The sequence below is a fragment of the Taudactylus pleione genome, unplaced genomic scaffold (assembly GCF_031769625.1).
Source record: "Taudactylus pleione unplaced genomic scaffold, aTauple2 ptg000464l, whole genome shotgun sequence".
Classification (NCBI taxonomy): Eukaryota; Metazoa; Chordata; class Amphibia; order Anura; family Myobatrachidae; genus Taudactylus; species Taudactylus pleione.
The window spans coordinates 1,055,700-1,173,373 of NW_028284866.1; the positions used below are offsets into that span (position 1 = coordinate 1,055,700).

At 44.3% G+C, this 117,674-nt stretch overlaps 1 protein-coding gene across 2 annotated transcripts; it reads right to left on the reverse strand.

The window, feature by feature from the left end:
- Positions 1-13,406: 13,406 nt before the first annotated feature.
- Positions 13,407-89,632, reverse strand: SLF2 (SMC5/6 complex localization factor 2). 2 transcript variants are annotated; one of them, XM_088448697.1, is made up of 20 exons: positions 89,114-89,632; positions 85,163-85,206; positions 76,978-77,300; positions 76,102-76,171; positions 69,804-70,483; positions 69,591-69,682; positions 67,664-67,774; positions 65,416-65,583; positions 61,729-61,831; positions 48,315-48,390; positions 47,628-47,763; positions 45,551-45,650; positions 32,880-33,056; positions 32,695-32,792; positions 31,522-31,609; positions 31,321-31,431; positions 31,044-31,121; positions 23,870-23,956; positions 23,615-23,683; positions 13,407-14,685 (listed from the first exon to the last, which is right to left on the reverse strand). In XM_088448697.1, the coding sequence occupies exons 1-20, from the start codon at positions 89,203-89,205 to the stop codon at positions 14,566-14,568; spliced, it is 2,823 nt and encodes a 940-aa protein (XP_088304823.1). In that variant the 5' UTR covers positions 89,206-89,632; the 3' UTR covers positions 13,407-14,565. The 2 variants fall into 2 exon arrangements, with proteins under 2 accessions (XP_088304823.1, XP_088304824.1); XM_088448698.1 differs by having other exon boundaries at positions 77,104-77,300; positions 89,114-89,631.
- Positions 89,633-117,674: the final 28,042 nt, after the last annotated feature.

A 117,674-nucleotide genomic window follows, 5' to 3' on the forward strand; every position in this document is an offset into this window, starting at 1 on the left:
TTTGTGACTGTGTGTGTGTGTGTCAGTGTTTTGTATGCGTCTGTAGAGGGCTGCATCCGGCCGCCCTGACTTCGTTGATCCCAGCCTGTGCGGATGTTAATGCAGGCTGCTGCTGCCAGCAGTGTGCAGGTGTACACTCCTCTCCATCAGGAGGATCAGGTTACTGAGAGCCTCTTCCTCGTGGATGACTGCCTCCATCCGTACTGCTGCTGGCCGGGGTATCTCCAGCGCTGCCTCGGCTGCACAATGGGAACAATTAAATGAAGGGCACTTCCAATTTTTTGCAGATGCTCAGCGTGTGGTCCGGGGCTCAGTGCTGAAACCTGACTCCCAGTGAGGGACCTTTGCTCCTTATACAGCCAGGATAAGCCTTGGTGCACAGCCACTGCCTTCTATTCTCACTACCATCTCACACAGATTATTATATCAGAGGACACATGTTATAGTGTTACTCTTACAGTGCAGACACAGCTAGGAATTACAGAAGTAACGTTTACCAAGAGGCTCACATGCTCACTGCAGGGTTATTATGATGTCACAGCTCATTTCCTCATAATAAATAAATACATTCACATTTATTTATAGAAAACTGTATTACATCATTGAATATTTACTAGTGCTAAGCTGTTGATATAAAGCTTACAAGCATTCCCATTACACTTACACACCAGAAACAGCTATTTGTGACCATAGAAACACTTAAAGTACACAATAAAGTTTATGTTGCAGACTTATTCTGATTAGACGTTTTTGTAATTGTTTCTGAAACCAACTATTCGGAAACCCCCCTTTCAAAATCCTGCGTTTGCCACTGATTTCAGTGACTTTCTAAGCTACATCAGAACATTCTAACAGAAACATGTAATGTACCAAAGCAATGACATATATGGAGGTAAGGGGATAAATTCATGGACATAAAATATTATATTAATCAATAGTATGAAGAATCCTTTTTCCTATATGAGTTTCCTCTGGATTGAAGAGAGCCAGAAGTTACATTTTGGACTATATATGAGGCAAATATCCCCTGTTGAAGTCTGTGCGCCCAAGTGATCACCATGGAATGTGCCCTAAATATTTTGTCACCTCAAGTATTTTGCTCTTATGAGATAACTGCTCTGATTGATCTTGCCAGTATATTTTTTGGAAGGAGTGGATGTAAACCTTCAAGGAAGCAGAAAGAGATAATCTGTCTGTCTGACATCCTGTGTTGTAAAAAAAAAAGATATATTGAAATTGCTCTAACCAGAGCCAATGTATTCTCCCCATTATAAATGGTTCTGGACAAATAGCTGGATGTACACTTTTTTTGGTTGACATGAAAACTGGAGATTAGGAGGAGAATGCAGGGTTTGTTTGCAGCAATACCTTATCAGAGTATGCTCAGAAATGGTTATTTGTAGCATTAGCCTTGAAGTTCTTCATACCTTTGGCAGATTTTGTGCAAAAGCATATTTTTTTTGGCTGCTTAAAATTCTTTCTTAATTAGATAATATGGAATTATCCTGAACTCAATAATATACTCAATGCTGATTCTTGTTCCTTCAATGTACGAAGGGCAAGATATTTTATTTTATATAACCCTGTCTGAGAAGTTATACCAATATACAATTGTTTTCCACAATTTACAATATCATTTTGACAAACTATTCTTTCATGCTAGTACTAATTTGAATAGTCTTATTTGAGATAGCTTTATTCTTAAATAATGAATGCTCAGTCTCATACCATCAGAGAGCTTCTCGGGATATGAGTTCAAGACTGGTCTTGTGTAGGTCTGACCGAAGGGATAGAAACCATGGTTGTTTTATAACTTTTTTTTATACTGCTGCCAAAACCTGTGAATCCAAAATGGACGCTCTGCTGTCACTTCTAAAGCTTCTTTTTCAGAGTTCTTGCAACTAGATAATGGACTATCTGTGATGTACATAGAATTGTCGTAGTTTAGAATTTAAACTGGTCACCATCAGACCTGAAGCATCCCGAACTGCTGAACTATTTGTTGAAACACTCCCTTATTCAACACACTTCAAAGTATTCTAAAATAGAATACATTTAATAACAAGATTCCAGTGTAAAAACACATACAATATATAGCATAAAAGGCAGGAGCAACAGTGAGAATGCAACTGAATTCAGCACATATACAACCAAGCCATAAGTAAAGGTTGCTGCTATTTCCAAGTTGGAGAAAGGACCTCTGTGACGTAGACACCACGTGACCGCTGCAGGAGGCTGGACCGCCCCTGCGTTACCATCCACTAGGGCATAGAGGGGGAATATATATTTGTGGCGAGCGCAGCGAGCCACCGTGCCCGAAGCGTGGCGAGCGTAGCGAGCCCGTGAGGGGCCACTTTTGGTTCCCGTTACCATCCCCACCCCTCCCCTTTTCAGGCCGAGTCACGTGGGTGTGACGTCACAGGGCCATCAGCCCTGTTACAGTCTAGACCTAACCCATAAGTAAATGGTAAAAACTGTGACTTAATAATGTTACCACCAGCATGGAAGGAATTTCAAGTAACCTGAAGTCCAAAGCTATGCCCTGCGGTAACGAAAGTCTCCTATAAAGCTTATAAATGTTCCGGTATCCAAAGGCTGACAAAGCCGTGGGTGGAGCCATGGGGAAACGAGTCAGGCACTGCCGCTTGTTGTCTGACTACCACAGGAGTAAACTTTATCACTCAATCAGCTGCACGGACTTTAATTTTTAGTTGTCCCCCTGCTTCCATTCAAGCCACGCCACTGGAGCTCAGCCATTGCCTGTCTGACTGTCACACCTGCAGCGGACTGCCCTCAGCTGCTCTCATCGCTACCGGACCTCCCTCTGAGCGGTGAGCGTACAGTCCTATTTACAGCTTTCATTATACAGGCTGCCTTTGCATGGCATGGGACATCTACCTGCTTCAAGTGCTTACACCAGTTTACCAGCCTTTGGATACCTGGACATTTATAAGCTTTAGCTCTAACTAAATCCAATGCATGTAATACTTCCTCTTTGTCATCTTTTTGGCTGGGTGAAAAAGCTGGTAGTACAATATCTTGATTGAGATGGAAGGACTAGACTACCAGTCTGTCTGGCCTACAGTTATGGTTCTTCTGACCACAAGGCCTGTAGTTCACTTATTCTCCTTGCTGATGTTATTGCGATCAAGAAGACCACTTTCCAGATTAAATGCTTTAGGGAAACTTTTTCTAGAGGTTCAAATGGTGTCATCATTAAAATTTTCAATATTAAATTCATATCCCATGGGGCTATGAAAGATTTGATTTGGTGATGTATTCTCTTGATTGCTTGGCAGAATCTATTTACCAACTCATCTTCTGCCGACTTCCTATCCAGAAGTGCACTGAGGGCTGATATTTGTACTTACTTTGTTGAAACTACCAGACCTTTTATAAAACCTTCATATAGGAACTGTAATATTCGTGTTATGTCTGCTGTCATGGCCTTGACTTAACCTCCCACAAAAGAGATAAATGTTTTCCAAATCCGGTAGTAAACCTATGAGGAATTCTTGTAGTAGAACTTGAACCCACTTGTCTTGAAAGCCCTTTTTCTTTAAAATTTTCTGCTTAAACTGAAGGCCGTTAATTGAGGACTGCTGGATTCTGATGCCATAATGGACCCTGGGTTAGTATGTCTGGTCTGACTGGTAGAATCCATGGTTCCTCCACTGCCATCTCTAGCGCTGTTGAAAACCACGCCCTTCTGGGTCAATAGGGTAGAATTGCTATCGTGTCTACTTGTTCCTTTTTGATCATCTTCAATGTGCGATAGATCAATGATAGAGGCAGGAAAACATATCCAAGATGGAAAATTCCATTGCTGGGACAAAGAATCTATACTCCTTGTCCCTGGTGTCTTGAAACAAATTGAGGCAATTGTGTGTTTACCTTTGTCAACATTAAATAAATTTCCATTCTCCTGTTTCCTGCTCAGAAAGTCTGCCGCAAAGTTTTACTTGCCGGACACATGGAGTGCTGAAAGAGAAAGATGCTTCTCCGCCCAGGTCATCATTTTTTAAACTTCTTACATGAGGGCCTTGCTTCTTGTTCCTTGACGATTTATATATGTTACCACAGTCATATTTTCCGAGAATATTCTTAAATAACTTTCTCTCAGAAGATTTTGGAAGTAATATATTGCCTCCCATACCGCTCGCATCTCTCTTTTGTTTGAAGAAAATAACTTTTCTTGTGCGGTCCACCAACCTTGTTACCAGTTGTGACAAATGTGCCCCCCCTCCTGAGGAACTTGCGTCTGTTGTAAGAACTAAGTACTGCGGTTGTAACAGCGGTGTCAACTTTTTCTCCAAATGTAAACTTTTCCACCAGTACAGAGATCTTTTTAAGTCTTGTCTCAGTCGTACATGATGGAAGAGAGACACTTTCCTGTGAATTAATTTGGACCACCTTGTCCAGCACATTTCTTTCGTCCTTCCGGAGATCAATATGTCGTCTAAGTAAGGCCAAATCAATATTCCTTTAGCTCCTAAGTGAGCTATCATGGTTACTAGAACCTTGGTAAATGTTCTGGGTGAGGTTGAAAGGCCAAAGGGAAGACATGTGAACTGGAAATGTTTTCCTGCAACACAAAACCTCAGATTTTTGATCGCCTACTGTATGTTCATGGAAATGTGAACATAAACATTTCAATGAGATGAGACCTCATATAATAGATTAAGGATCATAACTGGTGCAGGATTGAAATATAAAGTAGTATTTTAATTCGATGCTAGAAAGTCCCCTTTCATTATGCCCGCTAGGATAGATTTTAGCCTCTCCATATGAAATGGTCTCGTCAGGATATACTTGTTCAGTTCCCTTAGATCCCGGATAGTCCTGAATTCTCCTGTCATTTTCTTTACCAGAAAAAGTAGTGAATAAAAACCTGTTTTCCTTTCTACAATGGGTACTGGTTTCATTGCTTGTAGCCAGATTCTTTTTTCCAAACTGTTTTCCCTAGTAATCTTTTCCAATCTCGCAACTAGCATCTGTGATTGTACAAATGTGTCCCTTTCTGGTCTTTCTTTCTTTGAACTCCATTAGTTATCCTGTGGATAAATACCCATTTGTCCTGAACACGATGAGTCCATGCGCTGGCAAACTGAGACAATCTTCCCCCGACCGCGAGTTCTATGGGGGCCGTGTAGTCATTGCTATCTGGAATTAACTCTCCTAAAATTCTGCCAAAGGATTGTCTGGTCATTTCTGAAGAATAACTTCTGTATATTGGCATCCTGGCCTGCCTGTATGGTTTTGATGAGGGAAATTGATACCCATTTCTCTTTCCTGCGACAGTTGATAAAATTTACCTCCCGTCATCTTTTGTATCAGGAAATATAATTTGCTCTCAGATAAGATCCCTCATATGGTAACGTTGCCAGTATATATATATTTTATTATTATTTTTTTAAAATTTGCATTAGCCATCCAAGATCGCAACCATAATGCTCTTCTAGATACTACCCCTGCAGCCATAGGCCTTGCCGCATAAGATACAACATCCAATGAAGCCTCACAAAGGTATTCAATAGCATTTTGCACAATCTCTAAATTTCTTAGAAGATATTGCTTCGAAATTTTATTTTCAAATATCTGTATGCAAGGATGCACTCCAGAGTCTAGAAACAGAGGCTACAACTCTACCAGACTTTAGAGCAGGGATGGGGAATCTCAGGCCCAGGTTCCATATAAGCCCCGCGGAATCATTTGGTCTGGCCCTTGGAGCTTTTTTCTGCTAGTCTCATCTGGCTAGCAGGGTGCCTAGAATGTCACACTACAGCCAGAATCTATGCAGCAGTGCCACCTGGAGCGTCCTTACGATGCTTCAGACGGTCACACCGCTGCCCTTACAGCTCCATGGAGCATCCTCAGGATACTCCGGGCATTGCTGTAATCACCAGCAATTATTACCCCACCCTTGTATGACATCACACAGAGGTGGCGTGGCCTGCCCCCAGCCCGCGAATAATGTATATATATAAAAATGGTCCTCAGCAGCAGTGGCGTAACTAGGGTATTTGGTGCCCTGGGCAAATTGGAAAATGGAGCCCCCAACCCTCTATGTGCGTGCGAGGCGAAAAATGGGCATGGTCACAAGGGGCATGGCTACTGAAAAATGGGGCGTCAACATGACGCACCCATTTCTTGTCATTGGGAACATTTCTTTCCATATACACCTTAATGCAGTGCCCCTTATACAATACCCCCAGTATGAAGTGCCCCCAGTAGTGATCCTCCATATGCAGTGCCCCCTGTAGTGGTCCCCCTTATGCAGCCCCCCATTAGTTCCCCTTATACAGTGCCCCCAGTAGTGATCCCCCATATGCAGTGCCCCCTGTAGTGGTTCTCCCTTTTCAGTGCCCTCTGTAGTGGTCCCTCCTGTGCAGTGCCCCCAGTAGTAGCCCCCCCTAGTAGTAATCTCCCACAAAGCAGTGCCCCCAGTAGTAGTCCCCTCTTTAGTAGTAGACCCCAGTAGTGGTCCCCCTCCCTGATGCAGTGCCCCCAGTAACTAGTAGTGGTTACTTACCTGAATCCCCGCTCCTGCTCCCATCGCAGCCATCAGCTCCTCTGTCCTCCCAGGCCGGCCCGCTCTGCATTATGGGAGAGACGTCATGACATCTCTCCCATAACCCACTGCAGGAGCCGGAAGATGGAGCTCATGAGTGAGCTCCAGCCCGGCTACGGCAGTGGGCGCAGCAGTCAATGAGTCTATCTGACTCTCATTGACTGTTAAACAGTGGCGGGCGCCGGCTCTAAGCACGGACTAGGAGGTTCATCGCCCAGAGCACAGCCCTGCTCCCTGCCTGAGCCCTTCCTCTACCCTCCGGCTAGCGCTATTGGGTAAGCGCTCAGGGGGAGGGAAGGGGCGCGGCCATGCAGGACTGGACAGCGCTGGGCGCATGGAAGCCTGTCACCGGTCCTGCTGCTAATTAAAACAAACACACAGCTGCCAGCCGGCGGCTGTGTGTTTGTTACTGTGTGTAGTGCTGACCGAATCCTGGACCATGGCCTGCTCGACCCCCCTTTAGTTACACCACTGCTCAGCAGAAAAAATTAATTCTCCATCCTCTTATCCATGATATCTTTAAAATCAGCGCCATTCTCTAAGACGGGTTCCCAACCACGGTCCTCAAGGCACACTAACAGTCCAGGATTTAGGGATAGCCATACTTGAGCACTAGTGACTTAATTAGTACCTCAGTTATATTGATTTAACAATCTGTGCGCAATCATGGCTATCACTAAAACCAGGATGTTAGCGTGCCTTGAGGACAGAGGTTGGAATCACTGCTCTAAGGAATGGTAGTTTATTAATTCTGCAATCTCAGCGCCCTTACCTTAGGTAGTGTAAACCATTTAATCAAAGCTTCATCTTTGTAGGATACATACTTTCAACAGGATACAGGTTACCATGTCTCTATCAAGGTTCTGCCAATCTTTAATAACAGTCTCTTTCATCACTTTGTGGAAGGGAAAACTTTTAGCACTTTTAACTCTGTCTTTAAACAGTAAATCCTTTTCATCCCTCTGTTCTGAGGCCTTTGTATAAATCAAGGTTTTATATGTTTTTCAACATCCTTTCAACCAGATCCACATTAAATGCTTTTACATCCTCACAAATCTCTCCAGATTCACTATATAAATCTTCATTCTTCAAAAATACCATATTCAGATGAGACAGAATCATGTTCATAATCAAGACTCACTTCAGATCTAGACCTTTTAGATATATGTATAGTTTGAAGCTCCTCTTTTAAAACAATTTTTTTTTTTTTTATCCATTAACCCATTATCTCTTGAAACTGGTTAGGTTGCTGATGGATTACAGGTGTGGGACTCTTCTGAACACAGTTTTCACAAAAGATAATCTCTTGCGTCCCTGAAAATGGCTCATCACACTTCTTTGCTCCCATATTAGGCAGACACACACTAAAAAGTACTAGCCTAATCCTAAAGTCCTGCATACCTGTGCACCCACTAAGAAGTGCCTCGACCTGGCACTATTCGGCTGTTGGGGCGAAGGCTCAGATTCCATACTTGTGGGTTTGCAGACCTCCGTTTAGCAGGTAAGTGGATAGGTAGGAGAGAAGCACAGCTCTCTACATCCGGTGTGCGGCGCCATATTCAAAGCTCTCTGACCATAGACCAAGTCGGGCACATGCGCAGTGACGGACATACTGCGTTCTAGTCCGCGCGTCACCAGATCTACTGATGCGTGCCTGTGCACTTTGGCCAGCTCCATGCCGCAAAGCCATCTTTGTTCATACTCAGCCGGGAGCTCCAACTGATGCTCCACCGACTCCAGGAACAGCCCCGGACCATGCAGGAGTCCAGTCAACTCCGGTATAGTACCGGTCCCAAACATCAGCCTTCATAACTACCCTGGGGTGCCACCAGGGCCAGATTAACAATGGGGCGGATGGAGCTACAGCACCAGGCCTCCACATACAAATAGGCCCATTGTCCTGACAACATGATGTTGACTGGCCATCAGCTCTCCACACAGTCAGCCATAAATCATTAGTAAAATTCTATTCTATTTACCTAACAAAATAAAGCATTTTTTTCTTTACATATTTAGTGAGACATTGGGGCTGATAGTATAGGGATGTACACACCCACATGGCACTGGTCACACCTCCTCTGATTCTCATAATAGGCCCATGTGGCCCTCAATCCGGCCCTGGGTGCCACCCAACCTCAGCCTGTGGCACAACGGGCGCACTGGGTAATAGAAGCACTACATCTATACTGTTAGGTGACCGGAAGAAAAAGGCAGGGAGGATGCGAAAGGAGCCAGAATATATACTGCAGGGGAGGGGGTGAAAAAACTTCCTGTCTATACTAGGGGAACAGGTCCTATATCCCAAGGTGAAGCTGCCATGGAGGAGCAAAGAAAAGATCTTTTGAGGTGCTTGCTAAAGTTGAGGTGCACCCTTCTATAGACACAAATTATTTCATTATCCAGTTAATGCTTTATATTGCTGTGCGGGTTTCACTTGACTAACTTTGTTTACTAAAGTGCAGATTTATAGAAGTGGAGGGCTTACCCATAGCAACCAATCAGATTCTAGCTATTATCCTCTAGAAGGTGCTAGATAAATAAGTAGAATCTGATTGGTTGCTATGGGTAACACTTCCACTTCTATAAACATGCAATTAGTAAATATACCCCTAAGATTACTAAAAATGGAGATAAAAACAAAAAATACCTCATACACTATCTACTCTAACAAGCTAGGCAGCAAGCATAATGCATTTCCAGATACCTGAGACAAGAGAACTTCCCTGATAGCCACCTCATGTTCCAGTGAGCCATGCACTATGAAAGCAACAGGACCATCTGTATCCTCATGTTATAAGGAAGTGTTTATTTATTTGTTCTGTGGGTTGCTGCGCAAACCCACATCTAGATTCTACTTCGTTTATCACCATTTATCCCATATGTCAGGACTGCCATTGAGTCTGAAAAAAAATAAAAATATTTTTTTAAATTCCCCACAAAGATTAAATACTGGCCCCTTTAATCAAGTTGAAAAATGTAAAAATTGGCATGAATGCAAATGTCTCGTTTCACTTGGTCATTTCTTGGCTGCTTCAAAGAGAAATTCAATTGGTATTTTGGGGGAGAGGGGTATGCAAACCTTTACTATTACAGGATAGTATGCTAATTGGCATTATGCAACACTGGGGTGTAACCTTCATCATTGAAGACTAGGTTTTGTATATAAACACTGCAATTATACAGGATGGGTACGGGATGCTGGCATCACGATAAGGTTAGAATACAGACACTTCTCGGTCAGTATTCTAACCCTCCCCTATCCCTCCCTCGTGCCTGACCCTAACCCCTCCCCCCTAGTGCCTAAATCTAACCTTTCCCTCCCAGCACCCTAATCGTCCCCTTAGTGCCTAACCCTCCCGCCCCGATGCTTGAACCTAACCTCCCCTCCCCATAAGCCTCCCCCTCCCCCCCTAGTGCCTAACCCTTACCCTTCCCCCAACTTACCTTCAGGATTCCGGTGGTCAGGATGACGACGCCAGTATTCGGAGCGCCGGAATCCCTGCAGTCGGGATATTGACTACATCGCCAATTCTACAAACAGCTCTTTTCTCCATGCCCTAAAGTTTTTTTTCATCTAGGTGAATTATATTATGATGGATCTGTTGGAGGAGTTTTTCCTTGTTCAACTGGTTTTCCAGCCGATCTGTGTGCTTTCCATCTTAAACATTATGATTGTACTTTCTAACACCTTTGGATGTTTTGAGGTGTTAAATGTGCAACACTTCCTAAATAAAACAATCTTTGTGGGTAGGGTGAAAAAGTTACATGAGCGCTCATATAATGTCTGCAGATATGAAACCCTGGAAAAGAATTTCAGTTTTTCAGAAGGGCTCACCATACCAGGCATAAACATTCTCAACATTGTTTGATCCACCTTAATCTTTTGAAATCTGTTTTCTGACCGATTTTAAGAAAACCGTTCCCGTTGAATGTTACATTTCCAATATGGAACAGATAACACAATGTACTTTAGAAACTCAGAAGCCTAACTTTGTAGCACAGACCATGCAACACCAAACTGTCCCTGCAAACCTCAGAGGTTCAGCATCAAACATTCCATAAGTACACACATGGGCTAGAACATTAAGAAATGACTGGAATCATGAAAGCTGTGTCTGCACGAATATTTGCTATGAATCTTTTATTCCCGAACATCTGGGTGTCCTAGTTATAAAGCAGGTACCGACAACATAACCTGTAACCAAATAGATTATCCATATGCTCATAGCAATAATGAGCATATTGATACAGCAGATGTTTGATTATGTGAGGATATGACTGCCAGTGATGGGGCCTTGTCATAAGTGTCAAAGGCTTTTATTGACAATCACATTAAGTTTATGCAAAGAGTCAATATTTGCAGTGCTGACCCTTCTTTTTCAAGACCTCTTCAATTCGCCCTGGCATGCGACTTGAAGAGGTCAATCAACTTCTGGGCCACATACTGACTTATGGCTGCCCATTCTTGCCTAATCAATGGTTGGAGTGACAGAATTTGTGGGTTTTTGTTTGTCCACCCGCCTCTTGAGGATTGACCACAAGTTCTCAATGGGATTAAGGTCTGGGGAGTTTCCTGGCCATGGACCCAAAATTTTGATGTTTTGTTCCCCGAGCCACTTAAAGCACCTTGCCATGAGGCAAAAGTGATAACTAACATGCTGGAAAAGGCATTGTTTGTCACCAAACTGTTCTTGGATGGTTGGGAGAAGTTGCTCTTGGAGGATGTTTTGGTACGATTCTTTATTCATGGCTGTGTTCTTAGGTAAAACTGTAAGTGAGCCCACTCCCTCGGCTGAGAAGCAATCCCCTACATGAATGGTCTCAGGATGTTTACTGTTGACATGACACAGGACTGATGGTAGTGCTCACCTTCCCTTCTCCAGCCAAGCGTTTTTCCAGATGCCCCAATCTGAGAGGGGATTAATCAGAGAAAACTTTACCCCAGTCCTCAGCAGTCCAATCCCTGTACCTTTTGCAAAATATCAGTCTGTCCCTGATGTTTTTCCTGAACAGAAGTGGCTTCTTTGCTGCCCTTCTTGACACCAGGCCAACCTCCAAAAGTTTTCGCCACACTGTGCGTGAAGATGCACTCACACCTGCCTGCTGCCATTTCTGAGCAAGCTCTGCACTGGTGGTGCCCTGATCCCGCAGCTGAATCAACTTTAGGAAACGGTCCTGGCGCTTGCTGAACGTTCTTGGGTGCCCTAAAGCCTTCTTCACAACTATTGTCCCTGAAGTTCTTGATGATCCGATAAATGGATGATTTAGGTGCAATCTTACTAGCAGCAATATCCTTGCCTGTAAAGCCCTTTTTGTGCAAAGCAATGACGACTGTATTTGTTTAATTGCAGGTAACCATGGTAAACAGAGGAAGAACAATGATTTCAAGCTCCAGTCTGTTATTCTAACTCAATCAGCATGACAGAGTGATCTCCAGCCTTGTCCTCGTCAACACTCTCACCTGTGTTCACGAGAGAATCACTGACATGTCGTCAGCTGGTTCTTTTGTGGCAGGGCTGAAATGCAGTGGAAATGTTTTTGGGATTAAGTTCATTGTCGTGGCAAAAAATGGACTTTACAATTAATTGCAATTCATCCGATCACTCATGACATTCTGGAGTATATGCAAATTTCCATCATAAAAAAACTGAAGCAGCAGACTTTGTGAAAACCAATACTTGTGTCATTCTCAAAACTTTTGGCCATGACTGTAGAATATGGAGGGGAAAAGGTTGGCATACACATTGTAGAATATGGGGGGAGAATGTGGTTATAGATATTGTATAACGATGGTACTCATTGTAAAACAGGAGGGGAAGGTGGACAAACACATTGTAGAATATGGGAGGGGGGAAGATGGGTACACACATTGTAGAATATTAGGTAGAAGAATGTAGGTATAAAGCACTTTAAATGGTAGGTTTGTTGGCTTGTGACTAAATTGGCCTTGTATTTGTGTACTTCTGGCAGACAAATTAGACTGTACATACACACCACAGCATGTGAAAAAGTATTGCCCGTCTATTTAAAACTTACCATCCAATTTTAAAACACGCTCTCCTGAATGATGACACTGCTTTTATTTTCAGACCTAAGGTCCCCCCTGTCTTAAGTGCCCTGGGCTCCCCAACACATTACTCTGGTCCTGGGAGGGAGTCCAGCCTTGAGAAAGAGAGTTTAGCCTAGGCAAACTGGTTCAGTAGCGGGGTCAGAGAAGCATGTACTAAGCTCTGATTAGAAGAGCACAGCACATGCTCCTATGACACCTGGGAACAATTGGGGCTAATGGGACTTCAGCTCCAGGCCTTCATATGCAAATAGGTCCAGCAATGCAGCAGTCTCCTGTGCCTGGGGGGGAGCGATCACAGTGATTGCGCCCTGCTCTGGCTGTGCGCCGGGCTGAGGGGCTCATACAACCCCTCCCCAGCTCCGCTGCAAAAGTTTTTTTATTTTTTTAAAGCTCATAGGGGTGTGGCCACACCTCCCACAATTAGGCCATGCCCCCTCTTCACCTGGGCCCGGCAGGGCTCTCTACACCCTTTCGGCATCCTAAACCAACAGCTTGTCCATGAGGACTTTATCTAGCTCTGGGCTGTCACACAGTCACTGTACAGCAGTGAGTAGTGATGTGCAGCTCACATCAGAACAATGCAGGAAGACTGTGGTATGAAATGTGCTAAGTTGGCAAACCATGGGTTCAAGTAAGCTTAGTTTAATTAAAGAAAGAAAAAAAAGCGCTCATCACTATTACCACAACCACATATTTTTCTGTCATGGTATCAAGGTTATTTTGGCAAAACAACAACAAAAAAAGTCTTTGGTTTTTTTTTTCTTTTAATATAAATTACCAACATACAAATTGAGGAATAATTAAAGTGCTAAATTCTTGTAACAAAACATTTTTAAATTTACAAAACACATGAAAAAGCAGTCCAATACAACAGAGAACACGCTGATTGCCTAAGCCTTGATATAGCTGGCCAATGGAAAAAAAACAAAAAACCTGGTAAAACATTTTAAATTACCCTGCCAACATTGTGTTTACTTTAGTTTTTATGCCAGATTATAGGGATGGTACAGCCTCACTTATCTGCTATGACAGGGATCCGATCTTTAAAAAAAAGGGAGATTTAATGCGATGAATGATTGCGACTCTTTGTCTAGAGTAGGGGTGGGCAATAGGCGCACCCCCTCCCCAGCTGTTGTAGAACTACACATCCCAGCATACCCTGCCACTGTTTTGCTATTTGACCAAGCGAATACTGTTGCAAGACATACTGGGATCTGTAGTTCAACAACAGCTGGAGGTCCACTTATTGTTCGCCCCTGGTCTATGGTGTTTGCCATTGGTGACTTTTAGCTCTTTTAAACCCAGTGTTCCATGTCCAAATAGGGATAGTAATAATAAAGCATCAGCTAATTAACCCATGATAAAAAAAAGTTACAGAAAAAATAGTTTTTGTCTCCAAAGATAAAAAAGATAAATTATACAAACAGTGCAAGCTGCAGTGTTTAAAGTGCCAGATACCATCCTGAGGAGGATAATATTAAATCACTAATGGGGAGATGTATTAAGCCTTGGAGAGAGATAAACTACCAACCAATCAGCTCCTGTCATTTTTCAAACACAGCCTGTAGAGTGACAGTTAAGAGAAGATTGGTTGGTAGTTTATCTCTCTGCACTCTCTCTCTCTCTAAGGCTCAGTACATCTCCACCAAGATATTTGTTTCTACCAGCGTGGTTCAAATGACTGTTTTGTATGCCACCGTGGTACTTTCGTACCTGCCATTTGTAAATCCAAATCAAATTAGTTGTTCTATTAAGTTCCTAATGCACAGGATACTCTGTAGTCACATACTTTTGTATCTGTCTGCAATATAAAAATTGGAATATCACTTTTAACAAAACAAAATTAAACAGAATGGTTTCCTAAATAGCAGCTTTTCCAGATTGCAAAACAATGCCGTGGTCTTGGTCCTGTAGGATTTCAGCATCACATTAAACTGTTGTTGTCATTACTAGGAACATCTTGCTGGGGGGCACTGTCGACACTTTCTTGTGAACTGTGGAGTGAACCATCACAAACTGGCTCCCAGTAATCATGCAGCTTTCCCTATATTAAAAAAAAAAGAAAACACATAGTTAGTGTTACAGGGTCTGCCCTACTTCATTTCTAATAAGGATACTCTGTACTTGCCTTTCGCTGCACAAAGGAGATTGCGCAGCGAAAGCATTACAAAAAGTTTGAGGAATTCATAAGCTCTCATCTGCTGGCTACCTACATCACATATAAAAAAATCAGCATCTCTCACAAGCCGTGAAAGAGATATTGTTATATTACTCAAGCAAGGCACAGATCCCCTAAAGGTTCCATATCATCCGATCTGTGTTACAAGATGATGTCACATGAGGACATTAACATGTGGGTGCTGCTCTCACTTGAGGTCGAGGCTTTAGACAGAACCTACACCTCTTGGCTGCTCTCATTTCTCCATTCAATAAATAAACTACTTTGCTGCTCCCCAAGGGCAAGGATATGCAATGAATCTCGGTAAAGCTGGGTACACACTAGGTCGACCGAAATGGACCGGGCTTGACAGCTCAACTGGGCGGGCATATAAAACGGCCTGCCCAGTTGAGCTGTCAATCACCACCTGGTCCCTGCAGCATGTGTACTGGCGATGGGTAGGTTGCCTGTGCACACCATCTGCTGTGCTGCATAGCAGAACGTATAGGTCTGTGAAAGACGTCGTTCACAAACATATCCGCTATACACACCCGTGGAACGTGCAAAATAGATATCAGTTTGTGCCTAGCTTAACTCTTCCATCTTGATAGAGGGTGCTCACTGTCCTCTATTACTATATGCTGTGGTGTAGTCTCTGGCAGTGTTTCTGAATTATGCTCCCTTTGCAGTAGTTTTATCCAAATGTTAATTGACAAAACTACTGGATTATATTCGGACTATATGATAAAGAGCGCAGAGCTATTAATATGTCTGCCACTACACTTCACTAAATGGCATTACCTATTTTGCCAAGTTCTGGTACCTCGAAATAGACTGGAATTAAATGTTTGTATAATAGTCATCACACAGGCACACTACGGTTTAACCTGGACCTTGGACGTTAACAATAAAGATCTCCAGATCCAAGTTAGTTCATTAGCCTCAAGACACACAATTTCAATCCATAATATCTTAAAGAAGAGCCTGTATAGAGTTACCCCTTCCAGTTATAGGGCATATCAAAATGACCCTAATGCCCAAAATTCTTCTGTGTACGTCAACTAAGGCAAATTTGGAAAGTTCCACAATTTGTTTCCATCGTTTGCAGGAAGGTCTCCTCCAGATAAACCCTTTGAGTAGGAGGATGAGTTGGGTTTTGTGAACCAATATTTTGTATACATAACAAAGCGTTTCAAACAATGCTAAAATCCCAGAAGAACTTTCCACATTTGCAGATTTCACGATCATGGTTTAATCCAGTAATTCCCAAACTGGGTGCTGTGACACCCTGGATGTAGCGGGGCACTTGCAGGAGTGCACGGCTTGGTAGTCCAGGACTAGATCAAATTATTTATGGTCAAGTACTGGTGGCTGCCAATCATAAAATAGTGTTCCAGCTGGGCTGTTTTAGCGGGGCGCCCTCAAAAGGAGAGAATGTGCCCCACTAAAACATGGCGGGTGCCGTCCTCACCAACGGAACAGCCAGCTATGCAGCGATCACCGTTGGTGAATAGATGCTGTGCGCATGCGCACGGCATCTATTCATAGAGAGAGGAGAGCTTGGGGACAGGCGCCCGGCATGTCCGTAAATTCCGGGCACACCCCCAAGAGTGATAAAAAGAGGCGCATCTTAAAGGCATGCACCCTTTTCTCATGGCCACGCCCTTTTTCATGCGTGCTGAAGTGCCCTTTCTAGGTCCGGCGCCAAACAGACGCACCACCCTGAAAACCACAACTTAAATACCCCTAAGAATGACAGGTAATTTACTTCATTTATTATTTTTTTCTGAATTTCTCAATAATAAACGTTTGACCTAGAGGTGCCTTGAAAAATATGCTGATACACTATGACGCAGTGATGCAAAAAACTTTTGGAACCACTGGTTTAATCTATTCCTTTACTACTATGGGGGTGTATTTGTTATTAAAGAAGATCTATGTTAGCAATACACAATCACAAATCACCTGTTACAATGCTACTCTGAAAGATTTACAAGCTGTACATACTACATAAAGCCTATTTTTATTTGAGGATAGCCAAGTTAATGCACTGTCCATAGTGTGGCACTACACACTTAACAGTGAACAATTTTATTGTACACACATTAAAACCCTTAGGAGGGGAATTCGATTAGCTGCAGGGTTTAATTACCATTGCCGAATAGGGAGATGCTATTCAATTAAATATGATTTTCTCTGCGCGGGAAACAACGAGTTAACGCACCATAACCCACTGATTCTCCGTAATGTGCAGAAAACGTTATTTTCAAAGTACCAATATCATCTAATGTTGACAGGTATATTTGACACCTTTTTCACCAATTCCATCTTCAAAACACATTGCATTGTTCTACCCAGGTTGTTTATTTTGAGCGGTCTGTCCAGTAAGAAACCCCCTGCCGTCCGACACTCATCAATGCATAGTGTCCCTGGTCACCTGGCACCCTCACCAACTCTTCCCTGTTGCCGGCGCACACTGTACGAACGCTGGACTAAGCCTCCGGGGGCATGGAAGATGGCACTGTGATAACGGCGCAGCTACACTTTCGGCGGCGTCATAGAGAAGGGCGTCAGGCTGGAGGGCAGAGATTCCCACCCCCTGAATAAAAGCATGGGCGCTTTGTCCGAGCAGGAACAGTCGCCTGACACATTGACAAGAGTGGTACTCCTGCGTCTACTCTCTGTATTCTGTGTATTTGGCAGCTGTAAAAAAAAAAAAAAAAAAAAATCTGTGGAGCCAGCAAATGGGGGTATTATATGGGAGCGGTTTATAAAAAAAAAAAAAGAAAAAAAAAGGAGAGTTATGGTAAAACTTACCCTTGCTAACTCTCATTATTCGAATTCCATAAGGTCCACAGGGAGACAATGGGTTGTAGGTGGTACTTAGAGGACCGGACACCAACAGAAAAGCTTTTTTCTATCCCAGGATGCTCTGGTCCTTTCCCCTATACCCCGCCCACAGACTGAAGGCAACTCAGATTTGTTAACAAGCCCAAGGCAGGAGCAGGATAGGAGAGAGGGAAGACTGGTACACTGAAGAATCACACTCTCACACAGAGAAGGAAACAAATGACCAAGAGATGAAACCCATAGAAGCCAGGCGGGTGTCCTGTGGACTTTGAAGAAAGAGTTAACAAGGGTAAGGTTTTACCATAACTCTCTTTTTCTTCTTCAAGGTCCATAGGGCTCCACAGGACGACAATGGGAATGTCCAAAAGCAGTTGTTAAAGGGCAGGGACGCTCCTGAGCTGAGGAGAACCCGATGCCCAAAGGAAGCATCCCAAGAGGCAAATGTATCAAAGACTTACAACCTAAGAAAAGTGTGGACAGAAGACCACGTGGCCGCCTTGCATAGTTGTTCGGCAGTCGTGCCATGGCAGGCTGCCCACTAGGGACCCACAGAGCGAGTAGAATGAGCGGATACTATAGCTGACACAGGATGGCTATTCTGCATGTAAGCCTGTGAGATAGTCATGCGAAGCCATCTGGCCAGAGTCTGTTTGTTAGCTGGCCATCCCTTCTTATGGAATCTATATAAGATGAAGAGGGAGTCTGATTTCCTGATGGAACTAGTGCGGTCCACGTAGATCACATCCAAAGAGGCCTGGTGATCTAAACGCCGGAACCACAATTTCCTCAATGTGGAAATGAGAAACCACTTTGGGAAGGAAGCCCGTGTGTGTTCTAAGAACAGCCCTGTCCTGAAGAAAGTTCAAAAAGAGGTGGTGACATGAAAGCATCCCTAAATCCGATACCCTACGGCAGGGGTGGGGAACCTTTATTCAGCCAAGGGCCATTTTGATATATAGAACATTATTTGCTGGCCTGGTGCAGGCCACGCCCCCTCCATGTTGTGTCACACAGAGGCGGGGCCATAATTGCCGGTGATTACAGCAATGTCGGGAGCATCCTGAGGATGCTCCGGGAGCTGTAAGGGCAGCAGTGTGACCGTCTGAAGCATCCCAAGGATGCTCCTGGTGGCACTGCTGCATAGATTTTGGCTGCTGGGTGCAATTCTAGGTACCCTGCTAGCCAAATGAGGCTAGCAGAAAAAAAGCTCAGAGGCCAGACCAAATGATTTTGAGGGCCTTAAATGGCCCCCGGGCCTGAGGTTTCCCATCCCTGCCCTAAGGGCAGATGCTATAGCCAGAAGAAACAGTGTCTTCTCAGTGAGCCACTTAACATCCACTGATTCCAAGTGTTCAAATGGAGGTTCCTGAAGAACCACAGACAAATCCCACGGACCCACAGGTGGGACTGAGGGAGGTTGTATACGTAGAACAGCCTGCAGGAAGGTGTGAACATCCAGTATAGAAGCAATTCTGCGCTGGAACCAGATGGACAGAGGAGAGACGTGCACTTTCAGGAATGCTAGACGAAGTCCGATATCCAATCCAGCCTGAAGAAAGGCAAGTATTCTAGAAACCTTAAAAACCATGAGAGAGTCATCGTTTCTAGGGGCACACCACTGGAAATATGTATGCCATACCCGGTAATAAATCCTGGCAGAGGCCGGTTTATGAGCTCTGATCATGGTCTGGATCACAGAGCTAGAAAATCCCTTAGACCTTAGGAGGGATGAGGTATGCCAAATGGAAGATCCACTTCACAGATAATGCGTCCACGAAGGCCGCGTTGGGGTCCCTTGTCCTGGCTCCATACACTAGAAGTTTGTGGTTGTGTCTCGAGGCCATGAGATCCACATCTGGTAGACCCCATTTGTCCACCAGAAGCTGAAAGACTTCTGGATGTAGAGACCACTCTCCTGCATGCACGTTGTGACGGCTTAGGAAATCTGATTCCCAATTGAGAATTCTTGAGATGAACACTGCGGAGATGGCTGGGAGATGGCGTTCGGTCCATGTGAGAATGCGGGACCACTTCTGCCATTGCTGCTCAACTTCGAGTGCCTTCCTGGTGATTGGGGTAGGCCACTGTCGTAGCGTTATCGGATTACTTGTACTGGCTTGCTTTGAAGGATATCCTGAGCCAGAGAGAGCTCTGTAGATGGCTCAGAGTTCTAGGACGTTAATTGGGAAGACCGCCTCGGCCTGAGTCCAGGGGTCCTGAAAGGAATGCTGGCCAGTCACCACGCCCCACCCACGGAGGCTTCTACTCGTGGTTAGGAGTACCTAGTCCAGGATCCAAAAGGGGCGCCCCTCATTCAAGTGGGACGTCTGTAGCCACCAAGCCAGAGATAGGCGAATCTCCTGGGGAGAGGCTTATCATTTATGATCTGAGCAGATGAGGCAGCAAGTTCCACCTGGAGAGGATAAGGTAGGGGCCTGGAGTAAAACTGAGCGAACTTCACCATGTCGAAGGTGGACACCATGGACCCCAGGGTCTGCATTGCAGAATGAATAGACATTTGGCGACTGTGTAGTAGTCTGTGTACCCGTTGCTGTAATACCAAGATTTTGTCTGCAGTTAGGAAGATTCTCTGAACCTGAGAGTCCAGGAGGGCTCCCAGATGTATCGTTCTTTGAGAAGGTGTCAAGAAAGACTTTTTCCAGTTGATCAGCCAAACGTGCATTTGTAGAAGGCAATGGTTATCTGTAGTTGTCGGAGAAGACTTTCTGAGGAGCTGGCCAACAGCAAGAGGTCGTCCAATATGGGAGCAGTGTGATCCCTTGACAACGAAGATAGGCTGCCATGATCTTGGTAAAGATGCGAGGAGACGCTGAAAGGCCAAAAGACAGGGCCTGAAATTTGTAATGTTGCTGTAGTATAGCAAACCAGAGATTTTGTTGATGAGAAGGCGCTACAGATACATGTAGGTAAGCGTCCTGAATGTCCAGAGACACCATAAAGTCCCCAGGCTCCTTGGCCAGGATAATAGAGAGGAGGGATTCCATACGAAACCTGGGCACCCTGATAAACTTGTTCAGAGACTTGGGGTTGAGAATAGGCTGATGAGACCCATTGGGTTTCTGAACTAAGAAAAGGGTAGAATAACAGCCTTTCCCTTGCTGTGCGTAGGGGACTGGAATTATTACTCCTGAGAGCAGTAAGTACTGAATGACATTTTTGGACCAGCAGGGCCTTGCTTGGGTCCAATGGAGGGCTTGTGCAAAAGAACTGCTGGGAGAGGGGTCACCTCAGGAAGGATGGGGCATATCCATGGGAGACCACTTCACTTACCCAGGCATCTGATGTGGTCTGACGCCAGAACTGGGCGAATTGAAGAAGTTGGCCTCCCACCCTGTGAGCCCCCAGGGAGAGGCCCGCCCCAGCAAACTGAAGACTTGGTTTTTAGCTTTTCCTTGAGGATGAAAGGACCAAAAGGATGACGTTCGAGGCTTCGCATTATATACAGAGGGCAGGAACGCCATCTTGGAAGCTGCTAAGGTGGTCACAATTTTGTCCAATTCTGGATCAAATAGGATATCTCCTGAATAAGGCAAAGACTCCAAAGCCTTTTTAGAGTCCGCATCTGCCTTCCATGAGCAGAGCCAAACAATACGACGGGCTACAACAGAAGTGGCAGATGCCTTGGAGGCTAGGAAAGCCGTATCCATAGCTGCTTCACCCATATAGGAGGCTGCATCACTAATGTGAGAAAAGCAGCCCTCTGTTAAAACAGTGATCCAGCTCCTGCCGGACACCAACGAAACTGAGTTGCCCTCAGGCTGAGGGTGGGGGTATAGGGGGAGGGACCGAAGCATCCTGGGATTGAAAAGCTTTGCTTCTGGTGTCCAGTCCGGTCCTCCAGGTACCACCTACACCCCATTGTCTCCCCTGTGGACCCTGAAGAAACATGGTTCTTAATGTGTTATTTTATGAGAGGCAAGCCACATTACCAGATATCAAAAAAGGAGTCACAAGGTTCCATAGAAAATGGGGTACATTTATTGACCTGTATGTAGTCAAGAAGCCGGGGGGTCGAAAAACCGACCGCCAGCTTCCCAACTATGGAATCCCAGCATGGGAGTAATGATAGGCGTCAAAATCCCGTCGCCTATCATTATCCACCCACCGAAATCTCGACGCCCAGCATACTTAACGAAGGCAAGCCGGGCATCGCCAGCGGACAGCCATGGAGAGGTGAGGTTAGGGGCTCCAAGGGGTACTTAGGGTTAGGCACACCCTTGGGAGGTTTAGGCTAGAGGAAAGGGGGGGTTAGGCACCCCCCCAGGAGGGTTAGGGGGTGGGTTAGGCACCCCTAAGGGAGGGTTGGAGGGGGGAGGGGTAGGTATAGCTTACTTACCTGCCCTGTCGGGATCTGCGCTGTTCGGGCTGCCGGCATCGGGCTTTCAGCCGCCGGGCTCACGTCCGGCGGTCATTCATACTGATCCCTATTGACTAACTAGATTACGCTACACAAACTCGTATATATGTAAACTATTTGAAACTAATTGGTATTTATTACACCGATTGTAATCAGAGGAATAGAAATTTCAAACTGATTCCGAGTCAAGTCAGAGGTGATAATGTTGTCTATCGTCTTATCCCATTCTCCCTTTCTTTCTTAAGTACCCCTGATCCCACCCTCTCCTCTCCCCTCCCCATCAGACCATATTTCATTTAATACTATTTTCATTTGAACAAATTATTTTAAACTAGAATGTTATCAATGTATATTGTATTGTACAAATATATTGCGTATGTTTTTTTCTGTATATTAAAAAGAAAATTAATTTCTTCATTGTAACGGTCTTTCTACCTTTCATTACTGTGTTGTTATTGTATAATGTTGTACATTTATGATATCACTACTGGATATTCTTTTTGTTTTTGTATAATTGTGAAAAATCGCAATAAATTGTTTGAAAAAAAAAAAATAGGCAGAATGCTGCTCAGTGTCTATTAATACAGGTTTAATAACAGGTTCAAACATGAATTTTAAAGTTTTACAAATTCATGCTTAATTGGACATAAAAATACTCTTGCTTAAACTAATACTTTTACGGACATAGACTACATAATGAATAATAAACATTTGGCTCATTGAGTAAGGGACATGTACACGTTGATTTATTAATAATGGTCTGGCTATTCACCATTTCATAATCTTATGAAGTTATAATACAATTAATCAAGGATACTACTGTCCCACATTTCCTGAATGTACTGTAAAAACCACCCTCAAACAACTTATAACGTTATCTCATTGCAGTAATAGAGTAACAGTGCCCAGAGAGACGTAAGAGAAGACATACAGGGGTATTCAATATGGGTGCGATAACATCGTTTTTGCGTTAATATCGCAATTATGACGTCATTATCGCAGGTTTTACTTTTACACCCTATTCAATTTCAAAGACTTATCGCAGTTTTGACAAGTCTTTAATAAAAAACGGTGATAAGTTTTCACCATTGAATAGGTGTTTGAAAAAAAGTGCAGAATTGGGGTTTAGGGGTGCAGACTTAAAAAAAAAAAAAAAAAAGCCTGCACCCCTGAGAATGACATTGAAAAAAGAACTGTGTCAAAAAAAGTAAAAAAAAAAAAAAATAGGGACACCCCAAAAAATGGGGTGCAAAAAAAAAAAAAAGGGGAAAAATTGTTAAATAGGGAAATAGGTTCAGGGCTATTCTGCAAGGATGCGGCGGGTGTTTTGAAGAATAGAATTATAGAACACCAGAAAAAAATAACCTAAGTGCTCTTCTGCATCACTTCTTCAATGTCGCAGAAAAAAACTCCGATATGAAACGTTAACTTCGACAGTGAAGTTAACGTTTCATATTGAATACCCCTCATAGTGAAGCATTAGTAGAATTTGTCCATGTGAATAAACCAATCTATGATGTCGGTGTCATCGTAGTAACATAGTCTGGAGGAGAAACACATACAAAGAGGAGTCATTTAATAATTTACCTGATCAGGCCGAGAATAAAGCAACAGCTCTTGCCATCTACCATGCAGTCTGGCAATTAGATCCTTCACCTAAAAGCAAAAGCAGTACATATACATAATTATTGTGTAGCAAAAAACAACAAAACAGCAACACAACGCCCACATGCCTAATATGTGACTAATTGCAATCTCCGTGTCAGATCCAATGGACTAAGGAATTAATGGTTCCCAAAAAAATTAAGTCAACAATAAATGGATTAGATGGAAATGCTTTACCTTTGTTCGGTAGAAAAACCTAGCATCCTCCCGGATACCGCTCTTCACGTGTTTCTCCAGTTCTGTACATAGCTTTTGTATGTATTTCTGTGCAGGGGGAAAAAAAAACTCCATTAAGGGTGGTGACACACAAGTGCTGTCTACTTCATGCTTTAAATCCAGTGTTTAATCACTCCAAATTGAAGTAATTAATAGATACTGTCTTACAAGTATTTTAATTGATTTAACAGCTTCTACAACAATGATGGCTAAATTTTGGATCAGTATCCGAAGAACCAAATAAAAATTCAATACAACAGAAGTAACGTTTCATTTTGTCCAAGCATAGATTATAGCACAATACCTAAAAGGCACTGTGCTTTTCCAACAGCAATGAAAACACTATAAAATATAGTATTTTCATTGCATTATATATATATATATATATATATATATATATATATATATATATATATATGGGGTGTGCACCGTCCACTTTTCGTGTTTTGGTTTTGGATCTGGATCTTTCTTCGTGTTTTGGATCTGGACTGGTTTTGCCAAAACCACCCTTCCGTGTTTTGGGTTCTGGGTTTTGTGTTTTGGATCTGTATTTTTTTGAAAAAAAGCATAAAAACAGCTAAAATCACAGAATTTGTAGGTTTTTCTGCTCCTATGCTATTATTAACCTCAATAACCTTAATTTCCACTCATTTCCAGTCTATTCTGAACACCTCACAATAGTGTTTTTATGTCCAAAAGGTTGCACCGAGGTAGCTGGATGACTATGCTAAGCGACACGAGTGGGCGGCACAAACACGTGACCCATCTAGGCGTGAAACTGCAGTGGCAGACAGGATGGCAGTTTGAAAAACTAGGCCCCAAACTGTACATAATGCAAAGAAAAAAAAGAGGTGCAAGATGGAATTGTCCTTGGGCCCTCCCACCCACACCCTTATGTTGTATAAACAGGACATGCACACTTTAACAAACCAATCATTTCAGCGCCAGGGTCTGCCACACAACTGTGGCTGAAATGATTGGTTCGTTTGGGCCCCCACAAAACAAGCTGGCAATTAATGTGTCCCTGCACAAACTGGCTCTACGGAGGCAAGATGTCATCCTCATCCTCCACCGATTCCTCACCCTCTTCAGTGTGTACATCCTCATCCTCACAAAGTATTAACTCGTCCCCACTTGAATCCACCACCACAGGTCCCTCTGTACCTTCTGGAGGCTGGTCTCCCTGGAAAGCTGATAATTCATTTTGATGAACATCATCTTCTCCACATTCTGTGGAAGCAACCTCCTACGCCTTTCGCTGACAAGGTTCCCGGCTGCACTAAACACTCTTTCGGAGTACACACTGGAGGGGGGGCAACTCAGGTAAAATAGAGCCAGTTTGTACAGGGGCCTCCAAATTGCCTCTTTTTCCTGCCAGTACAGGTATGGACTGTCTGACATGCCTACTTGGATGCTGTCACCGATGTAATCCTCCACCATTCTGTCAATGGTGACAGTATCATATGTAGTGACAGTAGACATCTCAGAAATTGTTGTCAGGTCCTTCAGTCCGGACCAGATGTCCAAACTTGGTCCTGCCTGCCCTGCATCACCGCCAGCAGGTTGCTTAGGATACCTAAGTTTTTTCCTGGCAGCCCCAGTTGCGGGAGAAAATGAAGAAGGAGCCGTTGACGTGTCACGTTCCGCTTCAGCTGACAGTGTGTTCACCAGCAGGTCTTTGCACCTCTGCAGGCTTGTGTCGGCCGGAAAGAGAGACACCACATAGGCTTTAAACCTAGGATCGAGCACGGTGGCCAAAATGTAGTGGTCTGATTTCAACAGATTGACCACCCTGGAATCCTGGCAAAGCGAATGAAGGGCTTCATCCACAAGTCCCACATGCCGAGCGGAATCGCTCCGTCTTAGCTCCTTCTTCACTTTCTCCAGCTGCTTCTGCAAAAGCCTGATGAGGGGAATGACCTGACTCAAGCTGGCAGTGTCTGAACTGACTTCACGTGTGGCAAGTTCGAAGGGCTGGAGAACCTTGCACAACACGGAAATCATTCTCCACTGCGCTTGAGTCAGGTGCATACCCCCTCCTTTGCCTATGTCATAGGTGGATGTATAGGCTTGTATGGCCTTTTGCTGCTCCTCCATCCTCTGAAGCATATAGAGGGTTGAGTTCCACCGCGTCACAACCTCTTGCTTCAGGTGATGGCGGGGCAGGATCAAGAGTGTTTGCTGGCGCTCCAGTCTTCGGCACGCAGTCGCTGAATGGCGAAAGTGGCCAGAAATTTTTCGGGCCACCCAAAGCGTCTCCTGCACGCCCCTGTCGCTTTTCAGAAAATTCTGCACCACCAAGTTTATTGTGTGAGCAAAACATGGGACGTGCTGGAATTTGCCCAGATGTAATGCCCGCACAATATTGGTGGCGTTGTCAGATATCACAAATCCCCAGGAGAGTCTAAGTGGGGTAAGCCACTGGGCGATGATTTCCCTCAGTTTCTCTAAGAGGTTGTCGGCGGTGTGCCTCTTACTGAAACCGGTGATACACAGCGTAGCCTGCCTTGGAACGAGCTGGCGTTTCTGAGATGCTGCTACTGGTGACGCTGCTGCTGTTGCTGCGTAAGGTGATACATCTACCCAGTGGGCTGTCACAGTCATATAGTCCTTAGTCTGCCCTGTTACACTTGTCCACATGTCCGTGGTTAAGTGGACATTGGGTACAACGGCATTTTTCAGGACACTGAGGACACTTTTTCTGACGTTTCTGTACAGTCTCGGTATCGCCTGCCTAGTGAAGTGGAATCTAGACGGGATTTGGAACCGGGGACACACTACCTCCATCAATTGTCTAAATCCCACTGCACTAATGGCGGATACCGGACGCACGTCTAACACCAACATAGCAGTCAAGGCCTCAGTTATACGTTTTGCTTCAGGATGACTGCTGTCGTACTTCATCCTCCTCGCTAAGGACTGTTGGAGGGTCAATTGTTTAGTAAAAGTAGTGGTGTTCCTACTTCCTCTCTGGGGTGATGAACGACTCCCAGCAGCAGCAACGGCAGCAGGAGGCGTAGCAATGCAGGATCCTCCGGAGGAATCCGGGATAGGAGAGTCAGTCATGCCAGTGACATGGCCTGCAGGACTACTTCCGATCCTGACTAAGGAGGAAATTGACGAGGAGGGAGTTGACGGTGTGGTTTGCAGGCGCTTGGATACAACAGGACAACGGGATTTAGGTGTCCCTGGACTACTTACGGTCTTAGCCAAAGTTTCTGAACTTGACAGTAACTTATTATGAACGCGCTGCAGGTGCCATATAAGGGAGGATGTTCCTAGGTGGTTAACGTCCCTACCCCTACTTATTTCACCTTTACATATGGTACATATGGCAAGACAGTTGTTGTCCGGATTTGGATAGAAATATTGCCAGACCAAAGAGGTGGAATGTTTGGTCTTCTGCCCAGGCATGACCGTGATGGGCTTTTTCATCCCACGGACAACAACTGTCTCCCCCGGAGCCTGATTTAAACAAACCACATCACCATCAGAATCCTCCTCGCCAACTTCCTCCTCAGCGCCAGCTACACCAGTATCCTCATCCTGTTGTACTTCAACAGTGACATCTTCAATTTGCATATCAGCAAGTGGACTGTGGGTGCTCCTTTCAGCACTTGCAGGGGGCGTGCAAATGGTGGAAAGAGCCACCTCTTCCCGTCCAGTGCTGGGAAGGTCAGGCATCGCAACCACCACCACACTTGGACTCTCCTTGGGGATTTGTGATATCTTCTTAGAAAGCACAGTTCTTCGCTGTGCTTTTGCCAGCTTAACTCTTGATTTTTTTAGTGGGAGGAGGGCTTCCATCGTCATGTGAAGCTGAACCACTAGTCATGAACATACTAGGGAAAGACCTTAGCCGTCCCTTGCCACTCCGTGTCGTAAATGGCATATTGGCAAGTTTACGTTTCTCTTCAGATGATTTAAATGTTTTTTTCAAGGTCATTTTCCTGAACTTTGTCATTTGGGATTGTATGTGCCCTCTACTATGACATTGGGCACCGGCCTTGGCAGACGACGTTGATGGCATGTTATCGTCTATGTCATGACTAGTGGCAGCAGCTTCAGCACTAGGAGGAAGTGGTTCTTGATCTTTCTCTATTTTATTTTTATCGGAGAAAGTTTGGTCCTCCATTTATGTTATATCGATTTGATATATACGTGTGGCTAAACACAGAAAATATTTTTTTATTTTTGCTGGAGAGTAGTGCACTTTGTGGGTTACACCAGCCTTTAAGAAATGAGCCAGCCGGCTCTTTACTTATGGGACACAGGCGCACGCTTGGCGCTGCACGTGCGGCTACTGCGCACACAATTCACAAACACAGAAAATAATTTTTTTTTTGGTTTGGACTGGAGTGTACTTTCGGGGGTTACAGCACCCTTTAACGGTCAAGCCAGCCGGCCCTTTACTTATGACACAGGCGCACGCTTGGCACTACTTTGTTGATGCACGTGCGGCTACTGCGCACACAATTCACAAACACAGAAAATAATTTTTTTTTTGGTTTGGACTGGAGTGTACTTTCGGGGGTTACAGCACCCTTTAACGGTCAAGCCAGCCGGCCCTTTACTTATGACACAGGCGCACGCTTGGCACTACTTTGTTGATGCACGTGCGGCTACTGCGCACACAATTCACAAACACAGAAAATATATTATTTTTTTTAGCACTTGGGGGGAGCACCCCTGATGGACAGAGCACCCCCTGGACAACACTACAGCACCCCTTTAGGACTGGGACACTGCACAGGACTTTGGAGTGGACACAGCCCCTATGGAGAACTGACTGCACAACACAGTCCAGCCAGCCCCTATGGACTTTGAAGTAGTGGACACAGCCCCTATTAACAGCAGCAGCACAGCACAACACAGCCAGCCCCTATGGACTTTGAAGTAGTGGACAACAGCAGCACTACACTACACTACACTACACAGCCCTAACTCCCACCCTCCCTCTTCACTGTCCACAGTCGAGTGAGAAAATGGCGCCGACGCGGGTACCTTATATAGGATCCAAAACCCGCGAGACTCGGAAGGCGGGATGATGACGTTTTGCCTCGATTTCAGATCCGAGTCCGGCGGGAAAAGTCGAGCCTGACCCGGATCGGGGGGGGGGCTCGGATTTCAGAAATCCGAACCCGCTCACCCCTAATATATATATATATATATATATATATATATATATATATATATATATATATATACATATACATATATATATACATACATATATATATATATACATACATATATATATATACATACATACATATATATACATACATACATATATATACATACATACACACACACACACACACATATATATTTATATAGTATACATTAAAAACCTCCAGCATTTAAAGCCCCTGTGTGATCCCATCCTAAAAGGGGGGAAATCCCAACATCAGAGTTATTGTCTGGGTTAAGTTATCTTTACATACAACACATCTACTAGTCAGATACTATTTTACCTAATACACAAACAAGAGCTTATAGGCCGTGACATCCCTGGACAAATAGTGTACAGTATATGTCCAAGTAAAGCAATAAAATCCTCTCTAGATGGATCTCCCCTTTATCTGGCTGTAGTCATATTCAGAGAAAACATTAACATTGAAACAAATTTGTTGGTGTACAAAATAATTGTTCACATAATATAATCTGGTTACTATGCCAGCTTTAGAAAGCAATGTAGCCTGCTCAACCTGAAACTTAAGTAGATTTGCGTGGAGTAGAATGTTATGACAGAATCATAATTCTATTTCAGGTAAAATATTTCCCCCATTGGCAGGGTACGCTAGGAGATATGCAATGGTCCCTTGGTGGGCTTCTTCCACTCACACAGTGGTGTTGCCAACAGCCATACACCACTTTATATATATATATATATATATATATATATATATATATATATATATATATATACATATATATACATATATATATATACACATATATATATAAAAAAGCACTACCACCACCTCTGAGTGTGAGTGCCGTATTTGACCTTTAGAGCACACTACGCACCCTCTAGGTTATGGGAATGATTAACTCCAATTAAACAGAACCATTCATGGAGATTTCTTTTTATTTCAATCGGTTTAGCACAAAATGCATTTAACATATTAGCTACAATCCCCACAAATATATTTCTACAACTTTGTCCCCTGCAAAGTAACCTCACCCCCTGCCCAACGGACTGGAGCTTTCAGCCTCTGGTTTTCCTCCAGTATTACCACCATAGAGGAGTCTCCACAGTCATGTTAAGCATGGGTCGCCCTCACTGTGATCGGGGGGTGACTGGGATGACCCAGTGTGTCTTGTACTGATCTCACCTTCCTTAGGTAGGAACAGCAGCACTCCTTATGTATAAATGGTGGTTACCTTTGCAACACAAGCTCACCACTTTACAGAGGGAAACGTCCACCACTCTGAGCAGATTGGTTACAAGTCCTTCCCTGTCGTGTACAAGGAACAGCAGAGAATAAACTCAGCCTCTGCCAGGGCTCCCGGAGCATGATCCGTGTACCACTACAAGCCACGGATCCCCAGTCCCAGTTCACACCGTGAACCAGGTCATCTAAGCTGCCGGGAGCCCATTGATGAGAGTTAAGAAAGGTAGAATGGCAGCTATCAGCACCAGTGCCTACACTCACAGTCCAGTCGTTCTAGGTACTTAGGATGAGATTATTTTTGTCACAAATAGAGCATGATGACGTATGCGCGGGTCAATCCCATCGGACCTGCCTTTTGCAGTCTTACACAGACTGCATACCTTTTCCTCAACTCTGCTACCTTTTTCCTTCATTGTGCTACTCTTTCAGCAATTTTGCATCTTAGTTCAATAATAGTGTACTAGACACGTCGTATTAGCGCAGCTAAGTAGCAAAGTCTGTGGTGCAATAAACTCGGCTATTTGGCGTGATTTGAGGATAAGTCTTTGTGGACACCGCTGTATGAAAGAAATGTCGTACCTGTTCCACTTAAGCATCCTCCCTAGGGGAATTATTATCCATTGTCTGTCTGCCCATACTGCTAAAGATACATTTTACATACAAACTGTATGAGGTTTTGGACACTACAGTTATAAAGACCCTATAAATAAATAGATCATGCAGAAAACACTTACTCTCTGTACAGACGGATATTCATCTGAACTACTTGCATCGTTAACCAAATGTAAAAGGCTGAAAGTCAGATAGTATGCCTGGAAAAAAAATAATTGAAAAATGTTTCAAATTACAAGCTCCAAAAAACAAGTACTTTGCTCTTTAAAAAACAAACAAAAAAAAACTGCAAAAGCAAATAAATTAAATATTAAGATTTAATTTCAAATATCGCAGGATCCAGAAAGAACTAATAAAAGACATGGCTACTCCAACTGTGAATGTAACATTGCTTTTTACCTCTTGATCCAGATCAAGCAAAGTCTTGGATTTATTTTCAGGAACACCTTGCATATTTTTCACAAATGCTGATGGCTTCATTTGAGACATAAATTGGCACAGCTTCATCATCTAATAAGCAAACATATAGCAGGAATGGTGTCAGGAGACAATAGCAGTAAGTCACACTATGAGGCATGATGTCTGCTAATAGTTTCCTACCCGAGAGTCATAGTTCACAGGTAGATCTGTACAGTCCCCAGAGAGGATATTGGATATGCACATTAGACTGGCATGTCTTCTCACCTCTCTAGGAAAACAAAACAAAAACAAACAAAAAGTAAACAGGCAATCAAGAGTATCTGAATTAAAAAAACGCCTAGTTATAGAAAGTTCAGTTACTTTGTGATATTGTTTCAAACATCTTTTAAAGTGTCATTAAAAATATATAATATAATACATTTTGGAGACTAATTATTCAGATTGGCGCTTAAGCCAACTGATAAGCAATGTGACTAGAGACTTAAGGCCCCCCATACACGGTGCGATTTGTATAAGATCCGATCTCGCATAAGATTTCCCTTGAAAATTCTTCCTGTGACATTCTGTGTAAAGAAACTATTGTACAAACGACCATACAATTAGATGCATGTTAAACAATAGCAAATCGTTTAAGCTATATCATATGCAGCAAATAACCACACGATGCATCCTCTCCCCTAATGGAGGAGGGAAGTGGCCAGGGACGTACATCAGCAAAAGTGCGAACGAAAAAGTACACGATCGGTCCAAATCTTTCTGCAAACCATTTGATCTACGATGACGATACATGACGCCGGGGACACGCATCGGCATTTTAATAGTGTATGAAAACACCACTTTTTATACGATTGGTCATTACGATCCATCAAAAACGGCCATATTGTGGAAAAAATTGTGCCGTGTATGGGGGCCTTAAGAAGTACCCCAATAGATCCCAAACAATGTTATATGGGATTCCAAAGTTTACACCAAGATCTAACTAAATCATGTGTAATAATAAAGTTTATATTTTGCGTATTATATCTCTCAAATTGTTCTTATCTTGAACTATGACAATGTTTTGCTGAAAAATATTGTTTACTTATTGGTTTGAAAACAGGTAAATGAATAACTAACAATATGCATTGAAGACCAAATTGAACAGGAAAAAAAAAAAATACAAGCAAAAACATCACAACTGCTACTATGCTTTATATTAAAGATACATAATAATAGTATACATTATTATTATAAACTTCTTGGCTGCAGCAACACTTAATCCTATCTTGTTTTTCATCAGAAAATCACGCAAAATGTTTTTGAAATAACGTTCTCCACCATTAGAAGAAAAACATACCAGCAGAAAATTCTTACCTTCCACGCGTTTCACTAGCAGGAACGAGCTGCAGCAGTTTAATAAAGTTGTGATGGTGACTGGAAAGTTTGCTTACTGCAAAACACAGTTCAGGCATCTAAATGACATACAAAAGGAAACAATCTGTAATATGGCAAACCTGATTCAGTCAGTGAAGTATATACAATATTTAATTTTCACTTACTATTTTGTCCCATTCCTCAATATTCTGAAGCAGGTTTTCTAGAAGACCATGCAAATCCACCACAGGAAAATCTTTCATTTCTTTTTCCAAGTGTATCTTCAAGAGCATGACTATGAGTGCAAGGATTTCCTGGTCAAAGAAGCTTTTTGAGTTGACAGTCGTGCAAAAGCCTACAAACTAATTAAAAAAAAAAAATCAGACCAAAACAAAAGTTCATCAAAGGTTATACATACAGCACAAGCATACTCTACAGGGCTTTAAGTTTGGGAAGAAACTTAAATAGGTATTAACGCAGACAAGTAGATAAGACGGCAATGCAAGTAAATGTGTTAGAAACATTGAAAGCTGTGGATAGCTTGGAACATATTTTAGTAAGTGTGGTAAAATGAGAATTCTGCTTTTTTTATTATTATTTTTAAGGTATTTTTTATATTATTTTTCAGGGTCACACAAAAGGATAAACCAGAATACTAAAATGGGAATTATAGCAGGTTCTCCAGTGTTCCCAGATCTTATTAAAAACTCAAAAGTCACCTATGTATTGCAGCCACATATTCCATGCAATAAGATACTATAATCAGTTGATACGAAATATCCAATCGGCCCCAAATTGATAGGTAGCAGATAAGGCAGAGCTCGTCAAATCCTGGGGGTCAGGTCGCCATGGCGACTATACTTTGTTGCCTGGCAACCAGATTTTTCAGGGAGGGGGGATTGGAGGAAGCAGTGCCCCAGCGGAGATTCATGGGCTGCCATTTCACAGGAGTGCATGCAATAGCAGTGTTTCCTGCACCGACTCCTCTGCCTGCGCTGACACTGCTCTCTCCTGCTGTCCGGCTGCATAGACCTCTGGTATGAGGTTCTATGCATGGCCGGGGATTGTGGCTGGGAGGGTAGCGATGTGGCCACCGGGGACAGGGGGAGGTGATTTGCCCAAGGGGGGAAGGTGGGGTAGTGGCACAGAAGTGGTTAACCCCCCGTGCTGCGGCGCCATATTCAAAGGGCGCTTGGCGCCATGTTTTAAATGTATTAAGGGCGCTAGGCGCTGGGTGTTTAAAAAAATAGTGTGTTTTATTGCTGCCGCGGCCAGGCCCTCTCTGTGGCCACGGCAGCACGGAGTGTTAACCCCCATCATTTCCGGTGGCTGCGGTAATGGGGGACCATGAGGCCGAGCCGCTGCAACCGGGACAAGTGTCCCGGACTGCAGGGCTATGTGGTACACAGAGGGACCGGGGAAGCTGGTTTCCCTATGTGGTACTGTGCGCTGACGCTGGGGACCGGGAGCCTAGCTCCCGGCGCCCCCAGCTCCACAGCGCAGAGATGCAGAAGGGGGCTGTGTGCCGGCTGCTGGGGAGCGGGAGCTTAGCTTAGTACATCCCGCCCTCAACATTTTAATTGCATCAGGTAGGCTGATGATTGACAGTCCTCAGGACAGGGTAGTACTTGTTTAGTAGTCACCATGAAGAATGAGAGAGTGTGGCTTGTGTGGTCTTTCTTCTATGTTTTCTACATACATACATACATACATACAGATATCTCAAGCTAATCTTGGGGAAGATGTATTAATAGCGGTACGTTAAGTCACGCTATATTGCTTCCTGCTTTGCCTTTTTACCGAGGCGAAGCAGGAAGCACTGTGAGATGTATGAAAATCTCATTGGCCGCAGCGGGGGAGTGTTAACTCCGCCCTACGGCGATCCCTGCCTAAGTGCGCTGTCTCAGTCCCGGCCGGCTCCACCGAGCAAGTATCGCGAGTTCCCGCATGCAGCCCTGGCTCCGGCAACCACCGCAGCAGGGACAGCGCTGTCCCAGCTGTGGGTATAGGGCATCACCAAGCTGCCTGTCAATAGCGATAGCTGCAGCGGGCGGAACAGACAGGCGAACTGACCGTTCATACATAGCCCAGGGTGTCGGAGCTGCTATCTTTCCTGTCATTTTTCCAGCCAAACCCCCAGATCATACAATCGGGAAGAAGTAGTATCAGCGCACATAACATGCACTGATGTCACTTCGACTCTTCATACATCCCCCCCCCTTGTCCCTTAGAACTTTCATTTTATGGTTCAGGCAGCTGACCCATACTGCAATTAATGCATTTATTAAAATGCAGTGTTAATATCCATACATCTATGAGGCTTTTAAGCATATTTGAAGACTAACACTCATTCATGATGTACCCTGAACAGGTAAAATGCAAAAAATATGATTATCGTTTCAAGCCTTTATAACGGGAAAATGTAGGTTTCCTCCTGCAGACAAATCAGTGACTGATGCTTGTTGTGGAGACACAAATGGTGTGTAACTTTGACCCATCTATGATGCAGGGCACTAAAGGAAGAGCTGACCATTCTCTATGGCACCTAAAAGCCTCAAGAAATCTTTAAATATCTGCAGCAGGGGGGGAAAAAGACTGATGGATGTTGCAAAGAAAAACTATAAAATAGGAAAGAAGGAATGCATAAAGCAAAACAGATGACTGGGGAATTTTGCACAATTCTACCGTAACCAGCAAGAGGCCGCTCTATAAATTTGTTCTATCTAAGCTCCAAGGCAATTTGAAAGTAATGCTACCTACACAGGTTGACACACAAACTCGGCTTTGAAAAAAGCAGTGGCCGCTGCATTGTAGTACTGTGCATGCTGATTGAGAGACTAATGCTTGGTATGCAGCATGGACCCCCCCCAGTCACTGCCTGCATCGGTAGGTATGTATGCACTTACTGATACCGGGTCACGGCACTGTCGAGGTCATGCTGGGTGCACAGAGTCTAGTGTGTACCCTGCACAAGTCATGCACAGATACACAAAAGTGTCACATATCAAATTAAACAGCACAGTCTCCTGCTGAGTCGTAGCCGCATTGTTACACATTTTCGTCAACAAAGACGAAAAAAAAAAAAAAAAAAAGATGCCGGCGCTAGCAGATTCTCACAGGACCAGGCGCCCCAAAAGAGCCTGTTTTACGCGACTGCAACAATGACAAGTGAGGACTATCATCAGATGTTATGTTCTTGTACACTGATTAGGACCAATGAGAAGCCAAAGAAGAGTTACTGAAATTGGAAGTGTGCACTCTGGAACAGTTGCTGGTGTTCTTAATAGGGATCTGATATGGGCGCTAAATGTCTGAAGTTACAAACACAGTGAATACATTATGAGAACTGGGAGTAAGTTATTGATGAAAAGGCACATCTTATGTTGTAGCACCAATAGTGTCTTGATACAGAACAGATGACTGTGTGGTCTTAGAGCATTTTAATGGTAGACTAGAAGAGCAGTGTATTTTTTGTTCTGTCCCACCTCGCTGGAAACACAGAACAATCTGTTTAGGAGGAAAGATCTATATTAGAACCCTCTCCGACATCCAAGTGCAAATCAAGGCAGGAGAGGTGGGTGACTGACTGGGCCTGCTTGAAGTTTAGTACCATCAAGTTGTAACAATCCAAGGAGGTTCAAATAGCAACTGCAATGCAATTTTATGGCTATGCAACGCCAAGATAGAGGGTTTGTTTATTTTTTTACTTATGAACATTTAGGGTTAAGAAAAACTCAAGTAATCCAAGGAAGTCCGAGTCATAATGCAGTGCACCAAGGGGAGCACCCAATAAAAAGAGACAGAAAATGAAAAAACACTAGCACTGTCCTGAGTAACAAGAGACGGTAAAGGAACAAAGGAAAACCTAAATGAAACAAATGAAAATCAAACATTAAACATAAACCACTTCCCTGAAATGCAAATAACAAGAGATATGGTAAGAACTTACCTTTGTTATCTCTGTTTCTACGAAGTCCATAGGGTCCACAGGGTTGACCTTGGGGTATAGGTTGGGAACCAAATCCGGGCACCACGCAGTTAAAGCTTTTAGCTCCCAGGATGCACTTGGGTCCACTCTCCCTATAACCCCACCCCCCAGCCAGAGGCACCTCAGTTTGTAAGTAGCCAAAGGCCGGAGGAGGAGAGAAAAAGAGAGAGAAAACTGGAACACTCTAGAACCATACTCACAGAAAAGGAGACGGGAAACCGGTGACCAGTAACACAGCCCATATGAAGCCAGGTGCGTCAGGGCGGGCGCCCTGTGGACCCTATGGACTTCGTAGAAACAGAGATAACAAAGGTAAGTTCTTACCATATCTCTTGTTTTCTACTTCAGGGTCCATAGGGGGTCCACAGGGTTGACCTTGGGGATGTCCCAAAGCAGTTCAACCAAGGGTGGGGACGCTCCTGTGCTGAGAGGAGAATCCGTCGCCAAAAAGGAAGCATCCTGAGAGGCAAAGGAAACCAATGCCTAGAACCTTAAAAAAGGTTTGGACAGAAGACCACGTGGACACCTAGTAAGGCAAAACAGCCGAGGCGCCACAACGAGCCGCCCACGAGGGTTACATGACCCGAGAAAAAACAAGCCTCAACGACAGAAATGCCTACCTATGGGTAGGCCCCTGAGGAAGACATACGAGGCCATCCAGCCAACATTTCATTATAGGCCGGCCATCGTTTCCTGTGAAAACCAGAAACCGCAGACCACCAATAAGGAGTCCGATTACCATAAGGAACTTGAACGGATCATATAAAGCCAAAGAGGCCGGACCACAGTCAATGAGGCCACACCAGCCGAGAAGACTGGGGACTGAATGGCCGTACCATAAGTTCCAGAATAATATGGAACCTAAAAACCACTCTAAGAAGAAATACAGGGCGAGAGCAACTCACACCCTGACATGATGCCCTCCAGAAGAGGGAGCCACATGAGAACGCTCCCAATTCAGACACTCTCCTGGTTGATTTAAACACCCTGAGAGAGAGAGAGCTTAAACAATAGACCATGTAATGGCTATCACAACCAGCAGTTCCATTGACTGTCCCCGGACGGAACAAAGAACCACTACTAACTCCCCAGGAGTCCCTAGGGAGGACAAGTGGAGGCATAATCCAGAAAACACTCCAAAGGATGAACTGGATACCAGAGCGGAGCAATTCCATATCTTAACCATACCGACAGTGTAGAGATCCGCACTGTCAGGAAGGCCAGGCCAAGGGTGAAACCCAAGCCAGCCGGAAGGAATGCCAGAATATCTGAAAATCCTGGACACCGGAGGATCGTATCGACAGGTACGATACCATAAGAATTATGTGTGCCACAGTCCGTGGCAGATCCCAGCAAAGTCTGGCCTATCTGCTCTAAACATCTCAATGAAGACAGAGCCAGGGAAGCCCTAGGACCACAGTAGGGGCGCAGTCAAAGACAAACGATCCAGGTCCAGGGAAAAACAAGGACCCTGAGACAACAGGTCCAGATAGTGAAGCAGTAGGAACGGAGTATCGATGAGGAGACTCCGAAAATCTCAGTACCAGTGATGTCTGGGACGAACTGGAGCCCCCAGAAGGAAAGCCCCTCCGTCTCGAATTAAACTTCCGAAGACCTCGAGGAAGAAGGGAGACCGGAGGACACAGGTACACAAAGTGGAAGGACCACTTCACTGACAAAGAGTCACTGAAGGTAGCTTCAGTACTCCTGGAGCTGGACTGTAACACCGGTAATGTGTGATCAAGTCAGAAGGCCATGAGGATCAATCCCCTCAGGGAGGCCCCCTCTGCTCACCAGGAGTTGAAACCTCTCTTGGAGAAGAGACTAGTCCCCGGGATGCACGTCGCAACAGCTGAGGAAGCCCGCTTCCCAATGGAGAGCTCCGGGAATAAACACTGCAGAGTTGGCCAGGAGAAGACCCTTGGACTATGCCAGAATGGATGACATACCTGACATTGCCACCCAACTACCAGTGTTGCCTAGATGGAAGTCACTGTTGTGACACTGTCGGACTGAACCTATTCAGGTTTACCGTGACATATGGGTTAGGCCAGAGTGAAGGTCCAAGACAGCCTAAAGTATCAACAAGTTAAGTGGCAGGACAGAAACGACAGACGTCCAACTGCCCCGAAACGAATGCGGACCAGACACTGTCTGTAGCAAAGAACACCCTGGACGAGATGGCCATAGCCACCCGGACAGAGACCAACTCGCCTCTGGAGAAAGTATCATCGTTCGAACATCGATCCGATGGGAAAAACTCGATCCATCTGGAGGGGAGTCAATTATGGCAAGGTCTGGAATGGAACTGAGCACATTCCACCCTACCAAAAGGTAGACACTCTGGTAGACCGCGCATCACAAAGAGTAATGACATATGTCGAATGCGTAGATATCCGCACACTCCAAGTTGAAGAGTGGAGATCTTGTCTTACGCCAGAAAAATTCTCAGAGTCTGAGAATCCAGCAGTGCTCCCAGATGAAGAAAACCCTGTGAGGGATGTAGGGAGGACTTTTTCTCCGTTGACTAATTATCTGTGCCGAGAAGAAGCCACGGTTATCCTGACCTGGCGGTAAAGTACCTTGGTGATCCTGCTAAAAGCAGGAGACCGTCCAGAGAAAGGAGCATTCGGATACCCTGAACAGGTGAACTGTCAGAAAATCCATAAGGCTGGTAAACCCCGGTGGAGTTGAGGACAGTCCCAAAAGGCAGAGCCCGAAACTTACAAGTGTTGCTGTGGCACAGCAAACCTGAACCCCTGCTGATGAGATGGCTCTGTACGTACCCGTAGGTACGTATCCTGAATACTCAGATATACCCTAAAATCCCCAGGTTCCAAACGTCGGATGATGGAGCATGGACGATTCCACCTGAGTCCAGGCACCGTTGGAATCGGATTCAGGGATTTGAGACAGAGTATAGGCAAATGAGGACCAGTCGGTCACCGCCCCAGAAAGAAAGTAGAACAACCAGTCCCTCACTGAGATAGTGAGGTTGGCCGAAATAGCTCTGCTTACCACAAAGACTGTATAGCTTTCTGGGATTGTAAGGCCCTGATCAGGTCTGAAGAAGGGCCCCTGTAACAATGCCTGTGAGGAGGCTGCCTGAGCAATGAGAGTACCTCACTCTGGAAATTCCCCAGATGTAGACCTGTCCCGTCAGGCTGAGGGTATATCCTCAGGTGTAGAAACAGGGTCGTCCGGAAGTCCATGACTGCTCGGTACTGGATATGGTGGCCCCCATGGAGGCCGACAGCCTAGGAAAAAACAGGCCTTTAGGAGGGGAAAAACGTCACAAAAGCATCACCATGCGATGGCCATGGTAGGACGGGCAACAGGCCCTGAAAACGAGTACATTGATTTCAGGCAAAGTTACCACCTACGGATCCGTAAAATCCGTCCAGGCCGGGATGGGAGGCGTATTAATGCCTGTAACCCGATGATTAACATACAAATCCATCCCAGAAGGGGATTTCCATGACTTGTGAGGACCCTCAGGGAATGGGAAACAGGAGGCCTTTGTGACTCCTCGTATCTGGCGACAGCCAGACTCCCGCTATGAGATCCACCCGCTGGGCAGAAAACAGGAGATGTATGATACAGGTGCAGGATCGACATTCTCTATATCCAGAATGAACCTGGCTACCAGCCCCAAAGCAGGGATAATAATACTTGAAATCGGCTCCCCCCATGTGAGAGGGAAAGAGCCGAATATACCATCCAGTTCACGGCAGAGCCACTGGTCAGTAACCACAGGGCATATATCACGCCAATTAGTATTTCTATAAAACAACATCCACCAGGGTGGCCGTTGTGGTAATCCCTGCAAGGGGAATGACAGACCGATGTGGTATCGGAGGTAATTCATGTACTGTGAAAAACCCCGGCGGGGAGCGACAGTCTGTTGCACAGGGGTAAATTGCAAGAAATTGCGAGATACCCCGAGTTCAAAAGGGCAGTATGGTGAAGTAACTCCAAGCGAGTGACGACAATGGGGCCCGCCCGGCGATCCTCAAAGGAGAGGATCCTGAGAAATAAACCGCCCTTTAAGGGGGTCGTGCAAGGGGCCCCGCACCAGATGGTGCCGCATACATAAACCTTTCTGAGTTAAAATCCTCCGCACTAATTCCTGCAGGCTATGACTTGCAGGATCGCAATAATGGGTGCAGTATCGTGTGCAATCTCCTGGTCAGATATATCTGACTATCTTGACGGAAATATTAAGCAGCGCCATACCGGTCCTGACTGACGCTAAGATTAGCTGCAGGGACCCATTATCAGCGTATGCAACTCACAGTTCCATCTAAAATATGGCAACGTGCAGCACGCAACAGTATGTGACAAACCTCACAGATATTAACAAATATATATATGTGAGGTCTCAGAACCACCCCAGGTACACCTGTATTAGGGCAGATAAAGAAAAGGGATAGATATACACTGACAGGTGAGAGAAAAAGCAGACAGTCAGCACTAGCAAAAGTCACATACAATGCAGACATATATATATATATACATACATTTGCATGACATATAATATACTGCACAATGTCGCTACATTCAACTGCCCAGATTCAGTGTCTGGGAAGGCTATAGCGCTGTGTACACTCACCCAAATGGCCAGGTACGCAGGGGGACTGGGCTCACTGACATCCTAAGAGTTCTGCAGCACCACAGAGAGATAATGGCCGCTGGAGACCTCAGAAGAAGCGTGGCCCGCGGAGGAAGCAGCTCAGCGACGCCAGACTGTAGTATTGAAAGGCGCGCTGAGCTGAGGGGAGGAGCCGCTAGACAGGGAAGGCTTCCTCCCCTGGCTAGCAATTAACCCCCCGGGATGCCGGCTCCCGCTGCCGCTATAATCCCTGGTGGGCTAGTGGACACGCGGGGTATGCCTCCATGGAGGGGGAGCCCGCCGCCACCGCTAGCGCCTCCGGTCTGTCCCCAGAGACCGGAGGCATAAGGCTGCATATTCACACGTGGATCACCGCAAGCGGTGACCACGCGACTTACCTGTCCCCGTCGATCCGGCAGCAGCCCAGGGATTCCTCCAGAGCCCGGCTAGTACAGACTCTGGGGTCCCGCTGCGATCCCCAGATCTGTACTGGCGTCGCAGCGCCGGCGGGGTGTAGGAGCGGCAGCTTAGACGTCCATTGGACAGTCTGATGCTGCCGCTCTGAAGAGTAGTAAAAAATAATAAAATAAAACTCTTTTAAGCTTAGGGGCTGCTAAGCAGCCCCCCTGCAGTAACGGTGACCCGACTCCGGCCGGGCACCAACTTAAACTGAGGTGCCTCTGGCTGGGGGGTGGGGTTATAGGGAGAGTGGACCCAAGTGCATCCTGGGAGCTAAAAGCTTTAACTGCGTGGTGCCCGGATTTGGTTCCCAACCTATACCCCAAGGTCAACCCTGTGGACCCCCTATGGACCCTGAAGTAGAAAGATATTGGCTAAAAGTAATTTCCTTGAGAGGATCAACTGTTAAACAGCACAAAATGGGCTGACTGGAAGCTATGCTTCGAGATGCCTTAAAGTTGCTCCCCTTTGAATGCTTTATCTCAACAGATGGTAGCCGTATCTCAGGTGTGGGAGAGAATACAGCCTGCTGGCCACATGTGGCCGGCCAATTGCTCCAGGCCAGCTTTCTTCTACCCCTACAGGGTACCTTCTGCCCCTACAGGGTACCTTCTTCTGGAGTGGGCAGTTGAACCTCTATAGGGAAGCTGCCGCTATCGACAAATCTGCAGCGGAGGACAGTGAGTGGATCGCACAACCACGCACACTGAGACAGCTCGACCACTTGTAGCTCCTGTCTAGACGGTGATCCTGCACTTGGCAAGATCGTTGGTCAGTCCTGTGGATCAGGACTGAAGACACCGATGCCACTCACCAGGTATCATCACATACCCTACTCCTATGACTATTTCCAGCATAAGCAGCTAAAAGGAAACTTGTGTTTACATGCTCCAATCCTCACTTATCTCCCATAATGAAAGGATTTATTGCTGGAGAGCCATTCTTCCAAAATAACCAGCACTGTGTATGTAGAGTTTATATTTGAGTTTATAAGCTCTCTTCACATTATAGTATATATTCATTCAATGTGGATTTCTCATGTGTTTTATATAGTCTTATAGGGTTTTAATAAATCAGTGTATTTTGGTCAACCTGAGCCTGTGCATGAAGTGGTATCTTTTTGATTATGCATTTTATTCTGCCTCTCCACAACCTGCATCGGCCCGATCACGGCTACACTGGCCCAGAAATCTCTTAAGTCTGAATGAGGCTCAGGTATAAGAGGTGAACTCTGAACACATGGCTAGATGAAGCAGGGGTTTGGGCCAGTTTTCTTGATGCTGTGTATGTCCATGGAGACAGGGGACACAGGCAGTTACACAAAAGGCACCCGATAGTCAGTGAGGGGAGTGCAGAATACTTTATCAGAGCAGTATGAGCTAATTAGAGCTTAATTCTAGGTAATATGTTCTATTTACATTGCACAGCTTTTATCATTTATATATATATTGCAGTTTACGGTTATTCTATCTTAATAAAATAAAAAGGATTAATTGCTGTGCTGCTGTTGAAACTATGCAAATATGGCTGATCCTAAGTGTATCTATGTCTACTTTTTTACTTTACAACAGTGTAGTACATTTCTGTGAAAAATACACAACGGGTGTAACAATAAATACCATTTATATTTTTGTTAGTAGGCACAGTAAATATTACATTTTCTGTGCAGCCATCGACAACATACTAGAGCTTGCCAAGTCAATTTCCTGATTCATATGAAAATGGAAAGGGACCTTAGGGTGGAATGACCGTTTTGTCCGCAGTACAGCCCGATCCTCATGGAAAGCAACAAGATTGTGCACCCGTATATTCTGGCAGACAGGTTTTCTGGCATGTAACAGTCTGGATGACTCGGAAAAACCCCTTTACCTTTATATGATGGCTATTTCAGTAGACACACCCGTCAAAGCAAGGTACGTGTTGGAAGGGGCCCTGGCTGAAAAGGTCTGGTCTCAAAGGAAGACGCCAGGGGGTGCCCCCAACAGGACAAATAGATTTGCGTACCAGGATCTCTGAGGTCAATCCAGTGCAACCAGGATAACTCGAACCTCCTCTATCTTTTCCAATACCCTTGGGAGCACTGGTATGGGAGGTAAAAAATAAATTATAGGGTAGGGGCCTCTGGTTCTTACACAATATTTCGCTACCTTCTGGTTCAGCCTGGATGCCATCATGTCGACGTCAAGCTGACCCCACCTGCCCACCAGCTGATGGAAGACTTCAGGGAAGAGAGAGACCATTCCCCCAGATGTGGGGGGCTGAGATAATTGGCCTGCCAATTGTCTACTTCTGGGATGAAAATGGATGGGACAAGACAATCGCCCCATTACCTGATTCAAACCACTCCCTGGTGGTTATTGTACACATCAACATCTGTGGCATTGTCCAACTGGCCTCTAACTGGGCAACTGTGCAAGTGAGATTGGGCTGCAGTGAGAGCATTGCACACTGCCCTCAGCTCAATAGATGTTGATTGATAGAAAAGATTCCTTAATGTCCAATGGCACTAAAAGGTGTTTTGAGAGTCCAGTTTCAAATGGTGAATTGTCTGCCCCTGCTGAGAATGACTGGGAACAGAACTATCTGTGCCTCCACGCCAGCAGACGGGATCCCACCAGGAGATCCCTCGGCTGGGAAGATGACATGTTATCGAGGCCTTCTACAGAATGGGATAAACCATGAACCCAATTAGGTTAATTGGTGGTAGCTATTGGCTGTATCTGGCCTGGATTGTCCGCCTCAGGTGACGACTAGGCAATAGGAAATTGAGATGGAACCGACATATGTTCCTTATTAGCAACAAGCTGCTTAGTAAGCTCTAACATTAATAGAGTTAAGCCAGGGCGACTCTGCTAGGTCGCAAGCGGTCATAGGTCAGACATGCAGCCTCGGCTTCCGCCTCACAAAGAGGCCCCTTGTTCCATTCTGGGACTCGACAATTTTGTCTAAGATTTTTGACAGACAAAATATCTGCAGATAAGTGTGGTTTTTTTTCAGGTAGGCTCTTAGGAAGTGTTACCCTTCCTAGATACTTGTATAAAAACAGGCAGGGAGACAAAAATACAGTCACACTGAGTGATATATATACTGTTTAAATATGAGATATTGCTCTGAGGTAAAATCTTCTGCTGCTGGAGTGTAAAGCCGCATGTGTCTGAGGAGATTATTTTTATTCTTTCCGGGTTGCTCTGCAAAGGGTGGGAGGAACTGTGCAGGGATAGTACCTACCGCAGGTCTCATGTAATATAAATGCTGCCACACAGTAACAGCCCCCTGAGCATTCTATATTAGGAAATAGTGCAGTATGCCATATACGCCAACCTCCTAATTGATCTAAAGCCAATGGCACTGGTTCCAAGTTCCCTCTCCTAAATGGTGGCCGGACGGACCACTTCTCTGTGGAGCGGCCCCAGAGCCTGTTCTGACTGATGACAGGTCTGGCTCAGGTTTCCTAGGCAGCTATCTATTACGAAACTGTCCGCGTCCTTCAAAGGCTCCTTGAACCAACCCTCCTATACCCCAGACTACACCAGTGTCCCCCATGGAATGAAAAAGAAAACCCCCAGTACTTTGATTAGTGTGGTGCAGTAACAGCGGATAAAGTAAATGTTGGAGGACTGCAACAGCTACCCCCTGTAACAGCTCATTTTTGACATCCCATGTTTAAACCCTTGTTAGATCAACTATTACTCATTATTCTGGCCCCTCGTCTGGTCTCTGTAGAAAATTAGATAGTCATTTTATCATCACAAAGGTAGAAGCTGTAAGTTAATATGCTATGTATTTAGGAAACTTACCTTAATCACATGAGCAATTTGATATTTTGGAATCTGATGAAATGTTTGTTCAGAAAGGCCAGCACTGTGTTCTGCTAATACAGGACCAGGCACTGCAGATCTGTGAACAAAACATAGTATTTAGAATTCCTCTGTGGGTCACTCACTCATATTAGCAAAGTGATTTGTAATTGGAGGAGTGCTGGCACATTAAAAACCAAAATCAAAGATTATGGGTCTCATTAAAGATTATGTTGCTAAAGTCATGTGGCCACTGTACTGTGTGAGTTATATGCCAAGTGCATTTCCCGTTTCTATATTTAGATGTTTTTATGTACTATGAGTAAGAGAATTATTCATTTTAAACACATCCATAATAAAAGTTATTAGTTTAAAACCCAAGAGTGTATACCAGAAACTAGTTATTTTTCTTCTGTTGTGTACATACTGTGTCACTAACCAGGCAGACAGCACCTACCCATGTAGTGTACTTCACTCTATTGTTGTTTCCACTTCCGTTCCTATCTACAGACTAGTGCAGTCCCTATTCCCTTCTGCAGACTTATGGTTCTTCCTTGATGATTTATGTATGCTACGGCCATATTGTGGTTGGTCTGTATTTTGCTCAGAATGCCATCTAACCATAGGTTCCGCACTTTGAACATCATTTAAGATTGCTCATAATTCCAGATCACTTAAATAGCCTAGACTTCGCGGAGCCTGTTTGTCCAAATTCACGACTAATGGCGGACTGGGGCTTCCCATTTTTGAAAGATATTTTCTGCAACACAGTTGAGCCATATAACATCTTGGCACACGGAGGAGGGGTGTAAAAATGAGAGTTATGGTAAAACTTACCTTTGTTAACTCTCTTTCTTCGAAGTCCATAGGGTCCACAGGGACACCTTGGGGTGTAGGTGGTGGTTAAGGACCGGACAGCAGACAGTTAAGCTTTTGAGCTCCCAGAATGCGCCAGTCCTTCCCCCCCTATATCCTGCCCCCGAGGCAAATCAGTTGCAGTGGATTGTGCGCTGCCATCCCCCCTTCCCTTTTTTTGTTTCTTCTTTCTACCTCCTTCCAATCCCCCTTACTACCCATTTCCATTTTATGACTATCACCTGTTACGATTTTGTTATTTCTATAGATTTGATTTTATACTTACAACTTAATTATTTTTCAAGTATTAATTTTATATGTATTTTTTATTAGCAACCCCACCTAAGACAGGCATCCGTTTCCAAATTAAAAAAAGGAAGTCAGCAAATCTACTAGCCAGTATTACTGTTGTTCAGTGACTACTCTCTAATCCTTCCTGGAGAGAGGAGACTGAAATCAATGGCGGCTGCTGCCCTGAATCATAATCTTTGCTGTAAATGGATGCTGCCCCGGAACGGAATCTTTGCTTTAAGTCTACATCACAATATGAAAACATTTCAAGCGATTTCGGGCAGCAGTACCAAAAAATGTTCTGCTCCCAGGGCACTTAGAATAAATTGAAGGCCTCCCGGTTGGGGAAATAGTGGCAGAGGAACTGCCTCTTTTATTAAAAGTAACTGAGCTCCAACCAGCACCTCTAGACGCCATTGTTCTAGTGTCCCCCCCAATGGATGCTACAGAAAAATGCATTGACAGTCCCTGCATCACAACACAGTTTGTTGTATTTTGTATACTTTAGTTGGATTTGATCCTAACTGTAGATGAGGTCCTTTATGTTCTTTTTCAAATCACTGATCATAAGAGATTGGACAACCTAAAGTCACTGCTTATTACAGCACATTGTAAAAGAACTCCAACACAGGCCCCTATGCCTAGCTCAGGGACTGGATGACTCTTAACTCAATCTCAGAAAAATAAAAAAACATGCATTAGCATTGATCCATACAAATGTGATTTGACTTGTAAATGGAGATAAGTAGAATATGTTTTTCAATATTCTGTTGGTGGGCTATCATAGGACACTGTTACGCAGCTTTTAAATTCCCCACAGAACAATTAAGTGGATAACACAACACTCATTACAACATTATTTGGAAACTAAAGTTGTTCTGATAGCAAAACACACCATATCTAAATATGTAGTAAATCATTAAGCACTTACACTAGGTCATTGGCACTGAATGAAGGTTGGATATGTGCAAGAGGAAAGAGAGTCTCAAAGCTTATCCCCATGTTAGCAAACACAGTCGCTATATCCAGTAATGATGGAGTCCAGAGTTTTTCTTTCAGATTGGTAACTATCAGAAGAGAGCAATTTTGATAAAAATTAAAAAGCAAGACAATCATTCTCTGTATATCATCCTCTGATGTCCTTTCAGCAAGGAGCTCTTCTTGGTCCCAACAATGCCCCCTAGATGGTACTATAGCCAATCAATCAATATCTATACGTTTGGTAACTTGGATAAACAATATAACATTCAGAAAGCAACAAGCCTAGGTAAAATGGTAAAATGATCTAATATTGTACAGATAACTGCATAACAGACAGATATTGTGTTGCTAGAATAAACATTAACCACCTTTAGGGACACAAACTGGTTGCAGAAGGCAGTGGAAATAAAATAATTAACAATCAAATATTAAATTTAAAAAACAAAAATAAAAACAAAAATGAACGAATAAATAAACTCATGTCAGCAGCAAACTGTTCCAAATAACAGCTAAAGAGACCAGTTGCTTTTTTACATTGCGTTTGCAAGTCATATTGGCAGGCAACATGGCACTGCAGTTTTGAGGAGCAACTATACTCAATACAGCACTAATAGGCAGCAAATGACTCAAAACTTACGATTATTGCAGGTAATTTCAATCAGTGTGTTCAAGATTTTAAGTGAAACACCGTAAGATGGATGGATAGAAACAATCTATAAAAATGAAAAAAATGTGTTGGGGAAAAAAACTACAATTAAAACACAAAGGGGTCAATCCAATTAAGTGCGACTTGTGAGGTGCGAGTTGCTGTTTTCTCTTTCTATTCGCATAGCGAATTCATTTTGCTATCCAATTAGCAACTCGCACTGAACCAGTCAGAGTGAATTCACATTTTTCCATTCGCACCTCCCTGAGGGTGAGAGATGGAAAGGGAAATCTTTATTTTAAGGTTAAAATGTCAGGACACCGTGCTGAACCTCTTTGGTCACCCCTCTTAATGACTAATTAGACAATTGGAAGTTTCCAATTAGCTTAGTCCAATGATTAATTACATATCATTTTATTGGGGTGTAAAAAAAAAAAAAAAAAAAAAAATCGGCCTCAAATTACTCCAAAGGTCTAGGCACCCCAAGTTTAATGACAGTATTTTATTGATTGCAAAATAATTGTTGATCATTTTTTTTTTTTTTTTTTCAAAGTGTCCTCAAAGTACTCCAAAATCACCTTTTTTTTTTTTACTTTTTTCATTTAACTCGTTTGAGATTAAACGAAAAATGTTTGGATTTGTTTTGTCGTTTTTTTGCATTGTTAATAAAAAAAACAAAAGCACAAATCAGCCGTTTGACACCATTTAAAATCCTTCAGTACTTTCCTAATGCCCACAAACAGCCTTCTATACGGTCCTGCTAACGAATCAACAAATTGTAAATTTTTGGGGGACCAGGATTGTCTCCCCACTTTTTCATGGACATCTCTCACATTGGCAGTCATTTCGCAAACCTCCGCTGCGAGTACCGCGAATAGGCATTTTTAACTGGATTGGAGAATTCTCTGAGTTTCAGGAAACAAACTCACTATTTGCACCTAATTGGATTTACCCCAAAGTTTACATGAGCAGAAGTTCCCAAACTCTGCTATTATAGTCCAAGTTTTAAGGATATTCATGCTTGAGCATGACTTAATTAGTACTCCAATTTGATTTAACCATCTGGACTCAAGCATGGATTTCTTAAAACCTGGACTATAATGGCGGAGTTTGGGAACCTCTGGAATACACAAACTTCAGGGAACCCTAACAATTGAGGTTTTCCAGGTTTCCGCACAGAATCACAAGGGAAATAATTAGTACCTTTTTAAAATGTGCATCAGTCAGTAATGAACGCACATGTGCTCCAACAGTGTAATAAAAGAATACTCCATTAGGGTTCACTGAGAAATGGGGTTGGGAAAATCAGGCACAGAATAATTGAAGTTAGTTCAATCCAGAATAAATAAAGGGATTTTACTATTGTAAATCCTTTTCTCAAACTCCATTGGGGGACACTGGAACCAGGGGATAAAGAGGTGTGTGTCACAGCTTACTGAAGTCTATTTTTTTAAGTCAGCCCTAGTAAAGCTGGGAAAGAAAAAAAGCGACAGAAAGCAAGAAATAAAAAAATAAAAAAAATAATAATGAAAAAAAAACAAAAACCGATAAATTTAAGAGAAAGGGAAAGGGGGGGGGGGGGTGAGAGAGGGAATTAGAACAAAAGAAAAAATGGGAAATTTTACTCTGGACAACATAATTCATACAAAGGACAAGATCTATTTACAAAAGTAGTTTTTGTGTTTTTTTTTCCCTCTTGCACACATTGGAGTACACAAGAACCATGGAAACCATAGGGGATTTCCCCTATGTGAGAACACTCTGAAGTTGCTGTAATCAAAATGTTAAGATTAGGGCTAAAAAATTTATTTAAAAAAAATGTGTCGACCATTTTCATGTCGAACGAACTTTTGACCTAGTCGACCTTTTGTACCTATCGAACTTCAGTGTGTCTGACTTTGTCCCCGTCAATTTTTTGCCCCTGTCTACCTATGATCTGTAACATCTGGTGTCTACCTAGACATGGTCTATCTAATTACTGTCTATCTCTTATACCACACCCTTTCAGGGGACTAGGAGGTGAACTATCAGAAATAGGCAGTAATAGCAATGTAACATTTTAGAGCCAGACAATGTCTACAACAACAAGAAAGATCACTTCTGGCTTAATTTAGGAATGACTATCATGATTTAGGTGTATTTTATAGACTACTTTTATTTGCAAGGATCGTTTTGCTCGTAACACAGCCCTGTACTCATGAAAAATATTACAGTATAGAGAGAACCTCTAACACTGAATTCTCGCAGTAGAATCCATTAAGAGAAAACATTGAACTCTAACTTCCACAGAAAACAAAGGTTCAAATACCAGATGTCGTAAAGTAGTCAAGACTAAGTAGGTTAAGATACCACAGAGTAATAAGAGGAATGTATTGGCTGGACAAGCACCACACCCTGCAAAACAAGCTTGTACCTCTGGGACCAGTGCCAGTCTTATCTGAAAGCCAACCAACAGTGCTGAAATCTGAACTTTTAGGGACGTAATCCTCAAACAGTTGTCCAAAATTCAGGTAGGAACTACGGCATCCTAGATAATTTAGAAGTAGGAAATACTTTCCATATGGTAGTTATTAGCTTTCGGTATTCTAGCCTTCAACATGTTATCAAACACATGGTCAAGAAACCATTTAGCTATAAAAGTGTATTCAGCAGCCACACAGTTAAAGCCAACTGAGGTAAATCCCGATGAAGGAATGGTTCGTGGTATAACAGATTGTTTTAGCGGATGACGGCCTAATGGAACTCTTGACATTTTTTAGTTTTTTTTTGAATACCCATGTACCATGATCTACTCTTCAATACGTTTGCACAAGAGTCACAGTACACTTTCACTATTTAACTTTTGGAAACCCTTGGTAGCGTAGCTACAGGAGTTTATAAAAAGGGAGCAACTTCAAGAAGACGAAATTACGTCTATTAGAGACACCTTTGGTCCGTAGTCCTTGAACAATAGTAATCTACTTTGCGGTTGAAGAGATGCATTCATTTCAACATCTGGTTGACTCAAATTCACGGCTATCTGTAGAAATACTTCTGGATGATAGGACCACTCTCCGGGATGGAGTATCACTTCTGGAACAGTCTGCATCGCTGGTCCCTACCACTGGAGTGACTACTACTGACATTGTCAGAACATTTAGTTCCACCCTTATCCTTTTGATTTATTTCATTGCCAGAATGCTCTTGATGCCCCCTGGTGGTTATGATTATTACTATACATTTAGAAGGCGCCACAGGTGTTCCAAAGTGCCATACAGTTTGCAAAACAAGGTAAAACAGTACAGTACAAATAGCACTACAAATCTCGACACAGCCACTGATGCAATGTGTGCAATTGAAAAAGTACAGAGTCAGCTCAAACATGTAGCTGTCAGGGTGGGTGCAAATGGCAGATCTAGTTCACCTGAAAAAGCAAAAACAGATTATTGGGGCCCAGGGGCAGAAAGCCCAAGGAAGATGTGTAGCAGGTGTGCAAAACAAGTAGGTGATGAGAACAGGAGGGAGAAAGGCCCTGCTAATGGAGCTTACAGACTAAAGGGAAGGGGGAGACAAACAGAAGACATAAGGAGTGAGCTAGTGTAAGGGGAGTGTTATGATTACCAGTGACCACTCCTAGTAAGCCAACTAGAACTTCAGGCTACGAGGTCTTCCGCCATTAACAACCGCCCGTTGAAAGAATTCACTCACCGGTACTTAGGAGGCCGCCTGGTCTTACTACTCGGAGTAGTAGCAGCAGCTTACAGGAGTGTCAACTGGAATCCTGACGTGATAAGAAGGTGTCTTGTATAGGAAGAGAAGATTATATTGTTGGATAGATGTGGCTTGGGAGCCGATGGTGTGAAGTGTGCCGAGGGTGCGGCAGTAGCAGTTAGTAGACAGTTAATGATCATACTGTGGCTTTCAGAGCCGATGGTGCGGCAAATATGCAGATGATGCGGCTTGTGTGCCAATGATGTGGCAACAGCAGTTAATAAATAGTCAATGGTAATGTTATGGCTTTGAGAGCAGATGGTGCGGCAAATGTGCCGATGGTGCAGCTTATGTGCTGATGGTAGACAGTCTAAGGTAATGTTGTGGGCTTGGAGAGCCAATGGCAGTACGGTGGTATAGGTGCGGCTTGAAAGCCGTAGAAGAAGCTGGAGATCTGTGAACAACACGGAAGCTGTTTGTGCAGCAAATATGCTGAATGTGCGGCAAATGCCGATGGTAGAGGAGTAAGTAGTCGGTGCTGTGGCTTGGAGAGCCGATGGCAGCACGGTGGTGTAGGTGTGGCTTGAAAGCCGTAGAAGCTGGAGAGCCGGGGGTGAAACGGAAGCCACTTCGGGAAGATCCAAATCTGCACCACGAGGAGGAATAGAACGCTGACCATGCAGCCAAGCCGATGGAACTCACAGATACGCTATAGTCGGCGAGACGGCAAAAGTCCAATGTGTACAAATAGAGGGTAGCACCAATCACGCTGCAATGTGGGTGACACGTCACTGCCTGAGGCGTGCCGATCACCTTGTGACAGGAGAATCTGAAGTAACCCCGTCCTGACTGGGAAAACTGCTCGAAGGAGACAAGTCGTGACTGCGACTTGTAACAGGGAGTTAAGATTTAAGTTGCCCACACACACAGCGATGTGTTCTCAATCCCACGATGTGTACGATTTCCCCTGAACTCTCCCCAGGCAGCTCCCCGGCAGTCGTGGTCACGATTTGGAGTAAAAAATGTCCAATCTGATTTAAAATCTATCGTGCATCGTTTCCCAGATTGGAAAATCTGCCCTACAGCCTGGCAGATTTGAAGATGCGAGGTACGATGAGCGGGGACGCGCATCGGCATCGTGATCATGAGTGGAAATTCATGATTTGGCCATATTTTACACGATTTGTCCTCAGGATTCGTCGAAATCGGCAAAATCGGGTAAAAAAATCACTATGTGTGTGGGAAGCTTTAGACTACGTGGTGACATGGTTAAGTGAAGGCGATTGATGCTTGCCACCTGTCTGCCACTGTTGTATTGAATATTTACAGGGTTTTCGCTAAGGAGAGGAGGTGCTTTGACAAAAAACGAAAACAAGCATCAGTGGCAGAGGTTCCTCCTCTCTAGAGTTCAGCACAGGAAGATGGGGGGTTGCAGTAAGAAGTGCTCACCGACATCTCCTGCTCCATTCTCAGCCCTTAAAGGAGCGTACACACTAGACGATATGCTCCCTGAGCGATATCGTCTAGTGTGTCCCCGGCAGGGTGTGCTCAATGTCGTTCATGACATTGAGCACACCCGCTGAACGATATCATTAACGATATCGTTCAGCGCCGGGCTCTGTCCCCCATTCCCCAACATGCAGCAACCTGACGACACCGTCAGGTTGGCCTGCATGTTTACTTGATGAACGATAATGACGAACGACCCGCAGGAACGCACGCCGTCGTTATTGTTCGTTTTGATGTTAAAAATGGACGATAAAGTGGACGACTGAACGATATAGTTATCGTTCAGTCGTCCACTTTAATCGCCCAGTGTGTACGCACCTTTAGTGTTAAGCTGTGTAACAACTGCACGCTGGCAGCAATAAAAAAAAAAAAACAACAATACATTAAGCATTGCTCTAGGCAGCACTACAGAGAAAAACAAATACCTGGCTTACTCCTGGCTGGGAGATATAGGGGCATATTCAATTAGGTGCGAAAAGTCCCGTACTTTTCGCAAGTCGGACTTTTCGCTGGTTTTCGATGTGAAAAAGTATCGCGTGTGTCACCGCTTATCCCCGTATTCAATTAGAAATCAGCGAAAACGGAACCCGGTGAATTCGAAACCAGCGAAGTCCTGTCAAAAATGGGGAAAAACACTCTGTACCCCCCCGAAAAGCTGCACTAACATAGGGGGATCACTAGAGGGGTGTTCTAGTACCCCTAATAAAGCTAATCTGTTTTTTTTTCTCTCCAACAGCTTGCTCTCAGCGTCTTAGCATAAGTGGTGAAGAATGGCATTAAGTATAATTTTTCTGCAAAATAACTTCTCCCAGCAAATTTGGGGTACATGAAAATGGGGGCTAGCATATTTTGAAGTTGCTAATGTGAAACGTAAAAAATCCACCTGCCGCAAACACCTGCAATCTTAAAAACACCTGGGGCATACTTGGGGACCCCCCCCTGGAGTCTATTTCGCTAGTTTTTAAGTTTGTCCCCCAACTTTGGCTTTTTTTTGCTCCCAAAATGAAAGTACTTTTCTGGGGTTTTGGCACAGTTTACCTTTAGGGGGCTGTCCCAGGGGTGCAGGGTGATTCCCTTAAGTTTGCATCCCAAAACCCCATAGGTAAATCATTTTCGCCTATTCCAATGCATTGACTTTCCGCACCGGTGAAAAGTCTTTGGAATTGAATATGAGGATAAGTTTTCGCCTGGCGAAATGACGTCACCGGCGATACTTTTCAGCAGAAAACAAGAGATACGGTAAGAACTTACCTTTGTTATCTCTGTTTCTACGAAGTCCATAGGGTCCACAGGGTTGACCTTGGGGTATAGGTTGGGAACCAAATCCGGGCACCACGCAGTTAAAGCTTTTAGCTCCCAGGATGCACTTGGGTCCACTCTTCCTATAACCCCACCCCCAAGCCAGAGGCACCTCAGTTTGTAAGTAGCCAAAGGCCGGAGGAGGAGAGAAAAAGAGAGAGAAAACTGGAACACTCGATAACCATACTCACAGAAATGGGAGACGGAAAACCGGTGACCAGCCACACAGTCCATTTGAAGCCAGGTGCGTCAGGGCGGGCGCCCTGTGGACCCTATGGACTTCGTAGAAACAGAGATAACAAAGGTAAGTTCTTACCATATCTCTTGTTTTCTACTTCAGGGTCCATAGGGGGTCCACAGGGTTGACCTTGGAGATGTCCCAAAGCAGTTCAACCAAGGGAGGGGACGCTCCTGTGCTGAGAGGAGAATCCGCCGCCAAAAAGGAAGCATCCGGAGAGGCAAAGGAAACCAATGCCTAGAACCTTAAAAAGGTGTGGACAGAAGACCACATGGCCATCTAGCAAGGCAAAACAGCCAAGGCGCCACAGCGAGCCAGCCACGAGGGTTACATGGCCCGAGAAAAAACAAGCATCAACAACAGAAAGGCCTACCTATGGGTAGGCCCCTGAAGAAGACATACGAGGCCGCCCAGCCAACATTTGGCCATAGGCCGGCCATCCTTTCCTGTTAAAACCAGAAATCTCAGACCACCAATAAGGAGTCCGATTTCCGTCAGGAACTTGAACGGATCATATAAATCCACAGAGGCCGGACCACAGTCAATGAGGCCACACCAGCCGATAAGACTGGGGACTGAATGGCTTCACCATAAGTTCCAGAATAATATGGAACCTAAAAATCACTAAGAAGAAACACAGGGTGAGAGCAACTCACACCCTGACAAGATGCCCTCCAGAAGAGGGAGCCACATGAGAACGCTCCCAATTCCGACACTCACCTGGGTGATATAAACTCCCTGAGAGAAAGAGAGAAAGCCAAAGCAATAGACCATGTAATGGCAATCACAACCAGCGGTTCCATTAACTTTCCCCGGAGTTAACGAAGAACCACTACTAACTCCCAAGGAGTCCCTAGGGAGGACAAATGGAGGCATAATCCAGAAAACACTCCAAAGGATGAACTGGATACCAGAGCGGAGCAATTCCATATCTTAATCATACTGACAGTGTAGAGATCCGCACTGTCAGGAAGGCCAGGCCGAGGGTGAAACCCAAGCCAGCCGGAAGGAATGCCAGAATATCTGGAAATCCTGGACACCAGAGGATCATATCGACAGGTATAATACCATAAGAATTATGGCTGCCACAGTTTGTGGTAGGTCCCAGCAAAAGCTGATCCATGTGCTCTAATCATTCCAACGATGACAAAGCCAGGGAAGCCGTAAGACCACTGTAGGGACGCAGTCAAAGACAAACGACCCAGGTCCAAGGCAAACCCCAGGACCCTGAGACAACAGGTCTGGGCAGTGAAGCATCAGGAATGGAGTATCGATGGAGAGACTCCGAAAAACCAAGTACCCCTGACATCTGGGGCAATCAGGAGCCACCAGCAGGAAAGCATCTCCGTCTCGATTGAAACACTTCCCTCGAGGAAGAATGGAGACCGGAGAACACAGGTACGCAAATTGGAAGAACCACTTCACCGACAAAGAGTCACTGAAGGTTGCTTCAGAATCCCCAGAGTTGGACTGTAACACCATAGTGTGATAGTCAGAAGGCCATGAGGGTCACCTCAGGAGGACCCCCCCCTGCTCACCAGGAGATGAAACCTCTCTTGGGGAAGAGACTAGTCCCCTGGATGCACGTCGTAACGGCTGAGGACTCCCGCTTCCCAATGGAGAGCACCTTAAATGAACACTGTCAAGATGGTCGGGAGGAGACCCTCAGACAATGTCCGAATGTATGACATACCTGACATTGCCACCCAACGAACAGTATTGCTAAAAAGGAAGCCACTGTTCTGACCCTGTCGGACTGAACTTTTTCAGGTTCACCGGGAAACAAGGGCTATGCCAGAGTGAAGGCTCAAGACAGGCTAAAGTTCCAACCAGTTAATTGACAGGGTGGAATCGACAGACATCCAACTGCACTGAAATGGATGCGAACCAGACACTGTCCTTAGCAAAGAATACCCTGGACGAGATGGCCATAGTCACCCGAAAAGGGACCGACTTGCCTCCGGGGAGAGCATCATCGTTTGAACAGTGATCAGACATAAAAAACTTGTTCCATCTGGAGATAAGCCAATTATGGAAAGGCCTGGAATGGAACTAAGCCCATTCCACCCATCCAAAGGCAGACACTGAATAGTGGACCATGCATCCCAGAGTGTAAAGACATATGTCGACTGCACAGACATCCATGTACTCCTAATGGAAGAGTGGAGATGCTGTCTTACGCCAGAAGAATTCTCAGATTCTGAGAATCCAGCAGGGCTCCTAGGTGAAGAATACCCAGAGAGGGATGCAGGGAGGACTTTTTCCCCATTGATTAAACGTCTGCACCCTGAAGAAGCCACAGTCAACCTGACCCGGCTGTAAAGCACCCCGGTGATCCTGCTAAGAGCAGGAGGCCATCCAGGTACAGGAGCATTGGGATATACTGAACAGAAGAACTGTCAGAAAATCCAAAACGCTGGTAAACCCCTGTGGGGCTGAGAGCAGTCCCAACAGGCAGAGCCCGAAAAATCGTAAGTGCTGTGATACAGCAAACCTCAGTCCATGCTGAGGTAAGGTCTCTGTAAGTACCCGTAGGCACGCGTCCTGTATATCCAGTGATACCATAAAGTCCCCAGGTTCCAAACATAGTATGATGGAGCATAGGGATTGCCTCCTGAGCCCAGGTAGCTTTAGGAACTGGTTCAGGGAATTGAGACAGAGAATAGGCCAAAGAGGACCATTCAGCCACCGCACCAGAAAGAAAGCAGAACAACCAGTCCCTCGCTGAGAAAGTGGGGATGGCCCAATTAGCTCCGCTTACCGCAACAACTGTATAGCTTTCTGGATTTGTAAGGCCCTGTTCCGAATAAGGGCCTGCGTACCATCACATGGAAATAGGCCGCCTGAGCAAAGAGAGTGCGTACCCTCCTACCCACGTAGCCGCGGCAACTAGACACTAGTACCGGGCAAACTGAGAAATCGCCATCTCCCAGTGGTAGGCCTGTCTCGTCAGGCTGACGATATATCCGTAGGTTCAGAAGCAGGATCGGCTGGCAATCCAGGCCTGCTCGGAACTGGATATGTCGGCCCTTGTAAAGGCCGACAGTCTATGAAGAAACAGACCTTTAGGCTGACCCAGAGGACAAAAAGACCTAATAGTCTGAGGCCCCGTAGTGAGCATAGCTGATGGCGGGAAATTTGTACTGCCACTGTCAAGGTCAGGACCCAACAAGATATACCCTATAGATGGTATCTGCACCTCTGCATTCCCAGAGCGCAGCCATAGGGTATTACGGAGGATACCGTCGCAGCCGGAACTCTGAAAGTTAGGAGCTGGTATCCAATATAGGCATGTCCACCTATGACAACTGCATATATTACGTGAGCGACCAAATACATTTGAACCCCAGACGTGTTGGAGGGGAAAAAACATTACAAATGCATCAGCTTAGTATGCAATAGTATTAACCAACCATGCTATCGCCATGGTAGGATGGGTAACAACCCCTGAAAGCGAGTATACTGATTTCAGGCAGAGTTACCACCTACGGATCAGAAGAATCCGACCACGCAGGAATGGGATGCGTAGTAACGTCTGTAATCCGACGAGTAACACGCCCATCCACCCCAGGAGGGGCTCATGATGACCCTCAGGGAATTTGGGACAGGAGACCAAACACTGTTGTAATACCTCATATCTGGCAACAGCCAGAGTCCCGCCATGCGATCCACCCACTAGTCAGCAACAGGGACCCAGAAGGCACGTAATACTGAGGGTGTATGATACAGGTGCAGGTCAACATTCACTCTAACCAGAATGGACCTGCTACCAGCCCTAAAACCGGGATAATAATACTTGAGATAGGCTTCCCCCCGTGTAAGAGGGAAAGAGCCCAAAACAGTATCCAGTTCACAGTAGAGCCAAGTGGGAAGTAACCACAGGGCGTCAACCACGCCAATTTGTGTTTCATAGAAAAACGACATCCACCCAGGGTGGCTGTTGTGGTAATCCCTGCAAGGGGCATGACAGACTATTGTGGCACCAGGGGGAATCCATATACTCGAAAAACCCCTGTAGGGAGCGGTAGTCTGTGTCACAGGGGAAGAGTGCAAGAAACTGCGAGATACCCTGAGATGAAAAAGGGCAGTATGGTGAAGGTACAACAATGGGGCCCGCACGGCGATCCGCAATTAAGAGGATCCCGAGAAAACAAACCGCCCAAGGGGGTCGTGAAAGGGGCCGGCACCCGATGACGCCACATACAGAACCCTTTAAGAGTTAAATCCTCCGCACTAACACCTGCAGCACATGGCTTGCAGGATAGTAAAAATGGGTGCAGTATAACGCTCTATCTCCTGGTCAGACATATCTGACCAAGCCTTGTGATCAAGCAGCGCTATACTGGTCCTGACTGATACTAAAAATTAGCTGCAGGGACCCATTTTTAGCGTATGCAACACACAGTTCCACTCAAAATATGGCAACGTGCAGCACGCAACAGTATGTGACAAACCTCACAAATATTAACAAGTATATAAATGTGAGGTCTCAGAACCACCCCAAGTACAGCTGTATTAGGGCAGATAAGGAAAGGGATAGATATACACTGACAGGTGAGAGAATAAAGTACAGTCAGCACTAGCATAAGTCACATACAATGCAGATATACACATATATACATAAACATGTCATATAATATACTGCACTATTACACTGCATGCAACTTACCCAGATTCAGTGTCTGGGAAGGCTACAGCGCTGTGTACACTGACCTGATGGTGAGGTACGCAGGGGGACTGGACCAACTGCCATCTCCAGAGATTTCTGCTGCACCACAGAGATAAAATGGCCGCTGGAGACCTCAGAAGAAGCGTGGCCCGCGGAGGAAGCAGCTCAGCGACGCCAGACTATAGATACTGAAAGGCGCGCTGAGCTGAGGGGCCGCTGTAACAGGGAAGGCTGTCTCCCCTGGCCGGCTATTAACCCCCGGGACGCCGGCTCCCTGCACCGAACACTAAGTCCCTGGTGGTCTAGTGGTCACACGGGGTATGGGGGGCCCGCCGCCACTGCCGGCGCCTCCGGTCTGTCCCCAGAGACCGGAGGCACAGGACTGCATTTCAAATGCGCGGATCACCGCAAGCGGTGACCCGCGCCTTACCTGCTCCCCGTGGATCCGGCAGCAGTCCTGGGCGCCCGCAGAGTCCGGCTAGTACAGACTCTGGGGTCCCGCTGAGATCCCCAGATCTGTACTGGCGTCTCAGCGCCAGCGGGGTGACGGAGCGGCAGCTTAGACGTCCTATGGACAGTATGACGCTGCCGCTCTGAAGAATCCAAAGGAAAAATAAAAAACTCTGTCCTTTAGAAAAAATAAAGCTTAGGGGCTGCTAATCAGCTCCCCACTGCACTAAACGGTGACCCGATTCCGGCCGGGCACCAACTTAAACTGAGGTGCCTCTGGCTTGGGGGTGGGGTTATAGGGAGAGTGGACCCAAGTGCATCCTGGGAGCTAAAAGCTTTAACTGCGTGGTGCCCGGATTTGGTTCCCAACCTATACCCCAAGGTCAACCCTGTGGACCCCCTATGGACCCTGAAGTAGAAACTGTCTTTTCGCACCTAATTGAATATGCCCCATAGAGGGGAATGAGCTCAGACTTTAGTAAGATTTGTATAAAGTGGCTTAGCTTGCACACACCTCTATGCCCCATGGCTCCAAAGTCTCTCAATGGATGTAAAAAGTATGAAGTTTATTTTTTCTTGTAATTCACATCTTACAGTTGATAAACAATTGTTATTCAATTTACATTTTTGCAACAATTTAAAATTCTCTGTAATCGCTGTTGAACTAGAGATTTGGGCTAAACTTTAATCACTGTAATAAGCATTGTCCAGGAATACAGCTACATGTGACACTTTTCTTTACCCACTTAATGACTTAGGGGGAGATTTAATAAAGCTGGAAGGGAGATAAAGTACCAACCAATCAGCTCCTGTCATTTTTCACACAGCCTGTAAAAGTGACAGTTAGGAGATGATTGGTTGGTGCTTTCTCTCTCACAATTTTCTCTCTCTACAAGTTTATATTTTTAAGTTTGGGATAAGTCTATTTCCTTTGAAATAACTTTGCTTTAGATAGTAAATTAAATTACATATAGTTTCTCAGGAGAAATTAAGCTCTTTGCAGCATTTTTAATTAGTTATCTATTTTACAAAATTAGGCAAAAATATTCTAAAGAGACTTTTTGTAAATTGTAGTTAGTGCAATTAGCCATGCAGTGTGTAGCAATACAGTATATCTATAACTTAAATAGGGAGGTTTTAATTCTCTCTTTTTATTTCCTGATATGTTGTATTTTTTAATTTAAGGACATAGCAATTTATCAAATGGCTCCGCTGTTTACTAACACTAATGGATCCAGAGTAAACACTTTCTAATAGCATTGCTTCTATCAGATCCAGCATTACATGGTTAAAATAGCTCTAGAAGGCAAGCAAGACCACCCCCTGCACTGGCTTGGGACTGCCTTTTAGTGAGCGAATGGCTGGTGACGTCTATGCAGTGATATTACAGGATTTCTGTACATTAAGAGTTGCAATCAGAGTGTAGGAATGAAACGGTTCATGGCACCTTAATTGGCAACTAGGGTTAATGGTGTCTGTGTCATCTGTTGCCTGCCATCTTAATATGGCATGTGGTTGGTTATTTTTTAAAGCAGTATATGGACACTTACCTGAAACATCCACCTCATTAGAACTTCTGGGCATTTCCTAAACCGATACCCAAAAGTAAAATACCCTTCCATGGCCAACATGAGCTGATTTTCTGGATCACAGCTGAAAGATTTGGAGATATGGAGGGGGATAAAATGAAAATAGGTGAATGATTACTACTATTAACATTCTAAATTATAATACACACACAGATGTGTCCTCATGCAACTGTCGTCCGTATGCCATGTAGCACGGTAGGCTTGCCGCTTCTAATACACAATGTGTGGACGCAGAATGGCATAATTAGTCACAGAATAATGTACTGAGACGCAGGAGAGTGTAATAATACTTTCCGCCAACCAAATGTCGCCTTTCCTAAACTGCACGGCGCATGCGTCAAATAGCCAATGCAGTGAAATGACACTTACAGTACAAGACTAATGTATGTTTTAATATGCTGCTTTTCTATTTCTTCTCCAATAAATATACTACTGTAGTCTTGGTTGCGCTTATTAGGATTACTATTTTTTGAGACTTATTTATTTTCTTATATACACTGTACAGCGACTAAATACATGTACTGCATTGCCACAATTTTGGCATTAACCTATGACATTTGTCGAAGCATTTTGCAACAATTTCTGACATATACATTCTCCATAGAAATTAATTTGGGACCTGCGACAATCTACATAACTATGCGTGACAGTTTCTGAAATGCAGTCACTCTCCGTAGGAATGAATGGGGATGCTCTGTTTGGTTAGAGAGTTGCAGCTACTGACAAACTGACCAATCAGAATGGCTCAATTCATTCCTATGGAGAGTGTCTCCGAGTGACCACTCCGTTATGGTGGGATCAAGAAAGAGACAAGTTGAGTCTTCAGATGTGGGTTTTTATTTTATTTTTGCCAAGACCTGTGGAATTTAAGACCCTGTGGAATTTAAAGTTATATTTTAAACACTAAAAGAATATAAAAACAAAGCATATTTTTCTTTCCAAAACACCCAGTGTGCGACATATATACTCTCTTTTTGTGTATATGGGACCAGTAGTTCACCAGTATATTACTGGTGAACTACTCCATCCCCACGATTGTTCCCCCACCAGTCTAGGCACAAGAGTTTGGGCTGGTTAAGCTTAAGGGGGGCGGGCGCTAGTCTGTTTTTATGTTATTATTCATTTCATTTTAATTATATATCTTCTTATATACAATGTACAGCAGCTAGATAAATGTACTGCGTGCATGACAAGTTCCGCAATGATCTGTGACATTGTTACTAAGCAGTGTGCGACGTCTGTATAATGGAGCACCGAGCACTAGAACACATGGATTCCTCATGACTCAGTTTTGCGTCTGACGCACCCGCTCCTCGGCAGCCTTGACAGCTCGTCCAGTGACTCATTAACTCTACAACTAAGGCGGCAAGGTAAAGCCCCTATGCTGTACCTAAACGTTACATCCTTGTGCCCTGGAGAGGACCTTGGTGGACAACTGCCATAAGCAGAGGGAGTACCTCTATGCCTGGGATGAGTTAGCTTGGACAGTGGGCAGAACCAGTAGGTCACTACAACGCAGGTGGAGCGACCTCGTGCGGATGGAGCCCGTCCTCCTCAATCAGCAGCTTAGACGATGTGTATAAAGTAGTATGTACATTATGCAGTGTACTATGCATAGTGTACTTTTACACCTCTTTAATACTACCTTTTGTAGTGTACTGTATTGGTATTTACTGTAGGCTTGTTGTACAGTAGGTTACAATGAAAATACAGATAAAATTAATGTTGTGGTCACTTAGAGAAATTACATAAGAAAATATGGCAAAATACTGTAAAGCTGCATACACACAGGGCGACTTGTCAACAATATGAACGATAACGATATAGTTTATCGTTAGATCGTTCATATCGTTGACTTTTTTGCACTAATCGGCCCGATGGACGATAACCATATCTGAGGCCGACGGTACAGGCTGGCCAACTTACTCCATATCTATGAATTCTTTATCATTTAAATACTGTCAGAAATCATCCATAGTTCATGATCATTGATGATATCGTTCAATTTTAAAATAGGAAAAATCATTCAACGATATCGATGATCGAGCAAGTCGTCCCGTGTGTACGCAGCATAAGACATGATGTTGTAACAGTACTGTAGTATGTGTTACAGTACTGTACAGTATTTCTTTGTATTGGTATTGAGGTTTAGGATAAGGACTTGAATTGTGTTGAGGACCACTTACAGTAGAGTGTATTTTTTACAAAAAACTACAAAGGAGTCATGAGGGAACTCCAGCTCCAGAGGAGCAGCCAGCAAAGGTTATGTACTATACTGTACAGTAGTATCAGCAGCATTTGAATATAAGGCGCAGTGCTGTACATAGTATACTGTAGGGACTAAACAGTTTAAACATGGCAACAAAGTAACATGATTACATAAAGTTAAATTACCAAAAATAGAAGTGCATGAATAGTGTTTCATCCCTCCCCCAGTACTAGGGGGAGGGATGAAACAGGAGGACAGAGGGCCCTGCTTGCAACACCTTTCATTCTAATAGGGAGGGGGAGTAGGCGCTGGTAAAGGGGAGAAACAGCAGGTTAGGTACAGTATAGTGGAAGAAAGAGCAGAAAAGCCTCAAACCAGAGGTACTGAACAGTATGTCAGTACTGTATATACAGTAACCATGTATATCTATGCTTATTTACAGTATGTTACCATACAGTACTTTATATTGTTACTGTACTTCTCAGTTACAGAACTGTATTTCTTTGTATTTCTACTGACATTTAGGATTAGGACTAAGTTTTTTTTTTCTTGTTGGAATTGGTTTTTGAGGGCCATTTACAGTACAGTGTATTTTTTTTACATATAGCCACACAGGCGGCACAGGCCCTGATGACACACAAAACTGTGGATTAGGTACCAGCTCTAAAGGAGCCATCTGAGAGAGATATGTATTGTACTTTATTTTAAAAAAATAAAAAAAAGGTTCCTCAGGCGCTATTCTACAGTATACAGCAGCCTCTTGTATCACTCCATTGTTATGTACAAAATTTGCACAGTCGTTTTTCCGAAAGTACACAACTTACATTTTTTTTCAGGTAATTTATCATTAGGGGGAGGGGGGGGGGGGTGTCCAAAGGGATCGGAAAGAAATCCCCACATTTTAAGCAAAATTAGGGATTTTGCATTTTTTTTCTCCTGGTCTGGGATGAAAACTTTTTCCAGTTATTTTGCGCCTGTTGCCGTTTTCACCTGTTTTTTGGTGGAAATTTCACAGTTTTCGCTGCTAACTGAATACGGCCCTTAGGGGTATATTTACTAAAGTGTTTATAGAAGTGGCGTCGTTGCTCATAGCAACCAAATTCTAGCTATTATCTTCTAGAAGGTGCTAGATAAGTAGAATCTGATTAGTTGCTATGGGCAACAACTCCACTTCTAAAAACCCGCATTTTAGTAAATATACCCCTACAATGAAGAACTTTTAAACACTTGTGAATATTCAAACTTCATTTCATTTTGGATTGGCATTTCTAAACAGCCCTTTAATGACAACAGTCTTTACATTTTGATGTTGTAATGGAATTGATTATTAGTGAGCGCTGTTAGGTATTTTTAGAAAAATATAGAACATTTAAGTAGAAATTCCTTACACCAATTTGGCAGCCTCAGCCACAAAACTATATTGCATTCATGTCTTTTACCTGAAGATGACACTTTCCTCAGAGCTCCCAGAAGAGAATTCAGAATGTTTCAGGTCAAGGGTACGGTGATTGAATAGTGTTCCGGACATAGACAAGTGGAAGATGTCCTCCCCTGGATGATGGTCTGGTATGGCATTTGTGATAACAGTAAACTTATTTAAAAAGGCTCTGTAAGTGAATTATAGAACAGTTTTACAATGTAGAAGTCTACAATGAAACAATCATTGTAAATTCGAGAACAGAAAATATATAGTTTTTTATCTTAGAAGATAGCAACTCATGCAAGAGCAGTTTTTCAAAAACTTTAAGAGGGGTATTCAATATGGGAACGAAAAGTCAGTGCTGGACTATTCGCTCCACATCAGAGCTTTTCCTGGGATAAAGTATCGGGCGCGCGCCCGCTTTATCCCAGTATTCAATAAAAAAAATCATTGAAAACATGACCCAGCGAATTGGGAGGAACGAAAAAAAAAACGTGAATTTTCGGGAATTGTAGGACCCCCATAAAGCTGTCCAGTCATGGGGGATCACTATGGGTACCCCCGTTTTTGGCTGCAAAAGAAAGTTGGGGTTTTAAATAGCCGCGGCAGGTGTTTTTTTCCCGACATTGAAGAAGTGATGCAGAAGAGCACTTAGGGTTTTTTTTTTCATTTTTTAAAGTGGTCCCATCAAATTTGGGGGACATGAAAATGGGGGTAAGCATTTTTTTAAGTCCCTAGAATGACTTTTCAAAATTCTGCAAAAATGCACCTGCCGCTAGCACCTGCATTCTAGAAAACACCTGTCGCATACATGGGAACCCCCCCTGAGGCTATCGCTAATTTAATAATTTATTCAAACACTTTTTTTTTCTTTAAACCCCAAAATTAAAAGTTAATTTTTTTGGGTGTCCCGATTTTTTATTTTTTTATTCCTTTTTAAAGTGACATTAGCAGGGGTGCAGGCTAATTTTTTATGAGCCTACACCCCCTAAACCCATTCTGCACTTTTTTTCACAATGTAAAACATGTTGAAAACTTATCCCCGTTTTTTTTCAAAGACTTTTCGAACCTGCGAATACAGGGATAATACAGGGATAATTGAAACATGCGAAAATTACGTCATCGGTGATAATTTATCGCCGATCCTGACTTGTCGCAGCCTAATTGAATACCCCCCTAAGACTGTTACCAGTACAATTGCTCCAAAGCTGCACCTTGAATCTGCTCAGATATCTATGGACACCATGGGCCAAATGTAATAGGGTGAGAGTTTAGAAAATGTGACAGTTTAGCAGTAAACTCTCATATTGGTCGAGTTCTATCTTCAAAATGGGAAAACATCAGGATGAGAGTTTAAATCGTGAGCGGTTTTTTTTATCTAAAAACATGCGAGTTTGCCTGTTCTTACATTGGCAGAGTTTAAAAAGTGAGAGAGATTACTGCTAAACACTCACATTTTCTAAACTCTCACCCCATTACATTTGTCCCCATATATTGTGTACAGTATACATTTATATTCAAAAGCATCTTTAAAAGGATGGTATAGAATGTTCTGCTTTTTACGTAAAGCTTTGCATTAACACTATGGGGTGATGGCTGTAATTGCGAGGATAATCGCCTGTATGCTGAGTTTTACGCATCTACAGTATGTGATCGTACTGCCCATATCCATAGGCTTGGTTTCATACTGGCCATTTCTACGACACAGGCGTAGCCACACGGACACACAACTTGCAAATCCATCACCTTACCCTTGGCTAAACTTTCTTAAGTAACAGTTGAGTAACAAAGAGAGACTGGATTGTGTGTTGCTACGCACTCTGGGCCCCAGGACACGAGCGAAAACCGGCAAGATCCGTCCACAAACGTGATTTGCATTCAACGCTGCATCAGCTGCAATTTGAATATTTTATATTCAGCAGTGGTAGACCTCTCTGAGTAGACATATATATTGGACAGGTCAAGGTTCCAAATCATTTTGTCAGAAACCTTTTCTGTTAGGAATGGACACGATACGACCACCATAAATGGCTAAAACTTTGCGGATGTTAGCAATTATCTTGCACTTGCCAGGGCTATGGTGGGATGCGTAGATTTAAATACAGCAGTATGAACAAATATGAAAGCCTATGTTTTGCACAGCCCCTACCCACTAGAAGTAAGATTAGAGTATTTAAATTGGTCATGAAGAATTTTACTCTTCTTTTCTAAACACAAACCAACTAAATACAAATTGCTCACAGAGACTGGAAAAAAAAATGCTTTACCTGTGTTCATCGGTAAGTTCCCCATCCTTGCCAACATCCTCCATTTCTTCATCGGCCACACCAAGGCCCCTCTTTATGTCCTCATTTAGCCTCCTTTCCATCTCATCCAATCTGTTACACAATATTGTATTGTATTGCTATACAGTAATGTTACAACATGAAAAATAGAGATAATGTAGCCCAAAAAAATAAAAAAAAGACTTTAATTCTCTAACATACAGTATTTTATACAGGCTTTTTTCCCTTGGCCAAATGTACAACACACAGAGAGAAAGATCCACCCGGTGGAGGCTCTAGAAAAATAAAGGCTCCTTCACCCCAGCTTAACAGCCTTCTGAAAAGCCAGGGTATGTTAGATTAGGAAAAACACTAAAACATGCAACCATTTTTTATTCAAGAAAAAATCATTTAAATTTCAAGAAAAATAAAATTATCTGTTAAATTAAAAAAACTCAGTCTTTTTCCTTTCAGCCAAGAAGAAAACCTTGGCTCACCGTGGAGCTGATCTTTGACTAGATGGAGGGAAGTAACATCACTATCCGCCATTTACAACCATTGGGTGATAAAAACAAGAAAACAGGACACCAAATGTTTGCTAACAAACTCTAGACATGGTCTCTGCATCTGGAAGTCTCCTACCAGTTTATGAGTCGCTGGGGGCATCCAGAGAATAACCTCAAGAACAAACTGCTATCCACTAGCAGGATCCAGGAGGCATTCCAGTAGGATGCAAGTGATAAAGATAATCCATATGGAAGGATTAGGGTATTTCTATTGTGCTCCTTCCCAGAATCTTTTAAGAAAACAGGAGATGGATTCCTGGTAATACATCGGGACAGGGACTGACCAAGGATGTGTGTCTCTCTGCTGGGGGGGAACAAAATGAATAAAAGGATTCCTAACCACTAAAATATCATTTACAAAACACAAGTATATATAACCACAGCATAAATGCTCTTTTGTGATGCCTAATTATTGGAGGAGTTTAGAGACCAATCTATCATTATGTTTCGGTCAATAATTCGATCTACTATTTTTTATAATCCATCCAAACATATAATAAGGGGTATGCCTAGGATTGCCATATTATTCCCTTTAACCACTTGCCTGGCACTAAGGCATGCATGCCAGGAGTGCGTTACCTGATCAGGTCACATCTCATGCATCTCTTCCTCTTTATGTTCAAATTAAACGCTTGGTCATAGGCTTTGCCTAAATTTGCTCATCAAGTTAATACATATTTCTGTACAGGATCACCCCATGAATTCCTAATCTATATCCTGGTCATAAACTATTTACTATTTGATTAATCTTTTCTCTCTCAACAATGTTGAATTTCCATCTAATTTTCAGACTCCACTTTAACCTGGCACTTCTCTGTACTTGTCTAGAGTGCAGGTAAACAGTACTGTCATTGGCTGAGCTATGTCAGTGTCCGCAGAATTAAATTGTGCCATGACTAGTTGAACACAAGTCTGTATATTCCGTCGTCCGCCTCTAGGTCCCAAAAACTGCAGGGAGGGAGAAGGAAGACCCTAAACACTATTTTGCAGTCCCATTCTACCCCACTGGCTTTTTAGTCACATGACTAAGCTACTAGTAAAGAATTAATATTTCTGGACAACTGAGTCTTTCTGATTGGGCGTTCTGGACCTATTGCCAGGTTGAAAATTATCTGCATTCGATCGCTAAAGAAAATGTATTGACACCAGGCCTGACCTCCTTTGAGACATCACCGAGATTCCGGTTAGTCACTTTATTTCGCTAGTTTGCAAATTGTTGGGGAGAACAATACTATGCTATCCTCCTCTGCACTTCGGTGGACTGAATTAGATGCCTTGTCTTTTATGGTCATCCTGACAGTAAGGCATGGTATTATATATAGTTTGCGCAATCGATGTACAGAGTTGTAAATGGCCACACATACCTTTTGCTTTCCTCTCGCTCTTTTAAAAGACGATCCAGGTTGTTCATATATGGAGAGGGAGTTTGTAAAACTGGCTGTAAATTTCTAATTACCTTGAAAAAGGAAACAAAAATAAAAAACTTAACGGAATTTAAAACTAGAAACACAAAATCCTAATACCTTTGCTAGTAAAAGACACAGTCGCCACCAAAAAAAAAAAATCATCATACTTACTAAAGTTTTATGGTCAGGAGACTGTGATAAAGAAACAAAAGATAGGTCTACGTCACTCTGCGGGGTGGCTGGTGCTGGTTGTGTTGCCAACTGTAAAATCTCATCCAGGGGTTTGAGTGTCTCTTCATCATCACTGCTTGAGAGGAAACCAGGAAAAGACTCATCACTATCTAAACTATCCCAGTCAGTCCTGCGATGTGTTTCTTTAATAGGTCTCTTGAAGTTATCACGATAAGTGTCAATCGTAGATGGGCTATCAAGATCAGTAGAAACCCTGGGGATTGGAGATAATGTTCTGGTATCCGAGACTGCACCCGGGTTTGGTTCTTTCACAGAAAAAGAACAGTCTGATCTCATCAACTCATGTTTTTTTTCCTCTTCTAGTATTGTCAAATGTGAATCATAAGTAAATGGGTGTCCGGACTGTGATTGACGCAATGTCAATGGCGATGTGGCCTCAAAATCTAGACAATTCACAGCTTTTTGTTGTAGGACACCAACCCCTGTTTGGCTATATTCTGGCCTTGTGGTTTCAGAAGACAAATGCTTGAATGCTGAAGTGCTTGGTGCACAGTGACGAACGGTCTTCTTTCTTGAGAGCGAGTATTCCTTGCCTGAAGAGTTTGTGCTATTTTGTGAAAATAACTTGCGTTTAAGGGATGAATTACCATCTTCAGACTCTGCAATGGTAGAATAATGAATAGCAACTTCACCATCTTAATTCTTTTGCAGATTAGGTTCACATTTTACCAACTTCAATATATTAATTCAGCAAAGTGTAGAGCAAGATTTTTTATATATATATATATATATATATATATATATATATATATATATATATATATATATATATATATATATATATAGTAAGCAATCTTTCAGGGGGTATCAAACGAAGCCCAGAGGGGTGAAACCGGTTGGATACTGTGTGCTCATCACTAAGGAGAAAGCAGAGAACCTCTGCATTTAAATTGGCTGCACGAGCCGGACCGGAAGCTGCCTGGTTGCTCCATGCGCACTTAAGCAGTCGGGAGAGTACGGAGATACCAGGCGCAGAGAGTGCAGCAGAAGGACGCTGAGATGCTACACACCAGAGCACAGGCAGCGACGAAGAAACGGGGAATCTAACCTCCGCTAGAAAAAGAAAAGACCAGGTAACGCCAGTCAGTGTTAAGGTCTTACCACCTCACTCCATATTACAGGAGATGGAGCAACATCACGTATACATAGAATAACCGATCCTATTATTTATAGAACATATTTCAGCCATTTGGCTAATGGTTAACAATGTAGCAGGAGACAGAAGTTTTTATATACGCTATTTTCTGCTGTAAAAGGATTACAGATCCCTGGACATTATCTAAGCCGGTCAGGCTTAATTCTTTGCATCACAAGCAGATGCACTTTGTGTGTTGTGTGAATATATACACAGACACATTATATACTATTTTATCACTGATTGCAATTGTGCTTTTATTATATATGGTTGTTTATACATTTCCAGGTTCTTGGTATTTATTGTTATTTGTGAAACATTTTATTAAAACTTTGCTATAGAATAAATACATATATTAGCCATTTATTCAGAGTGGGAAATTTTCCCATTCTTTTTACTTTTCTTCCTTATACTATCTTTGTTTTAATTATCTTCCTTCCATTTAATCTTAAAGTGTTTTAGCGCCATAAGCATAGCTATAGCGTAAGGTGGGTACACACCTGACAGCTATATCTGCAGATGATGGTCGTTCATACACACTGAATGACCATCATCTGCATGCTGCAGCGGGTCGAGCCAGACTGGGGGCGGGTAGGGGTGTGGCCTAATCGTGGTAGGCGTGGCCACCTCAAGAGGAAAAAAAAAACATCTGCGACGCTGCGCGCTGGGGACACTGTGCCCCTCAGCCCGGCGCACAGACAATGGGTGGCGCGATCAGCCCCCCCTTTGGCATAGGAGATTGCTCGGGCTGCTGCCTTAGCAGCCTCAGACAGTCTCCCAGTGCAGCTCTGTCCATCGACAAGTGTGTACGGGCGATTAGCTGTGTACGGGCGATCTGCTGATTGCCCGTACACACTTGCCGATGGACAGATATGTCTGCAGACACATCTGTTCATTGGCTGTGCAGCACAGCCGACGCGATATGTCTGTGAACGACGTTGTTCACAGACATATCGTCTGTACACACTGGCCGACCGGGGCACGATATATTGGCCAATCAATTGATCGGCCAATATATCGGCCAGTGTGTACCCAGCATTAGTCTCTAGCTTTTTCTAGCTCTTATTGCAAAGGTACAGTATATCTGAACTTCTCCACCTTGAAAAAATTTTTTGGGGGGGATTTGTATAGTCAAGTTAAATCCTTTTCTCGAAGTCCAATTGGGAACACTGGATAGAATGGTACAAAATGTTATAAAGTGATTTGTATTGATTGGAGCTTGGGCACTTTCAAGAAAAGTTCTAGCTTCTCCCCTTTATAACATGGAAGCCAGCCAGACAGCAACAGTACTTTTCAAACAAAGCCCTGAGGACAGAGCCAGAAGTACTGGAGTACATGTGAGGAGCATTATAAATCTTATACCATCAAGCAAATGAATACAGTTTATGTCAGGAACAGCTACCCAATTAACACACCCATAAAGAAGTCTTTGACGAAACATGTTGGATGTATGGTGCAATACTGACCACTAGGAGGTGATATTGCTGCCAGGAGCTTCTACCCCTTAAGGCAAGGGCTGGGCAAAAGGCGGCCCTTCAGTTGTTGAACAACACATCCCAGCATGCCTTGCAACAGTTTTAGCATGGCTAAATAGAAAAACTATGGCAGGGCATGTTGGAATATGAAGTTCTACAACAGCAGGGGGGGGGGGGGGGGGCGCTTTGTGTCCCCCACCTCTTTAAAGGGGTAAAAGACAGCCAAAGGACACCTAATACCTTAAGTGGTTTGGACTGCACGCCTTGTGTGTCAAATTTAAGGTCATTTCATGAAGGTCTTTTTTATAATATATATCTCTATATCTATATATATATATCTTTATCTCTCTCTATATATATCTATATATACATACATACACATACATATACACACACACACACACAGGTTGAGTCTCCCATATCCAAATATTCCGAAATATGGAATATTTGTAGCATGTCTGAGAAAGTGAAATCTTTGCTTTCTGGTGGTTCAATGTACACAAACTTTGTTTCAAGCACCAATTATTAAAAATATAGTATAAAATAACCTTCAGGCTGTGTGTATAAGGTGTATTTGAAACATAAATGAGTTTCATGTACGTACACAAATTTTTTTTGATGCACAAAATTATAAAAAAAATAGTATAAAATTACCTTCAGGCTGTGTGCATAAGGTGTATATAACACATAAATGCATTCTGTGTTTAGATTTGGGTCCCATTCGTAAGATATTTCATTATTTTATGCAAAAATTCCAAAATACGGAATATTCAGATATCCAAAATACCCCTGGTCCCAAGCATTTTGGATATGGGAGACTCAACCTGTATTTTAATAATTGGAAAAACAGTTAAGCTGCTATTTTGACATTTTTCTGGTGTCTCTGGTATGAGGGTTTCGTTGCAGGATATGGCAAGTGAAGATTCCATCCACCTATACATCCTAAAAGATTTACACCAAATGGTACATTGCAATTTAATTAAAAAAGTGGGCAAAAACAACAGTGAAACTCCAGGCACTCTTAGGGGAGTTTGTGACAGCTATCTCTATATATTACATTTTTCTAATCTCTGTTGCTATAATGTGCAACTACAGTACAGTAAACAGTGTCCTCCCCAGGATCATTGCAGGTGCTTCTGAGCATGGGACCTACCAAGTCCAGGATGCAACCCCTGGAAACAATGATGCTCACACACGTCTGGAGTGGACAGGAGTCAAACATTCCAAAATATGAGCAAGCAGGTCGCTACCCCGATGATGGAGCTGGGCCTCTTTAAAGTTATGTAGACTGTTTCTCGGCTGGCCAGGTTGCCCACCCTGGTCTAATTTCAGTGAAAGTTAATTTTATGTTACCTCAGAAAGATTTTGTATTTTGTCCAGTTCTGTCTCATGTACATTTTAATTTTTTTTTTGTAACAATTACTAAGTTTATTTTAACTTTTTATTTTACTAGAATCAACTTTCAGCTTTAACTAATTTATGATAATAGAAAGATTTAGATTCATTATTCAACCTTATTCCTGGAATGGGACTTAATTTTAAATTTATCCAAATCTCCTGTTGCATCACATGGAATGGCCCAGGTACTAAAAAGGTACTCCGCCGCCCCCCGCCTCTATGTAACCCCTCCTAGCTCCACCTAACATCAGTTGTTTTTTAGTGCCGTAGGAGTAAGGCACGTTTATAGCTAATTAGAATTAGTTTTATTTTATTAAGGTTTTGTGAGTGCCTCAGTCCCTGTTTAAAGGGCTCAATGCACTGGCAGAGCAGGGCTTATTTAATTACCTACCTGCTCTGCTAAATTAGCTCCTAAAGCGGGGTCTCCGAGTCACTGTCTGTGTCCAGGGCCCTGCCTAAGCAAAAAAAGCAGGAGACAGTACCTGATAAAATGTATATCATGGAGTCATAACAAACCTTTTAAACTGAAATACTGCTATTCACATGCATTTGTTTCCAATATTAGCATTTACAAAAATACTAGTGTTGCCACCAATCTCTTCACCAGTATAGGGAACACTGATGTTTTTTAGACCAAATTTACTTTGAAAAAGCAGTGATTTTTTAAAATAATTTTTTATCAGTTTGGTTTCACTTTCTATGGAATGTTCCACCTATACTCCTGTGTCAGTCCACTAACCCATAGTCAAGTCTACAGTGTCGCCCAGATAGATATAGTTCCTCTTACATCCTATGTCTAGCTAAATTACACTGTCCACGACTGGCTACTTCTTAAGTTTTCTGGGAAGAACACCAAGTAAATATTGCATAGTTATCCGAACAAGCCTGAACGTGCTCATTTACTGAACGGACCCCTACATACTGTATGCCACTTTCCACAAAAACTATGCGGAAAGAATAAGAATTTTCACCTCATTAATGATACAGTAGTTGCTACACAGGTATTTTTGCATTAAACGTGATATCTCTTATTCAATCAACCTCATGTTTACACAGTCTAATGGAGGTACTACTGTAATTGGACAAAAGTGTTCACCTTGTATCCTCTGTATCCATTTCACAAATGGGTGACATGTAAAATGAAATTTTTTAGCAGTTTCCCAGGGGCACACACAAACACGCTAATACAAATAAACCACAGAGATCAATTTAATCACATACCCAGTGACTAAAGGTGCCTACACACTAGACGACTCGCAAAAGTTGCAATGTCGTCAACGATTTCCCTTGAATTCCCCCGGCAACTCCCCTGCACCGATAGACAAACGATATCTTGCATAAACTGTCCAAGCTGTAAAACTATCTGACCAATGACCTTAAACCTTGTTAACGAGATTGGCAGATCTTGCCTGCTGTAGGCAAGATCTGAAGATGCTACGTACGACCCGTGGGGACGCACATCAGCATCGTGAATGGACACGCACGACTTGGACATATTTCACTCGATTTGTTCTGATGTGTCAAAATTAGGCAAATCATGCAAAATATCGTCTAGTGTGTAAATATCGTCTAGTGTGTACGCACTTTAACCAGCTGAGTCAGACATTTTTTTAGGCGGAAATGATCACAATCTGACAACAGGAACCAATCCCTCCTTAATTTTAATTGTGAAGTGTCTCAGTGTTGTTCTAGTAAACACATTTGCTGCTAGTACTATGGGTAGGCAAAGGTCTTAAAAATAAAGTCCCCTTGGTTGACTTTTTTTTTATCCGCTTGTTGTATGTACAACATATATTTTCAAAACAGACTGTGCACACACAATGGCTCTACTGTACAGGACAATAGCTCCCCCGACCTATGAAAAATGATGCTGAATTAGCCACACCTGATGAGTCAGTAGCTGCGCCTTTCTGCACACAAAGGTTGTTAGGAACCTTTGCAGATGACCCTAAATCCTACCACAAATCCTTCCAACCTCCAATCCTCACCATCATGCATTGCAGGCAAGACTAATGAGTACTTATACTCCCACCTGCCATTTTATGAAGTGCTCCTCAAAACAAGTACGCAGAACATCTTGAAAAGTAGTGGAATGATAAACAAAGCATGAATCAATCCTGCTGAGCGATCCATGAACCAAATCACATCTGGCCTCAATATTGCTTCTTTTAGATCAACTATCATAGATAGAGAAACAAGGCTTCCTTACCTGTGAAATGTTTATCTGAAGAAGGCACCAAAGTGGAAATGGAGTTATTACTTACAGATGTCCCATTCACCTACAAATATAGATACAATAATAATAAAAAGAAAGCCTTACCAAAATAATTTCATTACATATAACAAAAAAGATTATAAAAGAATAGGGGAGGGGAGACTATAAAGCCACACCACAGGTTTAGGGATAACAAAACACACACACACACACAAATGCAACAAAAATTGATACCAAGAAAATGGAAAAATATGTCCCACCACTTAGAGGCTTTTTACATGACATACAAAGCCTTTGTCACAATGCTAAATATTAGAGGTTAGACCTTATAAGAGGAGAAAGGAAGTCTGCCAATCTGGCAAAGAAACCGATTTTATGCCAGCCCTTGCTTTAAAATAAGAGAATATAAGTAGTTTCTCGTACAAGGATTCAAGTAATGTTGCAAATGTGTTTTGGTTTCATACAATAGGGGTGATCTTACAAAAAATAAATGAAAAAAATGAAGCACCACCACAAAACACGAGTGACGCAAGAATAGTGACATTACCGCTGCGTTACACACATGCCCATACCTGTGGCATAAACTCGTTTGACCCCATTTTCAACAGACAAAAGTCTGGTGAATGGCTTTCCCTGGCTTTGTGTCTTCCGGTAGGAGTCAGGGAATGACAGTAAACCTGAACCTAAGATAAAAAGACTGTTCTTGCCCACTTATAGCAATCTGACCCTTCGTGTACAAAAACTTGTCATTCCACGGTGACTCTCTCCCCAAAAATGCCAACAAGCTCATAGTTTAATAAGAGAAAAGCTATCGGTGCATGGTGTGTACTGAGCGATAGCATCAACAGCTTTAGAATAATCTGAACATACTTTATACCCTCCTTTTTCTTCTAAATGAATCTGCGAGTTGAAAGGCAAGATTAGCCTCTTCATCACTATCCTTGGAGACAGTAAGCTCATGCCACATTTCGCACAGGAAACTTGAACGTTTCTTACAATTGCATTATTCTCTTTCCTTCCTCTTAGGAAGGCCTCCATGATTGGGCTCTTGCTGGGGGATGGTGCAGGGAACTGCCTCTGTCTCTTAGATGGGGTCGTTTCTTTAGTGCCACGAGAATCCTTACTTCGTGTCTGCATGTTAAGGAGCCGACTGCCGATAGACCCACTAAATGCAGAGTTAAATACATCTCTTTCTGTGGGAAGAAAAGTCTTAGGTAAGCTTAACAAGCAATGAAATAAAAAAAGTTATAATGGGGAAGGTTAGTCTATGGAAACACCCAAATTCTTGGGTACAATATCTTACTGGGGGGCATTGGATCACGGGCATACTTTAGGACTTAAAAGTGTTCTCCTAAGGCTTTTATTTCTAGGGTGATCCACTGCGCAAATTCCCCTGCCGCCCTGCACTGTGATGCAGCCGAAAGTTGTACCGCACTAACATTTCATACAAAAACATCAGCGCATTGCAGCTTATTGGACACATCACAGTGCCGGGCAGCATATGACTGGAGGCCAGTATAAAACGAAGGATGCATCTGCTGGCAGAACAGTCGAGTCACCACTGAACAGAGAAGAGATTGGACTGCGTTTCAGCGGCCATGTATTTTTTGCTTACTAGGCGTTCTGAGTAGACAGCTAGTCGGGCAATATCTGGGCAGGCTATCAGTCCAGCCAGCAAGTGTGGCAGTATCTGTGCAGCACTGCCATCTGTATCTAGCCAACCTGTGAGGCTGGCTATCTGCCCAGTCAGCAAGCAGGACAGTACCTGGGCACTATCTATGCAGCAATGCCATCTGTGTCTAGCCAGCCAGTGGAGCGATGTGTGTCCAAAAAGCATGTGGGGCAGAATCTGGGTGCTGTTAAAATGTTCTGGTGTCCAAAAAGCAATTGAGCAGTATCTGGGCAGTGCTGCAATCTGTGTCCAGCCAGCAAGTGGGGTTGGCTATCTGTATCCAAAATGCAAGTGGTACATTATCTGGGTGCTGTTAAAAAAATGTGTGTCCACAAAGCAAATTGTGTAGTATCTGGGAGCTGCTACAAAAAAAAAAAAAATAATAATCTGATGCCGATTTCACTAGATGGGCCAGATCCTACAGACTCGGATTATGAAAAGCTGCAGATAACTGGGCCCCTAAGAGGAGAATATAAATATATATAAATATATATATATATATATATATATATATATATATATATATATATATATATATATATATATATAGTTAACCTCAAGCTTAATGTAAGGTATTTCAACATTTCATTATTGCGAAGGCACCCACACAGCTGGCAAAATTATCTGGGGTGAACACTACTTAAATATTCAATGTTTTATGATTGGCCCTTTTCTAAACACCATACATGCAGGGAGTGGAGTTAGTATTTAAACCAAGCAGTGCCGGAGAGAATCACACAGAAACTGACAAAGAATGAGAAAAATTGCCCTCAGGAAAAAAAACCAAAAACTTAACTTTGATAACCTTTAAATCAAGAGAACTATAGCGTAAACGGGTTGGGTGCTCAGAGTCCCAAACATAGGTGTTGAGGGTCAAAATGAGCTGAAAGGATCAGTTTTGTTTTTGGACGAAAACCAGATTTAAAAAGAGAACCGTTCTCCAGTCTACGGGCACTGGTATGATCACACCTGTGATCATACCAACATATAAATGGCTTCACACAGCCCCTGGCACCCACAGGAAAACTTGTAATGAAGAAACGCCTCAGTGGTTTTCAGAGATTGATGGTATATCCCCGACCTATAAAAAAATTTCACCCATTATTATGAAGTGGAACTGAACCATTGTTTCCAGAAGAGCAACAGACAAGCTTCCACCAGAGTCGGAATCTGGTGGGCGGATTTCCCATCACACAGAATTTAGCTGAAGGCTTAGCCATCTGTTTCTTTGCTAAACAATTATATACAAAATAGAAGTTAATTAATTTATTGGCCCATTACAGGTGCATGTAAGGAAGGGGTTAAGCTAGACAAGAATAAAACAAAGTCCTTTAGCAAAATGCAATGGACCAGCAAGAGAGACTTGCATCCTATAGGTCAGGGATGGGGAACCTCAGGCCCGGGGGCCGTATAAGACCCTCGGAATCATTTGGTCTGGCCCTCTGAGCTTTTTCTGCTAGCCTCATTTATCTATCTAGCTGGGTGCCTAGAATGGCACACTACAGCCAGAATCTATGCAGCAGTGCCGCCTGGAGCGTCCTTAGGATGCTTGAGATGGTCACACCGCTGCCCTTACAGCTCCCCAGAGCATCCTCAGGATGTTCCGGGAATTGCTGCAATCAGCAGCGATTGTGGCTCCGTCGCCGTGTGACATTACACGGAGGGGGTGTGGCCTGCACCAGGCCCACAAATAATGTTATATGTATCAAAATGGCCCTTGGCAGAAAAAAGGTTCCCCACACCTGCTATAGGATAATAAAAATGCAGATATCTCAGCTACATATATATGGTAAGCCACCAGCCACTGCAAGGCCTCTCTGCTCTGGTGGTCCTACACTACGTGATAATAGCACCATTGCAGTGTGTTGGGGGAATTTGTTTAGCTTTTCCTTTGCTAAACAAGGCAAATTTCATCTATGATGTTCTACATGAACAGACTTTGCAATGTCAGAACCTGCAGTGCGACAGTACCAAAACCATTTTTGGAAGATTTAGGGGCAGGCCAAGGTCTCAAAAAAAGTTACATAAAGACATTCAAGAGTGGTGTCAAATTTTCCATCAGTATTTGGGATCGAAACGGTGGTGACCTTTTCCAATTTATCTGTTGGAAAAGTGTTTGTAAACTTTCCATAACCTGAAGCTTAAGTTCAGGTTTGGTCCATGCTTTGCAGAACAAATTGTTAAGCAAGGAGAGCAACTGCATTTATCTTTTAAACAGTGCACTTTCATTCCAAGCTGTGCTATATCTGCCACACTAAATCATCCACCCCAATGCATCTAGAAGAGTCAAAACTCCAATAATGACTGATTACTCCAAGAGCACATAGAATCAGACGACCCCAGAATGGTACAAATACAAAATCCTTAATTAGGCTGTGCTGATAGGCATTTGATAAAGATCTGTGGCAACATCTTCATCGTGTCTTTGAAATTTGAGATTTTGTGCCCACAGTCACTCACTTTGGGCCTGCAGATACCCCATTATAGCTATATCTCCCCTCAATCATCACCGATTGTTAAAGACTTACGAGGGACTCCTCTGCAAGTGTCTAGGGGTACTCGTAAGGCATGTCTACTGATCATTTATTATTTAATTTAGCCCTGGACCCCCCTCCTTAAAAATCCAACACAATTGGATACATTTTAAACAAATGTTAATATTTGATGGAAGTCAATTTGACAGCCTTTGCACATGATCTGGTAATCCTGTGGAGAGTCCTTGCATTGTAGACGAAATCTGTCTTTAAGATCAAAATTGAGAAATCAATGGCTTTGGAGGCATGTCCCCTTTGGGACGTGCCATGGGTTTTCACAGGTCAAAACTATACAATAAATATCTAGGGATCTATCTACCCCATAAAATAGGTGATTTATATGATCTTATTATAAATCACTTCATATTGTGTTCTCTTAAAGAACTTAAGGGATGGCGAAATCTTACGCTTCCCTTCTTGAGACGAGCAGATCTCATAAAAATGATTACCAACCCAAATATTCTATTGCCACTCCAGGTACTGCCCAACTCTGATGAAGGGATTCTTACTACAAGCTTTCATTCTTTTATTTTGAACAATAAGAAACCTAAAATCAGTATGGATACTCTGCAGAGATAGACAGAAAAATTTGGTATTAACTTCAAAGACTTAAAATTGTATACCCAGGCCGCAATCTACAGATACTTGAAAGACTGGTTACATAAACAAGAGGAATACGGAAATTCCTCCCTAGAACAACAAGTTTTGCCAAATCTGGACCTTACTTGTTTGCTTCTAGCACCTTTATAAATAAGACATCCCATATAACATTTTGGATAACACCCTGTTAACGACTTTTTGGAGGGTTTGGCAAAGTGTAAGGAATAAATAGAACCTCAACAGCCATCACACTTTGGGCTTCTTTTATCAACAAATGTTAATACATACCAGCGGCATATTTCATTTAGTATCGCAGCGATACAATGGTATTCAGCATAACTTACCTCGCCGGAGAGGTCCAGCGACGTCCCCCTTTTCAGCAGCATCCTCCGCTATGCTGCAAGCGATGGGCTTCTATGTCATGTGCATGCACGACGGTCAGTCCCTGCATGTACATGACAGTTTCACCCGGTGTGGCAGTGCCAGAAAGGCTGCCGACTGGTCCCCATTGCCAGCAATGGGGACAGTATTGCTCTAGTCATCTACAGAAATTGTACTGAAAGGATTGCATAACCCCTTTAGTGAGTGCTAAATGGGTTATGTATCATTGATAAATAAAGCCCTTTGGTTCTTCCACTATTGGCCAACCATGAATTTCATTCTGGCGCTGTTACATATCTATTCACTATGTGGAATAGGAAAGGTAAAGGAAACCACTTACGAAGTTTTAATATCTTAGAAGTCATAATCCGGCATTTTTCGCAAGTTCAACACTACATTCATAAGGGTCCTTACTCGTCACTGCCCTCATGATATATTTCTAATCAACTAGATATTGTATTACAAAGACACACAGGTACTGCCTAAATTATCTCCTCCTTACGCCAGAATTGACTGTTTTAGGTATTGACTCCTGCAACCAAATTTACAAAGGGAGCAAAAAAAAAAAAAAAAAAACTACAGTTGATAATTACTATAGCTGCAAAAAAAAAAAAATATCACAAAGCTGGGTTCGCGCCAGCCCCCTGACAAGGATAAACTATTTCTTCTCCTTCGCATAGATTGGCTTGAGGCCTCTATACATGAGGATAAAGTACATTACTTCTTTGAAATTTGGGAGAGTTTTATTGATACCGTCACCTCCGGTTAATTGCAGGGAATGGGATTGAAATGCCAGCGGCTATTTAGCCGCCGTTTCAAATACCGACAGCGGATGCCCGACATGAGGAGATCCCGACAGGGATAGGCAAGTATACTAACCCTCCCCTGTCTCCCCCCCCCCCCCTAACGCTCCCTTAGCTTTTGGTGCCTAACCCTAACCTCCCCCATTAGTGCCTAACCCTTACCCCCCCCCCAGGGGTGCCTAAACCTAACACCCCCTCCCCGCACTCTAAACCTAACCATCCCAGGGGTGCATAACCCTTATCTCCCCCCCCCAAAACTCCCTTCTAATATGCAAAATCAACCTGGTTTTGCCTATTAAAAGACTGCTACTTTAAAACATCGGGCAATCTCACACGGGACTCGCCAATGTTTCAAAGCCGCAGCCTATTACATTTACCCTTAAGAATCTGATTTCTAGGATTTTCCAACTCACATTTCCCACTAGAACCTAATTTTTTTCTTTTACGCTTGGCGATCCCTGTAGTCACTCACCACCAAAATAAACTTATTAGAGGGCCTTGGATTATTAGGATCTAAAAAACTTAAAAATTTGTTTTATTCAATCCATATTTTAGGATTTTAAAGGTTTTAAAAACTTTAATTTAGGAATATACGTTGTATGAAAATAAAACAAAACCACACAATATATCATTATGTATGAAACGCTGTGCATTTCTTATATATGAAAAACTATTCATTTGAAACTCCCATCATGAGGCTTAATGAAATTCAATACACCATTGTGTGAGAAACACTGTGCCATATATGAAAACTACTCATTGAAACTCCTAAGTTAGAACATTCCTACTTCTAACATGACACTAAGCAATGAAATACTTTGACAGGTTTTCAGGAGTAAAACCTCTTCTGTCTTCCGTTAAAATTAGCTTGAATGCGCTACAACTGCGCTCCACTTCATATGAGGTAAGGGGGTGTGAATTTCATGGCTGCTATTTCCATAGGACTCCAAGGCAGTGTTTCTTGCGCTCTCTCTCCAAAGAGAACAAGACCCACTTTTTCTTCTTGCCAGCAGAGCCTGCAACTACTTGGCTATGGATGGCAAAAACTGGTCCAGGACCCGACACTTCGTTTCTCACTTCCTGCACGAGTTGAAGCGCTTCTGTCATTGGGAGTTGCTTCTTCCAGCTTATTGATTGCACAATCTAGGTGTGAAAAGTAAAGTTGGCCACACATCTAAAGATTATCTGTCCAACCAGCCAACTAGTTGATTGGTTGGAATGAAAACCTGGTAAAGGGATGAAAGCAAATCACAATCAGCAATTTGCTCCCAAACGCCGGAAAATGGACAAAAACTGTTGTTTGAACATATTGTTTAGATCAAACATTTAACAAACTTGTCTGAACGTCCATTTTCATCTGTTATCTGGCAATTAGGAGCAAATTGGTGATCAGTTACTCCCATACCTTACCAGATTTTCATTCCAACCAATCAACTAGTTGGATGAAAGTTGGTCTAGTATGTGGCCAGCTTTAGCCTTTATGTAGCTCAACTCTGGTACAGCTGGCACTGAGCGTAATGCTCTTTGCATTTGCAATAGATTCATGTTCATCTAGTGCATCAATGACCTCCATGACGCTCTCATAGTTTTCTGCGTAATACATTGTGGCTGAGAGCCAAGTTCCCCCCCCAACATGTCACTACAGGTTGTGGAGGGAGAGGTATCAATGGAATATAACGATTCAACTCTGTGCTCTACGAAAAATCTTAACTGATGAAATTATCTTGTTGACTACAGAATTCTGCTCCCGAATTGCTTCATCAGTCTGCCCAGTGGAGTCTATGCGTTAGACAGGTGACATGGAGCATGCGAGGGTGGCAAGCCTTTACAGCCGCATTCAGCATGTAAGCTGCACTATCGTTCACGAACAAGCGTAACTTATCCTCTTTCTCTGCATCTGGCCACAGCCCCTGTAAGGCATCCCTCATTGCAATGGACACAATGGAGTGGCTGGTTTGTAGAAACTCCCGGCATAGGATGACATGCGGAATAGTCGATTCCTCACAAGTGAGCTTACTCATGATGGCGGCAATGTATCTGCCACAGGCATCCGTTGTATCATCCAAAACATAAATCAAAATGCACAGGGTGATGCTGGAACTGCCTGCTATCTTTTTCCACACATTTCCACAGTAAATGTATATACTGTAGTTTCAACTTAACAGAATTAGGTCTTTTTAGGTTCTTACAGTCAAAATAGGTAATTTTAGGTACTAACACCCAGATTAGGTCATTTTAGGTCCTGTAGAAATTAAGTATGGTATTCCCTGGTAGATAAAAGGAAACTGAAATTTTTAGTGTAATGGGAAAGGATTAGAACCTAAGAATCCTGGGCTTATATATCAGGAACGTTCTCTCAGCAGCCACCTGTCAACTTGCTGTTGATTGGAAAGAACCCCCCCTCCACCCATCATTCAATTATTTGTAGGGTCTGGCAAGTTTAGCGCATGGAGTTCATGACCAGTATTCTTACGAACTGCTCTAGGTCCTTTGACAAGGTTTTGGGTCCCTGGATCTCCTCCTTTCATGCTAGTTCCCCCTTCACTTGACTATTCTAAATATTGTGCCTTTCCCCAATTCCTTTTCCCTCCTGTTCTATGTTCTCTCCACATTTTCCCAAAATGCGTATCACAACATTATGTTATCATCCACTCAACCTCGCTTTTCAATTGATTATTTTAGTATCAGTGACCTATGGTTGGGCATTTTCTGCCAGATGCAGTGTACTGTGTTAACATTTAATAAACATGCCATTGAAAAAAAAATAAAAAAGTAACTGTTTTTATAAATATCCTGTACTTTATTTAAGTATGCTTTGAGATTGGGAAATGTGGAAAACTCATGTAACTAATAAAAGGGCCTGATAGAATGTATTAAAAAATAAGGGGAACATAGAGGGATGAAGGTGGTCAAATAAATTAGAGTAAGTGAATGGAAAGAAAAATATGTACTACCGTACTGTATCAACACCGAACTCAATTTTACGGAGGTAAAACAACAACAACAACTAGGTAGTAAAAAACAAACGCACACATTTGGTAACATAATTAATATAAAATGCATACCTGGCTTGCAAGATGGTTTGAAAAAGTCTGTTATCTGCTGGTTTCTTCAAAAAACAAACAAAGACAAATTACTTTAGAAAACTGTACACTGTAGCTTTTAATGTTTCATTAATATCAAGCAGGATTACATTCTCACTGTTACACATGTATATTTGTTTTACTCATACAGTAAAACACGGATTGTCTAAACAAATTAGGACTAATGGTGCAAAAACACGGTCAGGTTATCTAGGACGACATAAACGATAACGATATAGATTATCGTTAAATCATTTGTATCGTCCATTTTTTGACCCCTTCCAACCCCCAAACGATGGCCGATGCGCGGGCACGGATGGTCGATAACGACCAGAGCCCATGCATGCAAGTCCAACCTGGTCGATATCGACCAGGTTACTATAGGGACCCACAATCGTTGATCGTGGGTCGTTTAGTCAGTTGGGGGTTGGTGGTGTGCTGGATGATCGATATCGATCATCCAGCACATGCAGGACGATCAGACGATATCGTTATTGTTGTCTGAGCTGACCTTGTGTATGCACCATAAGGGTAGTTTGGATAGTCAGATTGTTAACTGATAATTCAACACATATTAAACTAAGGCCCGTATTCAATTAGAGGCGAAAAGGTTTCGTCTGTCTGACTTTCTGCCTCCTTTGCCTATTGCAGAGGGAAAAACTTTGTACGTGTCCCCGCTTTTCGCCCTATTCAACTCCAAACGACGCAAAAACATTAAGCGGCGAATGTGGAACAGGCGGAAAGTACTGTCAGAAGTGGGGAAGTCAGTCTGTACCCCCAAAAAAGATGCACTAACATAGGTAATCAATGTACATGTGTACCAATACCCCTAATAAAAGTGTTTGGGGTACTTAAGTAGTTTAAATTGCTTCTTATTAGAGTCTATGCAAAAGTGGTAAAGAATGGCATAAAGCAGTATTTTGTTGGTGAAAATAAGTAGTCCAGTCAAATTTGGGGTACTTGAAAATGGGTGCACGCATATTTAAATGTTTCTAAAGTGAACTTTAAAAAAAACCCGTCAAAAACGCAGCTGCTACATGCACCTGCAATCCCAAAAACATCTGACCCACCCTTGAAGACTCGCAAGAAGTCTATTTCGATAGTTTTTATGCTTGTCCCCCCACTTTTTACCCCAAAAATGAAAGTACTTTATTTGGTTGGTGTTAGTTTTTTTTTTTTGTGTGTGATAGTTTTGTCCTTTGGGGATGTGTGTCCAGGGTTCTGGGTCGTTTCCCCACGTTTGCACCCACAATGTGTAGGTCGACATGTTTGTTTTTTTTTTTTTTCTTTTTAGGTTGAGGCACTAGGAGGGACAGGTAAGGTAGGGTTAGGCACTGGGAGTGACTGTTAGGGTGAAGAGTAGGGTTAGAAAACAACATCAACCCAGAAAAATAAAACATTTTTGTGTCGACCATCCCCATGTCGACCTACATCCATGCAGATCTTGCGTGTCAACCCTTTGACTATCGATAAATTGGTGTCGACCCATTCAGTGTCAATCTAGTATACCCAACCCACCACAGTTACTACTGTTCCAAAACCATTCCAGTGTTCTCTGATCTGGTTTACAAGATAATGTATTACTTTCTATGCAGAGATTATTATTTTGAATTAAATTTATTTTAACAGCGCTACATATTATTGAAAACTTGTTAAATTACCTATAGATTTTCTAAATTACATCAAGGTCTCTGAACATAAATTACAGTCAAGCTTATCCCAGCACAGCATACGAGTGGTGGTGCCTCCCTTTGTATACACCTCTAACTTAAATACACCACTGGAACAGCTAAGTATATGTACAATCTTTTTCTGAGCCCGCAAGAGCCACTGTGTAAAATTTGAACACTATGCTGGAGTCAGAAAATGGCTCCCCCTGTGGTGACTGCAGATGTAGCCGTGAAGACAGAGTGGCAAAAAAGGGAGATAAATGCGCAAAGCGGCGTTTTCAAGATGCTGCGTCTCAGAGTGTCTGAGCCTGAAACTTAATACTGCTATGATACTAAAAGGGCTTTTAATATCATTGCCATTTTAAAATTTCAGAGTTGAATATGCAAGACGCAGCAGCTTACAAAAGGCGTCACTTAGTAAATTTGACCTCTAATCTCTTTTCAAAGGGCCTTGGCATTTTGTCTCTTTTTAAATAATTACAAAATATTAAGACTTGACAGGGGTCACAACACCTATTGTTGCTAAAGAAGTGACACAGACTAGCTGTAACAGGTCTCCTCACTGTGGGCCCCATATAACATTTACATTGAAGCTTAATACCAGCTGCATTTTTCGTTTAGTATCAGTGATAACATTAAAATGCCACTGGTATTCATCAATACTACCCTCTCCTGCAAGGACCAGCGAAGTCCTCCTCGTCGGTGAGGTCCTCCACTCAGCTGCTGGCAGCCTAACGCTGCCACCAACAGGCTTCTGTGTAATGCGCATGCACGACGGTCCATCTTCGAATGTGCATGGCACTTTTAACCCAGCGGGGACCCAGCAGTGCCTGGATGGCTTCGCTGAAGCCGGAAAGGCAGCGCTGGGTCCCCATTGCTGGCAGAGCCATGCAGTGGTAATCTTAGATTACTGCTGCTTGTTGAATAAAGAAAGGATGACGTAACCCCTTGTGGTGATGATCGCTCAGCCAATACACTTTTTATACCATTTATGAATTTTTTGCACTATCTTGACTGGCAGCAGCGCTCCTCCACCCAGGTTACTCCAGGAGCGCCATATTCAGCAGCAATTGCCTTTCTTTCCTAAACTTTTGACACTGACGCCCATTTTTCCATTTGTTATTTTGCTGCCTGTCCACATACTGAACCAAGTTCTGCTGACAGACCAGGCAGCAATTGGGAGATTTGCTGACACTAGGTCCAGTATTTCCTATAAAATGTATCTATTTATACTCTTAAGTTGCCCATCCATTACACGATGCGGGGACGACGGTACGATTACGACGCCGTCGTCTCCCTCGGGGTGAAGTGCATACACTGAACGGTTCAGACGTTCAGTGTATGCAGAGCAATCATCCCCGAACATGGCAACATGATGGCGGTCGTCAGGTTGACCGTCATGTTCGGGCGATGATTGATGTTAAAAACGACCAGTGGGCGCATCGCTGGTCGTTGTTAACCTTTTACTGCCCGATTTGCGGGCGATTACCAAGCGATGGAGCGTTAACGACCATCGTTATCGCTCCATCGCTAGGTTTAATCGCCTAGAGGATGGGCAACATTAGAAGGAATTCAATTCAACACGATGGTCACCAAGGGGTATATTTACTAAAGTGCTGGTTTTTAGAAGTGGAGATGTTGCCTATAGCAACTAGATTCTTGCTATTATGTTCTGGAAAGTGCTAGATAAATGTTAAGTAGAATCTGATTGGTTGCTATGGGCACATTCTCTACTTCTCAAACCCACATTTTAGGAAATACCCCCCCCCCACCCAAGAGTTTCCATAACAAATAGGATGAAGTCACTAAGCAACGAGACTACAATATTTTTTCCTCGCCGCCCCATTGAGGTGCGCAAGAGAGTCAGCAGAGACCGTCAATCATTGAAGACGTTATACGCAATCAGACATTGCGATGAAGCTAAGCGGCACAAATGCATTCCCCCTCATTGAATGGTGCAATGATATTTAAAAATTAAGTAATAATAATAGAAAATACCCTTCAGAATTTCTGACAACAGAAATAATAGTAATAAAGCTGCGGAACTACACATCCCAGCACGCCCCGTCATAGTCCCACAGCAGCTGGAGCACCACCCTGACTTAGGCAATTATTAGTGTTCCAGCTACGGTGGAACTATAAGTCCCAGGCTGTCTCAGTATTAGATGACAGCAGTTCCGAGTCTCTAGCTGCTTCCATGCTGCAGTAAGAGGACCCCAGTGACAATACTGGCTATAGGGCATGCAGGTGAGGGGGTTATTACCTGTCGTCCTGGGAACCCTCTCTCAGCTTGGAGAGTGCACCTTTCTGGGTGCCTGCCTTGGCTATCTGACACCGAGGGACGTGCCGTGTCATGCCCAGGTGAGATGTGTATCCTGGCCGGCCACAGCTGTCCGGGTTCCCGCCCAAATGTGGCTGACACTGAATCGCTTTCGTTTCCAGCGCCGCCTGACCCAGTCACAGGGCTTCCGGCTGGCCGGGACTACACACACAGCGCTTGCAATCGAGCGCAGAGATAATCGAACTTCCCCTGCTGGAAGCCGAGTGCCGATACATGTCGTTCCAGGTTGCCAGAAGGAAGTGCTGTGTCCTGCCTGTGGTATTAGGGAAGTAGATAGATCCCCTTCAATTTCTGTACATTGATGTCCCCAGCCAGTGTCCACCGTCATTTTCTACCATCCAAGTGGGCATAGATTGGAATACAATCATGTAGCGAGCCGAGGCCCCACCAGATAGATGGAGGCCCCACCAGAGTCTCTGGAGTGCGCCACTATTTAAAAGTTTGGCCGTCTGTTATAGCGTGGCGGGCGGCCAACTTTTTTTTTTTTTTAGTGGACTGTGTGGTCAGCGCCACGTGGAGGAAAGACTGTGTTACTGCATCTTTTATGTGCGTGTACTGTCCACTTCATGCCCATTGTGAAATGAAATAACCAACATCAGAGCCGGATTTAGACCTCATGGGGCCCTAGGCAAGATACCAGTTTTGGGCCCCCTCCCTCAAAGAATCCATAGCACTATATTTTAATTTCTGATTCATGCCCCTGTACAGCACCCTGAAGAAAAGGTCCGCTGTGACATTGAAACGTCGGCTATGTATGTATGGGTTGGGTATGGGATGCCGGCCCTTTCAATCCCGATAAGGTTAAGATACTGATACCTGTCAGTAAGTATCCTAACTCTACCCTTAAACCTAACCCTACCTCCCCGCAGCCTAAATAGCACTGACCCATCTCAGCACAGACCCTTCCCCTCACAGCATAAACCCCCTCTTTCCTCACATCACTGACCCCTCTCGGCACAGACCCTCCCTCCCCTCATAGCACAGCCCACCTCTTTTCTCACATCACTGACCCCTCTCAGCACAGACCCACCCTCCTCTCACAGCACAGACCCCCCTCCTCACAACAGTGACCCCTCTCAGCACAGACCCCCTCTTTCCCCTCACAGCAGAGCCCCTCTTTCCTCACATCAATGACCCCTCTCAGCACAGCCCCCCACTCACAGCACAAACCCCCTCTTTTGTTACATGACTGACCTCTCTCAGCACAGACTCCCCCCTCCCCACACAGCACAAACCCCCTTTCCTCACATCACTGACCCCTTCTTTCCTCAAATCACAGACCCCTCCTCTCAGCACAGACCCTTCCCCTCACAGCATAAACCTCCTCTTTCCTCACATCACTGACCCCTCTCGGCACAGAGCCCCCCTCCCCTCATAGCACAGCCCCCCTCTTTTCTCACATCACTGACCCCTCAGCACAGACCCCCCTTCCCCTCATAGCACAGCCCCCCTCTTTTCTCACATCACTGACCCCTCTCAGCACAGACCCACCCTCCTCACAACAGTGACCCCTCTCAGCACAGACCCCCTCTTTCCCCTCACAGCAGAGCCACTCTTTCCTCACATCAATGACCCCTCTCAGCACAGACCCCCACTCACAGCACAAACCCCCTCTTTTGTTACATGACTGACCTCTCAGCACAAACTCCCTCCTCCCCTCACAGCACAAACCCTCTTTCCTCACATCACTGACCCCTCTTTCCTCAAATCACTGACCCCTCTCAGAACAGACCCCCGCCCTCTCCTCTCAGCACAGACCCACTCCCTCCCCTCTCAGCACCCCTCTTTACTCACATCACTGACTCCTCGCAGCACAGCCCACCTCACAGCTCAGGCCGATTTCCCTTTATAGCACAGACCCCTCTCCCCTCTCACAGCACATTTCTCCCCTCCCCGCTACCTCCAGCAAACTTACCTGTCCTGCCAGAAAGGATCGAGTCGAGTGGCTCCGCCTCCTAGTAGGTATTATTGCGACATGACTTGATGACATCACGTTGCCTTCATTGAGCAGTACTCCTAAACGGGGAAGGGGGTGTACTCAGCCGGCAACATACTCAGCCCCCTCCTCCCCCCATCTGTTAAGGGCAGGGCTCTGGACATGCTGCTGCTGACTGTGGGCCTGATTCAGAGCCGGACGCTCTGACCAGAGCGCTCGCTCTGAATCAGTACCCTCCTACCTAAAAATGGAGCGGCCTCCTGGCTGCTCGCATAGCTGTGGGTAACCACCCACAGCATATGCGAGCGGCCAAAAAGATGGTCGCGATGGTCAAGACCATCGCGACCATTGGGCTTGCGATGAGACCCTGCGGTAGGGTCTCGGTGACCGCAAGCCCTGGAGTGATTTTGGCTCTATCAGAGCCAAAATCACTCCCACTGACACCACTAGTGAGGTCAGTGGGGCCGGACCCAGACGGTAGGCGTTCCCATGGGAATGCCTCCGTCTGGCAGCCACACCCCCGGCACGCCCACCAAAGGGGCGTGCTGTCTGTCACCATCGACAGCACGCCCCCTTTGGTGCGAGACCCGGAGCGACAGCTTGGCTGTCACTGTCCGGGTCTCGCGCATGCGCACGACGGAGCTCCCTCCGTCGTGCACATGTGCATTGGGGTAAAATCGACCCGCTTGCGAGCGTCCTGCGCTCGCGAGCGGGTCTGAATGACCCCCTGTGTGTCCGCTGGCCGGTGCCAGCAGCAGCTCGAAATGCATGTTCCCTCCAGGGCCGGATAACGGGAGGGCCCGAAGCCGCCGGGCCTTAGGCGTCAGTCTAGGTTGCCTAGTGGTAAATCCGGCCCTGACCAACATACTCGCCTTTTAGAAAAATAATTGCAGATCAAAATAAATATGAATATATATAAACGTATAAAATAAAGAGAAGAAAAGACATAACAAAAACAAAAAAACAACTTGTCACCAATTGGCCAATAAATATCTTTCTTTATTCTGTTTTTAGTATATTTTTATTATATTTGATATCATTATATTTTTCATTCCTTTTTGTTCCTCCAAACACACATGTAGTTGATAAACATGGGTTGTGTATTTGGTTTTGACATAAGTAGGACATACTTGCAGACAATCAGCTCCCTCCTTCCGGGAGGGAGCTGAATGTCTGCGCACAGCGGGGGGCGTGGCTGGGTGATGATGCAGTATTGGGGCGGAGCCATGTGATTGCATCATCGTGGCCCCGCCCCCTCTTCACAATGCCAAAAATATTGGCATTTTGAAGCAGGGGGCAGGGCCACGATGACACGATTCAGAGAGAATCGCGTCTCTGCCCCCCCACTCCCGCTGCGGGGGTTTCTATGAGGTACGGGGGGAGGGCAGCCGGGAGGCTTGCCTGCCTTTCCAGGGGGTCAGGAGCGGCACCCGATATTCAGGTGGCTTCCGACCACATCGGGAGGGTAGGCAAGCCTGAAGTAGGATGATGTTGTTACTGACCACAAGAAGCTGAGAGGAAAAGTCTACGAGGAAAAGGTACCATCAGGGGTTTTACAAGCTGGGAAACTGATTGATTCCCCAGCTTCTGCAGAATTAGTGGGTTTCAACGCGTTAACCCCTTATTGAAAATGCTAGTTCATTGAATATCATTTCCCCTCATGGTGTGGGTAATTAGCCATGGGATTGGATTTCTTCCTAATAAACTTTATCTATCTTGATTCATACCTAAGCTGGGTACACACTATGCCAACGGGTCAGCCGACCTAGCTGATGATTGGTAAGTGTGTACACACTTGACAATCTTCTGCCCGAAGTGTCGGGCTTGACAGCTCAACTGGGTGAACATTTAAATTTAAACGCTCGCCCAGTTGAGCTATCGATCACCGCCGGGTCCCTGCAGCATGTGTACGGGCGATCGGTGGGTCGCATGTACACACCAGCAGATGGAAAGATATATCGGCCATCTGCTATGCTGCACAGCAGATCAAATATATCTGTGAACGATGTCGTTCACAGACATATCCAATGTACACACCCGGCAATGCCTCTAATTAGCACATATGTAGTCAATTGTACTTCATCAGTATAAATGATAAAAAAAAAACACAATTCGTATTCATCATATAAAGCTTCTTAATGAGCCTTACTCCATTATTTAAACATATAATTCTATATAAATAATATATATATTTGGCCTGACTTCTCTTCCAGTACGCAGCCGTCTGTTACAGCGGTCACGTGGTGTAAACGAGACCACGTGATCCCCCAACGCTGACGGGGACACTAAAACACGTGATCACCTGTAACTCCCGATCATGCGGGGACATACACCCACATGATCGCTCGACAGACGGAGCGTCGCAGAAGTAACTACACAGTCCACCATGCTTATACTCTTGTACCCAGTTATCGCGATAGCTGACCCGATCTAATACATGACCGCTTCTTTCTTTATATTAACCGCAGGGACTTGCCCACAGTAAAAATGGTGGATTGTACATCTGGGAGACTAATAATATAATTTAATTTCCATTCCCATAATTTTCTGGATCCTAATGTTAAACACAATATCAGAAATGTATTCTAATGATATTATTCATACCAAAAAATAAATAAATAAAATAAAACAATTTTATATCTCTCTAAAAGGAGTTTGTAAGTATATAGTTTCTACCTTTGATCAATAGACCTTAAAAATTGACGTACAAAAATATAATAAGTAATAGAATAACTATCACATAAACAAGAACATGGGACTAAGACAATAGGGGTAACAAATATTAAGTTTATAAGACAACATCTAGCTCAACAGATTCATTTAGACCATTTGGATATAGCGTATCTAATTTGAACATCCAAAAAATCTCCTGAACACATTTGACGTTTGAATCTGTCACCCCCCCTGGTGGTGACTGGTATGTGTTCTAGTCCTACTAAAGATAAGCAGGTTGGATCACCCTGATGTACAACATGATAATGTTTAGACACTGTGGGTCAGATTTCTTTTAAGGATATTTCTACGATGAGGCATAAACCTGGTTTTAATTTTACGCGTAGTTCTCCCTATATATCGTAGGTTACATCCACAAGTCAGTAAATAGATAGAATATTCAGTATTACAGTTAATAAAACTTCGGATATCTACCCATGTTCCTTCACTACAAATAGAAATCCTAGTGGATTTCTTAACATGTTGGCACGTTGTACATCTGCTGCCACCACATATATAGAAACCATGTATGGGTTTCAGCCAAGAAGAAACTGTTCCTGAACATTTTGTTCCATTGGTGGTGGGTACCGGTTTCAAATGACTAGGTGCCAAGATATTCTTTAGAGATTTATTTTTCTTAAAAATAAAAGATGGCTTAGCTGTTATACAGCTGCGTAAAATATTATCTTGCTTTAAAATATCATAATTCTTCAGGATTATTTGTTTTATTTTAGAATGCTGACTATTATAAGTAGTGATAAACGCCAAATGGTCTATATCATCTCTATTTCTCCAAGTTGTTATTTTTCTTTTTTGTAGAAGATTCTCTCTTGGTATTAGTCTAGTGTCATTCAGTGCCTTCTGAATAATGGTATGGGGATATCCTCTAGATAGAAAAGATTGCACCATGTCTTGAGCTTGTGTTTCAAAGGTAATTGTGTCCGTACAGTTTCTCCGTAAACGGAGAAACTGACCTTTGGGTGTATTCTTTTTCCAAATGGCACTAGGGGCCTGATTCAGAGCCGAACGCTCTGACCAGAGGGCTCGCTCTGAATCAGTGCCCTCCTCCCTGAAAATGGAGCGGCCTCCTGGCCGCTCGCATAGCTGTGGGTAACCACCCACAGCATATGCGAGCGGCCAAAAAGATGGTCGCGATGGTCAAGCCCATCGCGACCATCGGGCTTGCGACGAGACCCTGCGGTAGGGTCTCACTGCCGCAAGCCCAGGAGTGATTTTGGCTCTATCAGAGCCAAAATCACTCCCACTGACATCATTACTGATGTCAGTGGGGCCGGCTTCAGACGGAAGGTGTTCCCATGGGAACGCCTCCGTCTGGCAGCCACGCCCCCGGCACGCCCACCAAAGGGGGCATGCTGTCACTGACCATCGACAGCACGCCCCCTTTGGTGCGAGACCCCAGGCGACGTATTCCTCGTCGCTCCCTCCGTCGTGTGCATGCGCATTCGCACAACATCGACCCGCTTGTGAGCGTCCTTTGCTCGCGAGCGGGTCTGAATGACCCCCTATGTTCACTATTATAGTGTAGCGTAAAATTAAAACCAGGTTTATGGAACATCGTAGAAATGTCCTTAAAAGAAATCTGACCCACAGTGTGTCTAAACATTATCATGTTGTACATCAGGGTGATCCAACCTGCTTATCTTTAGTAGGACTAGAACACATACCAGTCACCTCCAGCGGGGGTGACAGATTCAAACGTCTATGTGTTCAGGAGATTTTTTGGATGTTCAAATTAGATACACTATATCCAAATGGTCTAAATGAATCTGTTGAGCTAAATGTTGTCTTATAAACTTAATATTTGTACCCCTATTGTCTTAGTCCCATGTTCTTATTTATGTGATAGTTATTCTATTATTATATTTTTTGTAAGTCAATTTTTAAGGTATATTGATTATCAAAGGTAGAAACTATATACTTATGAACTCCTTTTAGAGAGATAAAACATTTTATTTTATTTAAAAAAAAAATTTGGTATGAATAATATCATTAGAATAGATTTCTGACATTGTATTTAACATTAGGATATTAGGATCCAGAAAATTATGGGAATGGAAATTAAATTATATTATTAGTCTCCCAGATGTACAATCCACCATTTTTACTGTAGGCAAGTCCCTGCAGTTAATACAAATAAAGAAAGAAGCGGCCATGTATTAGATTGGGTCAGCTATCGCGATAACTGGATACGAGAGTATAAGTATGGTGGACTGTGTAGTTACTTCCGCGACGCTCCGTCTGTCGAGCGGTCATGTGGGTGAATGTCCCCGCATGATCGGGAGTTACAGGTGATCACGTGTTTTAGTGTCCCCGTCAGCGTTGGGGGATCACGTGGTCTCTTGTTTACACCACGTGCCCGCTGTAACAGACGGTTGCGTACTGGAAGAGAAGTAAGTCAGGCCAAATATATATATTATTTATATAGAATTATATGTTTAAATAATGGAATAAGGTTTGCCTCATTAAGAAGCTTTATATGATGAATACGAATTGTGTTTTTTTTAATCATTTATACCGATGAAGTACAATTGACTACATGTGTGCTAATTAATGGCCATATTGTTTCCAATCCCTATAGCCAAACAATAGATTACCTTTGATAAAGCTGGGTGTCACCAGCGAAACGCGTTACTGGTCAAGCACCTATGAACTCTGGGAGATTTAATTGAATATACTTCTGCACCATTGTTGGCGACTATACCTGGACCAAACTCCGTGGAACATACTATCCATTTGGGCATTAAGTGTAAGACGGACAGATTTTCTTCAGAAAAGAACTTTGCCTCTCCAGCATCTATACCACTCCAATGGGACTTAATAGAGCGAGACCAAGTTCCGCTTGAATATTGGGACCCCTGTACATCGTGAGTCGGCAGGAGACACAAGCATTTGGTCATTATCCATGGTCTTCACTTTGCCCCCAACAACAGGAGTCATATAGGAACAGGACATTGCAGCTAGTTTGCATTATCAATCCAAGAGATAGGTGCAGTATGCTTTATTGGCTTGAAAAGTTTTAATGTGTCATTGATCATTGAATTTTATGTATCTACCATATTAAATTGTATACTGTATTTTAATGTATGTACCATATTAAACTGTATATAATATTGTACTTCATTTGGTTCAGTTATATCTATAAATTTCAGATCAAGCACTGTATTTTCTTTCTATAGATCCAGCAGGAGCAGGCTCCTCGCACCTGCGAACTGCATCACTGGGAGCGCTGGCCTCTGAAGCAATCAGAGGCTTCTTTAGTCTCTGATAGCTTCAGAGATCAGCGTTCCCAGTTTTAAATACAGTAAACACTGCCCTATTGGAGCTGAGCTCCAATCGAGGCAGCGGTTAGGGACGCATGATTTTGTATTTGGGCCCACACAGTCGGACCACATAAAATGTTTGTTTGGGCCGCATGCAGCCTGCGGGCAGCATGTTTGGCATGCCTGGCGTACAGTACAGTACCACTGTCAAGTTATGAAAAAAATGCTTTTTCGGAACTTGATGAATTACATAATATCCACATCCCCATACTAAAGTATGATTTAGTATGGGGTCTGTGAAAATTATTGGGGGATAATTGTAACCAATAGATATCTGCGATATCTCCTGCGTTACAGGAATGAAGAATTACCCTGACACTTAATTTATACAAAAGTATAATTTAGATAAGTAGAAATTAAGTGATGATGAATAGTTCCCTAAATCATCGTCATGTTTTGGTTTTGACAAAGTTACCCTCAAGTAAGTAAGTTTTGAGTTTGGTTTTAGACACACTTGCCTACCTTTAGGCTGTCCCTTCCGGGAGGGGACAGCCTGGTCGACTCTCTGTACACAGCAGGTGGGCGGAGCGGGAGCCGCGGCGGCTCAATCACATCATCGTGGCCCTGTCCCCCGCTGTGCAGAGACCGTAATACAGGCACTGTACAGCGGGGGGGCTTCGGTGACACAATTTAACACGAATCGCGCCATCTGATCCCCCGGACTGCATACTAAGTGGCCGGCAATGGCTGGTTCCGGGAGACTTGCCTAGTCTTCCAGGTGGTCGGGAGCACAACCCGATTTTCGGGTTGCTCCCAACCATTTCGGGAGAGTAGGTAAGTATGGTTTTGGATATATTTAAAATGAATAAAAACAGCTAAACTTGGACCTGGTTTTGTTTCTATAGTATTATTAACAGAAATAACATTCATTTTCAGTCACTTTGAGCACTTCACAGCACCTAAAATCATGAGGGAGGGACTTAAATGCAATCCAAAATACGCAAGATCTGCTTTTTAGATATGAGTTCTGAACTTGTCAAGACCCGAGTCAAGACTCTACTCGAAACTCCAAAGTGATCCGAGTCGGGACTTGGGGCCCGATTCAGACCCGCACGCTAGGAAGTGTTCGCCCGCAGCCAGCCGATTTTTGCATTGTGCGCATACGTACACATCGCAGTGTGCATACGCAAACTAGTGCGAGAGATCGGGAAGTGTTCGCTCGCTGCGCATAGACTGCCCAGCAGAGTGAGTGACAGGAGAAGCCGTTTGTGGGTGGTGACAGGGGCTGGCTGCTAGATACGGGGGAGTGGAGATGCAAACGCAGGTGTGCCTGAGCGTCTCAACGCCGTTTCAGAAACGTGCATAATTCAGATGCAGCGTCATAGTACACGTCAACTGGCTGATTTTTACACTGAAGTGCTCGCAGTCTTTAGACTGGCTGGTGGGCGTCTGCATACACAAAGCAAGACATAGTGGCGTGCTAATGCCTTGCCGTGCGACCGCCTGCCCTGCTGAATTTGCATACACATTGGGCGAGCGAACACATCTAATGAGCGGGCCTGAATCAGGTCCCTGGTTCGACTCAGAGCCCCAAAGTTTGGGGGGATGATGTATCAAACCATGGTGAGAGATAAAGTGGAGAGAGGTAAAGTAGCAACCAATCAGCTCCTAACTCATTTTCAAACACCTGTAAAATGACAGAAGCTGATTGGTTGGTACTTTATCTCTCTCCACTTGTTTCTCCAAGCTTTGATAAATTCCCCCAGATCTTTCCATTAAAAGAAATGTGATAACATCATAATGTTTTATAATATTTGATTTTTGACCCTCTATTAACAGTTCCGGTTTAAGGGGTTATATATACAGGTGTGGCTAGTGCCATTAATGCATACTTGCCAACTCTCCCTGAAATAGTAGTAATCTCCCTGACTCCCTGAAGAGTCTAATAATCTCCCTGATTGCACCTTACCCCCTTTATGTAGTTGCTATATAATAAAAAAATCATTAGTATCATTTCTTTGCATTGATTATAAGGCAAAATGATCCCTATGGCTACATGCATTTTCTGAAAAGTATCAGTGTTCATCAGCATGTAGATCTTACTAACTGCTTTGGGGCTAATTTATATTTGGATGTAAGTCAGTATTATGACACGCCTCTCAGATGTAGCAGTACACACATACCAGGCTTGCCTACCCTCTCGATTTTGCCGGGAGCCTCCCGAAAATCGAGTGCAGCTCCCGCCCCCCCGGAAAGGCAGGCAAGCCTCCCAGCAGCCGCCGATCCCCCCGACCCCCACGTGATTAATAGTTAAACCCCCGCAGCGGAGGGGGCCGGTGACGCGATTCACACTGAATCGCATCATTTGGCCACGCCCCCTGCTCCACAATGCCTCTATGATCGGGGCCAAAATGACGCGATTGTGTGACCCCGCCCCTGCCATGCCCACAAATGGCAGTCACCCGCCTGACCACTCTCCCTTGTCCCAGCCACAAACCCCCGTCCTGCCGATCTGGTTACTCCCTCCGTGAAGGAGCAAGCAGACAGTCGGCAAGTATGACACATACTTTACCGCCGCCCTCATAGGTGCTGCTTTCACAATCTCCCTGAAATGCTTTTTCAAAAGTAGGCAAGTAAGCATCAATGGCAGGATCAATATCTATCAAGTCACAGCAATTTGGGGGTGCGTTATTTTGTGTAAAGTGTGGTTTTGCTTTGGTCTTGACCTTAGTAAATACTCTTAGTGCCTGAGTCAGAGATGCACGCTATTGAGACCACGACTGCGTCTTTGCCGCAGTGTGACTGCGTCTTTATGCTAATATAACAGCCGATGGTATTCGTACAGACGCCTACCTGCTGCAGCGCTAATCTGCCTCTGTGCGCTTTAAGATGCACCATCAGTCGCACCATCGGGCATAGCACCAGCCCTCTGGAGGCACATAATAATCCATCTGAACATGGCCGCCGGTGTCAGTGCAACTTCTGCAAATTAATAAGCCCATATTCAATTAGAAGCGAAAAGCCAAGATCCGTAAAAAAGTATCGCCGATTGCGAATTTTCGCCTGTCGGAAAAGTATCGCCGTATTCAATTCCATCCGCTTTTCGGTTATGTGGAAACTCAATGCAATGTAATAGGCGAAAAAGATTTGCCTCTGAATAGGTGGACAAAAGAAGTGCAAAATAAAGGTGGGGAAACCACTCAGAACCCTTGGAATAGCCCACAATGGACAACTGCGTAAAAAAATTGCTAAAAAAAGACCCTTAAGAACACCCCAAAAAAAAGTACTTTGAATTTGGGGTCAAAAAAGTGCAAAGGGACAAGTTTGCAAACTAGCGAAATTAAGGTTCTATGGTTGCACTAAGATGGGGTCAAGTGTTTTGGGGATTGCAGGTGCATATTTGGGGGTGGAATTTCACTTTATTTAAAAGTTCACTTTTGAGACATTAAAAGATGCTTGCACCCATTTTCAGGTACCCCAAATATGCCAGGACTACTTATTTTTCCCATACAAAAAATTTTTATGACATTCTTCACCACTTGTGCAAATACACTAATTAGTGGCAATTGTGCGATCTTAAGTACCCCAAACAGTTTTATTAGGGCTAATCGGGCACTACTACATTGATCCCCAATGTTTCGGCATCTTTTTGGGGGGTTCAGACTTCCCTGATTCTGACACCACTTTTCGCCTGTTCTGACTTCGCGTTTCTCCATTTTCTCGTCTTTTGAGAGCGGCGAATAGCGGGGGCGCGCACGATAAGTTTCCGCGGCTAAAATACGCAATATAGGTGAAAATCCGGCAGGCGAAACTCAAATCGCAGGTGCAAAACTAATTGAATACCGCCCACAGTCGCTGACTGCTACACATCCGCATCTGGCTAGCCACCCCCCTATTACCCACCAGAAACGCTCACTGAAATTGCCTCTCTCTGCGTCCAAAATCGTTCTGGGACTCCTGGTGGTAAGCATCGGGAGTTTGGGCGCATCCGCAGACTAAAAAACATTGGCTGCTAGCGTGCACCTTCAACACGGCGTGCACCCATACTTACCGACTTTTAGCTCCCTCCTTCCGGGAGGGAGCTGTCGGGCTTCCACGACGGGGGGGTGTGTTGCAGCAAAATGGAGCAGAGCATGGGGCGCGACAGCGCTATCGCATCATTGTGGCCCCGCCCTCTCTTCACAATGCCGATATTTTTGGCAATATGAAGTAGGGGGCAGGGCCACGTTGATTCAGCACAGCTCATCGTGATTCAGCGCGAATCGTGTCACACACACACATACACACACCCCCCCCCCCCCTGCTGCTGGGGTTGCCGGGGACCGGGAGGCTTGCCGGCTTTCCCAGGCTGTCGGGTGCGGCACCAGATTTTCGGAAGGCTCCCGGCTGAATTGGGAGGGTAGGCAAGTATGCGTGCACCTCCAGATGAGGCCCTTAGTCTACATGGCTGGGCAGTAATTATCCTATTTATTAATTTCTTAAAGCATGAGCTGCTGGAGAGCAGGAACGAGCTGAGAAAGACTGGTCTAAAGTAAACAACAGTGTGGCCTTAAGGAGCCAAAACACCCTGTAATTTTCACTGTCAGTCTAGCAGTTTCACACCCAATTGGATGCAAGCTGCAGCAGGTATGGGCCAGAAAATTAGCCACTCCTGAAGGATATATAATAAATGTCAATAAGAATGAATGAGAAATGATAGGAAGAAATACATAAATAATAGCTGCATTTCACAGTGCGTGAGCTGCGGTCATTGTTTGCGCTAATGACGCTCTATCAGACGTTTGAGATATACCCATACATATGTCTAAATCTCAGAGATCTGGCAGTTGGGCCAAGTGATTGAATTGCCCTCTGCACAGGAAAACTTGACCTTTGTTCTAATTGTTTTACATCATGCCTTGAAGTGACAACTTGCACGCATGAATAAACACTGAGTTGTATTCCAATAGGAATACAGGTACTGTATAGGAAAAAAATAGTGCAGAGTCACACATTAGTAGTTGATGATTCTCCTTTATGGGCTATTTCTGCGTTAGAAGGATCTCTGTGTTAGGGCGGACTGGCGAGTCTTTGCATAAGGCACATATGTGGTGCGGGTTTCTGCTTGCACATGCACGAACACCTGTGCCAGCCCCACCCCCCTGATGTTATTACGTCACTCAGAAGGGGGCGTGACTGGCAGCTCTGGTAAATGCAGCGCTGACCGGGCATCCTCAGGACGCTTGATCGACTGCATATTCTGTGCAGGGTGCCCGCCATGACGCTCCGTGGGTGCTGCAGCAGTAATCCTGGCTGCAGAGAGCGATTCTAGGCACCCTGACTGCTAGCCAGGAGCAGGGGGGTGCAACACCCACAGAGCATCTGCACTCTGTGAGACGGTACGGGTTGGCCACAGCTAGTTCCTCTGCTATGGGCTATTTTTGCTCTGCTATTTTGGTGTCACCCCATTGAATGGTGTCATTGAGCAAAGCTGCAGCGGTGATGGATGACGCGCATCCACAAAATGCTGGGGAGAGTCTGGGGGCAAGCCCCCAGAGTGATGGAAGGGGTGTGACACGCTGTCACATCCCAAAAATGGGACAAGCCAGGGGGTTTATCCTCATGGCCACAAGGCCACACCCCTTTTCACACACGCAAGGAGTCTGGAGATGCTGCACCGGTGTCACCACCCGTTGTGATGCCTCATTGCCAACCACACCAGCATTTTGACCATTCCACAGTGTGATTAATATACCCGTTTTTAAAGTCCAACAATTAGGACTATCCCATCAGAAACTGAACTATTGGAATATATGCAGAGGCGTTTTATCACAGGAGGAGGCCTATGTGCAACCTACTTGCTGCCAACCCATGCACTGGTGCATGCCATTGTGCTAGAGTCCACTGCGTTTGCACATAACTCCAGAAATATTGCCCATATAATTTCTTCAGGACAATTATATTCAATGTATTTATTATAGATATGCCAGTTAATACTTGAGAATTCTGCTTAAAAGTTAAAATATACAATATCCACCCCTGAAACCTCATTTCAATATCCCATTCTGCAACATGATCCTGCATTTTTGCATATTGTAGCAACACAAGACACAATACAGCAACTTCAATAAGGAACTCCAGGAGCCACCAGCTCCTCCCTACACAAGGAGCTAGATTTAAAGGTGCCCACACACATACCGATGTCCTCACGATACGATTTTATGGCCAATTTCCTCATGAACTTTCACGGGAGCTCCCTTGCCGTCGTGATCACGATTTTGGAAAAAAGACACCCAATCTGTCTTACGATCTCATGATCTATCGGATCGTACGCATCGTGAGATTGGCCATAACAAATCGTGAGTTTAAAAAATAAATAAAACAGGCTCTTGACTATTGGTGGGAAATTTAAATATCCATAACAATGGGAGGGGCTATCTAGGGAGTATAAAAAGCAGGCACCCTTTAAACTCTGTGTACATTCTGCTCTGCTACTAGATGAGGCTAGGTGTATTCCTGCTGAATCCTGTACATTGCTACTGTGCTCTTTGTATTTGGCTTGCCTTTTACAAAGTTTATTCTACCTGCAAGTGTGTGCTACCTACCTGCATTCTATCCTGTTCCTGAATTCTGTACTGATGCGTCCCTATCAGTATAGAGTGTTGGTCGCTGAAGCTGGGGTCCGGGAGATTAGGAAGAGGGCCCAGCGAAGAAGGAAGAGAGCATGCTGGACCAAGGAGTGGCTGCTACAAAGGGATACCCGCTCTCACATGTCCCTGCTGATGGAGATCAAGGAGAACAACCCGGACGACTATCGGAACTACCTGCGCATGCATGACGCCAGCTTCCAAGAATTGCTGCATCTGGTGACCCCCCACATCCAGAGACAGGACACAAGGTGGGGGAGGGCAATCCCTGCTGAAGACAGACTGGTGGCTACCGTAAGGTACCTGGCTACAGGAAGGTCACTGGATGACCTAAAGTTTGGGACACTCATCTCACCTCAGTCCTTGGGCGTCATCATTCCAGAGACCTGCAAAACCATCGTAAAAGTGCTACAGTACCACTATTGCAAGGTAAGTTAAAAAAAACACCACACATTGTTTTCTTGTGTAAAGAAAAAAATTTATTTTTATGTTTTACTCAACATAAAGCAAAAAATTGCCTTCTTTTAGTACAATGTGCACTGACCTGCAGGCAACTGAAATTGTGCACTAAACTGTGTGCAATATCCTTTTTTATAACAATTTTATAGCAATTTTATAATTTTTAGGTAGCCGGCTGTATGTGATAGGGTGGGTCAGACGCCAGTTTGAACAGGCCAATACACATATGGCACAAGTATACATTGTGGCCCCGGCTTCCAGCAATGTGTACTTGTGCCATGTGTGTAGTGACCTTGTCCAAATGGCGTCATCACCACCATATCCCATGCAGCAAGCACCTATTAGAATTCATAAAATTTGGTGACATTAAAAGCAAGACAAAAAAACAACCAAATTAAATATCACCAAATTTTATGAATCCCAATAGGTAGCCGGCTGTATGTGATAGGGTGGGTCAGACGCCAGTTTGAACAGGCCAATACACACATGGCACAAGTACACATTGTGGCCCCGGCTTCCATGTCTACTTGTGCCATGTGCGTAGTGACCTTGTCCAAATGGCGTCATCACCACCCTATCCCATTAGAAATCATAAAATTTGGTGATATTAAAAGCAAGAAAAAATTTACATCTCTGTATATTGGGGCGACTCATCTGCTGCATCCAGCAGAGCATTATACAAGGTGGTGCTGGTGCTTGGGGTGCTTGGTGGGGGAGTAATATCTAACTGGGCAGGAAGGGGGGCGGACATACCTATTTGGGGCAGGGGAAAATAGCATTGGATCTGCAATGTATGTAGAATTTTAGATATTTTTACTCATACAGCGACTCAACAGGTCGTAGTTTAACCTTAAAAAATTTCTTTGGATATCTGTATCCAGATTTCTCAATGTGCTGTTCACATGAGCTATGAAATCATCTACTGCATGTGGGGGTTTCTGCAGCAGCCATTCTGCATTTTGTAAAAAATGGTCTTCACGTTCAGTAAGATTCTCCTTTCTCCCTTGTTTTTTTTTCTTTTTTTGGGGTTGTTGAGAAGATGAGGGTCCAGGTGGAAGTTTAGTTTCCACTTGTGTGCTATTCTCCGGATCACTGTCACCACCGAGCAGACTGAGGTCCGGTGTGGATGCTAAATCAGGGTCTTGGGTGGTAGTCTATATAGGGAAAAAAGATATAAAAAATATTAGTCATGTTTTAACCCCTTTTTTACTATTTTTACAGTTTCCTAACACTGTGGAGGAGTGGACCAGCATCGCGGAAGATTTTGAACAACGTTGTAATTTCCCTAACTGCGGAGGAACCATCGATGGGAAACACATCCGCATCAACCCACCTGCCAACACCGGATCATACTACTACAACTACAAAGGATTCTTCAGCATCGTTCTCATGGCAGTGGTGAATGCCAACTACGAATTTCTGTTTGTGGATGTCGGCAAGAATGGGCGTGCTTCGGATGGTGGGTCCTTCAAAAAGACGGCTTTCTACCAGAGACTCGCCAACAAAACCCTCAACCTGCCCTCACTGGACCAGACAAAGCACGGCCTAAATTACATTTTAGTTGCAGACGAGGCTTTTGCATTACATGAACATGTGATGAAGCCATTTGCACACAGGGGCCTGACCAGAGAGAAAAGGATATACAACTACCGTCTATCCCGGGCACAGCGCATTGTGGAAAATGCTTTGGAATAATGAGCAACCGCTTCCGCATTTTCCACACCACCATCAATCTACATGTGGAGAAGATAGACTGGGTCGTGATGGCGTGCTGTGTGCTGCACAACTTTCTGCGAAGAAAATCTACTCAATGAGGACCAGTCCCAGCTAGGCCAGAAGATGTAGGACTCCTGGAGGACATTGAACATTTGACATCTGTATCTGCACCACCAACTACAACAACATCCACCGCACGTGCCAAAGAAGTGAGGGAGGAGTACATGACCTAGTACATGACAGGTGCTGTACCATGGCAGGAGGACTGTCTGTGAACTACTGACTAAATTGGACATTTGGGATTTAACAACAAAAACATTAAGGATTTTGGTTTAAACTGTGTCACTACTTACCAAGACTTCTGCAACCTCCTCATCTCCCTCACGCTCAGACATCAAGATGTTTGATTCTGTTTGAGGCTCTTGTTCACTGATGAATGACATCATTTGGTAGTACCACAGCGCAAGAGTATATATTTCATCTGTAGCCGCTCCTGATTTTTTGGAGTCATCCACCTTCTTTTTTTCTTTGATTGTATACTGTCCTGAGATTTTGAATCTTTTGCCGTACAGTTTTCAGGTCTGCATCAGATATGTATGTTTTCGTATACACCAAAAGTTCCTCTAGTGCGGCCAACTTGTGCGACTTATCGACTTATTGTGGTACTTCCGAGAACTGATCTTCCACAGACAGTCTTTCGAGTGCAGGATTTCAATGAATCCTGTAACGAATTCACGTTCAGAATTCATGGACATTATCTATGAATAAGAAAAAAAAGGACATTTAAATATTTGTGTATATAGTTTTATTAAATGTAATGTTATAGTTCACATTTTTAATGTTTTAATATTTTCTTTTTTACAGGTTTTTAAAGGTTTGTTATGGTATTCTAATCATGTTTTCTTTTACAGGAATGTTATGTGTTTATTGCTTGGTAATATAATGTTTTTCTTTGTTTGACAGTATGGGTTTTCCACCTTTGGGCCTGTCGTTGTGGTAGAACTACAGATCCCAGGATGCCCTAAAAACAGTTTCAAAGGTGGGTGGCAGGTCATCCTGGGATCTGTAGTTCCACAACAGCTGGAGACCGAAAGGTAGAAGACCCCTAGCTTTAAATAATGTGTGTTTTCATATGTAATGTATGGTGATTTTGTAAAATACGTGTTTATTTATTTATTTTTTTGATGTATTACACACATTGGTGGGCAGTGGGGGAGCTTAATGCATGACCCAGCCACCGTCTGCCTCAATACGGCGAGCGGTGGTTGGGTCATGCATTTATTACCTGGGGGCACACATTGGTGGGCAGTGGGAGCTTAATGCATGACCCAGCCACCGCCCGCCTCAATACGGCGAGCGGTGGCTGGGTCATGCATTTATTACCTGGGGGCACACATTGGTGGGCAGTGGGAGCTTAATGCATGACCCAGCCACCGTCCGCCTCAATACGGCGGGCGGTGGCTGGGTCATGCATTTATTACCTGGGGGCACACATTGGTGGGCAGTGGGAGCTTAATGCATGACCCAGCCACCGCCCGCCTCAATACGGCGAGTGGTGGCTGGGTCATGCATTTATTACCTGGGGGCACACTTTGGTGGGCAGTGGGTGCTTAATGCATGACCCAGCCACCGCCCGCCTCAATATGGCGAGCGGTGGCTGGGTCATGCATTTATTACCTGGGGGCACACATTGGTGGGCAGTGGGGAGCACATATTGGTGGTCAGTGTGGTTGCAAACTGTACAAATACTCACCAAATATCCAACAAAACAAGACTTCAGTGTGCAGGCTCCCAAAGTGCGACTGTCTTGCTCCATACACGATGCTGCACAAGATGGCGATGGGGCGTGTCCAGGCTTCTGTCAGTCAAATTCCGCATTGTGTGATGAATCGTACGATTCATCGTGAGGAAAAAAACCCTCACGATCGGCTTCCATCGTGTTTATGGTTGGCTAATCTGCCCTACAGCACGGCAGATCAGAAGTTGCGATATACGACGAGCGGGGACGCGCATCGGCATCGTGCTCGTGAGTATAAACTCATGATTTGTACTTTTTTTACCCGATTCGTCGTCACGATTCGTCGAAATCGGCCAAATCGTGTAAAATGTCACTGTGTGTGGGCACCTTAACACTCCCTCAGCCACTTACAAATTACAAACCCGGAAATCCATGCAATCACCTATAGAAACAGGATAAAAGTGCAAAAATTCCATTTCTGTTTGGTGCTCATACTATGAACTCTTATCTTATGCTATCAAAACTGTATAGAAAGAGTTTGATATTTTAAAATTAGATAGGGAGGGACATCTTTAAGGACATTTAATGGCTGCCAGGTTCACAGCCTTGTTATGTTGGGCAGTAATGTTTTATTTGCTACTAGTGCCTCTCCCTAGTTACTTGGGCTTGTGGTGTATGATTAATATGAAGTGCTAACATTTGTTTTATCTTCTATTTGCTTAATGTCATTTATTACATATCTGTCAGACTAGTATTTGTTTGTGAACCCGGTGTTGGATATTCGTCTGTGTTGGTGTCTGGAGGTGTGTACAGAAGCCTGCAGGAGTCAGTGTAGCAAAAGGAAGCAAAATTGCACAAACAGGATACAAGTAAGCAACAGGAGATCAGTATAGCTCACTCAGTAGGAACAGAGATTAGACATTGTACTGGCAATTAGGTAGTCAGCAGCTGGGATATATACCCCTGCAGGGGCAGATTGGCAGGTATTTTTTGCAGGAAGAATCCCGGTGGGCCGCATGGTTGTAGGGCCGCTTTTCTGTGAGGCCACGCCCCCTTATTTATGTCACCCGCGCTGGGCTTTCACAGGCACCCGGCTGCCTGTCAGCTTTGTCTGGCGGCCCCTGCCTAAGGCTTAGCCTCTCTCTCTCTCACGAGAAGAGATGCCAGCGCGGCAGCCTATATAACCCCACCTAACATACTGTCGGCTCACACGCCGTGGAGGATTCAATAGAGGAAGGTGGCGTGGACCCGCGGCAAGCGGCGGGACATCAAGGGAGATAAGCTGCGGCGGAAGTTGGGGGCCGCACAGGCAATCTGTTAGCCTGAGCGTCTCCTCTCCACTCTCTCCTCCCCAGGCTGTGAAGTGTCAAGTTTAATTTCAAAGCCTGGGGAGAGGGCAGAGTGGAGAGGAGACAATCTGGCTAGCTGCAGCAGGGGCCAGGGGCGGGCAATGGGGCTGCGGGTGACAGCGGCCTCAGCACCGGCGGATCCAAGGGGGGGGGCGATAAGGGCGACCACCCGCCGGCCCAATTGCCAAAAGTCCCACCCACTTATTGTGTGCTGCTGCCTGTCAGCAGCTACCTGGGGGCACTGTTTAAAGGGGTCTGCTACCTGGGGGCACTGTATAAAGGGGTCTGCTACCTGGGGCACTATATAAAGAGGTCTGCTACCTGGGGGCACTGTATAAAGAGGTCTGCTACCTTGGGCACTATATAAAGAGGTCTGCTACCTGGGGGCACTATATAAAGAGGTCTGCTACCTGGGGGCACTGTATAAAGGGGGCTGCTACCTGGGGCAATGTATAAATGGGGCTGCCACCTGGGGGCACTGTATAAAGGGGGCTGCCACCTGGGGGCACTGTATAAAGGGGGCTGCTACCTGGGGGGACTGTATAAAGGGGGCTGCTACCTGGAGGCACTGTATAAAGGGGCTGCTACCTGGGGGCACTGTATAAAGGGGGCTGCTACCTGGGGGCACTGTATAAAGAGGTCTGCTACCTGGGGCACTATATAAAGAGGTCTGCTACCTGGGGCACTATATAAAGAGGTCTGCTTCTTGGGGCACTGTATAAAGGGGGCTGCTTCTTGGCAATGTATAAAGGGGGCTGCTACCTGGGGGCAATGTATAAAGGGGGCTGCTACCTGGGGCACTGTATAAAGGGGGCTGCTTCTTGGGGGCAATGTATAAAGGGGGCTGCTTCTTGGGGGCAATGTATAAAGGGGGCTGCCACCTGGGGGCAATGTATAAAGGGGGCTGCCACCTGGGGGCACTGTATAAAGGGGGCTGCTACCTGGGGGCACTGTATAAAGGGGGCTGCTACCTGGGGGCACTGTATAAAGGGGGCTGCTACCTGGGGGGACTGTATAAAGGGGGCTGCTACCTGGGGGCACTGTATAAAGGGGCTGCTACCTGGGGGCACTGTATAAAGGGGGCTGCTACCTGGGGCGCTATGTCCCAGTGATCGATTAGCTGCAGTGCTGGAACTAGGTGCCGTGCTCAGCTGATCCGATCAGAGGTTGGCTAGTATGTGAGAATGTCTCACCCGTCTCGCAGTGAGGTAACGGGGTGCTCATACTGCTCCCTGTCTCTCTCTCTCGCACTGCTCCCTGTCTCCGTCTCTCGCACTGCTCCCTGTCTCTCTCTCTCGCACTGCTCCGTCTCTGTCTCTTGCACTGCTCCCTGTCTTTCTCACAATGCTCCCTGTATGTATCACACTGCTCCCTGTCTCTCTCTCTCGCACTGCTCCCTGTCTCTCTCTCTCGCACTGCTCCCTGTCTCTCTCTCTCGCACTGCTCCCTGTCTCTCTCTCTCGCACTGCTCCCTGTCTTTCTCCTTTCTCTCGCACTGCTCCCTGTCTTTCTCCATACTCACCTTCCAGTCCTCCAGCATCTCATGGTACCCCTCTCTTCCTTTATTGAATATTGACTTTATAGTCACTACATGATGATGACATGATGGCTTTATTCCTACACAAACAGGCGGCTTCCAGACCATGTGATCTCCTGCATGAGTAGTGAATAACGACTCAAGACGCTGCCTGTCCAGAAAGGATCAATTTCTTCAGAGGCTTTCCATTGCAGAGCAATCATATAGGTAAGAAAATACTCATTCACAATGCATGCTTGCTTGGAAGCACATAGCCACGCCCCTTGCCACAAAATCATGCCCCCTTTTTATATAGGGACACTTTCGGGGTATTTTCCAGGGCCACTTTAAGTTCCCAATCCGCCCCTGTACCCCAGGGTTACCTGGGATAGGCTGAGTAGAGACAAGTGGTATGGAGAGGCTCAGACTATCACTCGATTGGCCGCTACAGTCAGGTGATAGGGACTTGTCAATGGAGTACTCTATAGCAGGTTTAGATCTTGCCTGAGGCCTAGCAGGCCAAGAAACACTGAAGCCTGTGTGTCTGGAATGTGGCAGAGAACGCTGGCAGCATTGGTTAGTGGCCTGGCGACAGGGGAAGCAGACCCGGGTTGTGACAATATCTAAATAATTGACAACCTGGAAGAAATCTACTTGGTCTTGTCCTAAGAGCAATCACTGTTTATTTAAATGTACTAGTCAAATATAATACGAAGAGAAAATAGGCCTAATTTGTTTTAATCTCCCTTCTGCATTGCCCCATCACTGCCATATTTTTTGTAGTTTCACTTTCACTAGGGCCTGATTCACAGCCGGACGCTCGGAAAGAGCGTTCGCTCTGAATCAGGGCGTTTTGTTTTGTCTTTTTCTGCGGCCTCCAGGCCGCTCGCATAGCTGTGGGTGACCATCGGGGCTTGCGACGAGATCCTTGTGGTAGGGTCTCGTGGCCGCAAGCCTCAGAGAGCTTCCGGCTCTAATAGAGCCGGAAGCTCTCCCACTGACATTACTGGTGATGTCAGTGGGGCCGCCCACAAACGGCAGGCGTTCGCTTGGGAATGCCTCCGTTTGTGAAGCCACCCCCGCCACGCCTACAAAACGGGGCGAGCTGTCGATCAACATCGACAGCCGCCCCTTTTGTAGTGAGTCCCGGAGCGAGAGAATTTCTCTCTCGCTCCGGGGCTTGCGCACGCGCAGTGCGGCCGCTGCACGTGCACAGAGCCCACCATCGACCCGCTTGTGAGCGCTCAAGCGCTTGCGAGCGGGTCTGAATAAGGCCCTTAAAGTTTTCACACTTGCTTTAATTAAGCTGAGCATACACGTCCAGATAAAATGCCTGTCAGACCGACAGACATTTTATCTGGCAGCCTGCCAGCCGCAGATGTCCGTGGCATACACTGTGAGATATCTCACAGTGTATTAGCCCAACATCTGTGCTCCACCCCCGGGGGAGGGGACATTTCCCTGTTCCTTCCATGGAACACAGGAAATGTCTGTCTGTCGGCCGCGGCTGGGCATACACTGCCCGATGCGGCCGACAGTTTACCTGTTAAATATCGTATTGGACGGGTATGCCGGACAATCCGGCATGTCCGACTGAGCAATATTTAACTTTCGGTCGCCCGCACACACACTACAATTATCCGGGCGATCTGTGGATATCGGGCGGAACGCCCCGATAATTGTAGTGTGTATGGCCAGCATAAGTCAGGAGATTAGCTAATAGAATAATTACTGATAGATCCTAATTAATCTTCTGTAATTATTCACCAGCCAAAGCTCATTAATGTGTGTCAGACCCTTGCAATGCTGAGTACTCAGGAGACAGAATCTTGTATTTCTTGTGAAACACAAGCCAGCCGTCTTGTGTTTCAAGATTCTTCTGACTATATTTACGTGTCATACGCTAATATAAAGTAGAGATGTGCGGGTTCGGATTTACTCGGTTCTTATCGCCATTTTACCGCAAGTTCGGATTAGTTCGGATTTATTTTATTGGCTATCCAAAACACGTGATAGCCGATAGCCAATAAAATGCCGTTTTCAGATCCGAGTAAAACCGAGTAAATCCGAACCCGCTCATCTCTAATATAAAGCAGTGTTCTCACATTTGCAACATATGAGTATTTTCACACTACATCCCAACACAGCAGTCATTGTTAGTTTTCATTACATTATTATCTATACACGAGGAGTGAATTGTTAGCAAGAAAGGGAGGTAAGGATACAGTCTTATTCATAACACTTTCTGGGCCTGTCAACATCTGCTAATTTCAAGGTTCTCTGAAACTCAAAGGCTAGCAAAAATCATTCTCTATAATATTCTGCATTTCAAAGCTTATGAATAACTTAAAGGCACACACCATCTTGTAACAAGATGGAGTCTAATGTAGATAGCTTAATAACAGATTTATCATTACCTTAATTTGGATGTCTTCTCTGGGAGATCCCAGTGGGTAGGTCCAAAGGGCCAGTGCATGGCGGCATGACAATGCGATTGCCCAGAATGCCAGTTATAATGCCCCAAAACATCAGTGGTAATGTCCAGAAATGTCAAATATGCCAGTGAAACTGACCATGATAATGCCCAACAGTAGTAATGTCTTTAGGAGCAGCAATGGTAAGATGTGCAATAGTAACAGTAATGCCCAATAAGATGTCCACCAGTAAAATACCCAGTAAGATGCCCATTAATATTAGCATAGACCATTAAGATGGCATCAGTAACTATAATGTCCAGTTAGACGATCATTAGCAGCATATGCCTGTATAGCCCAGGAAGACGCCTTTCACTTGCAGTAAATGTAGTTGGCCGGGTAATAGTAATACCCAGTTGTAGCTGCAGGATGACAGTTAAGATCTGATTGGTTGGTAGTTTGGACCTCATTCAGAGTCGGGCGTTGCGGCCGCACGGTCGTAAGGTAAAGGGGCTGGTTATGCAAATGAAGCGCTCGCAAGTTGCATCGTTAAGATGGGATCGTTAGCTGGACGAGCGAGGGGAGGATGCGGCCGTAAGACTAAAAATACGCCCCCTTCTCGTTCGCATTACACGTCATCTCTGGGCATATAAGGATTCATCGAGACCATCGGGAACCATCGGAGCTGCTCGTAGAGCTTAAGGTTGACCATACCCTCTCTTAAGCTCTACAATCTTGTCAGTGTAAAAACCTCCCATGTCACATGTGCCATGACACTACTTAGTTAATTATGCACTTCCATAAAACGCCGTTTGCATAGTCAGGCACGCCTGCGTTCGGATCTCCACTCCCCCATTCAAAAGCACCTTCCCCTGTTACCACCCATAAACGGCTCAATCTGTCACTCAAATTAATGACCTGGCTGTGTTCAAGGAGAGAGCAATTTCTGATCGTAATAGCTAGTTTGCGTACACGCATTGCGAATTTTACGCATGCGCAGTTTAGCGAACATCGGTGGCGTACGACCGAGCTTCCGCAACGACCGACTCTGAATGAGGTCCTTTATCTCTCTACAATTCTTAGTACATAGGGCCTGATTCAGACCCGGACGCTAAGCCGCGATCATTCGCTATGGGTGATGGTCGCCCGTCTGAGCATGCATCGCAGTGCGCGTGAGTGAACCAGTCACTGCAATTGGAGATCGTGCGTTCGTAGCACAAAGACTGAGCGCTAACTTGAGTGACAGCGCCGTTTGTGGGTGGTAACGGGAAGGTGCTTGTGAACGGGGGAGTGGTGCTGCGAACACAGGTGTGTCTGGGCATAAAAACTGAGTTTTATGGGTGCGCATAATTAGCATGGAAGCGTCATTGTACACGTCACTTGGTTGTATTTCTGGCTGAAGTGATCACAGTGCTTGCGGTGGGGTGGGGGCTACCTCAAGCGGTGCGTACAGTTCCGATGGCTCTCGATGTTATCGATTAATCATACACTTTCTGGAGATGACATGTGTTAAGAAAGGAAATTGGGCGTCTTTATACTCCAGCGTACGCTCACTGCCGTCGCTCTATAAGACATAGAGGTCGTCCTCACGCCACACATTGCGATTGCGGAACTTGCATACCCGGCCCCTTTTGCCAGCGAGCGATTGTGGCTTAGCGTCCGGGTCTGAATCAGGCCCATAGACCCCACAGTCTGTAAAGTGACAGTTAGGAGCTAATTGGTTGCTACTCTATCTCTCTCCACTTTTTGTCTCAAATTTTGATAGATATCCCCTGTGGGTATGAAATAACGGTGGCTGAATCCCGTCAGTGGCATCCCGATGAAGATCCCAACAGGGGTGGTAAGTATGCTATCCCTACCCCTCAAACCTTCAGTGGTGCATAACCCTAACTTCCCCCGGTGGAGCCTAACCCTCCCTTCCCGCACCCTAAACCTATCCTTCCCAGGGGAGGGCCTAACCCTCCTTCCCCATAGCCTAACCCTAATCTGCCTCAGAGGGTTTCTAAACCTAACTCTCTTCCCTCCCGCCCCCCACCACGGCTAAGACCTAACAAGCCCCACTTACCTTCATTCAGGAAACCAGCTTTCAGGATTTCGGCATCGGGATAACTATAGGCGTCAGGATTTCGATGCCTATCTTTAGTCCCTGGTCGGCGATGGCGGGATTCCGACAGCTGGCATCCCATCCCCTGTGTTTGAAAAATGCTAGCTATAGGCTGATTGGTTACTATGGGTAACTTCTCCACTTGTCCACTCTTTACAAAGTTTGATACATTTCCCCCTCAGTCCCTTGAGAGCATGTACCACCCAGCTTCTAGTTTATCAACACCAGGAGGGCAGCAGGGGCACACTTACATCATGTACAGTGACTATGGGGGTCATTCAGACCCACTCGCGAGCGGCAGTACGCTCGCAAGTGGGTCGATGTTCCCCACTGAGCATGCGCACGACGGAGGGAGCTCCGTCATGCGCATGCGCGAGACCCGGCGAGCGAAGGACTTTCCATCGCTCCGGGTCTCGCACCAAAGGGGGCGTGCTGTCGATGTTGATTGACAGCACGCCCCCTTTGGTGGGCGTGCCTGCCAGACGGAGGCGTTCCTATGGGAACGCCGACCGTCTGAAGCCGGCCCCACTGACATCACTAGTGATGTCAGTGGGAGTGATTTTGGCTCTGATAGAGCCAAAATCACTTCAGGGCTTGCGGTTGTGAAACCCGACCACAGGGTTTCACTCGCAAGTCCGATGGTCGCGATGGTCAAGACCATCGCGACCATCTTGTTGGACGCTCGTATATGCTGTGGGTGGTGACCCACAGCTATACGAGCATCCAGGAGGACGCTCCATTTTAATGGAGGTGGGCCCTGATTCAGAGCGAGCGCTCTTGTCAGAGCGTCCGGCTCTGAATCAGGGCCTATGATTGTTGTCCGCAGCTTTATCTCCATTCCATTAGGATGGAGGAAGGCGCAAAGTAAAATACATTTTAAAGATTTAAAACACTTATCACAGAGCTTGCTTCTAAGACTGATAAACAGAGATATGCAGAAACGCAAACCTTAGAACTGACCTTAATTTTCACCAATGCATGAGGAGAAATCAACCATTAAATTGCAGAGCTGCTGCTCTCTTCTAAACTCATGTATACTCACATCCCGACAGTCATCAGAAGAGTCGCCCCTGAAATACTCGTTAGGCAATGGGCTTGTCAGTCAGTAAATGCGCAATTGGATGTCAAAGATAAGGTGCGGAGCTTCTTATGTATTTCTTTGATATCAAGAGAAATTGCCATTTCTTAAAAACAGTTGTTCAACTAGTATTCCTGGTTTTACCATTGGTAACCTGCTAGAAAGTTATGTCAGTATGCTGGCCGTTATCAAACAGGCATAATTATCATATTTTCTATTTGTTGTTAATCGAATTACTAACTGAAAACAAACAACAACAAAATCCTAAACCCTGCTGAAATATGTAAAAAATAAATGATAACAAATAGGAGCTTACTCAGTTAATTAGTCGTTTCAGTTATTTATTCCATACAATAGACCATTATTCTGTGAACCTTCTGATCATAGCATGTGTTTGGTTCCATAAATATGCATATCATTGTAAATATCACATCATTATATATACTGTATTATGTAATATATTAATTGATACATATATATGTATATAAAAAAACCTATTAATAAATTAGTGTAATAAATTGTGAGGTTGTAGAGGTATAATAAGAGCATGCGAGAAATATTGTACCCAGGTTTGGAGGTGCAGAAACATGCAGCTAATGTACTTAATACCAATGTAGAAAGAAGGTGAGCTGGTTAAGATCACTGATGTATTCAGTTTTCGATAGTCCAGATGATTTGGACTGCCAATATAGTAGATTTCGATCGAACTAGCACCAAATCTTTATGTGAGAGGCATAGAAGTCCAATCAACATACAATGGGGAAAGATCAGGACTGGGGAAAAGATGCTTGTCCAATTACTGCAATCAGTCCGTATGTGCAGTCATTGTCTGGGCACCATGTAAAGTGTTCAGTAAGGTGGGCGCCATACTGGATACAGCTTTGGTCGCACAGCTCAGAGCCCAAGCCATCTCTTCTGTCTGTGTGTACAGGCAGCTTAGATCACCTCAACTGGTATAGTTAATCTTAAATTGACGACAGTGTCTGTACATCTTTGTAAACAAGGAGAATGTTTCTCAAAAAATGTCAGGTACATGGGGTGTCTTATAAAGAATTGGAGACCTCCACCCTCACTGATGACTGTCCATGAAATATTACAATACCGTAAAAGGTACACATTTAACACTAGAACATTTTTTAATATCTTTACAAAATGTAAAACGTTAAAAACCAAAAATATGGTTGGCATCAGCAGAATAGAGATCACTGGCAATGGGGTCATGGACGTAAACTCTGGCATAAATGTCTGCCTCCTCTTGGAGTATTGATGAGTATTTTTAACGCTTGGATTGTCTTTTTCTTTTGTTTCTCCTGTTATTTTTTTCATCCCTCAGGTCATCTTCTGAATCTGTGGGAGTGGGCTCTCGCCTGATGACTTTCTTTTCAATAGTATACTCCTGCTCTCCCACCTTGGGATCTCCCTTAACAAGATATTCACCATTGTGGTAGGTTATAGCAACAAATGTCCTTGGGTAAGTACCATAGACTCTGCGAAGGTCGTCCTTGACAAAATCTGGGATCTCACGCCTTTGACCAAAAACTCTTTCCAGTTTCC

What these genes read in the sequence shown, in the direction of transcription:
- SLF2 (XM_088448697.1), bottom strand. Translation starts at nt 89,205, where the DNA reads ATGACACGGCACGTCCCTCGGTGTCAGATAGCCAAGGCAGGCACCCAG. An exon ending in CTGTGAACTATGACTCTCGG is followed by an intron (nt 31,432 to 31,521) that starts GTAGGAAACTAT and finishes TTTGCTTATTAG; the next exon opens with ATGATGAAGCTGTGCCAATT. An exon ending in TGCTTGATCTGGATCAAGAG is followed by an intron (nt 31,122 to 31,320) that starts GTAAAAAGCAAT and finishes TTTTTTTTCCAG; the next exon opens with GCATACTATCTGACTTTCAG.